The sequence below is a fragment of the Vidua chalybeata genome, chromosome 2 (genome assembly GCF_026979565.1).
Source record: "Vidua chalybeata isolate OUT-0048 chromosome 2, bVidCha1 merged haplotype, whole genome shotgun sequence".
Taxonomy (NCBI): domain Eukaryota; kingdom Metazoa; phylum Chordata; class Aves; order Passeriformes; family Viduidae; genus Vidua; species Vidua chalybeata.
This window is the reverse complement of record NC_071531.1, coordinates 74,114,176-74,237,752: the sequence shown is the minus strand read 5'-3', so window position 1 is coordinate 74,237,752 and position 123,577 is coordinate 74,114,176. Positions and strand designations below refer to the sequence as shown.

General features: G+C 42.0%; 5 protein-coding genes across 14 annotated transcripts in view; 4 read left to right on the top strand and 1 right to left on the bottom strand.

Moving 5' to 3' along the window:
- Positions 1-5,228: 5,228 nt before the first annotated feature.
- On the bottom strand, positions 5,229-15,773 carry FOXM1 (forkhead box M1). 8 transcript variants are annotated; one of them, XM_053935472.1, is made up of 10 exons: positions 15,683-15,772; positions 15,216-15,297; positions 13,677-14,273; positions 11,844-11,992; positions 11,413-11,628; positions 10,872-11,000; positions 10,240-10,284; positions 9,217-9,286; positions 8,607-8,788; positions 5,229-7,409 (listed from the first exon to the last, which is right to left on the bottom strand). In XM_053935472.1, the coding sequence occupies exons 3-10, from the start codon at positions 14,224-14,226 to the stop codon at positions 6,378-6,380; spliced, it is 2,373 nt and encodes a 790-aa protein (XP_053791447.1). In that variant the 5' UTR covers positions 14,227-14,273; positions 15,216-15,297; positions 15,683-15,772; the 3' UTR covers positions 5,229-6,377. The 8 variants fall into 8 exon arrangements, with proteins under 8 accessions (XP_053791447.1, XP_053791451.1, XP_053791448.1 ...); XM_053935476.1 differs by having other exon boundaries at positions 9,217-9,283; XM_053935473.1 differs by lacking the exon at positions 15,683-15,772 and adding an exon at positions 15,538-15,668.
- A 61-nt stretch (positions 15,774-15,834) lies between these two features.
- Positions 15,835-21,162, top strand: RHNO1 (RAD9-HUS1-RAD1 interacting nuclear orphan 1). Its single transcript, XM_053935483.1, has 3 exons — positions 15,835-16,142; positions 17,313-17,581; positions 19,714-21,162. The coding sequence occupies exons 2-3, from the start codon at positions 17,414-17,416 to the stop codon at positions 20,362-20,364; spliced, it is 819 nt and encodes a 272-aa protein (XP_053791458.1). The 5' UTR covers positions 15,835-16,142; positions 17,313-17,413; the 3' UTR covers positions 20,365-21,162.
- Positions 20,807-71,138, top strand: TULP3 (TUB like protein 3). 2 transcript variants are annotated; one of them, XR_008429379.1, is made up of 14 exons: positions 20,807-20,866; positions 34,033-34,084; positions 38,860-39,022; positions 40,872-41,048; positions 43,108-43,238; positions 45,037-45,234; positions 45,740-45,852; positions 46,242-46,356; positions 48,287-48,385; positions 50,270-50,441; positions 50,997-52,809; positions 53,589-53,727; positions 54,630-54,736; positions 71,074-71,138. XR_008429379.1 is itself a non-coding variant. In XM_053935481.1 (11 exons), exons 1-11 carry the CDS (start codon positions 20,826-20,828, stop codon positions 51,128-51,130), a joined length of 1,395 nt encoding a protein of 464 aa, XP_053791456.1. In that variant the 5' UTR covers positions 20,807-20,825; the 3' UTR covers positions 51,131-53,142. The 2 variants fall into 2 exon arrangements, 1 of the variants encoding a protein (XP_053791456.1); XM_053935481.1 differs by lacking the exons at positions 53,589-53,727; positions 54,630-54,736; positions 71,074-71,138 and having other exon boundaries at positions 50,997-53,142.
- On the top strand, positions 54,689-107,996 carry TEAD4 (TEA domain transcription factor 4). Its single transcript, XM_053934759.1, has 14 exons — positions 54,689-54,736; positions 56,129-56,863; positions 57,212-57,290; positions 71,074-71,328; positions 87,560-87,624; positions 88,233-88,295; positions 92,082-92,216; positions 93,029-93,072; positions 93,626-93,681; positions 94,400-94,530; positions 95,482-95,655; positions 103,331-103,471; positions 104,897-105,049; positions 107,700-107,996. Exons 1-14 carry the CDS (start codon positions 54,689-54,691, stop codon positions 107,811-107,813), a joined length of 2,193 nt encoding a protein of 730 aa, XP_053790734.1. The 3' UTR covers positions 107,814-107,996.
- Positions 107,997-115,034: 7,038 nt separating this feature from the next.
- The window catches only part of TSPAN9 (tetraspanin 9), a 168,470-nt gene continuing 159,927 nt past the window's right edge, over positions 115,035-123,577 (top strand). The window contains exon 1 of one of the 2 annotated variants that reach the window (XM_053935120.1): positions 115,035-115,104. The gene's annotated coding sequence lies outside the window, so the exon portion shown is untranslated. The remainder of the gene's footprint in view (positions 115,105-123,577) is intronic. The other variant, XM_053935119.1, reaches the window with a different exon arrangement.

The following is a 123,577-nucleotide window of genomic DNA, read 5'->3' as shown; positions in this document are numbered from 1 at the left end:
AACTGTAGAATCAGGGCAGATCTCATCTTGCTTAAAATGTAGCCCAGATCTAGTCCTTGGAAGGTAAGAATCTCTCTGATGGCTGTTTTTGCCTGCAGTGTCATTTCCTTTGGGGACAGGTTTTACTTTCAGAGTCCCCCATCAGATACTGTGGAAAACTTCCCTGTCAGCAGTTGCCAGGTGTACTGTGATGTTTCCTGTTTTATTTGTTAGTAAACAGCTTCTTTTGCACCTTAAAGCAGTTGAGATCAGCCAAGTTCTTCATCAGCTAGCAGCGTAACTTGCTGAAAGCAACTTAACCAGTGGGGGAGTCAGCCACTCCAAATATTGTTGCAGCCCACCTCTTGTTCTCTTGTTCAGGCAGACTTTTATTTAGAAATGCAGTAATTCAAGCATCAGTATTCACAGAATAAATCTTTAAAGTCATGCTCCTGTTGTGGATGGCTTTTCAGGGACAATACCTCAGTTCTGGTCAGTGAATGGGCACCTTTTCCACAGTGTATTCTCTCCTTGCTGCTACATGCAAGGCACTGGGCCCACCTTTTTGACTTGTAAAAGTGTCAAACCCAAGACCAAAAATAAGTATTTCACATCTCTAATGCTTTTCTGTGGTACCTGATAATTTTGCCCCAGTCATAAACCTGAGGACTGTTGAATCTGGGGTCCTTATCCAACCTTTGACTCTTTCTTTATGCTCTCAAACAAACTCAAGTTGTGCCAGTGGAGGTTGGAAGTGAATATTAGGAAAAATTTGTTCATTGAAAGGCATATCAAGCATTGGAAAAAGGCTTCCTGGGGAAGTGGTTGAGTCACCATCCCTGGAGGTATTTGAAATGTGTAGATTGTGACACTTAGGGACATGGTTTAGTTGTGGGCTTGGCTGTGTCAGGTTAATGGTTGCGCTTGATGATCTTAAAGGTATTTTCCAATCTAGATGATTCTGTGATTCTTTTTTCTTCTGAACTCTGTCTCCATTTGACTCTTTGAGACATCTTCATCTTACCAAGATCTTTATTTGTGTCACCCACTCCCTACGACCAGCAGAAATCCCTTGGACACAAGAGAGCTCATGTTGCCATGCTCAGCAACTGGAAGTCGCAAAGAACAAGTTCAGGAAGAAATCTCCATACACTCCAGCAAGTCTGTGCTGGAGCACACTCTGTACTGAATAAATCTCAGATTTTAGTTGCCAGCTGACTCTGCTAAGGATGTGAAATAGATTATTTTAAAGAATGTTTGTAACAGCCAAAAGCAGGAAAATTTTCACTCAGCTTATAAAAAGAGAAACATCAAAGCCAAGAAGGACAACCTGACAAAAATCCTTACAAAGCAAGGAGGTGCTAGGTCTTTTCAGGAAAAGGTTTGCTACAAAAGGTTTTTTTAATCTAAGCAAAATATTCTTGTGCTCTCATTTATAGAAGCAATTGGGCTGCTTGAACTGCATTCCCTGTGTTCCCTGCTCCTTCTCTCTCCAGTAGAATAACTCTACTGAAGCTGATATTCAGAATGGCTATTTTCTGCTCATCATAAAATCCTGAAAATTCAAGATTTGATGACGGAATCACCAGCACAGTAGCATTTGTAGTGCAGAAGCACCTTTGTGTACACAATGCACATACAGTGGCAGAGGGATGTATCACCCCAGGGATTTGATGGGGTGTAACATGGGGATGCTGCTGTAACAATGTAATTTTATTTTTGATTTTAAGTACTGGACTCCTTTGGTCTCCTAGCCTTTGGGCTGCATTTGTTATGTGCACCAGCTGTTTGTTACATTCTTGATGGCTAGGCCTTGGCATGATTTAAATGGCAACTGAGATTATTTCATGGTCTCCTCACTTCAAGATTTTAATAAAAACAGCAAATAAATAAAACCTGAGAGTCAGCCATGGGAAAAAGCAAAACAGCTCTTATCACTGTAGCATGCCAGTCCCTTGGGTATGCATAGCAGAGTGCAGACTGTCAGGAACTAATTAGCTACAGCGTAGTGCTCCTCAGATCAGACCATTCTGTGTCATTGACAACATTACTTGCAGATACTTGGAGAACCATATTGATTCTGAAGGCATCTTCAGGGATCCCACAAGTTCCAAGGGATGTGCTTTATGGTGTCAGTTCTGCTGCATTCCTGACCTTTCTTCCCCTCATGGAGAGGCCGGATTGGATACTAAATATATCAAATTGTCCAAACCTTTACAGCTTCCATGAGAGCAGGCAAAACGGCTTCAACAGAAGCTTTCCTAAAGTGAAGCTTAAAGTGGAAAATACATGCTGATAATACAGGACAGATTAGACCAGCAGACTCATATAAATACTCCTAAATCAAGTGTTTCAGGGCTTTGCAATATACATACACTATCCACAATAGAATTTCAGCTGAAACACAGTTCCAGAATGCAAAATAGCTTTGTGCATAGACAAACATGCAATCTCAGGATTCAGAGTAAAAAAACCCCAAAACATGTAAGTAATCTAAACATGTTACTTTATAAGAAAAGTATAAAGTTGAGATAGAATGGACTGGCCTGTTGCATAATGATACTGTCCAAAACTTTGTCTTTATTAAAATTTACAGAAAAATACATCAAATGTGAAAGAATACAATGCACCAAGAAAAGATACCATACTGGTAGTGAAAAACAGTGTTCTATAAAAAATATCAACAATATTAAAAGATTCTCCCCAAGTCAAGTGAAGATGAGGTTTTTTTGTCCTGTTGGAACATTTTTCCATCCATTAAACAGTCAGGGTTCTAACAAGCCAATCTCTTGTTTGTAACCACAGATGAGTACAGACAACCTACCTTCTACAAATAACACAGCTAAATAAAGAGAGGCCCTGTTGGCAGCAACCTCCTTTACATCCATGAGAAGGTAATAGAGACCAACAGCAGGTACTGGAGCATAAATCCACATCTTACTGTAGTTCAATAATAATTTGTGCTGGCTGTTTTCCTTGACTTTATTAAATAACATCATTAGAGGTTTCTGGTTTTAAATTTGGAGCATCAAAAAAAAAAAAAAAAAAAAAAAAGCAGATGTGGAGGATAAATAATTCTGATTATATAATTGTATGCAAACAGTTCATCAGTGTGCTCTATATAATGACTTCCCACAGATTTTGAGATGTGGAAGAGAATCTGCTTTGCATAATCTTTTGCCTGTAAACTGTAACTGGGTATTTATTATACTTATTTTTCCAAGAAATGTTGTAACTGAAATGCAAGGACAAATGTGTCATTTGACCTACATCAGCAGTTCAGGTTCAGGGTCTTGACGTTCTAAAACTGCTTGTTTCAAAGTAAGAAGCCAGTCTGAGATGAGTAGTGAAGCAGGACATTTTCCTTAATCTCAGGCAGCTAATACTTTGTTATGCCCCGAAGATATTTTTCTCCAGTTGTAGCTTACCTCTTCTGGAAAAAGGGGAGTGGGGAGAGAAACTATTTCTGTTCAGGAACCAGCTCATCAAACCGTTTTTCAAGCCTGTCATTTTTTTCTCTAAGCCTATTGTGCATTTTAAAGAGGAAGTTGGGTACTTTACTGAAAAAGAAATTTTCACCTTTGTTAAGAGCTAGACTGCCTTCTGGGAGAAATGAGGGCCTGACATCTTCCTAAAAAGATTTCTGCCATGTAAAACAGGGTCTCTTCTCTTCCATATGGGGAAGTGATCAAGTTTTTCCTCTACCAGCCAAGTTGCAAAAGTAAAAGGGTGGCAATCATCCTTGCTTACCTCATCTCAGTGGGCATCCAGTCCTTTTCAGCTGACAAAACATAGTGAGAGGAACCCTACTCAACCAATGAAAGGGAATTACCTTCTCCTTTGTGTCTGTCACACTCCAAGTATTGAGTGGAGTTGTCAGAGGAGCAGAGCATCCACAACACTTGCTGGCTCCCTGTAGATTTGCGTGTCCCAGACCCTTAAAATTTTTAGTTTAAATTAATGTTTGCTTTTACAGGCTAGAAGGTGTTAAACAGCTTTGTCTATTATCAGAATGCAAGGACAGTCCTGGGATGCTCCTACACATTACTCAGAGAAGCCCTGGGAGTGCTGTGCAAAGGGTGTGAAGAGCTTTGCCTTCCTGCTCTTGGGCTGATGAGAAGACATGAAGCATGGCCCTGCTCTTACTGCAGGAGGGTGGACAGAGGCATCCACTGTCTGACAAGATCACACCTCCACACTATAACCCTAATACTGAGCCTGCAGAGGAACAGGTGATACCTGCCTTTCCTTAAGGAAAGCATCCAGGCAGAATATCAGGCAAACATAAATGGAGAGAAATAGTCATATTTTGTGATTAAGTTCTCACCAACTGGTGCTTTGAACTAGTTTGGCCAAAACACTGGGACATCTCTTCTGGGAGCAAGAGGTAGAATTGCTTATTGGAATTTTTTCTGTTGTTCCCTCCACCTTTTTTGATATAATTGCTCTCAAGCAGTGCTCTCACTGGAATACATAACAAGAAGGGAAATGAAACTTTGGCACTATTATGTTCAAAATAAAATGTGAGGTGGCCATCAAAGCACCTCAGCTGACATGGACAGCAGGGGAGCACCTGCCTGGAATTGACACCAAAGACAAGAAAATTTCAGTATTTGCTGGAGACATGATCTTAGTTAGCTGGCTCTCAGGTGTCAGTTGTGTGCATACATCCTCTCAGGAGCAAGAAGTGAGAAGAAAGGGAGAGAGGATGCCTTGAGAGAGCCAATCAGAGTGTTAACAGCTGTGTAAGAGGTACTAGTAGAACGTGTGTGAAACCAGGGCCCTCTGCAGCCTTGTAACCCCAGAAAAACCAAAATAATAACCATTAAACCAAAGTTTGGAAACATTTTATGAGGGCAAATAACCTCTAACAAGTACACAGGAGCACTGCGGTTCTGAAAACCACACACATCTAAAACTAGTTTTATGTTTATAGGGGAAGGTAGACATAGTTTCAAGCAATATTTGTTTTGCATTTAGAAGATACAGAAATTAGTCTGCTAGTAGTGTTGTGATGTTTGTATGCTTCTGACTCATATAGTCAGGATTTACCCATAAGCAGCAAGAAAAAGTGTGTTTTATGAAGCAGTGAGTTAACTAAATCTAGTGTGGTTTGGCCAACAAGGCCTGAAAATGTCCAAATGGTCACTCAGTGATCACAAAGCACACAGACATGAGATAAGAAGCAGTTGCTCGTGCTATGGGCCAGTCCCAGCAGGCTGCTAGGGGAGATACAGATAACACTCAGCTGTGTTCCCACAGAAGCTTTATTGAGTATTTGGATACAGGAGTCACCACTCATCAGCAAGCAGAAGGATCAGATCTTTGCCATGGCAATTTCTTCCATGACTTAAGTTTTAGAGAACTAGGAGGAGTTGTTCTATTGCACCAAGCAATACATACTTTGTGTTTCCAGAAGTCAATTTTCAGCGGAAATGTCAGCATTTCCTTTATATTTAAAGGGAATATTTTATATTCCCTTTTACATTTTGAACTGCTGACTGTAAAGGCAGCTTTAACCATTCAATAGAGGTCCATCTACTGCAACAGCATCTCTACCTAATCCTCTAGGTACATAATAGGCCTCTGGAATCAGAAGAGCTATATGGCTTGATCCAAGCTCTTCTCCATTCCAGCCTAGGAAAAGGAAGCTAAACCAAGATTTTATGCTGCAATCCAGGTAACCTATTCCAGTTTGACTTGGGTCACATATAAATGTTTTTTCAGATCTTTGCCCCAGCAACCTTTAGAACAACCTAGACCAATGTGGTTTTGAAGTAAAAAAAAAAAAAAAAAAAAAAAAAAATTGGGCTTTCAGCTTGGGTAGAAGAATACAAGGGATGTGAACATATGCAAATACACTCTAGGTCAAACCCTTACCAGGCCAAATATTCCCATAACCCTACAATAATAAAATTATTATTATAATTAAGGGCTAATTTAAGGAATGTACAGTATTTACAGCCATTAAAACTAGACAGAAGATACTAAGTAATAGGGGAACAAAGTAAAGGGATATTATGACTAGGAGGAGGTTCCCGGGCTCTTCCTATGGTACTATTGTTACCTCTGATATCTTGAGTAGCAAATGCCATTCAGGGCAGAACATCTACCTAGGTGTTCTCATGAAAAGAATCCCTGGAGAGAGGCTATCTCTAGCACAAGGCTAGAGAAGTTCTATCATCTTGTTCCACTCAAAGTCTACAGCATCTTACAAAGGAAGCCCATAGTAGCTGATGGGCCTGTCTCCCAGCTTAGCACGAGTCAATAATGCTCTCTGCTCCCATGGATGTGGGAACTAGTCAAAAGCACTTGTCTTAGATTACATTAATGAATCTCAGAAGAGTGGAGTTCTTTCTGTAACATCAGAACAAGTCAAATTCAGTCCTCAGGCCAGTTCACTTCAGTTCAGGTATGAGCTGAGACCAGCTAATGTCTGTTCCTAAATTTTCATCCTCAAGACCAGGAAAGCTGATATCTAGAAGGATTTTGCTAAGACTGTCATTCATGGTGTCCAGGATAAGGCCCTCCATGAGTGACCGATTTTCAGTAAAGCCAGAGGCTGTCAGTTCAACAGAGGATTGCTTGGAAGTGTCACGAATAAATGCTGGAGAGCTCGTGAGGGGCACAAGGACCATGTCACTGGATTCTATATTGAGCAGTTCCCGAGGAGAATCAAAGAGAGGATTTTTAAGAGGTGTGCTGTTAAAACCCAGCAAGTCCTGGTTGTCCTGGAGGGGTGTGAATGGCAACTGAAGGGTTTTCACTGGACTGAAGTCCAGCTCATGACTTCCCTTGGCTAAGGAAGCAGACTTCCAAGGGTCAAGGACCTCAAGTGAAGGGGTAGTAGTGGCTGAAACTTTGCTGGGAGTGGAAGAAACAGGCAATTTGCTGAAGATGTCTTTGACTGGTGTTTTAAAGGCCCCCTCTTCTCCCTGTGAGCAGCTGAGCTGTGATATGTTCTCAAGTGGCTGGTTTTCCTGGGGGAAGGGATGGTCTGAGCTGCTGCTTTCTGGCAAAACAAGGACAGGCTCTTCTGAACAAGGCAGTGCTAGGCGTTGTTTCCTTCTGGATCTGCCCACTTCCCTCCTTTCTCTCCTCTTTATAACTAAAGAGTCAGAAACTGCCTTAGATGGTGACTTCAGTGTGGTGAACTGTTTCCTCTCCTTTGTGGATGAGTCTGGGAGGAACAAGCCTGGCTCTTCCTTGACCGTTACGGTTGAGGCAAATGGGGACAGCCAGGGATCCAGCTGAGAGCCTTCTTCCTCCTTTACACAGGCACCCTCAGGGAAAGAAGACAATTCCTCACCAGGCTGGGAGATGTTCTCCTGTATGGAATGGCTTGGGGAAAATAAACCTTCATCACATTGACCCTCCTCCTTGACAGCAGCCGTGGGTAAAGAGGGTGACTCTTCTGCAGACAGTGACATCTACAGTGAAACACAGGTGACATGCAGTCAGTAAGCAAGGATCTAAGGTACCCAAAAATCCGAGTAACAGTGGAAAGAAAAGAAAGACTGGCATTTAAGGTCAGCAGAAAGGGTAAGAAGAAGAAATTCAGAAAGCAGTAATTATAACAGACTGAGATTGATCTCTGTGAAACTGATAGAAAGAAGCCTAAGGATCACATGGGAAGGATTCTAGCTAAGTGACAATGTCATACCCTTCAGAGCACTCCTGCTCTGAAGAACTTCTGGGAGTACAGGCAGGAGAGCTGAATATTTCTGGAAAAAATATAACCCCTTTGATTTTTTTCTTACATTATCTAAATGGGAATAACAAAATGAATGAGGACAGCTTTCCCAGAAACCAAGGAAAAGGAAGAGAAAAAAAATGAGGTTATCAAAAGAAAACGAGCACAGGAGAAAGATAAATCATAGCTGGAGAGAACATAAAGCAGCAGGCATACAAAGGAAAATAGGATTATGGTTAGACAGGATGGAAGAAGCTAGAGCTTTACAATGTCTAAGCATACAAGAGCAGTCAGTGAGATGCCAAGAAAAAGATCTGTTTAATAGCTGTTTTTCTTGAGCCCAGAATAACTGTGAACTTCACAAAACTGGCAAACAGCAGATACGGAAATCCTCTGGGAAGAGACGACGTGAAATATATACCTTTACAGAAGTTCCTTCTTGTTACTTGTCTATAGAGCTACCAAAAATCTGAATGTTTTAGGATCAGAACAAAGCCATTCCTCCCATTCTTCTTTCTTCACATCCCAGCAGTAAAGAAAAATTGTCTTGACCAAGCCATAGGGCCCGTTCCTCTAGAAACATCCTTAGAGCAAATAAACTAGCAGGTAGTAGTCAGCTTAGAGACAGTAAAGGATAGCAAGGATTATCACTAGCTAGTTCCTTGATAGGAGCTTGGAGTTTTAGAGCACCTAAGTAAAGATGCACAAAGGAACCATAGGAAGAAAAGGTTCGTTGAGGGCAAGAGATATTAAAAAAAATAAACAAAAAATCCAAACGAACACTCCCCTCCTTAAAAAAAATCCCCACACCCTCCCTAGCCCCCTCCTCAGCCCCCTTATAAAGAAAGAAAAAAAAAGAAAATAAAGAAAAAAAAACAGGAAAAAAAACCACACTAACCCCCTTGGAAAACTCCTTGGAAAACAAGAAACCAACCTTTGGAGCAATGCACACACGCTTATTGCTCTGCAAAGTCTCCGTGCTGTTAAGGGATGCTCCCTGTGCCATGGACAGGGGAACCTTCATAGAAGGCTGCAAGACAAGAGGCTGACTCAAAGGAAACTGAATTGGAACCAGGTAGGAGTTGACACGAGGAAGCAAAGGCTTCATCTTTCGGCCTGGAAGGGAAAAGAAGGGACTCACTTTTGCCTGTTCTCCACTGCTGCCTCTTGAAACCCAGGCACCTTAGACAAAGTCCTTCTAGACACCCCAAAAGAAATATTTAATCAGATCACTTGCCTTCTCTGCTAATTTTAAGGATACAAGTACCAAGCCAGAAGCCTCATGAATGAGAAAATAACCTTTCATGAAGATACTACCCCTCAGGTTTGGGCTCTCATTCCATTTGAGTGCCCAATGCCCAACATCTCACCATCACATCCTCTCAGACACAATAATACTGCTTTCAATTTCAAACCTGACAATAAGGAGCATAAAAGCTGGCAAACAGGGATAACATACTCTACTTGTATTCCTAAAGAAATCTGTGAGAATGCCCCAGATTTATTGGATTGATTCTCTTTGGCCTAGTGATGTGGACACTTACGTGAATTCTGGGGCTCAGTTTTGCTTCCCACGTTCTTCAGAGGATCTGGAAGACGACTCTTTTGTTGCTGCTGTCATTGTGAGATAAGTAAGAGGAGAAGAAGAAAAGAGAGGTTAAAAGAAAAGAATCCACATTTATTCTGCTGCCTCACTGAGAACTGTGAAACCAGAGGTCTGCGCTGGACTAATGCAAAGAGAGCAGCTGTTAGCACCCAGCATTCAGGCTGGCTCTAGGTCTGTGCCACTTGCTGGTTTGCAACCATGCCATCCCAAAGCCAGCTGCCCACCAAAAGCTGTGTAGGAAAATAGACAACATGACAGAGCTGCTCCAGCTGCAGACTCTACTGCAGAAGTGAGCTGGTTTTGGCACCCTCAGCGCCCGAGGAACAGTGACTAGGACAGCTTTATTGTGTATTGGATGTATATACAAACCATAGACCAGATAGGTGTTCAAATAGAATAGCAGAGGCAACAATGGGATCAGAATTCTGAGCAGATGGAAAGAAGGCCAAGGTTGTAGCTGTGACAGAAAAGTGTTTGACTGGATGTTTGCAAATCCATCACTGCTAAAACTGCTGAATGCGACAGCAATAGCAAACAGGTTCATCCTTCCAAGAGTCACTCACAATGCAGTGGGTTGCAAAATGGAAAAGGAGCACAGAGAGATCCTATTCTCTCTGGATCTGAGCCCCAGAGCATATTGGAACTGTTGCCATGGAGATGATTTTACCAGAAATCTGTTTGGGCTTGTTGTCTGAAGCCTATTGGTGTCCACTGCAGCCTACTTCAGCAGTAGACTTCCAGGTTGCCCAAAGCTGTCCAGCTTTACCAGCTCGAGAGACTGTACCATCTGGAGGCAGTCAAACATTGGCTAGACCCCTCTCCCCACAAAGGGTAAGCATGGAGCTGTATGAGTAGATGCAGCAGTGACCCAGTCCCCCTCCCCAAGCCTGTTGTCCTTTCGTTCAGTGACTGGCAAGAAGAGAATGGAAGATCAAGCCCCGAGCCAGATGGTAATTCTTACTGATTCAGAGAACTCAGGCGATGTTGGTGACCCCAAGTCCAGTGGCTGGTGGCAGAAGGCATTGAGCAAGAAAAAAATTTAAGATGAAGTTATCAGCCAAAGAGGAAGACAAATGGGACATTTTAAACTTGTACAATCTGAGCAAACAAAAGTTAAGTCCACCCACCCACTGCAGAAAACACAACAGTTTTCTAAACACACCTATACCAGACTCCCAAGCTCTATTTCCCTAACAAAATCTTCCTAAAATACCTGTTTGGGCTAGGGCAATTCCATCTTATGACTGACTTATCAAACAGCATAGGAACACCTGGTTGGCCTCAGTGTCAATCTTCTCATTAGGAATTTAAATCAGGCCCATGGAAAGAAGTTGAACAACCTATTATATTTGGCATAGCACATGAAGAATAAACACATCCTACAGAAACTCCAGATCAAAAGCACAGCTGTAGCACCTTTTCTTTCAAATGCAGAGCTTGTCTATTTGTCAAGTGAAGTGACTGAATCCAGCTTCTACAAAGAGACTGATGTCAACACAGCTTGACCTTACAGTTAAAATAAGGTGCATCAGGCTAGTGTGGCATTTAGAAACTGGATAGCCTGTCCTATTTTCTTTGCATGAGGCAACTCACCTTAAATACCTGGTCCAATGTTAGGCAACGGTTTGCATCAGGGTGAATAGTCCAGAAGGAAATTTTACCATTGGCAGATGTCTCACGGACAAACATATCATGAAGGGACAGGTTGTGCCGGATGGAGTTCTGAGGAGAAAGGAGTGAGGGGGAGGTTGAAAAGCAGTAGTTTTGTTATCAGCACAGCAAGGCCCACCTCAAACATCACTGCCCTAGCAGAGGGATTACATTCCAAAGTGCAAACAACACTGAACTTTCATGTTCACAGCATACCCAGCCAACACTGTTATCAGTCTCTTATTCTATATACTCCTGAGATCCCAATTCTCACTCCAATGATCAGACATCCCATCATCTTGTTTAAGTAGGATGAGGCAAGGGATACAAGAAGTGGTACAGTGAACATCTGGAGTGAGAGTGTATTTGGGGTGGAATGTTTAAATGAGCTTCCAGCTTGCTTTGCAGACTGGGGAACAACTTTTCATTCTGATCCAGAAGGCATGTAACATCACCCACAGCAACTTGAGGGCCTGCTTGTTACCTTCCAGCCTGGCTTAGCTACATGTTTAAAATAAGGGAAATGATCCTCAATCCAGGTATAGATGTCCTTCAGGGTCATGCGCTTCTTCTCCGTGCTGTTGATGGCAAACTGGATCATGGCCATGTAGGAGTAAGGAGGTCGCTCTGACACCGAATCCTGCCATGAGGAGGACTCAGCAGCAGTAGGAATAGCAGCAGCAGCAGCTTCCTCTTCAGTCTGAAAGACAGAAGGGGTGATACATGAATGTTTACAAAGCTGATAAGAAGGCCCAGAACATCCCTGGATCCTCTGGGTTCTGCTATTCATATCACTAAAGGTCAAACTCAGGTTACTTAGAGATAGCAACACCTAATTCTTGCAAGTATTCTGATCTACCTAGATTGCTTCCTTACCAAAAGTTTTAGCACATACTTTTGTATTCTTCTACTAACCTTGACTCTTTCCTGCAGAGGCATCTGATTCTCTTTCTCTGTGTCTTCCTTCACAGAAGAAGGATTTAACCCATAGGATCTCATCTTCCCCAGCCACTGGATGTTGGTGAGGCTGTTGTCCAACACAGAACTCATTGTCTCGCCACTGCCTGTTGGAATAACAAGCCCACATAATAATCACAGAATAATTTAGGTTAAAAGAGTCCTCCAAGACCATTGAGTCCAACCTGTGACCAAACACCCTCTTATCAACGAGACCATGGCACTGACTGAGGCATCCAGTTGTTTCTTGAACACCTCTAGGGATGGTGACTCCAAACCTCCCTGGGCAGTCTGTTCCAATGCTTGACAGCCTTTTTAGGGAAGAGATTCTTAATGACGTCCAGTCTGAACTTTCCTTGGCACAGCTTGAGGCTATGCCCTTTTGTCCTGTCATTTGTTGCCTAGGAGAAGAAGGCAACCCCCACTGCTCTACAGCCTCCTTTCAGGCAGTTGTAGAGAGTGATAAGGTCCCTCGGAGCCTCCTTTTCTCCAGGCTGAACAGCCCCAGCTCCCTCAGCTCTTCCTCATCAGACCTATGCTCCAGACCCTTCACCAGCTCTGTTGTCCTTCTCTGGACATGCTCCAGCACCTCAATGTCTTTCCTGTCATGAGTGGCCCAAAACTGAAAACAGAACTCAAGATGTGGCCTCACCAGTGCTGAGTACTGAAAAATCTCTGCCCTGGTCCTGCTGGACACATTATTGATGGTACAGGCCAGGATGTCATTGGCCTTCTTGGCCACCTGGGCACACACTGGCTCATGTTCAGCTGCTGTTGACCAATACTCCCAGGTCTTTTCTTGCTGGGCAGTTTTCCAGACACTCTTTCCCCCGCTTGTAGCACTGCCTGGGGTTGTTGCAATGCAATTGCAGGACCTGGTACCTGGTCTTATTGAACATCACGCAATTGGCCTTGACCCATGCATCCAGCCAGTTCAGAGCCCTCCTGCCCTCCAGCAGATCCACACTCCCACCCAGCTTGGTGTCATTTGTGAATTTACTGAGGATGCCCTTGATCCCCTCATCCAGATCATTGATATACAGAGTAAAACAGGACTGGCCCCAACCTTGAGCCCTGGGGAACCCCACCAGTGCCTGGTCACCAGCTGGATGCAGCACCATTCAGCACCACTCTCTGGGCCCAGCCATCCAGACAGTTTTAACCCAGTCAAGAGTGAACTTGACCAAGCCATGGGCTGCCAGCTTTTCCAGAATAATGATGTAGGAGACAGTGTCAAAGTCTTTATTGAAGCCCAGGTAGTCTACAGACACAGTCTTCCCCTTGCCATAACTCTGCTTTCTCACAAGTAACCCTGCTATCCCTTCATCTCAGCTGTCAAAAGGAAGGCACCAGTCACACTTCTCAAAGATGGTATTGCAACACTAATATTGTGGAAGTAATTCACCTTGAATTCCTGATTTCATGTGTATTTGCCCAATTTCTGAAAAGAGCTGCAGCCTTAAAAACAAACACTCAAACCAGACTATTGTCAACCAAAACAGGACAATGCTGATCTAGTACTTCAAGAAATAGAAAGACAGCACTAAACTTAAGTCAGAATCTCAGATGTCTTCCACCAAAAAAATATGTCCACTATAATCCTTCAGATTTCACTACATATGCAAAGCTATGTAGATTATTAGAATCCAATCCAAAGGTATTTTGTAATTAACAAAATATTAATAATTACTGCAAACCAAGATGCAAGTGCTACACTCCTTGGCCCATTTCACATCTCCTCATCTGTCAGGACAAAAAAAACCAATAAAAAACCAGGTAAAGGCTACATACTGTTGGTCTCCTGTTCCTGTCCAACCACAGGATCAATTCCTGAATGCCAGAGTGCTGTACTGCCTGCAAGACCAGGTGTCTGTGCAACACTCTTCTCTCTTTCTTGACTAACTGCAGCCTTGATGGCTGCATTGGCTTTCTTCTCTGATGGGAGATTCTGCAATGGTGCTGGACCTGCTGAGCGGGATGTGCCCCCACTGCTAATGAGAATGAACTTGTTGGGTCCATTGTTGCCACACTCTTTTCCTTTTGCTGTCAATGCCTCTATGATGCTCTGGATATCAGCATTTGTAGGGATGGCCACCACCTGTGTGTTGGGCATTGTAGGATGGTCAATTATCTTTATTCCTGCTGGGAATTTCTGCAGGCCACTGTCCCTTTTGTCTCTGGGTTGTCTGTTGTGTTGGTCTTCCTGCCTGTGCTCCTGCTTAGGAGCCTTTTCATCCTGACCTCTGTTCTCATCTCTTGCTGAAGTACTGGATTCATCGTTCTGTGGGAGGGTCAGTTTTCGTCTTTTGAGAATTAAGGGCCTGCGAGGGCTGGTCCTCATTATTGATCTATACTGTCACTCTCCATTGAAAGGGAGAGGAACAAATCCTGCAAAACAAAAGGTACAACATAAAGGGTGCAGCAAATCATCTCAAGACCTCCCACAGAGAACACATTCTCAGCAGTTGCTACAAAGCTTGAAACACAAAGGGAAAATTAAAATTGAAAGCATTTAATAAGGCTGACAAGGCTACTGAAAAATCATACTGTACCTCCCTAATCCACAGCTTGTGTAAGCAGGATGGGAGAGAGATTTGCAGAGTAGATAACTTGTGTCATAAAGTACATAATAATGAGCAAAGTGTGCATGTGCTTTACAGAAAGACTTAGCTGTAGTGCAACTTGACCAGCGTCAGCCAACAAGCTGGAGGGGAGGTAGAATATAGAAATAGCAGTGCTGATTCTTATAGCTGATTGCTCTAAGCAGCAGATTACATAACCTGCATGAAAAGAGAATTTACAGATGGTTTAAGATCTGGGAAGCAGAGATTACCCTGAACACTACAAAAGCACACAATAAATGCAGCAGAAGTAAGGTGCTTTAAGCTAGACACCAAGTAAATGTGCTTTTAATTCCTTTTGTAGATTTGTTAAGAATCACGTAAATTCGTCATTGGGCAGCATACAATTTAGATGTCAGACTTTTGGACAATAGGTAGTTTAGACTATAAAGCTGGAAGCAGAGGAAATAAAATTCAGAGATACTGCTTCCAGGGTAAGATGCTGTAAGAGTACTGCTAATAATGCCATCAGGAATTCGTTGGAGCCTGTGCCTTTCTGCAAACTAAAGTGGAACAACATACAGATTGTACTTATTATCATTAGAGATGGCAAGCAGAATGGAAACAGATACCCAAAAAAAGAGGCCTTTTGCATTGCACTAGATTTGATGGGGTCAGCTAGTAAACGAGAAAATTCTCAGTAAGAATCCCCTACATTGATACAAAGCAGAGTTCAGCAGATAACAAACTGAGCTAATGCCCTACGTACAGAATGCAGACAGCCCAGCGATCATTCCACGCGGGTTCTGGCACCCGGCACAACCATGGCCCTTTTCGATCTGCTCCACCCCCTAAAGGAAAGAGCACCAAAAGAACCCTGAGCCAGCCTCCCATAGGCAGCGTTCCTGTGAGCAGGAACAGGAGCGCGTCACTTCCCAAGGAGGCCTGGATCTGCTACCCCCCGTCCAGGCCCAGGAGCACCGCTGTGTACGCGCGGCCCCGAGGGGGCAGGGAGGGCACCGCCAAAGCCCTGCCAGCTCCTTCTTCACCCGCTCCAGCCCCTGCGCTGCCGCCCTGGCCAGCAAGCTCACCTGCTCCCGCGGGGCCTTCCACCCCGGGCCGGGCCCAGGCGCTGCCCTCTCCCGGCCGCGCGGTGGCCTTACCGCGGCCCTCCGAGGGGTGCTGACCCTTGCCAGGGGCCCTGGAGGACCGTGGCGGGCACCGGTTGTGACTCACCAGCTGCCGGGCCGGGGCACGGCCGATGCAGGGCGGCGGCGGCCCCGGCGCTCTCGGAGCGGCCCCGGTTTGAATTTGGCGCCCGGCTCAGCGCTGGCCCAGTCACGTGCCGGCCTGCGCCAGTGAGCGGCGGCGGGGGCGGGGCCGGCCGGCCCGGGCCAATCGGCGGCGGCGGCGGGGGGTACGGATGTGCGGGCGGGACGGGGCCCGGGCCGCTGCCGGGATCGCATTGTCCCGCCCGCCCTCGTACCGGGACGGCCGCTCCCGCCCCGGCTGCGGCAGTGTCGGCAGCTTCCTTCAACCATGCTGCCCGCGGCTGGGAGCCCTGCCGTGCGCCCGGGCCGCCGGCAGTGCGCTGACTCCTGGTGAAGAGCTACGGGTTTTACCGTTTAACGTGTGTGCCACGGCTGCGCCGGGCTAGGGGGGTGCCGCAGGACCCCCTGAGCACGCTGCCACTTAGGTAAGCAGTCAGGCTGTTGGAGTCTCATATATTCCTCATGAAATGTTATCACATTTTCTTGTCTGTGCTGATCTATGGTGAGTCAGGTAGGGTGAACATGAGCCAGTTGTGCCCAGGTGGCCAAGGCGGCCAATGGCACCTGGCCTGTATCAGCAATAGCGTGGCCAGCGGGACCGGGGCAGCGACGTTCCTCTCTACTCGGCACTGCTGGGGCAGAGTGCAGTGTCCAGTTCCAGGCCCCCCAGTTCAGGAAGGACATTGATGTGCTGGAGTGGGTCCTGAGAAGGACAGCAGAGCTGGTCTGGAGCACAAGGTCCATGAGGAGGGGCTGAGAAAGCTGGGGGTGTTCAGCCTGGAGAAAAGGAGGCTCAGCAGGGACCTTAGCGCTCTCTACAAGTGCTTGAAAGGAGGCTGTGGCCAGGTGGGGGTTGGCCGTTCCTCTCAGGCACCATCTCAGGTGATGGAACAAGGGGACATAATCCTAAGCTGCACCAGGGGAGGCTTAAGTTGGGCATTAGGAAGTTCTTCACAGGAAGGGTGATTAGACATTGGAATGGGCTGCCCAGGGAGGTGGAGTCCCTGTCCCTGAAGGCACTTAGTGCCATGGTGGTGTTTGGCTATAGGTTGAATTTGATGATCTCAGAGGTCTTCCAACCTAATTGATTCTGTGATGTGTTTTTCAACAGAAAATTAAATACAATGTTACTTCAGTTCAAACTTACTCATTAGGCAAAGCAAATAAACAAACCATGCAAGATCTGTAGAATACAGGAGGGAGATGTCAAATCTGTTTTGTAAAAAAGAAAAAAATAAACTTAAAATCTCTCGAAATTAAAACATGCAGTAGTTAGCAACCAGAAAGGGGAAGAGTTTTGATTATCTTAGCCCTACAATATCTTCTTGGTATTACAAACAAGATTGAATTGAAAAAAAGAAAATAAGTTTTTTGACTTTTTTTTTCTTTTCATAGCTGAATCAGTAGGTCAGCTGCTCCCCTTCCTGCAGTGCATTTCTAAATCTACCTGAAAATTGACAAAAGGTCCAAAGGGAAAATGTCTGCCTCAAGATGTGTACACTGTGCTGTTGCATAAATGTTTTTCTTTTGTTAAAAACTGCATCTGAGGTTTCCAAACAAATCTGTCTTCAAATCCATTTATTTGCCTTCTACAGATTCGAGAGCACTTTAGCATCTCCTTGGGGTGCTTCCCTCTTTCTTCAGTTGGCTCCAACAAGCATCATGAGGTTTCTAAGTAGTTTTACCATACCTTTTGATGCCTCCAAAGAAGAAGTGTACCCACAAGGCCAGGAAGGCAGAGCTGATTTTCCTTGAGAAGCCATGGGCAGGACCCATCCATTGTTATGAAACTCCACTGCATTTAGCTGAGAATCCCAGACGTCTGCCTACAAAACCTGTGGACCCGAACACCTCTGCTGCCTGGGTTGGTGCAAATTATATTTCCTCCTGCGTCCCACAGCAACAGTTCTCAAGTTTCTCCTGTATGCCTTGACAGAAAGTTATCTGTTCTGGATCTGGAAAATCAGTAGCCCAGACCTGAATTCCCTCTATCAGTCTAAAGCATAAATAAGTGCTTGACTTGCTTTACATCCTAAGAATAAGCACTAAGGTCTTGGTTACTTGAAGACATAAACTGTGTGCAGTGTGTACTGATTAATGAATATTTGTCTTCTAGAAAAATCATTCCCATCAGGAAAACACTGTTTTCCTTAGCAACCAAAAACCCTGCACAAAATAAACATTAGGAGAGTCTTTTCTTATTGGCTTGCTGTTTGAAATTACTGTTGAACTCTAAATGTTACATGTTAAAATATTGGGTGTATTGTTTAAATCTGACACTGCTAACTTTAGAGAACATAGGTTTTCACTTCAGAATCATTTGCTCTAACCTGCTCTCTTTTCCATTTCTGTGTTCCTAAAATACTCCTTATATCATGTAATGTAAAGCTTTATTTTTTTAAGCAAACAGCTGCAGCAAAGATAGACTGTTCCTATACAACAGTAGTCATCACCTAGAGGAGCTCTGTTTAAACATTGCTGCTTGACTCTGCTCTTCACAAAGCAAACTCAGGAAGTGTGATTTCAAACCTGCATGAAACATTCCTTTGTTCCTGTTGACCTGCAGGTATTTTTGTAACACCTTAACCTTGAAGTAGAACATCTTCAATTTTTTCCTCTTTAAAATTTTTTTTGTATCTGCTTGAGGCAGTTAGCTCTACTAGGTTTGGGAATCACTAAGTGAAATAACTGCTGTGAATAAGCATTCATTTTGTTTGGAAAAGATGGAAGCATCCACTCTGGTAGCTCTTTGATTCCTAAAATACAAGTATTCTAAAATTTGTTTGAAGCTATCAGTACTGAAACTGTTAAATATTTCTCAGTTGTGGTAGGTTTGTGGAAACTGTGGTAGGTTTGTAACTTCTGGAGGCATCCTCTGCAGAGTGTCTGTCAACTTGTTTCAATGGAAACTGATTTTCTCCTCCTCTCTTTTTGGCATTATCTAAGTTTTTCATACCTTTTTCACTACTAGGTTCCTGCATAGGTAAAACCTACCCTACATATTCTCTGAAGCCAGGAAGCCATATCCTTAAAATCAGGGACTATGTTAAGTATGTGCTAGTATACAATGATTACAGAATCATTTCTCTTTTCCTGCACAATGCCTTTGGATTCAAACAGTTCAGATGTACATCAGACAATCGCCATCCTTAGTTAAATTGTACTCAGTGTTTTGAGGAACTATACTGTAACCTAGGAATGCTGAAGGAGATCTGTAGTTACCATAGCAAGAACTCAGTTTGGAGTGCTCTTGGGAAAAGCAAACTGGAATCTGAAACAGAGTCTGACTCTTTTGTTGGTAACCAGGAAGGCAAAGAACACTCTAATAAAAGGATTTTCAGGGTTTGAGTATGAGTTCATAATAATTCAAAGAAATACAGACTGTTGAGCTTGGACCATCTCTTCTATAAGAAGCTGATTGTAGAAGTGGATTTTGGGTGATCTGTTACTCCACAATACAGAAATTAACTATGTTTTGAAACAAAGATGCTTGGGGGGAAGATTTTGAATGCCCTATTAATATAATCTAAGGGGATTGAGCTAAGTGGGCTTTCTTCAATCATTTTGTGTTGCTCTCCCAGTTCAGCCTCTACTTCTTTGGAGAAGCTGAGGACTTAGTTCTTTGAATCTATTTGAGTTATGCTAAGACACAGAAAGAAAAAGGATCCATTCTGAACTCTCTTAAATCTGCAGGGGTTACAGGAGTAGATGCCACTTAGATTTCCTTTAAAACCCAAATCTTGAGCTCTTTGTGAGTTGCCAGAGAACAGTTCACTTGCACCCCAATGACTTTCCAGAGAAAAGTGGCAAAACATGATGTTGAGGTTGAGAGGTTTCTCATGCATAGCAGCTTTGTTAGTGACTCATTTGCTTTGCTGCAGAACATATTATTCAATGAACACACTGAAAAAAGGTGGGGAAGTAGAATCAGGTAGGCATTATTTGTCTGGAGAAAAGGGTTGGGTTTTTATCTTATTATTATGTCTTTCCCTTCAGGTATGCCCACAATTTGACACAACTAAGGCAGTGGTGTTGAAAGCACGCCAGAAGAAGCATCATGGTCCTCAGAAGCCCTATAATCAGGATGGTAACCACAGTTCATTTCATGCAGGAGGAGCTTGTCGAGGAGCTGTAGCCTGCAGATTTCCTCCTTTAACTTTTGAGCATCCAGAAGGGCATGCAGTCCCTCTGTTGGATGATCCAAACTGCTTGAGAAAGAATGCACAATACTCTCCCATCCAGCCTAAGAAAGGGACAGTAGCAAATGCCAACATCCAGGTGAAGAGTCCAGAGAACTGTGGAGAGCTTGCTCCCCAGCCTGTGGAGCAAGATGTCCTTAGTCCATCAGATGCAGAGGCTGCACAGGTTCCTTCCCCAAGGAATGAGAGGTGCAGCAACACTCTGTCACAAAGTAGTCATGCCTGGCATCCAGAAGAAGAGTTGCCATTCGGTATTGATCCGTGTGGGAGAGGGGAAGCGGCAGCAGTACTGGTTACAGATACTCCCGAGCACGAGTACGGAGTAAAGGTCACCTGGAGACGGCGGCCGCACATAATGAAGTACTTGCGGGAGCAAGGGAAGCTGAGCGCTGCGGACATCCTGGTGAAGGCAAACATCGAGCTCTCGAGAAGACAGGCCCACACCTGACCTGGCGGGAGCAGCCACTCTGCTGCGTGCCAGCACACGCCCGAACAGATGATGTCCCTTTGGGGGCTGAAGAGGGGACGTGGTTTCAGCCGAGCCCTCTACTGCGCCTTGCAGAGCCTCCGACGAACGCCGGGGCGGGCGCGGGGGAGGGTCTTGGCGACGGAGGGGCGGGGTGGGGGGGGCGTATTTGGGTCGGTCTTCCCTGGGGAAGTGTGTCTGGAAAGGGCTTTGTGCCCCACGCGGTTCCCGGCGGGACTGTTCCCCGCTCCTGGCGGAGGCGGCGGGCGGCTCCGGCGGGGAGGGACGGGGGAGGCCGTTGCGTTCAGCTGCGCTTGCGCGGCGCCTCGGCCAATCGGCGGGCGGCGTGCTCGCGGCCCCGGCCAATGGCGGCGCGCTTCAGTGCCGCGCGCCGTTGCTAAGGGCAGCGGCGGGCGGGGGCCCATAGCAACGGCGGGGCCGCGATGGACGGAGCGGGGGGACCCGGCGGTCCCGCCGCCCACAGGTGAGCGGGGCTTGGGGCGGCGGCGGCGGCGTGCCCGGGGCCGAACAGGCCTGGGCGGGGGCTGCCTCGCGTGGCAGCAGCGCCCGGTGCCGGGATGAGCGGCCGCTGCGGGGCCCGGGCGGGCGGAGCCGCACGGCAACGGCCACGCGGATCGGCGCTGCCCCGGTAACACCCGCGTGCCGCTGGCGGGCGACAGCCGCGCCGCTGTTTTATGTGCGAGTGTGTTTTATGTGCTTCACTCTTCAGCGTTGGTGTGCATCATCTGAATACTTGAAGATTAAACCGGTTTTGTGGTGTCTCGGTCTCCTCCTAGTTTCTGGGTGCTGCTGTGAAGCGTTTTCGCGGTGTTATTCAGCCCCTCCGCTCCTCCTAATGAAGCTCTCTGGATATTTAGTATCACTCTCGGTGGGCCTTTGCAAGAAAAACAGGAGGAATAACTGAAATGAACTCAAGTGATGTAATAGGAAAAACAGCTGTGAACGATGGAGAAGCAGTTTTGGAAAGACTTTATGCTTGTGGCACTTAAGTAGCTCAAAATCGAAATTATTTGAAATTAAATGTGAGTGTACTGGCAAGCAGAAAAAAACCCCAGGTTTTGGCAGAATTAGTGTGATTATAAAAAAAAAAAAAACAGGAAAATCTATCTTTGTGCCTCTATTTGGATAGGAAGAAGTAAAGCAAGTAAAGAGAGAGACCTAAACTTAGGGTAGTGAAGTGATAATGAACGTAGTGTAGAAGAGAAACACTATTTTTTTTTATTACATACATTGTTACATTTGGTAATTTAAGGAGGATGAAAAGCAACAATAAGAGTTAGAAAGGGTCCTGTAATTGCTTGGATCCACCAAATATGCTATGCAACATTAGATTGCTTCTTTATGCAGACTTGAAAGGCATTGGGTTGTCTAGCAGTTCTGGAAACAATTTTTAAGGAAATGATGTCCAGATATGTGTAAATTTCCCTGCACAGTAGACCTTTAAGTTTGACAGAGTTGACGCTACAGGAAATAATGCTGCTCTTCTGATAACAGTTCTACTGGCATCATTTCTTTCTGCTGAGAAACTTGTCTCATGTGCTTTTATGGGTGCTCCCCAGGAACAGGCTAACAATAATGGCAGTTCATGGGATAGCGGCTTCCCTCCCATCCCAATTTATTAAAGAAACATCCATTTCTTTAGCTTTCTTAGTCCCCATGGTTAAGGTAAGAAAACTAGACTACATGAACCTAAAGAAAAGTACATAGTTTTAAAATAGATCTGTAAGGCTTGTTATTTTTAGAGGTGTTTATTTTTCTGGAGTGTTCATCAGCGTTGTAATAAATTTGAGGAAGACAAATGTCTGTATTCTTAGGAAGGTTCTTCTTTTTCTGAGACAAAATAGTAAAATTATCCAAAAGTCACAAATCTGGTTACTAGAACTCTTGTTTGGTAAAATAATTGTCAGTTGTCCAAACAGTGGATTTTATAGAGAAGGTTAATGTGATGCATAATAACTGGCACTTCATGGCAATGAAGATCCTACAGGTAAAGCTTAACAAAGATGTACCTGAGAACTGGTTGGCTACATTTTTTTTTTTGGCCATTTTTCCCCCCAGGGGTGGAATGCCTTTACTATTCAGAAATGTGAAAAATACACATAAAGATATTGGAAGTATTTTATTTCTGATGGACAGAGTCGAATATTACCAGTCAAAAATTAATGCATATTCTTTTGTAAGTGTGCTGTGGGATACATGATGATGGATAGACAGCAGAGATCTTGGATTTAGGCCATCTACAGGCTCTCACTTGCAAATACTGTGTTGTGTTAGACTTTCTTCCACTGGAACTGGCTGCAATTCAAATTGCTCAACTTCATTTTAAAATTTGGCTTCAGGTAGACATGACACAACTGTCTTAGTGCTTTAGAAAATGATGAGCTTGATATTACTGTTTCATGTTTTTGGTAAGTGCTAGACCTTCTCTCTTATTTGGGAAGGTCCATTTGGAGACCTACCATGAATTATTAGTGTAGAAACATTCAGTTAGAAATAATTCTAATTAATTGTAAGCTTTTAAAATATTGTGAAGGAAATTTGTTTCTTATGATAGTATGTATTTTAGAATCTCTGAGCCCAATGGACTTTGCCCTTTTGCACACTAGTCACACAGTAGACAAAGCTTAAAGCTTCCCACATGCTGCATTCCAAATATGCTTCAGCTTCTGACTTGCAGATGTCATGTAAGAGGAACAGAATTTTCAAGGGGCAAAAATCTTGACTGAGTCTACAGAGACTACAAAACTGGATGTCAGCTACAGCAGTCCTGCCCTCATTTGGATGCTTCCTTGGGGTCCAGACATGCATCAGTTAGTGGCTTTCTGTTTGTGAACTCTGAAACTCTGGGATATTTCCTCAGTGTCTCCCAAAGTTAATGAAGAAAAACAGCCTGTTGCAAATAAGCTCAATTTTCAAAATATTAAGAGCCCACGGATTAACAGAAGTTGAAAACTTCAAAAGTCATACTGTTTTCTGGCCAAAAGCCCTTTCCACATTTTACAAACTTGAGTGTAGTTGAGGTTGTCAGGAATCTCCGTGCCTGCTGGGCTTGAGTATTTTGTGTAAATGCACCATAATTATGATTTTGAGGAGAAAAAGGACAAAATATTTTGCTAATTCTTTTAGCTATACTTGTAAACCAGAGAAGACAGATAAGTTTAAAATTCTTTTAAAAAGCCTCTCAGTATCTCTGTTAGTCCTTGGGTATTTTTATTTAGCCACCAGTGACCTTCTTAAAATGAACAAGCAGCATTTGTTAAATTCCAGGACTTAACAATTCTGCAAATTTTATCCTTAGATGAATGAGAATTGGCTTAATATTCTGTTTGCTTCACCCTTTTAAGCTCTAAACATTATAATGAAGAAATCTGTTCAAAGTGAGATAAACCTGTAAATATTTTATAAGTGTGGTTGATACGTACTCCTTGGAGTACAGATTCAACTGAAAAGAAAACCTTTTGCAATTTGATGCTGCTGCCGTTAACGTGAACGAACGAGTCACCTCACTTGTTGTGATGTAGACGGCAGTGTCAAGGGAGAAAAGGCAACAATGTGTGACTAAAATTTCCAAATACAATTTGAGATTCACTTAGTAACAGCAATTGCAAAGAGGTATCCTAAAGTTGAACCTTGTTTGAATTATCTCTAGTTTCTAGTTAGCTGTTTTCCTATCTCTTACCACCTAGAATTTATGTTACTGGTGACCCTTTTTTTTTTTTTAATAGAGAGCCATTACTTTTCTGCTTTTTTTTTTTTTTTTTTTTTTTTAATCACAGTGTAACATTTGTAGGAGGGAAAAATGCGCTGACTTAACAAAATTATGGCTTTGTATGTGTGAAAACTTTCTGCAACAAGGCTTGCACTGGGATAGCTCCAGACTCTTGTTTTGTTGCTGAGGCACAGCTGAGTGATCTCCAAAATAAAACTGTGTTGTAATTGGGTCATGGGATGAATTCTCTTCTACGTGGATTTGCTGATATGCCTGGAGATGTTGCCTTAGACTACTGCAAGAACATTTATGCCAACTCTTAGTGCTCTTTAAAACATATTCTGTGGGATGTTTGAACTCTTAACTGCTTGTGTTCTTGCTATTGGGTGCATCTACATTCCTTTCTGACTTTGCATTCTTATGTGATATCTGAAGGAAAAAAGAACAAGAACTAAAATCTAGCAGTGATATCTTGCCAAGTCACCTAGTTTGAGATTGAAATGACATTTTGCTGTTTCTGTCTCTTTAATGGCTTTCCCTTTCAATTTTTCTAAAATTAAAAAAAAAAAATGGACTGGGAACAATCAGTTCAAGAGTGTCTGTTCAGAAAATTTCATGTTCCTTTCCCTATTTTTAGTTTGAAATACTATTACACAAATGCAATTCATCTTCTCAAGCACAAGCATGATGCACTTCTTTTCAGGGAACTTTGAGTTTTGTTACCTGGTCTGGGTTAAGCATAGCACGTGCTATTTAACTACTGCCTTTGTTGCTAGGAGAGAATAATGGCTGCTCTACATTTCACTGGCTTCCTGTTGTAATGAGGTACAACATCAACCAAAGTGACAGGCAAGGTTTAATAATTCACAAATAGAAGATCACAGGAGACAGAATTCCACCCCCCTGGGGATCTTGCTTTCCTCTTTCCTTGGGCAGAGGTGTTTCTGTAAGTGAAATGACCATGGGTATTTGAAGCATGTAGTTGAGAGGAAATTAAATAGAAGGGTGAAGTTCTGCTTGTGAAATAAATTTCTCTTTCTTTTTCTTAGCAGAAACCTAAGTTTCATTAGGTTCAACTGAATAAACCTGAAGCATAGTGCAGTTGTAGTGGTGGTTAGGAGCTGAAAAGTCCTGAGTCATGGAGTCACTAGCTGTGAACTCCTGAAGGAATATGACTGACAGGAGGTCCCTTGAAAGAATTATAATAAAAACCCAGTTGAAACCCCCTATTTCGCTACACACTTAAAATATAAGTTTATGTGCATATTCTTATGATTGTGTTCCTCTGTGCCACCCTCCCAGCATTGATGATGGCTTTGATGGTTAATGGCTTGTGTGGATTTCTGGCTTCTCTTCGCCTTCCTTCTAGGAGAAGAATACTTCTTTTGCTTTAGGTTTGCAGAAATGAATTTATTTGAGACTTGAGGCTAAGAAAAACAAGGATCTCCTTTCTGTTCTCCCAGTGTAGTATAGCAGAGAATGACACAGGCTTTTGTTTGCACTCTTCTTTATAGTCCAGATAGAAGTCATACTAGCTTCTGTCCAGAGAATGCTGATTTGTTTTCCTTGCTCTATTCCCTTGTTCCAAGTAAGAAGAGCTAATCTTTGGTACTTGATAAGTCACTTTTTGAATGGTGTGTAAAACACTAAGCAATACAGTAGTCAAAATAGTTCTGAGCTCAATATGTAACCTTTTCATCATGCTTTTATTCCTGTTGCATTTTTTTGCAACAGCCTGTATTTTTTATTGTCCTCTAGTTTGTGCTCTCACACTTGGGATATAAACTTGTGACCTCTGGAACCCAACCAGACAGAATCACAGAGGCTGGAAGGGGCTTCTTGAGATGATCTGGAGCAACCCTGCTGTTTAAGCAGGGTTGGCTGGAGCAGATTGCACAGAATGGTGTCCAGTAGGGTTTTGAGTATCTCCAAAGACAGATACTCTACAATCTTCCTGAGCAACCTGTTCCAATATTTGCCCACTTTCTCTGGAAAACTGTTTCTTGGTGTTGGGTAGAATTTCATGTGTTTAGTTTGTGTCCATTGCTTCTTGCGCTGTCAGTAGGTACTGCTGGCTTTATTTGCTTTACACCCTTCCATCAGGTATTTATAGACATGGATAAGTTACTTCCTGAGCCTTCACTTCTCCAGGCCCAGTTCTCTCTGTCTCACCTCACGTAAAACATACTCTGGTCCCTTAAGCACCTTTGTGGTCCTTTGCTGGTTTTGCTCCAGTATGTCCATCTCTTTCTTGCTCCCAGAAGCCCAGAACTGGATGCAGCACCCCAGGTGTGGCTTCACCAGCAGAGGGGTGGTGTCACTCCCTCAGCCTGCTGGCAGTGCTTTCCCTAATGCAGCCCAGGATGCTCTTGGCCATCTTTGCCTTGAGAGAGTGAATTGCTGGCTCGTGACAAACCTGTTATCTACCAAAACAATATGAATCAACTTCTGAAAAATGAAACTTGATAAACAGCATAAGCTTCATTCTTTGTTTAACGATAATTCAGCTTTTCTCCTATGGACTTTTCATTTCTCAATATTCTGTTACTTTACCTTATTGGGGGTATGTTTGTGTGGGTGTGTAATAATGCAAAGACTATCCCACTGATGATAATTTTATACTCTTTGTGGGTTTTTGTGCTTCCACAGATACCATTTTGAAACTGAAGGCAGATGTGATCTTTGAGTGGTCATTTTACTTTGCCTGCACAGTTTTATTTTACCTTACAAAATCACTGGAACAAGTATCGTAAAGAAAACAGAAACTTGTGTCTCCTGTACTGATAAATCCTTTTTTCTCCATTGACTTGGCTGGTCAAGTGGCTGGACTGACTTGGTCAGTCAGTACTAAACTACATCATTATTTACCTAGTTATGTTTGACATGTGAACAGTCACCCCAAAATGGATGCAAGTATGGAAAGTGTAGTGCTGCAAGGATAGGCTTGCATTAAATTCACTCTATTTGGTTTAGCCAACAAAAATAATTATTAACCTGTTAATGTTTTATAGCAAATAATGTTTTTAGCATGTATTCCTCAGATTAGTTTTTGCTTGCATTCCTTTCTTCAGCACAGTATTAGTGTTGCTATGAGTTGTCTGGGCTCTCTTCAGAGCACCAGCCTTTTCAGGTTTGGTTTGTTTATGGTTTTGTGTTTGGTTTTTTTTTTCTGTTTTTTTTTGGGTTTTTTTTTTTTTTTTTTTTTGAAGGCAGTGTTTAGCAGGGAAGGGCAGATGGTGGGTGTTTTGATTTGGGTGTTTTTTTGACATGCTTCTGATCTGTGTGGCTTTAAAGAAAAACACCTGATAGTTTCACATTAAAATTTTTAAGCCTGCAGGTAGGTAGAAGCAGAAGTTTTAAAGGATTAGTTTGCAGTTTTGTTTCTTTAGGATCTTTCTAAAGTTGTAAAGTGGTCTTTAAGTTATAAATTGTGCAGATAGTTGGTACAAGTTATTGGCAGGAATATGTAGTGGATTCAGGTATGTTTTGAAATGAAGTACGGCATGCAGATCTCAGTGCTTGTCTCTACTTGCTCCCTTAATCCACACTGATCTGGCAGTTGAGTTTATTGTTCTTATTGGTTCATTTTATACTTATTTTCAAATATTCTGAGATAAATCTTATTCAATCTGTATTATGCGGGACATAGTTTCTATACTAAAGCAAATCCAAGACAGGTGTTTATTCACTCATTCAGAATTGCTTCCAAAACTAGGTGTTCACTCTTTCCATGTCATTGTTCTCATAATATATTCAGTAGGTAAAAAATTTTTCAAACAAATTTTGTGAACTCTTTCTCAAAACAGTATTCTATTGGCATTAGTGGTTTTGGGGTGCAGAGGGATCAAAGGTGAAACTGATTTTACTGATTTCTGTAAAAAAGGCAGATGGACTAAAACTTGTCTTTATTGAAGTATCACCTGCTTAAAAATAATTTAATGAAATGTTGATGCAACTTCAGCAATGTCACTTAGAAATAGGTGTGGCATTTTATGGGTGACTTGCAGCAGATCAGTTTACTTTTGAAGACTTACTGCTTATTTATTATGAAGGAAAGAATATCCTGTGTTTGCCAGAAAACCCCACTCTTTTGCCTTGGGGAAGGCAGAAAAATTTGGTAGCCTTCACTCTTATGGATGTATGCTACGTATTTTCCCAAAAATGCAATTACAGCTGTGTCAGAACTCCACCATTTTGTGCATTGGAAAGTGCATTACAGATAGTTTCCAGAGACAGTATTGCAATTTTTGTTTGGAAGCTATCTTTTGAAAGATAAGAATCTTTCTTCAACTAAAGTTTTTTCTACACCTTCTCCTTTCTTTCATAGAGAATAATCCCCATCAAAGTTTATTGAAGGGTTAAGAGTCAAAACACACCAGCTTTCACACCCGCTGACTCAACATTTCTTACTGAAGTTGCTTTTACTTGCACTTCTACAGCTAAAAATAAAATCCAGTGGATGAAGATGTGGGCCACAAGCTACATTCTTCTCATCCGCTGATTTTTAAGTTCTGGGAGTATTGCTCAGAGATATTATAACTGCTGCTACCACGTTAATAAACTGTCCTGTAAAGGAAAAAGAAATTACATAAGCTTTGTAAGACTCTTGATGGAAGCAGTCCTGTGTAGAGTGAGAAATGGAACATAAGATATTGGGAAAGTGGGAAGATTTGTGGACCAAAATGGTGTTATTGTGCCTTGGAGCTCCTTTAAAAGAAGTAGAGCAATGGAAACAACTGAAAATTTAAGGATGTCAATTATTAATATATAGGTTCATATTCCCACTGGTATCTAAAGATTGTGTTTATTGAAAGGATTTCTACGTCAGACTGATACAAAAATATCAGGCTTTTTTGTAACAAGGCACAGTAAACTCAAGATGCAGCTCACTTTAAAATGATCTGGAAGTTTCTGTTGGGCACTTTCCCTGAATCTCTCTGCCAAACTATGGACTATCTGAAACTTTAATAACTTCCCTAGAACTGTGCACAAATAGGTAATAATGCCTCAGTTTTTCTCACCAAGAATTGAGTGCATGTACAGTGCTGATATGTGCTGTAAAAATACTTAGAACAGTTCTAAGGCAAAACTAGCTGTGTTTCCTTCTCTTGGGTCAGATTTTCATTTAAGGTTGGAGTGGGGTCTGCTTCTATCAGCTATTCTGACCTTCCTCCTAAAAGAGGCAGCCAACCTTACTTTTTCTTTACCAAACCTTTAACTACTTGAATTGCAGGATAGATTTAGCTCTCTGGGAAGCTAAATTAAATCTGCAAGTTTTTGCTGCATTATTTGTTTAGGAGGAGAAACTGAGTATAGTGTTTCTTTAGTGGAATATGAGGAATGTACATTTTGTTGAATGCAGGGAAAACTATCATGGTGTTTTCCTTTGTTTAACATATTTCAAATATGTCCTTCCAGTAAGTTCTCAGTCATGTAGAACATTTTGTCTCTACAGGGTGCTCTTTCCTGTTGCTTTTCTTACTTTCTCTGCTTATTGCCTCTCATTCATAACTGCAGCCAGTCAATTCCTTTCAAAACTATTCCATGATCCGTGATAAAGACAACCTTTTTTTTTTTCTTTCTGCCTCCTTTTAACTTCAACAGTCAGTATATAAAGGGGATTTAATTGAAGTAACTTGAAAGAAGAATGCTTAGCTCTCATATCTGGAATAACCACACCTGAAAAAGGAGGTAAACCATAGCCGTAGTATAGAACAGCAACTTCTAGCATAATAACATTCAAGCTTGGTTAAAACCTGTTGTTTTCTGTTGAAAATCCACAGCTCCATGAGTTATCCTAATGGTTAATTAGTCACAGTGTTAAATAAAAAACTTATTTGCAACCTGAATTAGTTTAGCTTCAGTTATTTATGTCTGGATTTTGTCTTCTCTCTCATCAATGTCATGTGTACCCTTAAATCCATGGAATACAGTGGAGTATATTGATTTTCTCTTGAATAAACTGTAGGATGCATTGAAATCTTGATAAGAGGTGCACTTTTCAGTCCTTGTTCAATTTGTTCAGCTTTCTGCTGAACTCCCTTCAATTCTTCAGTCCTTTCTCTTGTGTGGACCTTGGACAGAATGGAAGAACATTTTCGAGCTGGTGGTGGATTGCTTTTATTTTCTACATTCTGCTTTAATATCAGGGTTTTTCATTGTTCTCAGAGTTGGATTATACTGAGTTTGTGTTTGGCTGATTCAATGGTAATTATTGCCAAGTGCTTAGAACATAAGTGTTTTGGTTGGGTTTTTTTTTTTTTCAAGTACAGCATACTCCGGAACACAGACAAGCTGCAATGAAAACAAAAGTGTTACCTCTGCTTATCCACGGTTTGTAATGCCAGAATTTCAGTGTTATTGAAAAATATGTGCATTCTGAAAGAACTGTCAATAGATGTAGTGTGCCTTTTTTTGCAGAAAGGAAAATAAACCATACAAAAAGGAAGCTTCAGTTGCATATATGAATATCTGTTAAATAATTTGTGAGTTACATGTTCATTGTGGTTGTTTGCTACTCTGAAAATGGTTAGGAAAGACCAAATTCATTTATAATAAATTTGTTGCATATTCCTGTTACAACACTTTAATTTCTGATTATGAAATGAAAACCAGGCTGATTCTGACTTCAGTAAGAATTTGAGATGCTACCAGTTAAAAATAAAACTTTTTGCTCCCTATTAATCTGTGTCAAATCTGTGAACCCCTTTGCATCTTGTCATCTTCTTCCATGTTTTATCAAATATTATTTAAGTTGCTTTCCCACTCTCATTTTTATTCTGTATCCTGCACTATCATTACTTTTTTCCTGTATGTTCTGTTCTGAGTAATCTTTCCTTTCTCCATGGCATGTGTCTGTTACCTGTCATGCAGATTCAGTAGGATTGCAGGTGGATTCTGGTAAATGTAACAGTGGTGTCTGTGGCAGGATCTTGTGTAGACTGCTGTGCTGCAGTGGCTGGGGAGAGGACATTGATAGACTGCTTGAAAATTTTCAGTTCTTATTTATCACGGGTAAATGGGCAACTGGTTAGGTGGTCGGGATTTTTTTTCCCTGTTTCTAACTGTGGTGTTGTAGCTATGGAAATTCTGCTTGTTTTTCCTGTTCCTGATGGATATTTAATTGTTCTTATTGCACATAAACCCTTCAAACAGAAAAGCAAAGCAAAGAGCGCAGTGGTTTGGTGTGGGCATGTCCAACGAGCACCGATCTGTGTTGTCAGTCCAGCTGAAGGAGGATTCCTGTTTGAAGCCTGCAGCTGGATTAGCACACCACTTGCATTCCTTAGTGGTGAGCTGTGGGAGTGACTCTGGCACATCATTTTCCTGGTAAAGTTTGTAATAACACCAAGCCTGCTGTGAGGGGTAAAAAAAGGTTTGAAGTGTGGGAATCTATTTTTTGAGTGGTTATTATGTTTTCATAATGATAAGTTCAAGAAGAAAAGTTGCAAGAGCAGTTAAAAAAAAAAATTGTGTGAAAGGGGTGTTTTTAAGCTAGTATTTATAGTGCTACATTGCTCCTGACTTTATTTTACGGCTTGCAAGTGAATTCTTGCACTTTAAAATGGTAAGCATTGGTGGTTGCTTTCATTTTGTTTTGCCTGCTACTCAGCAATTTTGGTCTGTGTTTAAAAGTAAATTGTAAGAGACATTTGTTATCTTTTTTCCTTTATCAAGCTCTGTGACCTGTTGGAATCTTTATGTTCAAGAGTCATTTAAGTGGCCAGAGTTGAGGCACTGTGTAGTCTGTGTTATGCTCCTGTTACATAATGTAACTTTATTTCAGTCTAGGTAGAAAATAATTTAACATATGAAGTAAATAATTTTCACTGAAGATTTCCACAAGGCATGTATGTGAGTCCTGTTATTTCAGCACTTTGGCATTTTCCAGGTAGAAAGGAAACCTTGTAAACTTATTTCCTGGAGTGGTAGTGTTTATTTCTTCTGATTTTTTTAAAGAAGAGGCTCAAATTGTTTAGGGATATATTTTCTGCTAGGAAAAGCAACAAAACCACAGATTGCAGCTTGTACCTGCACAGGACACCTTTGTGTCCGTCAGAACGGGTCTGTAAGTCTGCTGTTGATCACAGGTACCTAGATTGCTTTATAACAAACTGCAGTTAACAAATGTCATCAAGTTCTTAAGTCAGTAGGTGTATGAGAAGAAAAAGACTCTTCCCTCTCTCTTTTGTTTTTTGGTTTTTTTTTTTTGACATGAATATTTTAAGTGGAACTTTCAGTTGTTTCTCAGACTTTGCTAAGGATGGCCTGTTCCATCATGTATGCTATAAATAGTAAGCATGCACCTTTTATACTGAAGTTTTGTGTGACAACTGTTGTATATTGTGCTGCACTCAGTAGATGTGCTTCTGCTTGTTCCTTGCTTAAGTTGTGGCTGTTTTCAAGTGAAGATGACTGTATTACTGTAGCTGTTGCTTTGGGGATACACAGCTCTCCACCCCTATGCAAGAAAGACACTAATTTTTCCAGGCCCTCCATTCCCTTAGAATCCAAGACACTGTGTGTTACAGGTCCATGTGAGGAATAACATCAGTTTTTAGAAACAAGATGTTTTCAAGATTTTAGACCTGTTGTTTGACAGGTCAAATACATAGGAAAAAAAAAGTATAGAAATAAGGAAAACTGAGGAGTAAAAAACACAATAGCAGTCTTAACTTGTTTTAAAATACTATTGGTTGGAAAATTAGTATCAACTTTAGAGTATATAAGTTGTTATATATTATGTGTACTCTTTTTCTGCATATTTCAACCTTCCAAAGCAGGGTCTCTGTTTACTGGGGTAATTTGTCTTTAAGGACCTTTGATTTATCATCTGCTTGCTTGTTAGGGGTTAAGGGGACTCAGGCTTTTCTTCTCTCATTAGCTCTGTGTGCTGTAATCCAATTTCCATGGCATGTGTTTTGCAGAAACCCCAGCTCTGCTCTCTCTATGTCTGGTTTTCCTTGTGAGGGTTATATTCAGCACTGGCTGTTAGCTTGTGACTTCACATCATTGGACATTTATGGATACCTAGACCAGACAGAGAATTTCCCGTTTAAATTGAAATTGTGGCTTGCCCTGCTTTTCTGCATGCTATTAATAAAATATATAATGTTTGCCTGTTTCCCACATTAAGTACCTTCTTCCTGATGTTTTCTTACTTCCAGAGAGGTCTTTGTCACAACTGTGTTGAAGGAAAGAGCACAACTGTGGTCAGCAGAATATGTGCTTAATAGTCAATTAACATTTCCCCTTTGTGGGGTTAACTGCTCTAAATTGCATTTTATGAAATAATTCACTATCATACAGAAGGAAATGGGAAGTCTATTTGAAACACAACTTGGCACAAAAAAATCAGAGTTCTTACGAAAGTTATCTATAAAATACTGAAATAGGAAAATCATTGCTTTTTTTACCTTTAGGAATTAATGTCAGATGTTGCAAACACAGATTCTCTCACTTATTAACTGTAGTTCTGGAACGTCTGGCAGGAAGAGAAAATGATGTAGGTTTGACTCCAAGACAAAACTGAATTTATTTGGATTTGGGTATCCTATGAAGGAGCAGGGAGTTTACTGAATTGATCTGAACTGTGTTAAGCCTTCAGGTGTAAACTGTCTCCTAGCCCCACCTCAATAGAGGTTTGTAATCTATCTACCAGTAATGAAGCCTTTGGTGCTTTTGAAGTCTTTTCAGAAAGGTTTAGTAAGGGGACTAAACAAGAGTTCAGTCTTATTTATGACAGAATATGATGTTTTATTTTTAATACCTTTTGTCTTGGTCTTCATGTGAGATGGAAGTAATGTCTAACTGCCATTTTTAAGTCATGATGGAGTTGTTATCTGAGAATATCCTATGTTCTTGTAATGCAAACTGTTTAAGGGAAATAATTAATTGATTTGTTTATTTTGCTTTTGCAGCATCTTTGAGGATGAAAGCATGAAACTACGACAGCTGAAACTACAGAATCAGGTAAATGGTAGTGCTGAAGCTGGTAAAAATAAGTACAGGAAATCAAACAGCCCTCTAAAGACTTGAGAAATGGGGGTGAAGTGCTAAAAATGGCTGGTCTAATGAACTTCAAAGATTTTCATAGTTTTCATTAGTTCAAGTCAACCTTGCTATGGCTTGTAGATTTGGTGTGTTTGATAAATTTTTCATATATTCTCTTATTTCATTGAGTCTAGAGAGCAGGAATAAATCAAAAGATGGAAAGACTGCAGGGAATTGTCCATTTTAGGCATCAAAGAAACTGTTTCACTGACCTATAGAACCATCTCTTTAACACTGCTGTTGAGAAGGATTTCCAGCCCCTTCTGACCTTTTTTTGTTTCCTACAATGAAAATATTTACAGCCAAACATGGGTCAATTATTAGGCTATAGGTCTCAGGTTCCAAAGTACTATTTGCTGGATGCTTACATTACCGTATTCTTCAAAGGAATGAAGTATCCATCCTTAATATTCATTCTCTGTGAAATTTCAAATGCTTATAAATAGATTAGGTGATGTGAGACTCATGATTCTCCAGCTGGCCATTTCACATGGACCACAGATCACTGTCTTGCATTAAACTCACCTTGTTCATTAAAGTATGGTTTTTAGGAAGATATTTTCTCAGGTAGGATCCTTAAGGCCAGACACAACAGTCTTCAGGGAACTACTGCAGTGTGTAATAATCCTCTTTACCAGAACCTGGTCATTATTTGTAGTCTGAGCTTGCTAGGCTTTGACTTCAGGCTCTGAATTTATTACCAACATTATCTGGGTCTATATAGGCGTTTATCTAAAACACTTCAAAGTCAAGAGGTAAAATTTATCTTTGGTTGTATTTGTGGAAGTTAAAATAGTCCTTTATCTGTAGACTATCAAGTGATGCTTGTCTAAAAACAAGCAAACAATTTATTTAAAAATAGAACAAATTCAAATAAAAGAGCATATAGTGTCAAGTGCCATTTGGTAAGAAGTTCCAAAACTAAGGGTGGTCTGACTGCTTGGAGAAGAACTTCAGGGTCTGTTTTAGAACTGGTCTTGGGTCTTAAGCTGGTAATAATCATGGTCTCCTAGTGCTGGGTACTGTGATCAGTGTTTGCTTAGTGTCAGGCCTTGCCATGGGGATGCATGGCTATTCCTCCAAAATGAAACTGTTAGGTTGGGTGGAATTCCCTCAGAGCAGCTGTCATTTGCATCATGAAGAGGTCAGTTTAAATAATTTGTTCCCTTTCACAGATTTGTTTCCATCTTTCTTGGATTTGGTCTAGATTGCAATCATCTGCAAACGAAACAGCTAGAAAATGTCACTAAATATATTTTAACTGCCTGCCCTTTGCAAATGAGATTTGTTGAGAAGTGCTAACAGTGTGTAATTTAGGATTGTAGAATTAGGTTTCAATATTAATTTTAAAGTCTACTTTTACATGAATAGTCCTATGCCTTCTGTAGAAACAAGGGTCAATAGCAGATCACTACCAAATATGATGGACTCACTGCTGGTTGTAGCTGGTGCCTTGCTTGATTAATTTGTCATAAACAATTATAGGAATTTGAGTTTAAAAAATGCAAAATGTTTTAATCCAGCAGGGTCATATACAGAATCTCTGGTCATACAGAGCATCTGGAATAAGCCATAGCAGAGACATGCCTGTCCATCCATCTTTATGATGGGTTTGGAAACCCTGTAATTGCAGTAAAATATTATTTATAATAGTGCATGACATCAAGTTCCATCTGTGGGCCAGCTCTGCCTGCCAGGATGCTTTTTTCTCCTGGACTGCTGCCTTTTCCTTGAGGCAAGAGTGTGTGGTTGCTCAGGCAGTGCTTATTTCCTCATTAGTAGAAGATTTTTGAGTCTTCTTAGGCGTCTGCAGCTCCAAGTGCAATGCTGCCCTCTCCCTGTGCAGTGGGAGCACGAAGCCTGGCGTGTTTCTGAATGCACCTGGTGTGGTGCATTACTCTTGATGTGGGGTTTCACTGATGCCACCATCACTGCCGTTGTCACTGCTGCCCCAGCATGAGCTAAGGGGCAGCTGGAAGAGGATAGGATGTTCCCTAGCTAGGATCCATCTTGCATGGCCTGCTAGGGTTAGGACTGTACTGACTAAGAAGTAGCACAGGATTGCACCTTCAAGGCTGGAGTGGTTGGAACTTTCCTGTATATCAGCTTCCTGCCATCACAGCTGGAGAAAGAGAATACTAAACTAGTTGTCTTAATAGTACACTAGATATTCTCATGTGACTTCTTGGAAACTCATTTGAACAGGAGTTGGTGGTTGTTGGTGGTTTATGATCCTCTAGTCATCCTATACTCTGTTATGGTTTTCTGAGGTGTTTCTGGAGGTATTTAATGCATGGAGTGCATAAAATCTCAAGCAAATAATGATAATTAGTATTTTTTATTTATTTAATGGGTTGCGTGTTCTGGTGTCCTGTTTATGAGCTATCTACATTTTATGTAGTAATACTGTATGGATTTTTACTGTAACACAGAGCTGGAGGAAAAGGCTAATTAGTAGACAAAATGAAACAAAATACCCATTTCCTTTTTCTACTTCCTTAGTGGAATACAGTCGGGAATACATGGTACTGAAGGGCAGGCTGCTCTGCCACCTTATGGAGAGAAAATGAACTACTGTTGGCTGTCTTGGCAGTGGACTTGCACATATTTTTTCCATCTCAGTATGCAAAGTGGTAAAGAGAAGCCTTTAAGAAAAAATTAAGTTACTATCAAGTTTTGTCACTTTGCTTATCTTGTGGTTCTTGCAAGAAAGGAAAATCAGTCACATCCACCAGCAGTAAACTGTTTTAATATAAGATGATCCTATTGGATTGGTGAGGCCAAGAAACCCTCTGATGTAACACTGTATAAGAATAATAATTAAAATTTAGACTGCTGAGCAGTGAAATGTTTAAAAAAAGCTTATCTAATAGAATAATCCACTAAATAACTCTTGAAATTATATCCTGTGTTGATCCCAAATTCAAATTTGCATTCTAACAGTAGCTGTATATTTTCTTTTTTTCTTACCGCCTTTAGGTTGTGTCTGTTTTGCTGGGTTTTTTGGGTTTTGGGGTTTTTTTCTTGTCTGTCTATTTGTCAGGTAGAGAAGCCTTGACAACAATTTTTCTCAAATCCTTATTCTGAGTATAATGTTTTGATTGTTGTTTTTCCTCTCTCCTTTGGAGAATTATAAACTATCATGACATTTTTTTACTTTTCCTCAGCTTTAATTTAAAAAATGAACAACCAAAAAATGAACGATGTAAATTCTTCTCAAAGGTCTGACTACCTTCCTAGAAAACACATCTGAAATTAGCGTTTTCTAGAATTTGACTTTACTGCTTATTTTTCTCTTATTCTAGACGAATGTGATCTCTTTGGAATTCTGTGTAATTTTTGCTCTGCAGGATAACATAATTTTGCAGTAGCTAACACTGCCTATATTGCAGTCCAGTCTTCAGAGGATAATTCTGAGTTTAAATTAAAAAAGTCATTTTGTTTCAAGGTATTTGTTTTTGTTTGATTGTTTGTTGTATTTGAGGTTTTGTATGTTTGGGTTTGTTTGGGTTGTGGTAGTTGGGTTTTTTGGTTTTGGGTTTTTTTTTCTTTTAGATAAGTGGAAAAAAACAGACAGAATAAAGAATCAAGGGCTGAGTTATGTTGGAATTCCTCAGGGAGAAGTTGCCTGAGAAACTAATCTCACTTGAGATAAAAAGACTAATAGCAGAGGAAAAAACCAACAAGAGAAAGAGAATAACGAGAGAAAAGGGCTCCAAAAATGTCTTTGTCTCAAGTGGACTGAATTGTTGGAACTGATGAATTGTTTATCGGGTGTTGCATCGAGACTGAAAATAATTTGATGGAGAAATTGTTTCTGTCATCAAAAACAATTTTCAGGGGTGTTCAGGTACCTAAGAGACAGCCATGGATAAACTGCATCTACTGTAAGGAGCTTGCACGTTGTGTGCATAATGGTGCTGAATATTAGAATATGATTTTTCCTTCTTCATGCATCACCTTTGTTTTTAAGGACTGAGCATGTCTATCTTTAAAATAGCACCATGTCCCTTTTTGCCTTGATTTAAGTCTAGAAGTTGTTTCTCTTCTCATTAAGAAATCTTAAGTATCAAATGTATATGTATCTTGGAGAAATAATGTTTTAATTTTTAGCACTTGGACTTAACAGTCTTTCCTTTAAGTCCTGAATTATATGGAAAAAAATTGCAAGGTCGATAAAATTTCTTTTTAGTGAGTCATTCAAATTTTAATTACTTTTATTTATTTATTTGTTTATTTTATTTATCTCCCCACTTTAAGTCTCTCTCTGTATCTTTCAGCATTGGTTTCTGGGAAGTATTTGCTTTAAGTTTTCCCTATAAGGTGATAGCTTTTGAGATAAAAACCTTCTCCTTTGCAAGTCCTGACTGTTTCATACTGGATTATGGATGACTGCTGAAATTGTCTATTTGTGTTAAGGATTGCTGCAATTGAGACTGGGTGAAAGGATTTGACTGGTAGTCTCAAGAAAATAAGGAGGTGTCTATGTCAACCTCTTGTGGAGAATCAAAGTCAGTATCTAACTCCAAAAGCACAGTGATATCTGTGTGTAGGATTTTTGTAAGAGCTTGCAAGAATATTTCAGGTTTATTTGCCATTCTGATCAGGGACATGTCACTGCCAGTGGCTGAGGCATGGATTCTGCCTGTCTAGATGTGGTTACTCATCTCTTTCTGCTTTTCTTTATTTCACAGAGAGCCCTTCTAGAGAAGAAGCAGAGGAAGAAACGTCTTGATCCGTTGATGGTACAGCCAAATCCTGAGGCCAAGCCGCGCAGGTCAAAGCCCAAAGGGTGTGAGGAGCAGACTCCTTTAGTGGAAACTCCTACCCCTGTCCACAGTGATGTTGTTTTACACGGTAAATAATCGACCTGATTGCAACAGGGTTCTCCAAAATCCCAGTGCATACATTATATCACAGATGGGTGCTTACATTGCTGTGGTAGACGTCAAGCGATAAGATTGATTACATACTTTTCTATATACAAAATTGAATTGTAGTACAGTATGGTTGAGCAATACTGTGAAAGCAAGCAAAATCCTCACCTTCATTTTTGTGACAGCTATAAATTTTCATGTGCCCTTGAGTAATCTCTCCCTTGAGTTAGGCTAGAAGAACTGTAGAAATGGGCTGCCAACTTCGATAATAGTGAGGACATACAAATCCAAAGTAAAAAAAACCTTCTAAAGATGTAAGATAAAGAAAATAATTAAGTCGTGACTGGTGTTTCCTTATGGTGTCATGACATATTCCACCTCAAGATTGCATATGACTGAATGATAAAGTAGAGAAAGCAAACAAAAAGTGCTGTGAACACTGTGTTAGGCTCTTGATGTTTTTTACCTCATCTGTTGGGCTTTATTGAGACAAATGAAACATGATAGGCTATAGTGATCCACAAAGTCACAAGCCACAAAGTGCTTTCAGAGCCAAAGGCAATAACTTGGTGGCCTCAAAACATTGCAGTAAAATAGTGACCATTATTCTAGGAGTGAAAAGAAATGCAGTAGTGAGAGCCTTAGGACTCCCATGTCACAAGGAGATAAAAAGAGCAGCAATTAAATCCTTACATTCTAGTGGAAGTGGCAGAAAGTTGTTTATGAGAGCCAGGATCCCATCAGCTTATCAAGAAAATAATGGGAAACATTCTAAGGCTTTGAGATGTGTGCTATTGCAGGAGTTTATAATACAAATATTAATGTATTGATAGCAAATTAATATGCACAGAAGAATTTTAAACCTCCAAACAAGGGGTGTTACCTGGTTTGAAGATCACAGTTGTAAGTATGTTATCCCTTCTCTCTTGAATATTTTTCTTGTTCACTAGATGCCTTTCAGGATCACAGGATAGGAAGGAAAGTGGTGATGTTTATGGTAGCATTTATATGTTTAAAATCAGGTGTAAGAAAGCTTCTGTTAAAAGACACTTCGAAGTCAAGATGAGAATAAGAGATCAGCTAGATATAACTTTTAAGGTAGGAGTCTTCAGTAAGTAAACGTGTCAGAAACACAATGCCTAGATAAAGCAGTAGTGTTTTAAGAAGGAAAAGAGTGGGAAAACAAGAAATCCAAGGCTGGAGCTACACTTAGGTATTATGTGCTACATATTAGGTGTTATGCCAGACCCTGACATCAAGATGCTGCCATCAAGTGTGGTGCACAGCTGTGTTGTATGATTTAAATTTAAACATGGAAATTTCATTCTAACCAAAAGATAGAGGAGGGGTTTTTTTGTGGTTTTTTTTTTTTTTTTTTTTTTTTTTTTTTTTTTTTTTTTTACTATGGTTATAGATATTTTTATCAAATTGATTTGTGGTGTTCTCTGTAGAGTGCTTACTGGCATAGGAGCAAACAAACAATGTGAAGGGAAAGAAAATAAGGTAGATGTCTGTAAATAAATTGAAAATTATCAATGTACATGACAAATACAACTTGTTTTAATTGCTTAAGCCCTTGTAAAAAGTTAGATAAAATCACTATATTTAAATAGGGAGAAACTGATAACTGATATGTTTAAAGTAATAGGCAGTCTGTACCAGATGCAGGCCTGACTTTTCCTAAGCCTTCCAAAAAAAATTTGAACAAGTATATTTCAGTACTTTAAAGAGATGCAAGAGGAAGGGAAGGTGAAAAGAGCCACCATCCTGGGATGCATCTTTGGCCATAAAAAATAGACTTTGGAATTTTGTTTCATTTTGGCCTGCAGGCATTGATGGACCAGCTGCTTTCCTGAGATCAGAAGTGCAGGATCTGGGGACCAAGCTCCAAACTCTGTCTGTTGGAGCTACCAAACCAGAAGACAATGCAGATAAGGAAAATGATGGAGAGGCTGTAACAGACACAGCAAGCAAGCCAGATCTGCAAGAAATATTACAGAAGCGAGGTAAGAGTTAATAATGAGTAAATGTCTTTTTTGGGGCTTTTGTACTTTTATAACTTTATTTCATTAAATAAAATGGCATTAAAAATGAGGAATCATGAAACAAATGTCTGTAGGATATCACTTTTAAAAGAGCTACTAGATTCTACAGCATGTGGAAGTACAGGGCTGCAGTTCCTTTTCCTGATATTTGAACCATACCAGTTATATTTTAAGGGTTTCTCAATGTGCTGTATAATTTCTGGTCTTTCCAAGGAAATTGCTGACAGAATGCTATACCACATTTTGCTAAAGTTTGGGGTGTTTTTATTCCAGATATGTTATAACTTGATAAGGTGCTTGAATATTTTCACAACAGCAGGACCCTTCAGTAAATGCCATAATTTGACTCTTTAGGAGACTAACAGGAAAGGTGTTTTTTTCTGAGTCAGAGTCTATCACAGTCAGTGGTTTTCAAGTTATATATTCAATAGTTATATCCCATTGAGTAATTTCCTAGTGGAGTGTCAAGCTCTGTCTGCCAAGTATCTTAAGTTGCTGCCAGTACTACAGGAAACTTTTTTTTTGTGGTATGCAGCCTAAGCACTTTGCAGTAAAATAATGGCTAGTGTTTAATTTAGTATACAGCTTGTTTTTATTTCACAGAGCTTGTCTCCCAGAACGTTTCCAGTACACTGCATGTACTGAGGTACTGTCACATTCAGAGGTATTGTCATCCAGTTTTCAGATGGCACAGCTGCTTACCTAGAGATAGCAACATTACACAAGAATTAGAAAAGGAAAGAGGAGAGAATATCCAGTAACTTCAGGGGAAATTAGTGGCGGTAGAATATAAACAGTGAATTTTGAAATTGGCTGGAGTACCAGGGTCAACGCCTTTCCTCTTCCCAAATGTCCCTTGGGAAGTTTACTGACAGGTTGTTAAGACTGGATTTTTCTATTTTATCTGAGACTTCCAACAGTGCCCCTTCTCTGCAGTGGCATGTCAGACCATTGTTATAATATATGTTCTCAGAAAATAATTCAGTTAAGCAGGCTGTGTTCACTGTCTGTAATGCTTTAGATACATTTCTTTCTACAGCCAAATTAAAGAAAATAATCACAGAGCAAAATCTCGGATGAAGAGAATCAATTTGGTTGGAAAAGACCTTTGAAGTCATTGAGTCCAACCTATGACCTAACGCTACCTTGTCACCTAGACAATGGCACTAAGTGCCACATCCATTCTTTCCTTAAACGCCTCCAGGGACAGTGACTCCAGCACCTCCCTGGGCAGCTCTTTCCAACTCACCCTTTCTGTGAAGAACTTCATCCTAATGACCAATTGATGATGCAGTTCCAAGTGGAAGGACACACCAAATAATGATATGTACAGAACCTCTTCATAAATGTCTTTATGCAGAGTTATTTTAGTTATCTATCCACAGTCTTCTCTACATGACTGTGCTTAGGTTAAGATTAAATAAGTCCTGAAATTTCTCAGTCTGTGCTTCAGTTTTAGAAATCAAGTCATTATTAGTATTTATGGACCTGATCAATGTAAGAACAAACAGGAGGGGCTCTTACTGAAAAATTGACATACCCTGTTTCACGGACAAGACTGAGGGAAAATGGTAAAGAATGTAAACTGTACAGAGTCCAATTTATAGGATAGGTTTCAGCATATTGATCTGGATTTCCTTTTATGGTTGTTGTTCTTAAGACATAGAGGACTTTTCTGCATGAAAATATGCAAAATTAATTCAATGACAACATAAACTAAGCAATATGTTATGTCATGGAATATCAAGGAAAATCCATATTAATAAAGGCCTGACAGCTGCTTAATCATCTGCACAGTGACTGCTGCAATATATCAGTAGGAATTTGAATTACAAGGCTCAGGAAGAGATACAGCACATGAAGAAAATCAGCAGTTGAAACAGAAATTAAGAATCATCAGTTGAAAAAGCAGAAATTAAGAATGTGAATAGGTATTCAAGAGTCATATATGAATTAATGATGCCATGAACTCGTGACACCTTCTTTCAGAGATTACATGTTTAATCCTGTATTCTGACAGGAATTTCAGGCAGTCTGAATTTTGATGAGGAGGACACAGAAGAGGAAGAAGCTAGTAAGAGACCAGTATCTCATTCACCATACCCTGAATCTGAGAGGCCTAGTTCTGCATCCAGTGAGAAGTCTTTTGCAGTAAGTGTCTTGAAATCAATTTCTGATAAGCACTGGGCACGTGCCTGATTTTAGTGATAACCCCTGGAACGCTGGGTTAAAGTACAGTAGCTTCAAGTACAATAGGCAGCAATATTATTCCCTGAAAGCAGAGTAAGGTCAAGATGGTCAGGCTATCTGACTGAAGGGACATTGAGTTAAACATAAAGATTTAGCAATGATCAGAGGAACAATTGTGGGTGGAGGATCCCAGGGAGCCTAATCAGTGAATATGGGAGCACAGTGAGTCAGCACTATCACTCCTAAAGGAGACAGACTGAGCCATTGTCTCTGCAAAATTCACCAAATGACAGAGAAGCTCTGAAATGCCATGCAAACATAGGAGGGATTTCTTCCTGAAGGTTTGTGGCATTTATTGTGGGATGCAAAGAGAAACAGAATTTTGGAATGGAACAGAAAATGCCGGGATTGGACAAACATCATATGGGATGTTTGCGGGAAGAAACTTACAAGGGAAAAGAAGGCTATCAAGGTGGATCAGGGAATAATAAGCATGGGAAGACAGGCATTAAAGGAGGTAAAAGGCATCAGATATAGGTAAACAACTGCAAAACAGTATGATTGTCTGCCCAAGCCTTGTGCCTTGATTACTTCAGCATGTCCCATTCTCTTCTGAAACTCCACTTCTAACTATTTCTCATGTGAATGTGTTTGTGTGTGTGTGTGATACACATACTTGCATACATACGTATGTTGCCAAATTATGTGCTGGAGTAGCCAGTGTGTTGGAAGAGATCAGCATCAGGAAGACACAGGGTCTGAGATAGCTCAGACCACGTAAAGACCATGGGGTTTGAGCATGGATGCTGGACACCCTTCAAAGTCCATGCTGTGGGAGACCCACCTGAGTGTATTTGTGAGGTGACTGTGTGTATGATGCCCTGCACTAGTAGGGGAGTAGTGCAAGAGGTCTGGGTGTCAGCTTCTTGGGAGACTGGGCTGTGGGTGCAAAGTGCTGGAGATACAGGGTGGTGGGTGCTGGATGAGGGGAAGGGGTGAGACCCTCCAGTGAATTTCAGATCTATGTATGTGTATCTGTGCTGTTCACTCAGGTTTCTTACTGGCTGTAACTGGGAATAGGGATAAACCTGCAACTTCATATTGAAGGCCCAGTCAGAGAGGAATCTCTTGGGTGCTACAATTCACAGGATTCAGCTACCTCTAAGAAAAAATTATTTTAATGATCTGTACCAGATTTCCTTTAGAATTTTAATTCCTTTGATTACTCTATGCATCCTGACTATACACATTGTTCTAAGGCTGTTCCAACATTTAGTTGATATGGTTCCACCAGTAGCTTACTCCTCTAATTTCTGCTATTATTCTGAACCAACATAATCTCAGCACTCATTTCAGTCACAAAACCCCAGCCTGTCTTACTGCAGCATCCATCAGTTCTGCTTTATCCTACTGTTTTATTTTCCACAGTGTTTGAAGTTCTAAAAGCAAAGAGGTTCTTTGCTTAAAATATTTACAGCATCTCATCCTATTTCTCCCTTTCTAGCAAATCACTTATGTCTGCTTAATGGGTACTTTTTCTCTTTTCCTCTTGGAGACCTAGTCTTTCCTCAGAAAGAGTAGGTATACCCTTCAGCTGCTTTCTTCTGAGGAAACACAGGTGGTATCTTGTTTAACCTTCCTTTCCTCAGTATCTTCTGGAGACATGATATCTTATGTTTCAACAAACCACTATTTTCTTGTGGAATACCAGAGTCGCTGATCTGATATTAATTTGCTAATATGATGCTTCTTCCCATAGGAAACAGGTGCTTCCTGCAGTCCCTCCCCTCAGGCAGATGCACAGCTGGGAGAAGTAGAGAACTTGGAGGATTTTGCATTGCGCCCCGCACCCCGTGGAATTAGTGTCAAGTGTCGAATCACTAGAGATAAAAAGGGAATGGACCGGGGGCTCTTCCCTACATACTACATGCATCTGGAAAGGGATGACAACAAAAAGGTATTGGAACACATTATCTTGACCATTGTACTCCTGCCGAAAAATATTTTTGGTGCAACGGAGAGCTTTTGGTAGGAAACCAGTAGCTGAGGACAGCCATCATGGAGATGAGGACAGTTTATATTTGACCAAGGTACTAAGGAGGGAATTAGCATGTAATTAGGAGTTTATTGTGGTTTAAAAGCCATAATACAGTGAAAGATAAAATTGAAAAATAATAAAAATGTTCAATATTAAAAAAGAGGAGGAAGACTGAGTTGCTCCAGAAGAAAAGGAAGGAAGACTAGAAAGGACAGGTGCATTAAATCTAGACTGCCAAGTGAGCTGATGGAGGGATAGGATTTCAGGCTGGGCACTTTGGAAGAGAACAAAATTGTGGAGACATTAATACTAGCACAGAACAAAAAAGGGAGTGCATACAGGAAATGGAGGGATAACAGTTTGGATAGCAATGCCTCTGCATTCTTACAAAGCATCAGTCTTGATCAAAGTTTTGTTTTTCCAGATATTCCTTCTTGCGGGGAGAAAAAGAAAGAAGAGCAAAACATCCAATTACCTCATATCAGTTGATCCAACTGATTTATCTCGGAAAGGGGAAAGTTTCATTGGAAAACTCAGGTGAGAACCACAGATGAAAACCGTAGACAGTTGAGATAAGATTTTAATTTTAAATGAGTTGTGGTTATGACTGGCAATCTGGTTTCAATTCAAAGAGAATGAACTTGAATTGTTCTGCTCCATGTAATCTGTATTCACTTGGGTTGGCAGCCTTCTTCAGCATTACCATTCACTGTGGCAACTCAGAGAACAACTTGTCTAGATGCTTCTCCAGGATAGGTTACAGGCTCACATGGGCACGTCACAGAAGCTCCGTACTGAGCTGGCAGCAGGAAGATTCAGATGGCAGGAGATGTGTGTTTTTGCTGTGTTGTACATATACTTCCAAAAGATGACAAAACTTTCTACTGATGCCTCTCTTTCTGTGTTTTTCCATAACCTGACATTAGGTCAAACCTCATGGGAACAAAATTTACAGTCTATGACCATGGTGTTAACCCAGTCAAGGCACAAAGTCTAGTGGAAAAGGCTCATACAAGACAGGAGCTCGCAGCTATTTGTTATGTAAGTACTGCCTCTCCCTTTTTGCCCCTTTCTTTGTGCCTGGTTACCGAGGAAACACAGCTTACAAAATCATGCTGCTGCCAGCCTCTTCCACTTAACTTTGGAACCAAGTGACCAATTTCAACTGGATACAACAAGAGGCAGAGGCCTCACAGAGAAATTCTTACAAATTTAATGAAAAAAAAAAACAAACCCAACCAATGTCAGGAGTGGGAGAAATACCTAAACTAACATCCTTATGACCTTCTTATCTGGCCTATTCAGTGTGTGGCGGGTCACACATGCTTTACATGGAGCCAGCCACAGCACAAGCTGTCTCAGGCCCAGATGGTATCTGGTAAACCCTGAGAAGGAACTGGGAATACTCTGTGAAACAGAATTTGGTTCTGCAAAAACTAAGGCATTTTGAGAGATAGGAGGGAGCTGGTATTATTTCAGTAGCAGCTTGTTGATGGTAAGGATGTGGTTCCAGGGTAAATTGTGGTTTACTCTAGCTCTGTTTTAGAGATGTTCTTCTGCTCTTCTGAATCACCTCTTGTGAATCAGTATAGGATTCAGAGTAAGGAGGCACTTGTGGAGACTACAGAATTACATGAAAGTTCTCATGTCACATTGTGTATTCCAGTCCTACAGTTTGAGTAAAATTTGAGGTTCTCTATGAAACAATTGCTGTGAAGTGTAAGGATTTTTATTTTTCTCACAGGTATTTTTACTTTTCTTACAGAAGCTTAAAGATGCATTAACCTACGGGAGCAGCGTCTTGATTTTTTTGCTTTTGCTCTTCATCTTAATGGCACTTGGGAAGAAATTGATGTGATAATTCCAGTACTAGCCTGTTTACAGAAGTATTACTAGATATTTTCTTTGTATATAGTATTCTTCAGTTTCCTACCTAGCTGTACACAGCAAGGTGTTAGAATGAGCACAGACAGTTAATATAAAGTTAGCTTTTCAGAATTCTGAACTTTTATGTATAAGGAGTTTGTAAAGTTTAAATATTAATAAAATCAGTGCTCTCATTCTTACACGTGCCCCTAGATTTTTTGAAGTGACATAATAGAGGTTGCAGCTCCAAAGACCTTTGTCTGTGTCTGCAAAATGCATTAATGTGTTAGGAGAAGCTGTATCACTTCAGTCAGTCAATTCAGTACTTCTAAAAGAGTCTGGCTTTTAATTGGTCTTTGAGAATTTTAAAGGTTATCACGGATATTGTTACAAAATACTTTAAATGGACCCTTGGATTGTGGCTGATACTATTAAATGAATGGTTTGAGAATACCAGAGCTTTTTTCCTTTGCTTTTTGTACTCAATCCACTTGGAGCAGTCTCCTTCAGTACTCTGGAAAAATCTGCTTAAGATTGAAGCTTGGGTAGTTGCTGAATACTTCCCTTCCTGGGTTTGTTCTTAAACGTTTATAAAACAGTATGATTTGAGAGAAAATTGTAGGTGTGTTATTAAACACAAATAACAGCACCTGAAGAAAAATGTCATTCATTGTTCAGAAACATTTAGACTAACTGGTGATATACAGACAACATAGAATCAGGTCAAAGATATTTTGCCTTTTGTCATAGTTAAAGCTTGTTCACTAGCAATATTTCAACACATTACTGCCTCAGGTGCAAACAACTTATGCCTGGAAATTGCACTTGTATAATTTTGTTGTAAATGTTTTAGTAGGTAAGAAATGCCCTCCAAATTAGTTAACACCATACATATCTCCTAACACTGTTCTCTAAATGAGAAAAGGTGAGAAAGCAGTTCTCAGTAATTAAACAAAATTGCAAACAGATAACTGCTGTTACAGTTGTAGTCAGCAAAATTGTAATAACTAGTACAAATAGTGATACAAGCTCAGTTTTACTGTCTTTCCTTCTCTGAGGTGAAGCGTTTCATTTACTGAAAATAATGGCTTTCCTTGTCTTTCAGGAAACTAATATCTTAGGATTTAAGGGTCCCAGAAAAATGTCTGTGATCATTCCGGGAATGAATATGAATCATAAGCGAATTCCAATCCGTCCACGAAATGTGAGTTATGAAGTTTGGTCATGTTTCATATTGAAGGAAGAGGTTAAAATTTCCTTGTAGGGGCCTGGGTGTTGCTGACAGTCAGGGCTTTTAGGGGCCAGGGCTTTAGCAAGTCTCCTGGAGAATAAATATAATGTTGCCTAAATGTGTTGATTAACTTGTTTTTGCCTTCTACTTAATCTGTAGCTTTCTGAATAGTATTTGTATCCTTATGGGTCCTTTGGTCAGCCTGAATATGATTTACATATCTCTCCGTTGTTGCTGTTGCACCTACAAGCTGCCCTCATGGTGGGACCCTGTTGTGCTGAGGGCTGGAGGGACACTGGACATGCTTGCTTCTCCCAGGAGCTTGCATTTTTAGCCAGGATGTGGATTGCAACAGATAGACAATAGATAGATAAGGTACTGCTGGTGCAATAGCAAGGGAATAAATAAATTTTTGATCAGAATGCTGTCAGCCTTTTTGTAGGAGTAGCAGAAAAGGAGGATTCTTGAAGGAGAAGGAGGGATGAGGAGAAGATGGAGTTTTGTTGTGACTGTTTAGTGAGGATTTCTCATAGATATGAGAGGCATTAGAGCTACAAGCTTACAGAACAGTATCTGAAGGTATATTAAGGTGTGTGATGAAAATTGTTAGGTTCCCTTAATGTGGGTTTTATGTTTGGTGAGAGAAGACCAAAAGGCAGAAAGAAGAGGTACCAACTGAAAGGTGTGGTCAGTGTTTTAAGCTAGAAAATGGTATTTACAGCCATGTTGAGAGTAGGAAAAGAAAGAGGTCAGAGAAAAAAAAAATCTTCAAGAATGGAAATAGAGAGTCGTGAGATCCCAGAAAAGAGATTTAATTCTTGTGAATGGTCAGAAAAGTTGTATCTGGAAGTGCTCATTTATTCATTATTTTTCAATTGGCGTTGCTGTCCTATTAGTACAGTAATGGTTCCATGGCCCTGCCTTAAATTTTCTCCCCTAAATCTAAATGCACTTCATTGGTGACAGTTCTCAGGGGTTTGTTTTGCATTTTTTTAAAGTAAATAAAGATAAAATTAAAAAGTAACTAAACTGAACAGGAAGTTTTATTTAGGTTATCCTCAAAAATCTGCTATGGTATCTTTGTACAATACTGAAGCATGTTCTATAGCCATATGAGTCAGACCTCCACAACAGGTTTTCTGAGCATTTTTTCCTATTAGTACCTTAAGCTTAGACTCTTTTTCTTCAGAGCTTTAACATATATAGTTTTGATTTTATTTGTTGCAGAACTTTTAAAATTAAATAATATGTCATGTTTCAGTACAACCTGAATCTCCTCGTAATTCATTGTTTACCAAATTTAATATGCTGGTTTACTTCCTCTTTGTATCTTTTTGGTTTTATTTCTCTCTGGTTTTCATACTGAGCATCACTCATTAGACCCAATAGGATGACATTTAACCTTACATTCTACTGCAGCCTTTGGACTTTCTACTGAAGCACCTCAGGGCCTGGCACTGTGCAGTTAATTGTAGATTATTTTATTTTATTTCAAAGTTTACAATGTTAGAAATGGAAACTGGATGCAACAGGATCAGAGAAAGATTATGAGACTCAGAAGGAATTCATGCCAGCAGGATGGCAATTATCTGTGGACTCTGAATTGCTCCCCTTCCTGTATACACACTTCCTTCCCTATCACTCTTTTTACTATATTGAAAAAGAATGTTTGGACTGAGAATCTATAAAAGTATCTTCCTGGTACTTGCAGAAAGTATTCAGTAGGACTGAGTTTAAGTGATGTCATTGTGTTTCATTAAACAGGGAATGAAGTGACAGAGTGCACACACAAAAGAGTTGGTACTCAGAGGCAGAGCCATTCCAAATCTGATAAATTTATTTCTTTCTTCTGAACAGGAGCATGAGGGTCTGCTGTCAAAATGGCAAAACAAAAATTTAGAGAACCTCATTGAGTTGCACAACAAGGCTCCAGTCTGGAATGATGATACTCAATCTTATGTTTTGAACTTCCATGGGAGGGTCACTCAGGCCTCAGTGAAGAACTTCCAGATTGTCCATGACAATGACCGTAAGAGTCTGGTGGAGAGTGTGTAGGACTTACTTAAATAGGGAGAACCTAATTTATTTCATGAGGGATGGGAAGAATAGGACACCCTTCCCAGAGGAGGGAAACTGGGTAAAGAAAGCTAGCTCAAGATTACTGGGGACTTCTGAGCTGTCAGGAAAATCATATAAGGCCTCCTTTTTATCTGGGGTGGATGCAGACTCTGCTGTCTGGATGCAGCAAAAGAGGGGGCAAGTGAAAGCTTCCTGAAGTGAAAGAAAAGGTTTAATACGTCACCTTCAGGCTAGCAAAAGAACGGTTTGAGCTTTGGTTCTGAGAAGAAAGATAATCTCTAGAATAGCACAGTCACTCTAGAGGACAGATTTCAAGGCCACTCTGGTGAGAAAGGATGAATACATCAACCACATATATTTGGGACTGGCATATGTCGGGGGGGTTTGTGGTTGGGTTTTGCTTTTTTTTTTTTTTTTTTTTTTTTTTTTTTTTTTTTTTTTGTGGTTTATTTTTTCTTTTGCTTCACTGTGAAACTGTTCATCTCTGAATGTCTTTTCTCCCCAGCTGACTACATCGTGATGCAGTTTGGTCGTGTAGCAGAAGATGTTTTCACTCTGGACTATAATTACCCTCTCTGTGCTCTTCAGGCCTTTGCTATTGGACTCTCCAGCTTTGATAGTAAATTGGTCTGTGAATGAGGGACAACAAACATGAAACATGGAACTCACTCCCACCCCTACATCTTGTAAGAGTTCCAGGTTCCAATGAAGAACATATTGGAAGGGAAATGGAGGACAGACTTGTGCAGGCTTAATAGAAAACCAGTTCCAGCCTTCAGAGCATTGTGGGAGTTGACAGCAGACCACCTTTGGAGCAGCCTCTGTATGGATTGTGGATGAACAAGAAATCTAGGTGCTGTTTCTGTCATTGGTGCTGATTCTGCTTTTAGAATCCTTGTTTACAGATGCTGCATGAGAGTGGTCTAAGCCCACCTATTGGAACTCTTTGGACCTGGGATTGGAAAAATAATGGCTAAATGTTCATTTACCTTGAAACTTCCACAAAGCCTGGGAGATGATGCTACTCAAGAGTTCCTAATCAGATGAACTCAGAAAAAAAGAGAACAGCTGGAATAAGATGTTGGCTCTAATACAACACTTTTACTCTGTGGAATGATTGTCTGCCAAGACTGATACTCCATTTCCCTTTCAGTATTCTAATTTCTCTCCATCCCTTGACAGTCTTTTTACCAAAAGAAGAACAATCAAGTCTCAAACACTCCATTTTCAGTGGCTGATATTATATTCATCGCTACTTCTGTTACTTCTAACCATGTGCAAAATGAGACTGAATAGATGATAGAATCTGGCTGAATTTGGCAGAAGATAGTATTGTAACAATATACGGTACCACTTCTGAAAAGCAGTATTCTGATTGGTTGAATCTAGACTGTAAACTGATGAGAAATATTTTTAATTATGCCATTGTTCATGAAATTTGCTACATTTTTAGGTATAAGCTTGTGACCAATTTTATTTTTTTTTAATGTGAGATTATCTCAAGGCATGACATATTAAAGTAGATTTTGTATAAACAATTTTAACCTGCCTATAAGAAGCAGTTACCTCAAAAAGAGATTACAGGTATTTTCAAATGCATCAGTAAGTCTAATGTAATTTTACCACAAGGCTTTGCAATGTGTCCTTCCAATGTTCCATTTTTAATACTGGATGTACAGTATGGAAACTGTGTCACAGCATGGAACACTTGATTCATGTGGCCTTAACTCACCAGAGTGGATTGCAGCACAGTGTGGCCTGTGTACTGAAGCACAGAACGGTTACTGTCTTGCCTGCTTCTTGCCTATTACCCGTATTCACAATGGTTTGGAGAAGTGTTGTCCCTCTACTGAGACAAGAATTAGGTGTTCTCCAGCTTTGGATATTGTCCTTGTCAGCAGACTAACTCTGTTTCAAGCTGCAAAGAGCTTTTGGTCTCTGGAGTCTTTGCAGCAGTAGATATCACTTGTGCTTTCAAATTAACAAAACTTTGTGAAGACGTTTTCTGATATTGCCAGAAAGAATAATGATTGTAATCACAAAGTAAACACTGTATTTAACTGTAAAATATGAATTGAGGCTGAGAAGTCCAGCTCTTGTATCTTTCAGAGGAGCATTTTTCAGTAGCTGCTGAGATATTTCCTTGAGATGATTTTACCAGAAAAGCAGTCTGTGAAGAGAACTTGAATGCTGATGGATCTGGTATGTGCCTTCCTGCTCATCAGGCTGAGGATGAGACCTGGCCATGTTTTCCAGCTATGCTCTTCTGAAGTCTTGGCTGATGGTCCTGCATTCCCTCTGCCCATCCAGGAAAGGAAGTCAGTTTGTGTACCTTTCTGATTATTTTTCTGACTAGGAATGTGTGAAAGAAATTGCCTTATGTTATTTTGGGGTGACCTGAAGGTAGGATGCTAATTTCTGTTTCAAGATGATTTCCTGTGTGCCCAGAAAGCATCCTTTTACTTAACTAGCCTTGTCAGCAGTGACTCTTCAAGCTATTTCTTGACATCAAGAAATAGCACAGCCTCTCAGTCAAATTATGTAGACAGATGAACTGATGCAGTCATCTTTCTCAGATGCTGTTTTACATTAATTGTATTTATAACTTTTATATCTAAATGAAAATAAACTAATTTATATATTGAAAAGTCTTTAATTCTAAATGATTGTTTTTATTTTGCTGTCACTTGTGAGTGTACTTTGTTCCTTCTCTGTGACATATTACCTCAGTTTCTTTCTATCTTCTCGAATATCATCTGTCTTCTTACTTTTTTCCTTTGTAATTCTCTGTTCACTTTCTTTGTGGTGTTGGGTATTTTCCCCATACACTTGGAAATCTGGGAATAAATGTAAGGGTAATCTCTCTAATACTTTTACTCCCTCCCTCCCCCAATGTTATCAGGTATTACACTATAGTTATTGATTTCTATTTGATTGTTTAAGCTAGTTCAATTTCTCTGCCCCATGTTTTTAATGTTTTTCCCAGCATCCAGCTAGGGCATTTGAGATAGTCCTTACTGCATTTTCCTACCTTCCATCTGAACCCATTCAACTGTTGAAGCACATGAACATGTTTTTTTTTTTTTTTCTGAATCAGATACTGAAGTCATACAAGGCTAGGAAGAACATCAAGTTGAAGTGGTTATGTTTTCCTGTTTCCACTGAGAGGTGTATGAACCTCAATAAGAGGAGATATGATGGATCTGATAATCAGAAACTGGCACAGCTCTCAACATGTAAGCCCTATTCTTCAAGCAGCTCTGTTTTTTCCTCTATTTCCATCTGAGCCAAATTAGTCTTAGAGGGGAGAGAAAAGTGGGAAACATGACTGGGCATTTTTTTTTTTAACACAGCAGTATTAGTTGCATACGTGCAAATGTAACATGCTAGAAATCCCACAGAGATCTTAGAGAATATTAAATGGTTAAATTGGAGTCCTAAAGGCAAGCCTAGCAGATGGAAATGGCTCCTAGGCTGCTATAGGCTCTTGGGCTTACAAACATATAAAACAGTGAATGATTTCTTGTGCTTTTAGGGCTGAGTCTCACTCTCACTGAAGTTTTGCTGCTGAATTTGGTGGCAGTAGGACAGGAGGTTTTGCTTCTGTTAGCATAATTATTATACCCATACTAATAATTAATTAGTGTGCTCCTCTACTTGGTGGGATTAACAGCTCTGTAAATCTCTTGGGTGACATTGAATTAGGTTTCCTGTTCCTGGTACAGAAGACAAGCAAACCTTTCCCTGTGATTTACAAGTTAAGAGTTCGTGTGTAGTCCTGTGAAACAGAGCTATGGACAGATTACTTCTTTCACAGAGTCAGAAATCTCATCTTTGCCACAGGATCAAACTGTTGTACCTAACTGCAGTTTGAAACTAGTTCAGAACTAAGGAAGTCCCTTAAGTAATCCTAGGACCAAGAAATTTTGCTCAGCATACTGTTATGAAAAAGAGTAGAAAAGCAACACTGATGTGTAAGGGCTCCGTTACTAATAGGGAAAACAGCTGGCTCCCACTGTGAGGTGGCAACGATTGAAAGGTTTGCCAGGAAAGAAGGCAGAGATCCTGCACCAGTGTTAACTCTTGCATCTTTTGAACTGTACACTGTATAGTTTGTTTTCTCATTGCGTCCCTTAAGGTGTTCTATATTGAATTATTTCCTCACTGGAAGCTGGAGGTCACCACTTCTGTTCCAAAATGGGAGAAAAATCCAGAAGCACACTAACTTCTCCAACATGCTTTAAGGTAAAGGCTATGGTAACCATAAGCTGCTCTGGAAATCTAACATTCAATTTAGAGAATACATAAATGAGTGAATATATTCCAGAAGCTGAAATTTTTGATCATTTAATTTGATTCAATTAACATCTTCATACAAGGTGACTCATTGCACTGTCTGCAACAAAACAGCTGAAAATTTTGGTGAAAACAAAGGATTTTTTCTTAATTTTCTTAATTGAGCCCTTTATTTATTATAGGGAAAGTAATACTAATTTACTGGGGGGGGAAGGGCTTTATTTTAAAAACTGCATAAGAAAATCATTCTGATAGAGTACATATAGGGTTGGGGAATTAATCTGATAATTTTGTCCAACTCTCTCAGCTTTCTGTTATAAGCAGAATTGTTTAGTTCTGCATTACCTCCAGTAAAAAAAACCAAACAACCCACCACTAAAAAACCTGTATTCTCCTGAGTGAATTTCAATCTGCAACTGACTGAAGTCCTGCAAACAATTTATGTGATGATTCACAGGAAGGAATAGGTTTCAATTCCTTCTCTTTGAGCTGTGTTGGTTTGGCAAGGAAATGGGAGCAAAACAATGTTAGTCACATAATTATGAGACCTGGGCTAGAATTCCCACTGAATATATGTGATAAGAAGTGGATTACCTTTCATATATATAGGTTTTTTTAAAAAAAAATACATATAGCTTAATAGAAACAGTGATTTAATTAATTAATTACAGGGCTTTATATGAAAAAACAACAGAACATGCCCCCCCACAAGAGTTTCACTGAATTTTGTGACATCATCTTATTTATATTGTATATACTCTTCATTTCTACAGTTGTATCAGAAAATCTAATTTTTATGCAATTGATGGGTTTTGCCATCTGGTTTCTGAGGCCTTAGGACACATTTAGAACCTGTTTCCAGGTCTCTGTGATTTTCACTGCAATTTGAAAGAGTTAGGAACTTTTTTAGCTTTGGGTTCTTAAAAAAAATCCTCCGTTTCTTCTATATAATCAAGTTTTAAAGAAAAGCAACATTATAACTCTTCACAGGTAGTGAACACCAGCCACCTGTGACAAAATCACCTGCTGGAGCCATGGAAAAGTTTGGTTAGCTGATGCAGCTGCATTCCCCGAGCTGCTGCTAGGATGTAGTTACATTTACTAAACTTGCTGGTTTCCTACTCTTTTGTTTTGGGGATGTGGCTTTTCAACCCTCGTGCGATTCTCAGTCTCCTATCAGAATTTTATAGCGCAGCACACCGGCATTACTGTATGAACAGGTAGGAAAGGAGCAGCTCTGACGTGAGACTGAGAAAAGCCACGGGGAGACACCGCTTTGCGGGTTGGTGGGCGAGTACTGTGTTGGGCTGCCGCGTCGGGCTGGGGCTGTTTGTTTCGCAGTGGCTCCGCGGTGCTGGGGGGGAATCACGGCCGGTCTCTGAGGGGCTCCGCAGCCGCCGGGGCGCGCAGGGGGGAGCCCGGGAGTCGCGTCCCTGCCCGGGCGGCGCGGGGGTGTCCCCGGGGCCGGAGCGCCCTCACGGGCGCTTGGCCGATCGCCCCAGGGAAAGCACTCCAGGCAAGCGGCGGCGTTCCCGGGGATCCGAGGCCGGCCCGTCCGGGCCGCGCACTCCAAGTTCTCCCGCGCCGGGCGCCGTGCCTGCTCTCGATTCCTGGAGGCGGCGGCGTCCCGCCCGCTCCCAGCGTTGTCGAGCCGTCCCCTTCCCCCGCTCCCGGCCGCCCGCCCGGAGTTTCCTTCCCCCGCCCCCGCGGGCCCCTCTTCCGGCCATTGCCCGCGTTCCCTCCGCCCCGGTCACACACACGGCCCCCGACCGCGGAGCGCCCGGCCCCGCTGGGTTTTGTTCCCAACTCCGCCTCGGCCCTTCTCCCGCTGCCCCCCGCCCCCCGCCAGTCCCCTCCCAGCCCCGTCCCAGCCCCTGCCTTAGCCGGCAGTCCCTCCCTCCCTCGGCCGCCTTCATTTCATACCAACTCTCATTCCTCGCATTCCTCACTTCCTCCTTTCAAACTCCAGGGGAAATAAAAACCCTCCCTTTTCCTCCCAAACTCCTGCCCGGCCGCCCCCCCCCGTCCCGCCGCCGCCCGGGCTCGCCGTCCCGCCGGCCGCGCCGCGCTCCTCAGGTGAGTGTGCGCTTTGTGCCTCCGCTCCCGCCGGCCCGGCTGCCCCCCCGCTCCCATCCCATCCCATCCCATCCCATCCCCTCCCGGCCACCCGCCCGGCCCGGCATTGTTCGCCTCTCCCCGCCGCCGCGGGACCGGCAAGGGGGAGCCCCGCGGGCCCACCCCGGAGCCGCTCCTCGCCAACTTTTATTCTCCGCGACTTGGCGGCGGCGACGATGCTGAGCGGGAGGCTGACCCGTCCGCTCCCCCGTCCCAGCCCCCGCTCCCACCCCTGCGGGCTCGGAGGTGGGGATCGGGCGGGAGCGAGGGGTAGGCGCGCAGTAACAGCGCTCGGTGCTCTCTCGGCAGAAAGTCCTGGAGCTGAAGGAGGATTTGAAGCCGGTCCCCGCTGCCCCTGCGGAACAGCAGCCGCTCTTGCCTCGCTCAGGTCGGGACACGCTGTTCCACGATGGCTTTGGCGCGGGTGCCTGCGGGAGATGGGCTGGAAGGGAGGGTGCGGAGCCGCTCGTGTGCGACAGGCGAGGCACAGGCGTACAAAGGAAGCGATGGGAACATCCTCAATGGAGCCTCCGGCGGCTTCCCCCGCCGGGAAGGGGCTGCCGGCGCTGCCACTTCGGGAACTCGGTCGCTGAAAACTGCAGCGCTAATGGGGCGAGGGGAAAAAAAAGCGGTTTCTGTGCGGTTCGTAGAGATGCGCTTGGAGAGGGTGGAAAGGAGGAGCGGTACTTAATGTAGTAAATTTTAATGTAAATTATGGAGGATTATTTTTGGGGGAAGAATAGAACAAAAAATCATAAGGAAGCCTATCTGTGAGAAGGTACGTAGATTGTTGTAGGGCATTTACCAAAAGATATGGGAATGCTTTCCCAGTTCAGTTACTCAAAAGTTGGAGTTGAGTTTTAGTGGCATGCCACAGGAAGGGATTAAAGAAACCCCAAACAAACCGAGCACACACAAAAAACCAAACAAAAAGCTTTCCGGAGTAATCTTTTATCTTATGCAGATAACTCCGTTTAAACAATTTCTTGCATGGGATGCTAAAGATCAGGCTTTTTTTTCAGAAGAGGAAAGAAGTGTAACTCTACATGTTTTAAGGACTTCTTTAAAGTATTTTATAGTGAACATCACATATGTTAAATAAAAACTCTAACACAAACAAAAACTCAGAACTAACGACTACTAATTACCAACTTTGTTTTTGTTTAACCTGGAGTTACACTCATGTTACTTTCTAACCTTAAGAGTTGGGTTCTGCGACTCTTCTACAAATAAGCAAAGCGAAATACTTTTCAAGTGCAGGGGGCTGAACGGGAGGAATTGGATTTATTTTTCTCTTTTCCTGTTACTGGGGACAGGTCGGCTTTGCCAGGACCTGATGGCGGTGTCTGTGTGCAGAGTGAGCAGAGCATTGGTTCACCTGTCTGTCCATCTGTTTGGGTAGATGTAAGAGGTTTTATTGTTCTCCCGCAGAAGGAAGTGGGCAGCAGGACAGGGCAGAGAGTAACGGGGAGGAGCGAGAGGAAGAGAACAAGGGGGAAAGTAGAGTGTATATGTAGCAAGTGCTGGGGTGATGCTGCTGTACGCTCACCTGTGCAATTAAAGCCTTTTGGTTTCGACAGCTTGTTCTCATGACAGAGACGAGCTTGGGATCATCCTAGTGAGTACAGAGGGACTTCTTTATTAGGGCTGCTGGATGCTGAGGGACTCTGTGGTTTTCTCTGGAATTCGGGTTGGCAGAGTGAAGGACAGCTAGTCACCTTTTCAGGGTTTTTTTTTGCAGTGGATGCAGTCACCTTTTCACGTTTTCCTAAATCCCAGTGGGAATGGCTCCTTCAAACTTGAGCATTCAACAGTCTTACCAATCTCTAAACTGAGCTTATTGTTTGTGTCCTCTTGGAGGTGATCCTCGAAGCAAATAAATGTGTGTGAGAATGGTTACCAGGAATTTCTCCACTGTCTTGGATCCTGACACTATTTTGATTTTTAAATTAATGCTACCAATGGTTTTGAAGTATTTTAGGCTGTTATTGTGATAAGTATTTCAATGTTGCTGTATTGAACATCTGTGGGAAAATGGTATGAAAATAATTTTGCAAGCTTTAACGAGAAAAAGGGCCCCATGGCACCTTATTTTGTCTGTAGAGTTTTGAGAGGGTTGCTGAAAAGTACTGTTTCCAAGAGATACAGCTTTCATCTCCGTTTGCATGCTCATTCACAGCTTTCCTTCCTTGGTATTACGTGTCCTTTTCTGTATCTTTCAGCTCTTGGTTCCATCCCAGTGTAAGCCAAGGGGTGGGTCCACAAAGGGTTGAGCTGGCACTGCTGTGGACCTGTCCCCAGAGCCCCAAAGTGCCCATTTCCTTATTTGTCACATCTCTGTGCTTTGTCACTGGCAGGGACACTGGCACTGCTGTTCACTGCCCCGGGACTGATCCAGAGGAAAAGTAACACTCTTTGCAAGTTTTATCACTTTTAGCAAGTTGTTTTTCAGCCACATCTGTTCGTTCTCCAGTCAAGTTAATCATATGGTCATGTGCTGGTGTGTCTGGAGAAGGAGGTGCAATGAAGGGTGGGAGAAGAATGGGGACATTTTCTTAACAACATTGCCATTTTCCCCCACTTTAAGTAGTTCCTTGGACCATGTTTACAGTAGCTCCTGTGAGAGCAAAACAATTTTATCTGACCACGACTGTATCTTAAAAATGTAAAATTTAGTATTACCTTTTTTAAAAAATCTATTATACTTTTCCCATAGCTCATGTTTGTCTTTTGTTCATTTGTTAGGTTTGGGTTTTGGTTTGGTTCTTCCCTCCCACTCCCCCACGGCATGTAAAAGTTTTCTGCGCCAAGTTTTTCATTACCCAATGGGCATCAGAAAAGTTTTCTTACTCTACTGCAGCAGTTTTTGCCTTGGTGTGTATTTCTCTGAAATGATTGGTTATTATTTCTCTCTGCACTTGCATCTTCTAAGTTCTTACTAGCTACTAATGAGGGTATAATAATAATATTTTTCAATTTTCTAGGTCTAATTATTGGAGGTTTTTTATACTCTTCACTTTCTTCAGTTTATCTGTGTTTCTTTGTCAGAATGAGATCCAATATTCCGCGAGTTGGAGTGATTCATCTCTCTTCCTTGCCTGAAGTGATATCTGAGCCCAGGCAGATTAAAGTCACATTGGTCATTTTGCAGAAGCATTTGCTTTGCAGACAACTCTCTCATTTGTTCAGCATTCTCACTCTTGCCTGTCTTTAGCTCCTACTTCTGGCAGGGCTTTTTCCTTGATTTTATCTCTGGGTTTTGTTTGCATTACTTTTTCCACATAGTCCTATTTGTCTCCCTTGCTTATTTTGTTTTCTTTTTTACACTAACACCCTTTGAATTGTTTCTACCTACTGGTGCTTGTAAATTTCATTCTATATCACCCGCAAGTTTCATTAACATTACTTTGAGTCCGTCTTAGATCTTTAATTGAGATGTCAAAGACAACTGGGCTAGCAAAGATCCCTGCAGCAACCCAGTGGATGCCCTCTGTATTGGTTGGTTCTGTTTGTGTCTCATATATCATATATATCATTATGCATAGTTTTGAAGCCATTAGTTAATTTTCTAATAATATGATCAGTGTTCTCCAAAGCCAATCTGAAGTAATTTTTAGCTGTGATTTCCGTAGAGAGTAACAAATGCTATTTTAAATCTAAATGTATTTCGTGGTGCACTGTGTTCTTTTCATTCTTTACCTTCACAGCATTTCTATCTTCCTTTGAGGAGCAATCAGGTTTATTAGGATTTACAGTAATGGATGTTCATCTCTTTGCAACTTCTGCCAACGACCATGCTAAATAAATGCCCCGCATGTTCCTTTGTAGAGCCTTGTAAAAAAGCCATGAGCTGGCATTCTTGGAGCTCATTACAAAATCTGAGACTAGATTATTAGAAAGAGTTTTTTAGGGGTAGGCGGTGGTGTTTTGAGTTATTGGGGTTTTGGGGGATGGGGGGAGGGTTTGGTAGGTTTTTGGTTTTATTGTTCCTGCCCCTTGGGTCCTCCTTTTTCTGGAGATGATGCAGTCACTCCCCTTTGTTTTTAACACCATATGAATTAGATGTTTTCCTGCTAGGGAGGGGCAGGTTTTCCAGTTCCTGGTGCTACTGGCTGAGTCACTGGCTCTGTTTTTCTGTTCTCTTGAAGGTTTATAATTACCTTGTTCTTACCTTGGTTAGAATGTGATTGCCAAAGGGTAGGTGTTTTGCCCTCCTGTATTTCTGAGTCGTGAGTGCCAGTGGCTTTCAGAGCCTGGATGCAAGCCTTTGGAACATCTGCTTTGCTATTGCCAAAGAGAAAATGAATCAATGTAGCCCTGAAAGTGCCTCCCTTCCAATAGTATGGTAACCATTAATGACAGATGTCCAGGCAAAGTGTAGTCTCTTGTAACCTGGACTGCTTGAACTAAGGAGGAAATGTCAAGAGGACATGGAGCAGGTGTATACTGAAATGGAAAGGGAGGATTTATTAATGTGTCCTAAGTTCATTTCACCTGATCATACATCTCCTAAGCTCATTGAAATAAAGCTCATTTGTACCAGACCAGCAGGACTTAGGCAGGTCTTTTGGTTTGAAAATCTTGTCAGTTTAGGGGGGAAAAAAAAGGTGTAAAAGAGAGGTTTGTGTAAGAAGATTATATCTAAGCACACTCACTGCTCTTTGAATTATTTTTATAAAAATAAATTAATAAAATTCTATTTATTTCTCTGCCCCCACTTGTTTGTGAAGGATCTATGTGATCAGAAGAAAATAACTGTGCAGGTAGAACATGTAAATCTCTGCTTCTATCCATCCAGTATGGGAACTGAAAAATAGAGTAGCAGCATCTTTTTCCACTGCTTTTGGTCACAGGTTTTATTTGTAAAAACACGCTTTAAAAGCTGGAGCAGAGTCTGTGGTTGGCTGTGTCCCTTTAAGAATCTAGTTTTGCTTGGCTAGCTGCCCTTGTTCTCCTGTAGATTAATCCAGCAGAAGGTATATAACCTGTTGACCTTCCTGGCAAGAAGGGTCTGGAAGGGCAAAGAGATAAATCAGAAGGTTCATGCTTTCCTGTAATATCTGGGGACAAGCTTGTTTTTCAGTTTTTGACATTTCTTTTTTGGTTTTTTTTTTTTTTTTTAACTGATTCCTGCTTGAGGGTTGGGGATGTAATTACAGATTCTCATGATTTTCATTTGCTTTCTGTGAAATTTTTCTGTGTTCAGCAGGTTGGAGATGATGGCATGTTTATGCCACATTTAGAGAGAGGAAAGAGTTCTGAACTCAAAATTACCCTGGTCTGAGTTGAGGATGGCTTTACTGTCTCATGTATCAAACTGGTAGGAGCACTGGAATCTGGCAGAAATGTCTGGTGTGTGTTTGGTAGGAAATTTCACACTGTTTTACAGAAAGGTTGACTTTCCGCAGTGTCAGCCTTAAGAACTGAATGTGTAAGCAGTGAATGTTGACCTGCTGCATGATCCAGATGGAGTGTGTACTCCAAAACTGAGCTGGGGTGGTGTCTGGATACCCCAGGAGAGTGCAGCTGAGTTGGTAGCCATGGGTAGGCTTCATTCATTTGATGCAGGTATTTCATCGTGGTTGTTCTTTGCTTAGGCATTGCCTTATGACAAGCATCAAACCCCTTTAAGCTCACGCCTGACCACTACTAAAATCAAAGCACACATGTAATTGGTTGACTGAAGGAGGAAAAGTCAAAAGAGCACTGAGGATTGGTCCCACTTTATATACCTGTTCTGCCTGTTAATGACTTGCATTTGTCTTGAGCCTTTAGTAGAGAGCTTAGTCCTGACCAGACAGGTCATGCCCACAACACAGACCACCTGCAAGCACCACAGAAAGGGAAATCTGACTGCATTCATGGGTTGTGTGATCACTGTCTGTCTATTCTCTCGGAAGTCTCATAGCCCAGGTTCAGCTATTTCTTTTCTTGGAGACTGACTATGGTTTTGGAGCTAAACAGTTTCACTGCATTGGATGAGATTTGCAAGCATCTGTCTCTTGTCTGAGCTCATGTTCAGTTCTGCCATTAGTGTCATGGGAAGCTAAGTATGTCACAGTTGTGAGGCTTTGCTGGAACATCTATCTTTGAGTCCTAGACAAGAGACTGAAAGATGTAATGAGCAGGAGGCAGGATTAGGAAATAAGAATTTGATTTTGATATCATAAAGTGGGCATTGTGAGTCTCAGCTTAGTGTTACTTGTCAGCAAACCCTTAAAAGATGCTCTATTTCCAGACAGTGTTAAACATGAGCCTCTTTGAAGTTACCACTTGCAATTGCAAATCACTTTTAAAGTTAACCTTTTCTTGCCTTGAAGTTCTTGTCTAGATTTTAACCTTATTCAGGTTTTTCCATTGGGTGGTTCACTTACATCTTCATCCTCTATTTTTTCCCATAGATAAAATGAGGGCTTTTGAGCTCATTGGTGAGATTTGCAGGACAACTGAGTTTTGGTGGGTTTAGTAGCAAGGGTTTTTCAGGTTGCTATTGAAGGTTCCCTATCCTTTAATAATTAAGTGAATAATACTCTTTGGGATAATGCTCAGCTTGATTTATTTCTGTCTCTAGTTTGGTTTGGTAATTCTCAAGTCATTTTAGCCACTCAATATCTACACTTGTGTGTACGTAAAGGGACAGTTACAATTTTCCTGTGTTAGCTGACACTCTGAATGCTTCTGTGATAAAAAAGGGACATGATTATTTGACTCCCTCCTGGTTCCTTGCTTTCTAACCAGCTCCAGGGAGAATGACTCCTGGTGACTGCTGCTGCTAGCACGAGGGTGACTAACCATTTTCACCCTGCCACAACCTTCATCTGTTTGGGAAGCTGTGAAACACATGCCACATGTCTTGGAAAGTCAGGGAGAATGGGAGCTCTGGGAACAGTTCCCACATGGGAGATAACAGTGACTCCCCAGGAATTCCACTGTTCCTTTGAGAGCTAGGGCCAGCCCAGTGCGTGGCTCAATCCCAGCACAACCTGGCAGTGTCAATCTCTGCTGCCCTTGCTGGCTCTTTTTTCTCTCCCAGCTGAGACATAAATCACCCAGTAGTCATTTTGTCAGTCCCAGGCTGGTGGCCTTGTGATGTGGCCTGTACGTGGGAGCTGGGCACGAGCTGCCCATTGCTCAGGATGGATCCCCAAGCTGGCCACGCCTAGACTAGTGGGATCAGAGCTGGCCTTTGGGTTTTGCTGTTGGGTTGTGGGGGTTTTTCCTCCCCTCCTTAGGGCAGCAAGGCTCTGTGCTCTGTTTCCTTTATCTCAAATGTAACTGATTGGATGGTGTGCAAGGCCACACACAGCCTTATCTCATCACATCCTGTTTGACTGCATTATCCAGGGCTGCACTGATGGAAGTTCTCCTCTCTCCTTGCTTTGATATATATCACTCTGCTGGACACTACATCCTCTCTCCGTTTCAGCCAGAGCTAGCTACTGCAATAATTTAAGAGTTGTTTTGCTTTGCTTGGGAAGTCAGGTGCCTTTTGAACAGCAGCTGCTGCAGGCAGTTTCGGTGTAGCAAACAAACCGAGCTTGATTTTGTGTTAGGCAGTGTGACAAGCATTCAGCTGGAGCCCAGCCTCCTGCTAGATATGGTTTGAGGCGAGTAGTGCTTGTTCCTTGGTAAACCAGTCTTATTCAGTGTTGAGACAGAGACAAAAATCTCACCGTGCAGCCTGTGGATGTAATGAGTGCATTACCTTGCCCAATACAGAGAGGCAAATCTCAGTTCTTTCCTCCTTGCCTGGCACTGCTGCTTGCTAAGAGCTTTTAGTCCTCTACAGCCAGTAACACTTCCCTTACCTGGTTTTATTCAAGGGATTATGCAGCATTACTCTGCTGTCCTGGGTGGATAGGGCTATTCACAGAGAGAATAGCCAGCATTTCTCAGGATTGCCGGAGGCCCGGGGCAAAAAGTGAGATGACAGCCAGGCTCAGCTGCTGGCTAAGCTGTTATGGAGTGTTTTAGAAGAGCTCTCAAGAGGCCCAGTGAACTGCACCTACCCATGTCCACCGTCTCCAGGTTGCTTTAATGATGGGAGTGCAGCTTCTAAGGAGCCTGAGGAACTGGTTGCTGTCTGGTGCTGCAAAAGTGCTGTTACCTTCCTAGGAACAGTTCAGTGGTCTTGCTTCAGTTGCATCTTAATTTTTTTCTGTAGAGACCCTATAAACACATCCAGGATTTTTGTCCTCTTTTGTCTGCAAGCCTTAACCAATCTTATTCATCGTCGAATACTTGCTTTCCCACCTTTTCCCTTTCCAGTATGTTTTTCCTGCAGTCCTTGAGTTGCACCGTCTGGGAGCTACTCATCTACTGATTGCACTAATTTTTCTCTTTCAGAGGAACTAAGCTATTCTTGTAGTCTCCTATAGAATTTCCCAGTCTTCTTCCTCTGGCAAGTTTGACTGCTATCTTCCATCTTGTACCTTGACAAATAGGTTTCTTAGTATTGTTTCTGTTGTTTCCCTAAACCCAAATCTCCTTGTATCACTGCATTGTGTAAGTTCATTTGCTAGGTGTTCTAGATGGGAGTAAGTGGCTGGTTGCTCCTGTTTCCAGCCATTCTTAATGTTTTATATATATTTATAATAAACTTTATCGCTTGAACAGCAGGATATCATCTGTTATGGCTGAACTGATTTTTTTTTTTGTGCAAAATTTCTGACTGCTGATCAGATATGAAAATGTTGTGGTTCGAATCCTCTATAGGAGGAGTATTTGGCTCATGTTACACCAAGGTGGCGAATACGGGAATTGTTTGGGCTCGTTTGCATTTCAATAACACCAAAGAGTACCTGTAAGGTGAAGCAATCCCTGCCACCACAGTCCGAAGTTCCAGTGGATGAGGCCGAGGGTGAAGGGATGTTGTGGCTAAAACACAGCGACTTCCTCAGGGCACAGCCAGCTCCGGAGCAGGAGTGGAACCGCCTGTCAGACTGCACACGGCTGTGCTGGCAAGTGCCCCTGCCTGGGAGGGGTGAGTGAATGGGGACCTCTCTGCCTGGTATGTTGTGCTCGATTCCAGCAGGGAAAGGGGGTGGCCATGGAGTGGGGGGAGTCTCTTGGACAGGACAGCTCTAAGAAAACTGAACAACTGGAGGCAGCTGGCTGCAATTTTTCAGATCCTCAGGAAAGTATGATTTTGTGTTGAGCAGCTGCCACAAACACTTATGAGGGAGCTGTTACCAACAGTAATGACTGAGGGATTAATATTAGAAAGCAGATGTGTCAGACTATGGAGTCTGTTTAAAGATGTGTTCCCTGTCAATAAGACTTTGCTGAAGGGCCCTTGGCAGCTGTCTAGCCCTGGAGGATCTCTGAATCTCAATGAGATACCATGTGTGAAAGGAAAGAGAGTTAGTGTTGAAATTATCAGAATTGGAACGCTTCAACCAAAGCTGCTGGAGCTGAAAGATTTTTGTTTTCTCCATGGTTTTGCTTTGTGAGTGACTTATTAAGAAATGACCATGGCAGAAAAAAAAAAACAAAACAAAAAAAAACAGGGAGCAAGAGTGAGTAAGAAACAGTATTTAGACAGAGGAAAACCTATAGAAAGGAAAATAGAGATATTGTGGTGAGGAAGTGGATGTGCTCTGAAAGGCCTTGTGTCTTTGAAACTGGGGGAGAACCCATGACTGGACCCTACAAAGAAAGATAGTTAATCATCTCTCAGTAAAATAAGAATGAGTTCAGGATAAGGAAAACCATAAGGGACAATCGCAAAAGTACAAAAGGCAAGGAGTGGGGCATAAGTTCAGGCTGAGGGAATCTCAAGAGAGCAAACACCAAGCCCTGTGACCTCTGGCAAAACTTGCTATTATGAATATGGGACAACATCCTCTGACTACTCTGTTCCTAAGAACTGTGCCTGGTGAGGGAATTCAAATGGGAAAGGAATTGTCTGAGCATGTCTGGGATGTCTGCTTAGTGCTTTCAGAATCAAATTCTCTCCACATCAGAAGTAAGCTTAGTGATTACAAACTCTTGCACAGGTAGAACTTAAAAAAAATTAACAAGTACTAGAATATTTTGTAATATTAGAACATTTAATAATACAAATCACCATTAAAGTTACCAGGCTGTATGCATGTAGTTACTATTGAGTGGAAGACAGGGGCAAATGGAAAGTAGATGCTAACTGAGACGTTTATATTTTGTTAAAGAGGTTACTAATGAATATTATTGAAACTTTTCTTATAAATAAGACATTCAACATTCTTGTGCTTCTGAAAAATTCTCTTTCACCTGATTGCTCATTGAATGGGAAGCGATTCCACTGCCAGTTTTCCAATTTGCCATCCTAATAAAGTGATTTATCACAAGGCTTAACCCCCAGCTTCTTTTTAGTTTGCTTTGCTTAGTTCAATGAGTGGTCATCTTGGCCACCGAGTTCAGATCAGCAGTGCAGGAAACAGAAGGCTTGAAAGTGTTCAGCCAAAGCAGAGACCAACAGATCAGATAGCACTCAACCAGGACTCCCTGAATTACTGTCTATTGCTTCTGGCACAGAGTATTGCCTGGGACTGCACATGGAGCTTACCAGTTAAGCAACATTATGTAAGACAACTTTGCAGACCTTTCAAACCTTTGGCATCTTAGTGACCTAGAGGCATAGAGTTATAAGGATTTTCATGGCAATTGCAGTCCATGGAATTTCTTCAGAAGTTATCAAATAGAAGTAAATTTTTTGTTAGTGTGCTGTGTAATCTGAGTAATTACAGAAATTTTAGCTGGAGGTGGCCAAGCATCCTTGATTTTATAGTCTGTATGATTCCCCATTTTTGTCATTCATCAGGAATAGCTTTAGTACCAAGAAGGGAAAGCAGAATCAGGACCTAAGGTGGAGAAAAAATGGGATTGACCACAATAGCACATATCTTTCTGACCTAGCTGTAACTTGAGATTAAACTAGCATTGCTGGGCAAGGCATGAAAAGGAAGAAGCATAAAAAAAAATGAGTGGTCACTTCAAGATTTTTATAATTTCTTCTGTCACTGCTATTATGTTCCACGTCTCCCTTGATTTACACCAGCGTGAGAGAAAGTTCACATGTTCTCTTGCTTGCTTTGGGGACTTTTCTTAAGGTACAAATGACATCTGCTCAAGTCGGTGCAACTTTTCTTTACGGTTTGGAGAACAATCTGAAGAGTTGACATTGCACTGAATGGGACATGTTTTCTCCTCCAGTTGTTCTACAGCTTGGATTAGAGTGGACCCAGATTTTTCTGTGTCACCAAAAGCACTTAGTGCAGATGCTGGGCCTTGTAAAATATGAAATGATCAGGCAACAGCTCCCAGGGTGTGAGTGTGATAGGGGGAGGAGAGTTATGCTTCAGATATATTTATTTAGTTTCAGCTTAAGAGTGTGCCATGATGAAATCATCTGCTAGGTATTCCCCTGTGTCAGCATGGACACTAAGGAGATGAAAATAACTGGATTCAAAGTAGATGCTTTTTATGGTCATGATGGTCCTTCATTCCCTAGGAGATGACTTTGCCTGTGTGCATTGCTAGGGGATTTGGCTTGACAGCAGACCTGTAGCTTCCAGTGACTGTGGCTTTGGGAGTCTTGGAGTTGAACAGTTGGAGTTGTTTTCACTTGGTGTGAAACCTGCTGGCTGGAGCGAGATTTGCAGCTCCCAGTGCAGGTGGTATGATAAATACACTTGCTGTCTCACCTTGGGTTTCATTCTGAACCCTCTGTTTTTCAGCCTGTCATCACAAGTTAAAACCAGCCTGGGCCTTGTGTTTGTGGATATTTTAATGTGTGTTAACTATGGAGGGTCTGCAGAGCCTCCAGGGACTAGGGGTGTTTGAGGAAATAGGAGAGGGAGATTTGGAACATGTAACTTCTCTTTCCCTGTCAGTGTCTCTCTGTGGAAAGCTTACTCCTCTACACTGATTCCCCAGCAGGACAATCTCTTAAATACCCATGTAATTTTTTATTAGCATCTGTCAGCGAAAGGGGGAATGTTTGGCAAGGGGAGCAACTGTTACCCTTCATTTTGGGGTCTCTTAAAGTCACACTGTCGGATGTGGTGCCATTCACAGTGTGCTGGGATGTCTGCCCCAGTGGTAAAAAAGCCAAGTGTGAGTTCCCCTCTCTGCCCCTCTCACCTCCCATTTTATTATTTCTTTCCATGTTCATTAAAGCTCTGAAACTGTATACCATGGATCAAGAGGGTTAAAATAATCTCATGTAGGTGCTGAAATGGATGGATGGGCTGTGGTCAGCCATTCCAGTGATTTGTGTGTTTCAAATACTCTCACAGGAAATAAGTCATATACTGGGTTTTCTAAATGTCTTTGTGAACAATTTGTTAAAATGCTGCATGGTACACTGTGTCCAATTATTTGTCTAATTTATATTGTCTATATTGAAATTAGTCAAAGGCACAGTATTGTCTTATTTCCTTAGCTTTTGGTGGTTTTTGGAGATGTAAAATATGTATCTGCCGTCGTCTAAAATCATTAATGAGCAGCAAAACCTTCTGAGAGCCAGTATTGCCAAATCTTTACAATTTCAGGTTTTGAAATGTTGATGTTCTTAAAGAATTTCAGCTTTTATTAAAAAAAAAAATCTGGTCATTATGGTCTTGGAGAAGATTTTAAAAGCAGAAAATCCAAAGAGATAGGAAACTAAAGAAAGACTTGGAAAAAGTTTTTTAGAAAAGTTTCTGGCGCTATGAGCCCTGAATTTTTGAAGTTCTGAGGTTGAATGAATGGACTGCTTTCCCCCTATATCAACTATGGGTGGCATGGCATAACTGCACGTGGTTGGTTTTTTTTTTTTTTTTTTTTTTTTTTTTTTTTTTTTTTTTTTTTTTTTTTTTTTTTGTTTTTGTTTTTGTTTTTGTTTTGTTTTGTTTTTTTTTAATAACTAATTTTTGACAAATACCACACCCAAATTTCTCCTCTGTTCCTATTTAGATTTTCACTGTGATATTTCTGAGCTAGAGAGTTGTCATGTCAAACTCCTCTCGTTGCTCATGTTCAGCTCAGGTTTGATGATTCTGTTGCTCTTGGAAAAAAATCCTTATTCTGATTTTCTTGCTACCCAGCTCAATGTGAGGGAGGGAAGAGGGAGGGAAGTTTTGAACTCTGGCTGGATTCTCAAATGCTGGTTTGTGAACATTCTTTGTAGCTCAGATAACAAAGCTATTAAAATGATAAACACACAGCTTTGGGATTAAGGCAGAAGAATTATCTGTGTCTTTAGAAGACATTTGTCTCCTGCCTGGTTGACTGGAAGTGTCTGTGTGGTCTGAAGTCAATTTCTCAATGAGTGTTTCAGCAGCTCCACTCAAAGGCTTCAGCCTCTCCTGTAGGCATTTATAAGTAGACTATAATTTATTGTAGTTTTCAAGAGCTAGCAGCTGCCTGCTTAGGTTCAATGAGAAACCAATTTCTGCTCCTGCCCAGTGGCAAATCTAATAGCTTGAGACTAGTAAATGATGAGAGAGCAGAGAGGCAGAGGAAACTTTGAAGGAATTTGCCCAAAGTCGTTCTGAAGATGAGCAGTAACAACAGGCTAAGCACCTTGGTTCTTGACCTGTAACGTGGTGCTGTCATCCCTGTACTCATGGTGCCTTCTTATCCTGCCAGGATATGGTGCTGGGATTTGGAAGACACTGCATGAAACTGTCTGGCTCCAGGAATGGCTTTTTAAAAGCACAGCTGATCCTTGAGAAGAAATGTCAGTGTTAGAAGTGACACCAAATACTAACTCGGATCCAGTGAAACAGTATCTAAGAAAATTTCAGCCCCAGTGCTCAGTGATGACTGGATAATTCATCACTGCTTTAGTCTTTCACACGGACTGAATCCTTCTATGCGTGCTTCAGAAAGTTAAATAACATTTGCATGGATAATGACAGTGCAGGGAGAAAGAAATAAAGGAGATAAAGACACGAGAAGACTCCTCAGAGGAGAACTGGGAAGTGACAGAGTTAATGAACTGAAGAGAGATTGGAGCAGGCTATTTTTCAGAAGGATTTATAGAAAATGTTTTCACCTCAACATAAATAAAAACCAACATGTGGTTGAATTATTAAGAAAAACTTGAAGTAAAACCCTTCCTAACTAAGATTTTTTTAAACTTTTTTTGCTTTAGTATCTCCTTGGAGGGTTTCTAACTACCCGGTGGGATGTGCTTGCCGTTGCAGGTTCTGAGTCTGCTCCTCCGCGTGGCACCTTGGAGTTTCTAGCTGGCACCATTACCTCCAACGAGTGGAGTTCTCCCACCTCCCCTGAGGGGAGCAACGACTCGGGGGGCAGCGAGGCCTTGGACAAACCCATCGACAATGATGCCGAGGGCGTGTGGAGTCCGGACATCGAGCAGAGCTTCCAGGAAGCGCTAGCCATCTACCCGCCATGCGGCCGGCGCAAGATTATCTTGTCAGACGAAGGCAAGATGTATGGTAAGGGGAGAGAGAGGCCACAACACAACACTCCAGACAGCCTGCCCTGTGCCCCAGATGATGCTCTGAGTGAATTCCCTTCTCTCAGGTGTTCCCAGGCTGGTGCTGTTGGTTGCCTGGAGTTGTTTTTAGGAAAAAGGGTGTGAAGATTTTGACATTCATGAAGCAGAAAGAGTTATAGGTGTCTTTTTCAGGGGACTATCCATAAGGTAGATCTCAGAGTTGAGCATGCTACTGACCTAATCTTTATATATAAATACATGGCATCATGGTGTGACAAAACCTGTCTTTTATAGTATCTCTTGCTGCTGTCTTCAGTGCTCTTGTTGGAGGTAAGAACAGGTAATGGTCTGTATGTCTGGTGCTACAGGACAGAAGTTCAGCTTCTGAACCCCCAAATGGCTCTGCTGCTGTGCAAACACCTACCTTTTAACTACCTACGCTTTTCAGATCTTAAGGGCAAAAAGTTCTGTGTACTCCTTTTCATTCTAGTTTGCCTTCTCACAGCCTTGGCACAGTATCTTTCACCTGTGGATTCTTCTCATCTAGCTAACTAGATACCCAGCCCTGAATACAGAGAGGCTCTGGTTTGCAGCTGCAGCAGAAGTCAACCTTATACGTGGCAGACATGCTTTTGAATTGGGTTTTTTGACCTTTTCCACAGTTAAAATTTCTTTTGATTTTGGTAACAAAAAGCTGGTCTGGCCTGGATTCTCTGAGTATTGCAAGAAGCCACCTGGTACTTCTGTGACTAAAATGCAAAGCAAAGGTTGAATACCCAGTATTTGGTTTTAAGTCCCAAGGTGGACAGTTTCTCAAAACACTAGCAAGGATCTTATGGAAGACAGCCCTCTTTCTACCCAGCCGGTGCTTGCTTTTTTTTTTTTTTTCCCCATACATTGGAATCTGCCTGTCTTCACAGGCCCCATCATGGGATGCTCCGGGCATGCCCCGGAGCTTACTACGGGGCACTTCACAAGTAATTCTGCAGGTTTCTGTCCACCCATCAGGCCATTGTTCCCTGAGCAAGGGAATGGATTGCTCCGACTGTGGGAGCGTGGGTGGGGTCTTGTTTACATGGCCTTATCTGCAGTGGATGGTTTTACTGGGTACACACATCATTGTACCTGGGAAGAGCAATAAGGGTTGGGTAAGGCTGATCACCCTGAGGCCAGTCTAGGGCCAGTATTCTCAGGCAGACATCAATTCCTGCTCCGTGCTGGCGCAGACGTTTTTGTGGTTGTGCTATGGAACCGGGGAACTCATTCAACTTAAAACTAACAGGGCCAGAAAGGGGAAAAGATGTGAACTTTAATTTGGATACTGCCCAGTGCCTTGTGCTGGTATTCAGAGAAAGGATGCTGAGATTTGGGAATGAGCAAAGTTAACTGAGGTTAAAGTAAGACTGCTCCTTTAGGGACCAATGCTTGCTTAAAATGTTACTCAGACTAAAATATTACCTGAAATCCACCCCATGGTTATTAAGCATGAACTAGTGACATGCCACTTGTTGCTCTGTGTCTGCACTGCTTTTCATGATGGGTGACTTTTAAAATTACTAGTGAAAAAATACAGTTGTGTTTTAAGACTGTGTTAATTTACTGAACATTTTGCACAGCCCCTGAAGCATTTCAGGGGTGAGTTGGAGTTGGAGCTCCATTTGGAGTGAATGTGTCAGGGCAGAGAGTGAAAGACAAGAAAAGAAATGAGAGCAAAAGTGAAGCACAAAGGGATACAGAAACCAGTGACACTTAGCTGGGCCTGACTTAGCATGGATTGGTGTTAAGTGGAATACACCTAGTTGACTGGACTGGTGAACTGCAGAAGGTAAATAACCCTCTTGCAGGGTGAAAAGTTTAGGGTAGGCTCAGGGAGAAGAAATGAAGAGCTCTTCTGCAAGCCCTCCCCCACTACTCCAAATGGGACAGTGTCCCTGCTTGCCTTCAGTGCACCTGTTCCTGGTGTGGATGGTTGGTTCAGTGTGCTCCTGACAGAACCCAGGCACTGATTTATGTCCTCCTTTGCTTACTCGTCCCCAGGATCCAGGCCAAGGAAGTGGGGCCCTGTCTGGGATCTATAGAAAGATATGACCGGGCAGGGAGAATAAATATAGTCCCTGATTTCATCTTCAGTGCTCACAAGCCAGCTTGTGGAACAGGGCAGGCTCACTGTGGAGCTGGCCCTGCCTCTGAAGGGACGGTTATTTATCCACCCTGTGACTGACTTGCACAGAGCTCTCTGAACCAAGGGGTGAGGTGTTACAGAGAGCTGTATATGCCCCTTTCCCCTGACAAAACTGGGACCATTTCACTGTTTCTCACTGAGGAGTGGCTCAAATAGCTTATGGGCAAGATGTTCCAGGTCTCAGAATTTCTTCTATGTGCAATTCATATGCTTCTCATCTTTTGTGAGGCAACCTGTTGTCAGTTCAAAGTTGGCAGCTTTTAGCTGAAGTGTACTGAAGCAATATGAAGAATTTGTGCTGTTCTGCTTAAATGTATTTAAAATTGTACCAAAAGTAGTATTTCAGCCTCTACACAGGCCTCACGCTCATGTTTCCATGCCTCTTCAAAGCTGGCTTATTTACAGCTCTTTAGACAACGCTCTGCTGATTGCAGAGTGAACACAATTCCGACTTCACTCCAAAGTCAACCAAACTCTTCTCTGTACACTGATAATCTGTGTCCCGATTCCTTTGCTGCCTTTCCTTTCATTATCTTTTTCCATACTAGACATGTTCCATTTCTGCATGGAGGCAGCATCCAGACTGAGTAAGCTTATGGCACAGCCTGCTCTGGGTGCAAGCCCTCACTGGCCTTTCCAGCAGGCTTTGCTGACCACCTGCTTAAGCCACAAGCAGCTGTCTTGTGTGATATGGAATGCTGTCCTTTCTCCTAATCGTTGTGTTGGCATTAGAAGCATTGAATCTGGGGCACTTTCTGCTCTGGTGACTTCTGGTACCACTAAAGTCTTGCAGAATAATGTTATGAGTCCTGCCTGCTAGAGCACAGTGGGGGTACAGTATTATAAATCTGTTATTTATGTTTTCCAATGATGTTTTTCCACGGGATAAATCATACCTGTAGCATTTGTACTAAACAGACTCTCACAGAATTAGGTGTTGTGTGTCTGCTGGTATCTTCAGTACTGATGTAGAGAAAGGAGAGGGAAAGAGCTTAGTACTTTTGTGAAATTTGCATAGAGATGCTAAATCGACCAGGTGTCCCAATTACTGAGCACAGAGAAATAAGAAATAGTAACTTGCAAAATGATACCTTTTTTGACATTACAAGAGAAACAATAAAATCTTGGAGAAAACTAACGATTACCTTAGCTGTCCAGTGTCCCCGTCCACTGCAGGCACACCTGGTTTGGAGCACCTTTTTGCAAGAGGGGCTAGAATTGGTGGCAGTTTGTTAGATGGCTGTTCTGAAGGAGTCAGTAGTTCAGCAGCTGCTTTTCAAACAGCTCAGCCATTTCTGTGCTGAGCAGGGAGGGGCAGACAGCTGGGGGCAGTCATCCATCTCCCAGGCTGGTGCCATTTGTTTGTGAACTGCTGATAGGAAATACTTAAAGATGTCCAAAGCTTAGAGGCTGAGTGATAGAAGCAGGACAGTCAACCATGTTACTAGTTAAAACTTGGAGCAGGCAGTGGACCACAAAATCTTGCTTTTACAACATGACTTAAGACGGGATGAAAGGTCAGTCTAATGCTAAAAGCTATCAGGTCACAGGTGGTCCCTCCCACCTGTTCTGAAATGATTAGGTAAATTTGCAGGATAATGCCTTTATCTCAAAGGGATAAGTTATCATTTCATGTTTTCCCCAACCTCAAATAGTCACTAAAAGTAGAACTGAAAAGCAAATGCATAAATCCAAAGAAGCATAAAACATACACTACCTATCCCAGTTCATAAACACTTCTTCTTGAGGGGAGGGAGGAGCATGGTTGTTATTTAAAGTATGGAAACCTACAAGGTGAGAGTCTTCAAATGCTTTCCTCTGTATTGTAGTTTAGCATCTTACCTGATGATGTTTCAATCAAAGCTATTGAAACATGCTAAGAATGTACTCAGTTGACACTGAACTGAATGTTCCAGGTAATTGCAAAATTTATATTTCAGCTGTGATATCCCTCAGAGAAATACTTCTGAAGCTCCTATCCCTTGCATTATTATGACCTAGTGAACTCCAGAACAGCCCTTTATCCCACGATTTTGGAAGAAAAAAGAAATCTCATATTTTAAACACTAGAAGACAGACAAAACTTGGATAGTGGACAATTGGTCAGGATGCAGACTTTGCCCTCCCCTCTCGTGGTAGGTGTAATGTTTTTGGAGTTGCTTAATAATGAGTTTTTGTTTCACTCGTCATCTTTCAACTTTGCTTTTGTGTGGCTCTGGTTCTTTGTTGTCGACTAGACTAAGCCAGAATTCTGGAGACATTAGCAGTGGGCTAAACTTCTGCTGGAGTTTGTCATGCTTTTCCTTTCATCTCCTTTGTAAGCCAAGTTTATGGTTCTTTGTGTTAAGCTGTATGTTGATTTAACTGGTGTTTTCTCCATGCAAGCATAAAAAGAAATATTTTTGCATTAATTCCAAGCATTTCTTGAATATTGAGAAATTTGCCACTTTTGAAATACCAACCCACCATGAATCTTCTTGCAGTTAATAGTACTGGCTGTGGCATCTTTCCTTAATATGCTTAGTACTGAACATATAGTAGCAATTTACTGTGTACTACATGTTATCAAAATTATTGTGACTCTTTTTGTGGGGGCTTCATTCTGTTGGTTCAATAAAGGGCACACATTTTTCCTGTCCCTTTTGATTTTTTTTAGCAGCTTTGTAGTCCCATATTTATCTGTCAGGCTTAAAACCAAGTAAGCTGTGTAGTAATATGTTTTTCCCATTGTATATATCTGCAGCCAGAGAGTTTTCATCATGTTTAAGTGACTTCCTCCATTGGCAACATTGCATTACCCTTATGGCTTTTCCTTCCTCTGAATTTTAAATTTTTAAATTTCAAATTTTTGTAATTCTCTAAGATAGAGATAATTTGTAGTGGTATATTGTCAGAAAGGTGCTTGGGTTTTTTTAACTGATTTCTAATTTAGTGGGCCAGCTTTATGTTTTGTAGGTGTATCCACTCACCCGCCGTTTAACTGAGACACTGTTTATATTTCATTTTTTTTCAGCCTTTTCCCTCATTGCATGTTATTGTTTTGCTCCTGTTCTTCTTCTGGACAACTTTACACATTTCCGGTGGTTTTCTGAAAAGTTTAGTTTTAGAAAGCCTTAGTGTTCTTTTATATTTTAAAACCTACTTCCTTCTTTCACAATTGGGTTCAATACTATCAGTTGCTAATTTGCTCTTACAAATACAAAATGTTCATTAATACTTAAAAAATACTTAAATTGAATTCAAAATCCGGGAACAAAAACCAGACATGGAAAATGAAAGTTAATAGTGCCCAGTGACTTGGGTTTCTTCTCTCTTTAAAACCAGTGCATGTAAAGCTATCTTCTGGACAGGTTTCTGCAAACACATTACCAGAAAGATCTCAAAAACATGGAGTGAGTTCTGAGAAGAGCAAGCATACCAGACTTAACATTGAGCTCTGGGGGTTGAAGGGACTGATTTAGGAGGAAAGATTAAAGTAGCTAAATATACATAGCTTGGCTAAGTGATGACTGAAAGGTGGAGGGTGGGGGGACACATAATAACAGTCTAAAAATATTTGAAGGGTGTTAACATTTAGGAGGGAGAGGGATTTTATGTGGAACATGTGAGCATGACTAGGATTAATGGGGGAGAAAGAGAGAATATAGGATGGATATCAGTAAAGGCTTCAGGACAACATGGTGTTCAGTGCTGAGGGATCTCTCCCCTCTGAAGAGCTATAATGGAAGTGCTGTTTTGGGGGGCTATTAAAATTGTATCAGACAAAACGATAAGGATTGTATTTGTAAAACTAGTCCCAGAGAATGGTGTATGTGCATGTGCGTATGTGTATCTGTATTTTACCTGAATGAGAGGATGATTCCAGATGGGAAGTACTATGGTTTTACACAGGAGACAAGAGAACAGTGGGCATTAGGTGGCTTTACACTGTAAATGTCTGCATTTTTTCGTAAATTGTTAATATTGTGATTCATACTACCTGTGGTTTTGTGACATGAGCATGTTTATTTAACTGAGCCCTTCCTTAGGTCTGAAACAAAAAGAGCAGACTTCTAGGTAAATTCCAGGAGTGCTTTCTCAGAGTTTGTCTTCTATCAATTAGCCAAACATTGAGTAGAGAAGGATGACAACATTTCTCAAGAAACGGTGTGCATATACATACAGGGAGCTGATAATGTCAATATGCAGATTGTGTGGACACCTGACCTAGGAAAAAAACAACTCCTGTTACTTCTTCAGTGCAAATAAGAAAAACCTATCAGGTGAACTTTCTTTTAAAGTCTCTTTCAAAGGCATTCCTTATTCCTTAAGGAAAACCACGATGAGACAACTTTACCTTTCCATTTTCTAGTACCAGAAGTGAAGGGAAACTGCTTGTTCAGAAAAAGCCAGTTTTACAGCCAAAAGAACAAGCAGTATTCTCGTTCATGTAGGATCCAGATAATGAGCACGGGCGTACTAGGGCTGTCTATTGGTCTAAACAGTTGCTCATTAGCTAATCCATAACAAACCCTGTATTGTCTGTGTGTGGTGAAGATCTGGGCAGCAAAACTGGGAAGGCTGTGTGCAGTTTGTGCCCAGACAGATGGTCTTGTAAATCTGTTGGTCACTGGCAGAGCTGACTGAAACCTCTGGGGCCTGGGTACACCTGCTGCTGAAGGGTGCACAGCCAGCAGCTGTTGCTCGTTGCTGTCACCTTGAACTTGTGACCCATCTTCTGGGTATTCCTTTAAGTTCTCAGTCTCACTCCATGCACAGAAACAGCCAGAGTCTTGCTTGTCTCTGGCTTCTTGAACAGGAAATGACACTTTTCATGTAAAATGCCTTTAGAATCACTCCTCTTTCCTCTTGGGCTTGATTTGTACAATAGTTGCAAATGCCTTTCCAGGAGCTTTGGTTGGAATCTGTGGGCAGGAGTGCAAGGAGTGTAACCAATGCTTGCTGAGGTAACCCAATAGCAGTGCCCAAGCTGTTGACTGCAAGTGCTGCAGACTCAGGCCAGTTTCTAAGTATGACAGTGTTGCAGGGAAACACACAGCACGTGTGGCACTCAGTTCAGTGCTACTTTCAACCCTGACTAGGGATTAGGAGCATTCCTGCATATAAACACGGCATCATCACAGCTTTGGTTGTAGAATCATAGAAAATGGTGGTGGGAAAGACCTTCAAAAATAATTTAATCTCCTCCTGGGCTCAGAGACAAAGCCAGCTGTACTTGAGATGTTCATTTTTAGTCTGATCCTTTATGGCTAAAGTTGTGGGAAAGTGATTTGACAAATCTAGTTATAGAAGCTTTCATATAGAAGGTACCTGAAGCACCTACATATGTGCAAATTCCCTTCTGGATCCATGTGCATTTTTAGGTATCTCTGCAGCTTAAATAGTTTCGTCATCCTCATGTTCCCGCTCTCCTGCCTGAATCATGGTTGCCCAGTTATCTAGCAGACTTAGTATACTCAGTCAAGGGAACAGGTACTTAAATAATCTGGAACAGAATTGTGCCAGTATTAGAAGAGAGAGAGCAAGATGGGAAGGAATAGGGAATATCACAAGCCACTGTAAGGAATTTTCATTATCTTGGCCGAATTCACCTATTACCCAGACCAGTCCCCCAATACAATTATTTAATCTGTGTTTCTACTAGGTTTTTCTGTTCACATTCACTTTTCACCTGTTACAGAGTATGACATCTTTAACAACTATTCTTGATAATGTTGGGATGGTGTGGAACTGTTGTGTTGAGACCAAGAGTATATTTCCTTCAGAAATGGTGAGATGACCTTACAGTTCACAGCAGAGGAAAAGAGGGAGTTGCCACTCTTGTTTCCTTGCTCCCCAGCTCCGCTTCCAGTTTTGTGCTCCTGTTCTTTAGGCAAGCTTCAGTTTCTAGCAGACTCCTTGTGGATACATGTTAGATTGCTGAACAGATAGCAAACTAGGTTGACAAAATGAACGGGACAGGTTTCTGCCAGATTAGAGTTGAACTGACCCATGGAACAATCTGGTGAGAGGCAGGGAAGGGGAAAGGCAACCACATTTTTCAGGAGTGTCCAGGCATTTGTTTATGCTGATTCTACAGCTTAATGGCTTAAAGTGATCACAAGCAATGGCTGCACTGTAAATCATGATGCCATGAACTGAAGTTCAGCAGTGGCAGCCATTTCACCTAAAAAATCTATTCATTTATTCATATAATGCAAGAACAGTTTCTGGGTTCTTTTGCTCTCATTGAGGCTGCTGTGAAATTCTCGGTCATTTGGCTGGGACTGGGTTGTGGTGTAAGTTTTAGGTGCTAAGTGAAGCAGTCATGGCTCCTCACAGGACTGAGCCAGACCAGAGCAGCTGCCCTGAGAACTGCATGGTCTGTGCTGGTCGTGCAACAAGTGGCTGCACAGATCTCACAGACCCCTTTTAGCTCTAATTTCTGTTGTAGCTGAAGCTTTGAGTGCTTGGTCAGCCTGTCATCCGGGCACATGCACAAGATTAGCACTTAGGGGCAGAAATCTGCCAGGAACTCTGTACTCTTGGTGCTGGCAGGGGCAGCTGACCACAAAATCAGTAGAAAGGCTTAAGTTTTTGCTATCCCTTAAGACAGCATCACTGAGAATTGCTTTCAGATGCCCCACAGTTATTAGAAGATACCGAAATGAGCAGACGTTTATTGATCTAAGGAAGAATTTAGAAGTTGTCCAGGTCTGTAATGGAGAACTTGGACTGATGGTAACTGGAAAATGCAGTTACAGTTAAACATTGTTTTCTGTGCTACCCTCAAAAGTCAAGTTTCTCTGAACCCGGGCCTTGGTGAGTAAAGTGTCCTAGTGCTTCAATAAAGTCTTTCTCAGGTGTCCCAAGAGACTGTTGAAATCTGTTGGTTTGACATGCCTTTCCATGTAGGATTGTTATTGGCTCTTTCAGGTGTTACCTGTTAGCTGATACCCTGGCATATGAAAGACTCGTGTTACTATATGCAGCTGCTTTGGTGTAATTGTGGGATTTCCCAGCCAAACTGAATCTAAAAAATTTCTGTAGGATTCTTATCAGTCTTAACCCTGGGAAGTACCAGAACAAGTCCCAGCTCTGCTCCTTTTGCAGCCCTTAACGTGTATATGGAAGAGTACTTATTGGATGGATTAACTTACATTTCTGTGGCCTGAGGCGATAATGTGGGAAAACACAGCTGATGAGGACATCAATTTATGCACTGAAAAGCACTATTAAAGACTGAGGTGTGGTGAAGAGCTGCATAGCCTGGAGCTTCCCATTAATCTGATGGGGAGGGACTTCTGCCTGCGTACCTTAGAAAATGCTCACCTTTACAAGGAATGATTCCACATGCCCTTGGGGCAGTAATTAGAAGGCAGTTTAACGCTGTTTAGCCTTTAGACAAATGATGCAAGCACAGGAAGTGCCATGCCCATTTTCTCTCCAGCCTGTTTGTGTATGAGGGTTAGGTGGAGTACAGTTCTAGGCTACAGTTTCTCTGGTGGCAAAACTGGTTTAAGAAGTTCTGCACCGATTCTTCCTCTGTTCTCTTTGCTGTGCCACTGCCGTGGTTAATGTGACCACAAAATGAGCTAGTTCACCAATCCAATTAAAAAATAGGCTGAAGGGCGAAAAACAAATCAAAACCAACAAAATCCATATGAGGATGGGGAGTTTTATTTTTTTAATTGTTGGTAATTAGAGTGGTGCATGTCAGTCTTTCCTCCCCTGTCCCAGCTCCCCTTTTCCCATCAATTTAGTTGGTACAGCTGCACACAGGAGTTGATAGAATGTTGCAGGAGGAGGAATGACCAGCTAAGGAGAGGGAAACCTCTTCACTTTGTTTTAACTACACCCATGGTGACTGACTTTTTTCATTTATCTCCAGTACTTGTTTGGAACCAGTAAGAGGCTTCCCCAATACTGCAGAGTCTGTAATTATAAACCCCCAGCCATATACCTTGTGTGAAGCATCTTAAACTGACCATTGAGAAACAGCAGTTTCTAAATGGTGGTAGCACTGTTTGTGTTTCTGGCTGTGAATTTAGGCTGTGCAGTGGCAAAGGAGAGGAGTAAACACCTTTCCAGCAAAAGACCTTTTACACAAGAGAGGATTTCAGTGTTTAGACCAGTTAGTAAATGAGACAACTGAATTTTATGACCTCGGACAGATGAATCACCCAACTGCCATGTGAGGGGCTTGACTGGTACATTCTGCCCAGCAAATAAAGCTTTGAATTTGTCATTTCAGAAGAGGAAGGTGTTCAGAACTTGCACAGTCAAAGATGAAAACTGGTATTTTGGGGAAGAGCTAACTGGTGTTAATCACTTCAACGTTGTGTTTTCAGGGTTTGGCTGTTTTGATGTTTTTCAGAAATACTGGCCTATCCTTCTTTGATTCTTTATCTCAAAATCCCCTTACTGTCGGGAGTGCATGAGCTCAGAGAATCTTTGTGTGGAAGGTTCATCCTGAGAAAATTCAAGCAGTGAATAAATGATCAGAGGAAATTTTCTTCTCCCAGCTGAATATAAAACTCATTGGTGCGTGTAACTCTGCTATGAGAACTCTAACCTGACCATTGAGCACTGAAATTCTGCTCTGGTGGGGTCAAAGATGTCTTCATAGGATGGGTCAGTGCCATAAAATGCAGTATGGTTTTCCATGGTCATGGGAAATGATCACTGTGTGATGGTCATAATGGTGTATTAAGTTCCATTATTGCCTCCTGAGTAGAGGAACCAAACAAAATCTTCTCACCAAGGCTCTGGTGAAAAAACACGGTTTGTGATGAAAAGGAAGTCTTAATAAAGGTAGCACTAAAACTAGATTGTATTAGTAAAAGTTGGATGTCTGTGCATCTTGATAACCATGAAAAAGACAAAAATGTGGTTTCTGACAAATGTATCCTATTTCTGGAACAGCTGATGTCCAGGAAGACATTTAGTATAATTGGGAGGAGGAAGCAGTGGAACGAGAGATGGGAAGTAAGGTTGTGCAGGGAGCTATGGATGGGGCAGACCCCAGTGGCAGTTAGTCCTGTATGGGCATGCAACCACACTGCTTTTGTCTTAAAAGTGTCTGGTAAGACTTGGTTGGCAGTCAGTTTTACTTTGTATGCACAGAGAAACACTGACATATGAGGTGTCCTTACCTTCCCTCTTTAGTCTAGATTTATTTGTCTGATGCACACAGTTCATTATGTTTATGCTGATTGTAGCCAATAGTTAATTAAATAAGTTCAAGGAGATAGTCATGTCCCAGGAGATACCAGTAAGTGACACAACGAGATTGAAATGAGAGTTGAGATAGCTTTCTTGACCTCACTTTTATAAACCTTTCACTGGATAAAGCTGGATATTTGCTTCTCTTCTAGAACTACTTACAGGTAGTTGTAAATGTTTGCTTTGGGTACAGAAAGATACTGAATCTGCCAAGAAACATGACATTTCCATGCCATTTCCCGCTGAAAGGATTTTGATCATTGAATTCTTTGATCTCACTTGCTTTGGCAACAGGTGTGTGAGGAAGTATAAGTCTTAAAGAGATACTGCTTACGAGAGGCAGAAAAATTAATATACCTCTACTAACAGAAAGTCAGCATGAAGCTTTGAGGTAGGACTGGAAAATGCTTTCTATGGTGATGGGAATTCCCTTTGATTATCCCTCTTCCTTACAGGAAGACACTTTTCTGCAGTTATATTCAAAGGTGCACAGGTGTAGAATGGAGAATCCAAAAGTCTCCTTATTCACTTCTCTTAGCAATTCCTTCCTGCATAACTACTGAATGCAAAATTTTGCAGTTTAGGGTAAGACAGAATGGGAGCCAAATTGCTGCCCTTGGAAATTTATCTGTTAAGAATGAGAGGTAAAGAACATAAGGCGCTATCTCTTGACTGCTTTTTTTTCATGCCCTGCTTCCCAGGGGAAGGCTCCATGGAGGATAGAGGTGCTGTGCCACAGTTGGAATGTTGGCTGGAGCTCCGTGAAACCCAATGCGTGGTTTCGACAGAGGAGTCACAACTGTTGGCAGGTTCTGGTGACCATGGCAGACCTCAGCGGGAGTTATTCTAAGAACACAACATATGATCAGATTACTGAGGGACAGTTTACATGGCTCTAAAAAATGAACCATCTGATGGTTTATGACAGCTCTGCCTGTTTCAGCCAAGTGAGAAGTGCTGGTCTTTGCTGACCTTGCAGCCAGGGCTGTCAAACAAAGAAGGTGCCTTCCAGAGCCTGTGAGCTTTCAAACTTCCAGCCACATAACACCTGCTTACATCTAACTACTGATAAGAAACACAAAAGACATTTAGGACTTGCTTCTCTTGTAGTTTTGATTAATGGTAATTTAATACTGCCATGCTGCAGTTTACTGGGCTTGGCAATTTACATAGTTCTATATTTAGTAATCCCTGTGATGACTGTCTTTGTGGAGTGATCTGTTTTGTTTGTTGGTGTTTTTTTTTTTTTTTTTGGGGGGGGGGGGCTTTTTTTTCTTTTTTCTTTTTTTTTTTTCTTTTTTGTGCTACCAGTATCTTTATTAGCTTAATATAACTGTCCCTTTTCTGTTTTAACCTGACTGTGAGGACACACTTCTGGAATATGAAGACTGTATGAGAGATATTAGCAAGTGGGAAATGAATTCTAAACCTGGAAATTTTGATGATCCACAATTAGATGCTCAATGTGTAGAGTTTCTTTCTGGGGAATTTCTGTACTGGCATCTAATATTTGCAATTTGTACAACAATCTCCTCTCCCACTAGTCTTTTTTGGTGAAATACATGGCCTGAGAGAACTTTGCAATTTTCACTGCTACTGTTGTCAAAGGCAAACAGTTAAATGCACACGTATGGAAATACCTCCCAGTTTCCCAGGCTTGACTACAATTTATTGTCTCTCCTCCCTGCTTCCTACTCTGTTTCCCTTCTTTTGTTCTAACACTCAGTCCCTCTTAATTCTTTTGATGAGGTGCTGGGTGACGCAGGAGATTGGCATCACTGTGTAAAGGTCTCTTTCTGCCAGTTCCTGCTTTTTTTTTTTTTTTTTGTTTTGTTTTGTTTTATTTTGTTTCCCCTCTGGTGCTCCTTGTTTCTAGCTGCTTCTAATCTCTGCATAGGTTTTCAATAGGCTGCAGTCCTTTCAGAGTTGTCTCTTCTCTGGCGTGGGTGCTGCAGTTGCCTCAAAGTGTTTTTCTGTCATGGAGCAACTTTTTCCAAGATGACTTTTCCAGCCACATCCCCAGGAATGTCCCCTACCACATGTCACCTTTTCTCAATATTCATCTTTTTACATATCTTACATTTCTCCTGTGCATTCTCATGTCTCCTTTTGTGGTTCCTCTTGTGTCTCCTCATGTATCTCCTGTTCTGATGGCTCTTGCCCTTTCCAGAATGCATTCAAGCAAAGGTAGCTTGTGCTCCTCTGGTTGAGGATTTGATGGATTGATTGTTATTTTCATCCAGTTTGGTAGTGGCTGGAATTGACTGTGACTGGCACAGAGCTGTTCATGGCATCCTCTCATACTGATTACCCCTTGCAGCCCCTTACTGCTACAGCAGAATAATGTTCTGTCAGACTGTTCAGCCTCTGTAATTTCTTTACTTAATTTGACACACTTTACATATGAATTTGCTCCATAAAATTTATTGTATCTGGTTGAGAAACCATTGTAATTAGTTTTGCAAGGATGACCCATAATTGAGCCAGTGTCTGGAGAGTTCCCATGTGTTCAAATTTTCAGTATAGCCTGATATGTGCCCTCTAGAAATTTGCCTGAAATTCTCCACATCCACTTCTTCTCAGGGCTAGTTTTTCCTCTCTTTTCCATTAACTCATTCACCTTGCCTCTCAAAGTGTCCTCTTGTTGAAACAAAAATTTCCCTTCTTCTTTCTTTATAAATAATAGGGTTTGAGTGCCTTGTTTTGTTCAGCACATTTCCAATTTCTGATGTGTGTCAAACAGTCCTTCTGAAATTTCTTATGTCGGCATCTGTCTGAGAAGAATCACTTCAGTTGTTTCTTACCTTTCAGCTTGGATCCATGTCTAAACAGATGGAAGCTTTGAGAAGCCATAAATGTTATTGTTGGCACTAGAGGAAGGTGGTGTGGATATGTGTTGCTATAATTGGTCTCGGCTTTGTGGAAATGGTTTACATGGGTTGGAAGAGCGGCCAGGTGGAAGGTGGCAGGGCAGCATCTGCTCCCACCAAAGTCTCCTGGGCATGTCATTGTGCTCAAGCTGAAACTGTGGGAACTGAAGAGGTCAGTGCTTACATGGCAGGGCATTGTGTTTCTAGCACAGATACAGTTCCTAATTTGTGTTTACAGGAGCTGGAGCTGACTTCTCAGCTACAGACCTGTTTCTTCTCCCATGGGAATAAGAGGAGCTGCTACAATGACACCATTAGGGAAAGATTAAGATCTGTGTATGTAAAACACTTTCCCATTCCTGTGTGTGCATTGGTTGTGTTTCATGAACCTGGCCTCACTGCAGTCATGGACATTTGCATTGTTCTGTTTCAGAAACAGATGGAATTAAGGGCTTTGCCAGTCCTTCCCTAAAGGGTTGAGTGGTCAATTTCAGCACTCTTTCCTTGCATACACTTTATTTCAGGGTTGAGTGAAATAAGAGTTTAAAATAAAAACAAGTTACTGCTTTTTCATGGAATATTTAACTACTGGAATAGTTAATACTGATAGTTTAATACTGATTTCACTGCTTGCCTTTTGATGTCAGTGATGTCCTAATACACAAGTTTTTTGCCCACAAACTTTCCACAGACAATACTGGGGTTTTATAATTTTCTTATAAATAAACTTCACAAGAACTGTGGCTTTATTTCCCAGTTCATTCCTGCTTCATTCTGCAAACACTTGCAGCCATATCAAGATGTCTCACAGCCTTGCAGCTCCTACTCCCAACTTTTTATTGCAGTACTATCTTGATACTACTGTATCAAGCTCTTTCTCTGTCATGTTTTCTCCTTTGAACCAGCCTAGAGTTCAGATGTGTAACTGCTGACTTTCTGTTTCTGCTCCTAATTCGTCCATCTCAAGAAAGACAATAAAATTTGTGTGGCTGCTTAGATGTGATACATTGGGAGCCAGTGTAATAAGGCTGGATAGTCTGCCTGAAGGAGCCTGAGAGGACTTGTAATTCACTGTATCATATCACACTGATAAATTCTGTGTAGCTGTTTCCATGTGCTTCCCCATTGTTTATTTTCTTGGACTTAGTTACACAGAATGACAGGCTCGTCTTCAGATTGTGTAGTCTGGCCCTGCTGGTCAAGCAGTGTCCAGTAGGTTGTTACTGTCCTCCAAGGATGGAGACTACAGCCTCTCTGGGTAGCCTGTGCCAATGTTTAACCACCCTTACAGTAAAAAAGGTTGGGTTTTTATTGTCTCTTTTCTTAAATTGTTTTTAGACACAATTTCATGTGTTAATCTGTGTCAGTTGTTTCTCGTTCTGTCACTGGGCACTACTGAGAGGAGGGTAGCTCCCTTTTTTCCTTCATTGCTTCCCATCAGGTATTTATTTTATTATTATTGATTAAAAACTGCCCCTGTGTCCTCTCCAGACTGAACAGGCCCAGTTCTCTCAGCCTCTCTTCATAGGACAGATGCTCCAGTGTGTTCACACCTTTCTCATGCTGAGGAGGCCAGACCTGGGCTCAGTACTCCACATGTTGCCTCAGCTGTGCTGAGTGGAGATGAAGGATCACTCCTCTTGACCTATTGGCAACTGGGATTTGCCATAAGGGTGCATTGCTGCCTCACTGTCAGCTCATTGTCAACTGGGACTCCATCCATCCCTTCAGCCAGTTTTCAGCCATCCCCTTGCCCAATTATCTAGCCCAAAATTTGTCAGTTTGTCTATGAGGATGTTATAAGAGACTGCGCCTAAAACTCAGACTTCTACCATGCACTAATAAGTTCTTTTCTAAGAAAGGAGTGTGACAGAATCATCTGCTGCTGATCTCTATAGATACACAATGGAATTATCTTTTTTGCTGGGGTCATTGCTTTCTAAACTTGGATTTGCATTATTTCTCTGTTCCAGGCCGAAATGAGTTGATTGCCCGCTATATTAAGCTGAGAACAGGGAAAACACGCACAAGGAAACAGGTAAGTGTACAGTTTTCCCTGGAAGGGTTAGCTTCTTTGGACCTCTAGAGATTATGAGGGCTAATGAGAACAAATTTCTTGCTGTTCGCTTGTTGGTAGTTTCTGACTTTGCTGGAAGGAGGTTGTTGTGCTGAGCTGGTTAATAAGAATGGCAGGAAGAGTCAGCTCAGGCATTTTACAGGGGGTTTATAATGCTCATGTCTGCCAATCATATAGTGAAAAATTTTTGTACTGTTAAGTAGCGTGATTTTATTTGCTTGGCCTACTAATGAGTGTTCCAGTGGTTCTCTGCATGAAGATTTCTTGTTCAGCCCAAGCAGCAATGATGATTTTGAAAATACCTGGTGCATGAGATGAAAAAGGAATCTTTGTAATTTGGGAATGAATATCCAGGCTATGCTGGACAAAGCACTGAGCAACCTGGACCTTAGATGGCCTATCTTTACAGGCCCTCCACTCTATTTCATGGCACCAGAGTTATGTTCAGAAAAGTAGCTCCTTGTTAACCCCAAGTCCTCCTACCCCCAACCCTAAATAACTGCCTAATTCTACAAGAGGCTACCAAGTATTCCTCTGGAATGAGCATGGAATTTTGTCTTTCAATGCAGGTATCTAGTCACATCCAGGTCCTGGCAAGGCGGAAAGCTAGAGAGATCCAAGCCAAGCTCAAGGTATGATGGATATCCCTTAGCATATCACACAAGCTCCCCCAAGTCAGCTATTCCCTCTTTGAATAGCCTTAAAAAAGCCTGAGATTAGTCACTGAACTGTAGTAAGCTGGAGAGGAAAAGGTTCTTCCCAGGAAATGTTGTGCAAACATTCATTATTGTTGAAGCTCTGTGACGTCTGGAGCAATTCTATTTAAAGAATAAAGAAACAATAACTTCTTAAATTTCATGTGTCTTATTTCTACTTCTGGTTTATGCTGCTGTCATTCAAATCTGAAAGGCCCTTAGGCTTAGGAGTGTGCAGGGAGTGTTTACCTGAGCAGGAATTGTTTATGGTTACAAATGCTGACCAGTAAGCAGTTGCTGGTGTTGTGGTGGCCTTGGGAAAAGGTGGCCTTACAGTTATTAGAGCACCAGCTCCACCTCTCCTAGAGGTGGTGATGTGGAGTTGTCCACTGAGAGGAAGCAATAAAGCCAGCTGGCGTCTTCTCAGGCAAAATGGTGCCAACTGAATAGACTTTGCTCTTTGATTAATTCAGACCTGATTTGAAGAGGCTAGAGCTAACGAGAAAGAGAAAATGGTTGAATACTTGCTTGAGAAGAGCTGTGTTTTCCTTTCCATAGGTAAAGCTCCAAGATCATCCTAATGAACCTCTTGACATTCATTTCCACTCAGATTTGATGTGAGGAAATGGTTTATATGCTCAGACTGAATTGCCAGAAATGTTGAGAAGGTCACGTTTGTATGTGACAATTGCAGAAGAGGGTGTCTGTCCCTGTTAAAATGTGAGCTATCCAGAAAGGGCTTGCTGAGCAGGATGTGAGGTCTGAGCCTTGTTATGTTTCACTGAGACAGCCAGAGAAGGAAGGTGAATGCTGACCTTTCTGTTTGGTATGGCCATAAGTAATCTGGAAGGAAGAGAGTTTGCTGTCCTGGTTTTCCATGCTCCAGGTGACAATAACCGTGACAGCCCAGCCCTGACTGCTGAGGCATGGCTGTTAGCAGCATGTGCTTCCTCTTGGCTGCCTGGGCAGCTCCTCACTGGGCACCAGGGCAAATGGACTGTCCTGTGTGTGAGCTGTTGGCACTCAGCTGCCCAGCGCTGACGTGCGTGCAGCTCTATTGCAAGCGGTGATTGCCTCTAAGCCATGACAGCACCCCCCACATCCCAGCCCCATTTTAGTAAGCTGTGCTGTGCCTTTTATTAGCCTGTTGTGTTTCCAGCTGCTCTGATAAAGAGAAGGAGGCACAAATTACAACTATCTAATTCAGTGCACCCAGGTAGGGCTGCCTAAGCTTGAAACCTGTGGTGCTGTTAAGTGGTCAATTCAGGTGGAGGCCTGCTGGAGAGGCAAGTTAGAACGAGCAGGAAACAACAACTGCCCAGGGTGTTAAAAGCCTCACTGCTGCTTACATCTGTAACCTTGATTCTGTTCCTCGTGTGTCACAGCTCTGGGGTTGGGCATGATTGAAAAGCCAGTCAGCCGAGCCTGCTTCCACTTAGCTCACAGGAGCTGGCTGGTTTTGTTCTCAGGGAACGAAGGTGTCTCGGGGAGCTCCATGGAGCCATTGGCTGCTGTCCTTTTACACCACCCAGGCCATGCTGTGAGCTCTGCCCAGCTGCCTGCAGAGAACCCTTCCCCAGGACCAGGCTGTTTCTTTCTGCCTGCAGTGGCAGATCAGGAACACTGATTCAACTCATTTACTTCTTTGCTTTCGCTGGCCATTTCCATAGAGCAAGGAAATGAAATCACAGAAACTGCTGCCCTTCCTCCAAGGTCCTGCTGACAGCTGTGTGCTCTCCTATCACTGCTCATTTTCCATAGCAAGTGCACGTCTTTGTGTTTATATCCCAGCGATCAGAGCAGCTACATGATGACTTTTCAGAGTAGTGACTGCAATAATTCCACCTCCACACAAACCGGAGTGTCTTTTTTAAATGTCCACTGTGTCTGTAAAAGATACAGGGGAAATAGGGTAAAACTTGAAGAAAACACTGTTCCCAAAAGTCAGTAGTTTTTCCATGCCCTGAGTGGCTAATAGATATCATCTGCACTAAGGAAAAAAGTGGGAAATCATGGTGATATGATGGTATTATTATTATCATCATTATTATGTGTTTTAAGAATAATAAAGGAAAATACAAATGCAAATGTTTGGTCAAAGTTTTTATCGCTCCTTTTTCCCATTTTTTTCTTCTTTTTTTCTTTTTATACTGGAAAACACTTGAAATTAGTATAGAACTGAAACAGAATGATGTCTTTTCTAAAAACGTGCTCTTTCCAGCAGTCTGTCAAACATTTAAACAAAACGAAAACACAGCAGAGGTTAATAGGTAAAATACTTTTTTTCCCTAATTATTTTACATTTTCTTTTGACTTTTAATACCTCCACAAGTAAATGCATCTTCCCCATAAACTGAGGTAGACAAATACAATTTTTCCAGTGAGAAAATAAGGGAAGGAAAAAAATCCTTTTCTCCAATGGCACATGGGAAATAGTCCTTATATATATATAAAAAAAAACCCAGAAAATAATAATTTCCCTTAAAGATGTAGGTAATCCTTCAATTATTCACTAAGGCATAATTTAAACTGGATTTTGAAAACGTTTCCCATAGCTTTGGAGAATATTAGGAACTTTCTCAGCATTTAAAATGTTTCCCTTCCATTCACTTGAATGGTACTAATGGGAGTCATAGATGGTCTGAAAAAGGTGTAAGTTCTGCCCATTTCTACTGATCATTCCACTTGAACAGTAACATTTATTATTGAGATTTTTGAAGATGCCTCCTCCACTTTTTTTTTTTTTTTAGACAAATTAGGATTTTTGGGTTTTGAACTTTAGAGAACCTTAGATAAGTTGGAGGGGTTAGAAAGAATGGAGGCCCAAGGGTGAGAACTTAATACAGTTCAGTGAATGCAAGTGGGAAGTGAGAATTCCTGAAGAAGACAGCGAGGGCTGTTGTATCTCTTTCAGCAGTTTCTTCAAGCTATGAATTAATCTGTGAGTTTTCCGTGGTAATTATAATGACACAGATAAATGTGGAATGTTTGAAAGATTAATTGTAGGGGATGTAGGAGGAAAGGCAGAATATAAGTGCTTCTGTTTGCCTATTTATTCCTTGAAAGAAGAAATGGAGAATGCTGTTTGTTTTCTAGATACTTCAGACTGTACTGTCATTGCCTGTAAGAATGTGTGTAAAATCTACAGTCCTGTTAAAATACAAAAAGGAACGTTCCTGCATATGTGCCCTGGAGTTTATGAAGGTTTCAAGTTTCCCTGAAGATGGGGATAAAATGATAAACTCTACCTAAGACTAATGCAGTCCCAAATTTGAGGTAGTCATTTCTGCAGTGATTATGACAATCTCTTTTTGTGACCTTTTCCTCAGAGGTTATTTTTTTTTGTAATCCAGAATCTTTCCCATTGAAAATTCTTACCAATTATTAAAATACAACAGTCAGCTAGGGGTGTACTTTCCACAACAAAGCTTTTCAGCTGTGTGGTTGAAAGCCCTCGGACAGAAGGGATAAAAGTTTAGCAGTCTTTAAACCAGCATTTCAGAAAGCATGACTATTCTCATCTGAAGCTATAGTAATGAGTCATAGCCTTACAGCTTTAAAGAGTTCTTAGGACAGTTATTGGTGAGTTTGCTGCCCAGAAATTCAGAGATGCTTATTCCTGACAGAGAAGCTGATGAGAATTCTGGTTATAGACCATTAGAGCTGGCAACTAGTTAATCATTATAATAATCCTGTTTTTTCTGTTTCTATTCTTGCTCATAGGATCAGGCAGCAAAAGATAAAGCCATGCAGAGTATGGCTACAATGTCATCTGCCCAGATTATCTCTGCAACTGCCTTCCATAGTAAAATGGGCTTGCCTGGTCTCCCACGACCAGCCTACCCTGCTGTTTCTGGGGTGAGTGGATCAGTGTTTTGGTGGAGTTTTGAGAAGACATTTGACTATTTGAAAGGATGTTGGGACCTGCTCAGGAAAATCCTGAGAACTGAGACAGAATGGGCCAAAAGGCATTGTCTCTGTAGAATAAATCTGTCATGTGGCTTCAACAGTTTTGTCCAATTCTTTGCTCACACTGATGTAAAACAGTAGAGTTTACTATGTATATTTTTTTAATAATACAAGGGAGAGAATACTCAGTTCCTTTGGATTTTCGTATCACATCCTTAGTCCAGCCTCTTTTTGGAATAAATCTGTTTGAGCCATCCTGACCCTTTTTCAAGTTTGTATTTCCCAGTCTTATTCTCAGCACTTTGATCAGATGGCCATTACATAAAATCCTTAATAGAGAAGGGTCTGTCAGCATCCCTGTACCTATGAGTTGGGCCTAGTGAGCATTTGCTGAGTATTGATTTCTGCCAAAATAACTCCCGTGGAACTTTCCTGGGGAAAATGGTCCTTCCAAGAGAGTGAGCATCACAAAAGCTTTGGAGACAGAGGCACAAGGTGCATGCATAATTTTTAACATTAAAGATCACATTCGGGTTGGTTTTTTGTATATCATTACAAGTAGCTTGTAGAATGAAAAAAAAAAAGACCAGCAGTCAGCATCTCCACAAGAATGAAACCAGGAATGTAAAAAGAAGAGAGAACTCAATCACATCTTTAAAAGTCTGTGAGCTTGCAGTTTGTTTCCTCAGAAAAGAGCAAGCCTTCCTTTTCATCTCTGTCCTAAGAGTGGTGACTTCTGCCTATGTGTTGTTCTCTTGCAGTTTTGGCAAGGACCATTGCCAGGCCAAGCTGGATCTTCCCAGGAGTAAGTATTCCTTCATGTGAGCATCCAAAGCAGGTGCTTCTGCTGCTTTTTCTGCTGCCTGAGGAACACCATTAGCTATTACAAGATCTGTGAAATGCTAAGGCCTTAATTTTTCTTACAGTAGTGTTAAAATGGAGCTGAGCTCTCCTGAAAGGTGTGTTTACTTGTGGATGTTGAATGTGTCTGAATTTGGGCCTGAAAGTCTGAGAGGAATCCAACCCAGACCTATATCCACTTGCATAGATATAAAACTACTTGTAGTTGAAAGGAAAGAACAAATAAATGGGCACCTGTGTATTAAGAGGCTGATAGGGATCTCAGAAAAACAAATCTGGAGGGAGGGCCTGCAAACACCTGCAGGGAAATCTTAATCTCTCCAGTCCTGGCCCCTTACTGCTTTCTGAGTCTTCGCCCATGGCCCTTCTCTTGCCCACAAAGATAATTTTCGAAAGACACTTATGCCACTTTTTCCTTGAGGAGCAAACAGTCAGTGAAGAATATTTTTTATTTAGTTGGGTTTTTATTAACCATCTCTCTTTGTGTACTTCTGTAGCGTGAAACCTTTTTCTCAACAACCTTATGCTGTACAGCCTCCGCTTCCAATACCAGGTAGGTAAGGAAATGTACTTCCTTCCTTTGAAATTGTATTCCAGCTTCAAAAACAGCCAGCACTCTAAAAATCTTGAAAGTTAATTTAAAAAAACAAAACCTATTGAAACATTTCAAAGAGCCAAAACCAATTTTTATATGATTTCCTCTTATTACCTGTTCTCATCCTTTTATTGAGAGAGCTGAAGCTTGTAAATTTTGTCTTCTTCCTGTTTTATATTGGTTGTGTTGGGTTTTTTTTTCTTCTTTGCTCAGCAGAGAATAAAAGTTTACGTATCTCTTCCACCCTGCTTCATGCTCTAGAACACTGTTCTTTGTCATAACATGATTGTGTTCCTAATTTCTAATTAAGTGGAATAACAAATGTCTTTTCCTTCTCAGCTTCCCCATTTTGAGAGATTAATGGTGACACCTCATTCTGATACTAAACAGTTTATTTCACTGCTCATTTAGGGCTCTGTCTAAGTCCTCTTACAATTGCTGATCATGTTTTCTCTGGTATTAAACCCAGGTAGTTTGTCTTTTATATCTGATCCCGGGCAGTGCTATCTTAGCAGAGGGTGACTGGCAAGCCATTTAGAGGACCTTGTGAATGATATTTTTGCATGATGAATGAAGCCATAAGAAAATTATGAGTCAGCTTTGACAGTAGGTGTTCCACTGGAAAGCCATTGCCATTTTTTTCTGAATTATTGTTATATAAATCCTGTGTGCTTAGGGTTTGAATCTCCTACTGGCCTCTCACCTTCCCCGTCAGCACCAGCTTGGCAAGGACGAAGGGTTGCTAGCTCCAAACTTTGGATGTTAGAGTTCTCTGCATTCTTGGAACAACAACAAGACCAAGACACAGTAAGAAACACACCTTGCCTCCACCCCTCATTAATTTTGCATCTTTGGACAGCTCCTGTTCATCATGGATGTATTATACCACTCTATGTGTATGGAAATACTTGCTTCATTGCTCTTCAGAGAATAGAAAGGCATCTTTGGGAAACACCAGATATCCTCCTCTTAGAGGATAAGTAGTGATAGAACCAGGTCTGTGCAATGTACTTCTGGCTTCTTTGTCCAGGGTCATGGGCATTCATACACTAGAGCCGAAGGCACTGAGGTCATACGCTCCTGCCAGGCTATTCTGGCTGTCCTGTCCAGCCTTGTAAGACAGACTCCAATATAGAACCCAAAATCAGAAGTTGTTAGGATCACATAAAGCCATGTGTTTCTCTGGCGTGCTTAAAATTGGAGAACTTAAAATTGGTGGTAACTGTGATGAGTTTGCATCAATGTGTTTCCATGGTGCCACCTATGAAATGGAAGTAGTAAGATATGCTTCTCTCACTAAACCTTTTGATTCTCCATCCTGAGATGTGCTCTGGTGATGGGCTGAGATAGGAAAGTCCAGAAAAGATTTGCCTGGGATGTATCTGCTGTGGGATTTCAGGCTCTTCATAGGACAGGAGCATCAATGTTTGACTGAGTGACCTGTCTCAGGTTATGTCAGACTATATGGCAGCAGCACGAGGCAATGATTTAGGAGTGAATATAGGAAGAAAAAGCCCAAAACCAGTGTTTCAGAGAAGGAAGAAGCATGAATGTACTGATAGGAAAGAAAGAACAGCATGAGCTCGTATTAGCAGATATTAGCAGATAATATTTCTATTGATTTCTTCTGCTCTTTTAGAAAATGCTATCAAATCTTCATTGACTGCCAGTTGTCTTCTGTGAAGGAAAATGGATGTTCAGTATGTACTGAATGGTACTGAACTATTTTCTAATTCCATATTTTTCCTCTTTTTGCAGTATAACAAACACCTGTTTGTGCACATTGGGCAGTCAAGCCCCAGCTACAATGACCCCTACCTCGAGGCAGTGGATATCCGGCAGATCTATGACAAGTTCCCTGAGAAGAAAGGGGGCCTGAAGGAGCTCTTTGAAAGGGGGCCAGCTAATGCCTTCTTCCTTGTCAAATTCTGGGTAAGAGAAAGGCCTTCTGTAGGGTACCTGTTTGCTATGAAGTTTCATGCTTTAAAAGCTGCAGCCTCCATGGCTGTTAGAAAACTGCTGCCTCCCAATAATTTTTTCCCCATGTAGGCAACTTAATACAGCCACAACTGTCAATTTTCTTGACGCCACAAGATCTTTCCTTGACCCCACAAGGCACACTTTCTAGCCCGCAGCAAGATGTGTCTTTCACATTGTCCATCTGTAGAGTTGCTCTTGACTACCATCTGCAGATTTACTAATGGTGACTTGGACCCTCTAGAATTTTTATTCATGTATAAGTAAAGAATTCAGAGGAAATTATTCTCTGCATACTCTTATGCATTCACTGTTCTCAGTGTTGTGTAACTCCTCAGCCAGAAGCAATACTTTTCCATCTCTTCTCCTGTCTCTGTAGCTGCATTTTGTGTTATCCAAGTACTAATAATTTACAGATGCATACTGACTGCTGGCAGAGCAAAAGATAAGAGAAAAATATAATGAAATTGGATTATGCTGATAATATATTACTGAAATGACTTCTGGTAAATTGGTAGAAATCAGCCTGGCAAAAGCTTACTCACTCAATTTGGATTTTTGTGATTTAACTGAAATTTGTAAAAACTGTGCCATTGTGCTTCAAGGTACAAACAAAATAGCTTTGGTGATTGATATTATCATAAGAATTATGAAATTAAAAATAATAGTAGCTCAGGGCAGTTGTACAGTAGATGGCTGAGGGAATGTGTAATGGGATTTGGAGCCTTTCACCTTGAGTTTACCACATCATTCAACCTGAAGTCAGAGTGAGATGATGAAAAATGAACTTTTATATTTCATTCCCTTCGTACAAAGTGGCACTAGAAAGCCTCCTGAATGGTGCTTTCAGAAGGAAGAGTTAAGTACCTTGAGATGCAGCTTCCCAGCTGTCCCAAGCCTAGCCTTTCCAGAAACGAGTTGGAGAATGTTGGCTGGGAGTCTTCTTCTCAAGTGCTTGTGCCTAGAGTATTGGTTGCTGATGATTTTTGGGAACACATAATTTTATTACCTGCAGTCTCTGTGCTACTGAGCTGGGCCCTTCATCGGATTAGCTTCTGGCAAAGTACAACAAAGCCTGCCTGGGGTGCTCAAAACAAAAGGTGGAAGATCAGCTCTGTTCTGGCTGGGAGAGAAAACAGCACCTTGCTGAGAAGCTTATCCTTTGACAGGGCACCCTTTGAAAGGTATTGATTGCCTTTTGTGCTTTGGAAGTTTCAAGAACCAAAAGGAACAGCTTAGAGGGAGATGTTACATAGAGAGAATGAAACACTTTGAACTCCTTGACTTGAAGAGAGAGATAAATTATGAAATTGTGATCTGATGCGACTGTGATTTTATTTATCAAAATTGACAGTGTGCTTTTCTGCTTTTGTGGTTCAGTTTGGGGATTGTGATAACTTGGTTTTTAATATCAGAAGTATAAATGTGGCCTATGCACCATGTCAGACCAACCTCTATCAACATTTTGAAAGATTTAGATGGTGGCACGTCTTCAAGTTGGGTTTTTTCTGTTCCCACATGAGGTGTGTGGTATTCAGAGGGTATCAGCTCACTGGAATTTGGCTTAATTAAGGGGATGTGGCATAGGATTCGAAACAGCTTTACTCCAATGTGTGCACAATGTTGTGGGGCTCTGCAGCTCTATACTTATGAGGACAGAAATATTTCTGGGCTTGGCTTAATATTTTGACTGTCTGATACTTTTTTTGGTACCCCTGCATTGTTGAATCCCATCTGGAGTTAACATCAGGTTTTATTGGTGGGAACATTACAGCTTGTCACTTAGGAATAGGCAAAGTTTACAAGTCAAGTCATTAGTTAAATGGAAGCTTCTAAGACTTTTAAGAAGCTAATAAATAAACACTTTTCACAAATAAGGCAATATGATTAAAAATAAAAGAGGAAGAAAACTAGATTTCAGCAGAATTTTTTATATCCCTCTGCATTTTCATACTTTTGTAGCAGTATGTGCCAGGGTGGTTTTACATTTTGCTACCTGATAGCTCTGGACAAGTATACAAATATACTGTTGATGTCCAGAGATGTATTGCATAAAGCAATTACTACACCATTGAATTTATAGCATCATTTTAGGATAAAATGGTGAGTAGAATTAAATACTTGAAGGGATGCTTTGAGACATGAAGATATGATTGATTTTTCAGTGGTTCTGAGTTGAAGTTGTGGTTGCAGGTGACAAAGACTTTAAAAAACCAAGGAATGAATAAGTTGGGGTTGTGTATCTGCAGTTTTAGGCTTGAAGAACCCGAGGCATGAACCTACCATTGCTACAGTAACCATTGAATATACCAGGTGAACTGTTGTGTACCAGAGGCCTAATTCTAAACACCAGGGTTGAGGTTTCCTGACCTCAGTGGTAGCACTGAGGATCTAGTGTGACTGAGAAAGAGATGTTCATGTTTGTTCAAAGGTGCTTTAAATGATCTATACAATAGCTCAAAGTTAATGAGTTTGAAACATAAGGAGTGTTGCAGTGTTTGCAATTCTTCCTTGATTTTGGCATTGGGAATTTGGTACAATGAACCGATTTTTGGACTTGGGTTGGCAAGTTGTGTATGACATCTGTGTGACATTTCTCTGTGCTCCAAGTGCATTCTAGCACACGACAATGAATGTGAGACATCAGCCTCCCAACACATGGGCAGTGGCAGCCCTGCTCTTTTCCAGGCTAATATTATCTCTGCCACCTGTTCCTTGCTTCTCCCTGTGAACTCCTCCTATATGGATCGTTATTAATAGTTTGGGGAAGAGGCGTTCTCAGGGCTTTGCACATTAGTAGAAATGGTGCACTTGCATCTTGGAGCTTTCAGAAGTTGTGAGATTCTCCATGGAAGACAGAAGAAAAATGACAAACCAGGAATTCAGGACAGGTAGTACTTTGCACAAAGGAACCATCTGCAGAGACATGAATCAGGGGAATTTCTTGGGAGCCCTGTCCTGCCTGTGAAGAATGTATGTAGTAATTTCTTCTTGGTGATAGGCAGTCAAATCACTGGGCATCTTCTTTCAGCTAAATGGAATATACTTTTGTGGGAAAGTGCTGAAGGGGTGGGCTGGAAACTGCTGTCATGCACTTGCCTTCTCTCCTGTCATAAGCAAATCCAGTCAAAACAGCAGCAGTGCAAATTGCCCTCAGCACCCTGCCTTGCCCACTGGATGCTTTCAATCATGAAACTGCCTGGAGAGCAAGGAATGGCAATTTGGTCTCCATGTCCATTCTATTCTTGTTATTCCTCAGGCAGCAAACAAGACAGCAGCTAGAAACAGAGAATTTAATGATTTTTACACACATTAATTTCACCTGCCATCACCAGCACCACCTCCAGTTGCTGCCTTATGTAAGGGGACTCTGGCAATGGCACTTCTTCCACCAAAGTTGTTCCCCACAGTGTTCAACAGTGTAGAGATTATTAGCAGCAAAAGGCAGATTGAAAGATTGAATTGCTGAGGAATTTTCAAAGAATCTTTTCCAGAGATGGAGGGGAGAGAGGAGCATATTAACTTGTAGAGGTCTACTATGCTCTTCCCAGAACAAATCCCTTCTCTTCCATCTAGAAATCTTGTAGGTAATTAAACATTTTGCTTGCTTCTCTGGAAAGGAGGAAATGGCAGATGTTTTCCCCCAGGCAGGCAGATTCACTCTTGCATGCAGTATATGAATATCTGGGATGTGCTGTATCACAGATATCTCAGTGACTGTAGTGTCAGCATGTTTGGAAGTCATCGGGCAAGCTATGGATAAGTGTGTCATCTGTGCAGAGCTTGCACAGCAAGTTGAACACATCAGATTTCTGCTATGTCAGAGTGTGCTCAAGTTTTTGCATCTGGAACTTCTGGGACAGAAAGCAAGAACCCTGACTTTGTCAGATAAAGTAGTATGGTCCATTTGGTGGCTCATAACTCAGATTTAGCTTGTAGTATGCCTTGTTTATTTGATCTTCTACCTTTGCCTGTAAAAGAAACTGAGAACAGCTGTTTGAATGCTGGACACCACCCAACAGCCTGAATGCTGCTGCTGCTGCCCCCGCAGTCCCATCCTGTTCTAGCACTGGCAAATAGGAGCCTGGAGGGCCAGGCAGCTCAGCCCCCTCAGTGAGACTTTCCTAAATCCTGCCTATGTCTCTTTTCACTGCCTAGGCTGGGGTAAGGAATGTATTTAAGACTCATCTCACTTGTTGTTGGACATACTAGGGCATTTGCCAGAGAGGAGTTGAGGCACCTGGGTTCTAGTCACATCCAGTTCCATATTAAAAAATTCTATGCATTCCCAGACTACAAAGTGAAGATTAGCTCTTCTGCTTGATGGAGTTCTGGGTAGATGAATTTCCTTTAAATCATAGTCACTATTATTCCCTTGCATCTTTTCAGGGTGGAATGTATGGGACACAGTAAGTCAGACCTGTCTATGCTCACCTCGGGTGCTCACTCCAGGACTTGATGTGCTTTGACACAAGGTTTTCTTTAGAGAAGCAATGTAGTCCTGATGGTCTAGGTGTTGTGAGGAGCTCATAGGAATCTAGGCATGAAGGCCATAGTGTTTTTAGGTATTAAGCTAAATGCAGTAGCTCTTTTGTCATTATGCTCTTGTCCTCATGCAATCCTGAGAAGTTTAAGTGCATCCTTTCATGAATTACCCCAGTGTCCAGCTGACATTTAGAAGTTAATTTGGCTGTGTCAGATTACAGTGTTCTTCCTCAATTTTCTGTCTTGTTTCCCTTCAGGAGGTAATCATCTACACAGCAGGGAAAGCTAAGAGATTGGAGTTTCAATCCTCAGTTGTTACTTGGTCTTGTATTCATGTACAGCATTGCTATTTTCAGTTTACATGTATAGACCAGGTTGCAAATAGTTCAAGAGCAGATACGTGTGTGCTAAATAATCTCTGGTCCGGGGGCAGTGCCTTCCTTAAGAAGGTGGGAACCAGCAGCTGTAAATAAGTGAAAAAGCTGTAACTCTAAGGCCAGCAGTGTCTGGGGTGTTGCAGTCTGGGGTGTTGCAGTTCTCCGGCAAACATGAACTGAAGCTCTCAGCAAACTGCTACTGTCATTCCCTGGAGTTGCTGAAATTCCCTGTATGTATGTTTATGAGATCTGCAAAGGTGACAGGAGGTGGGCACACAGCTCCTGGTGACTGATCACTCCATGTCTGACTGTTCTAGCCCATAATATGGGACAAGCTTTAGAATAAAATGTGCAGTGTAAATGTGAGGGAGTTCCAACATGATCCTGCTCCTCCACTGCAATAGGGCTTCCAGGAACCTGATTGTACATAATGTCAGTGAATGGGACAACTCCTTAATTCAAACAGTATTACCATAGTTTTGCCATTCATATTTATTAATTTGCTGTTAATTGGCTGTGAAATTCTAGTCTGGCCTTCTGATGGGAGGCTTGTCAAACTGCAGATGCACCTAGAGTGGCTTCTTAGGGCTAGTGAAGCTTTTCTCATGAAATGGAACTAGCACCTTTCTGTTTTGCCTCATAGTGAGTGTATTTTTTTTTTAATTTTACCAGTGAGTCTTTTGGAGAATGTAACCTTAACTTTACTAGTGAGACCCTGAAAATGTTTGTCTGATTCTGCAATGAGAGCCTCTGCTGTGTTTATGTAGCGGTGGCCTGACTAAGCTTCTGTAGCCTTGACCCTTTTTTCTTTTTGACTCAGTGGGAGAGTATCTTTGGAAGAGCGGAATCAAGTCCATACATTGTGTTTATCACTCCCAAGGGAAATAGCAGAAAAATATTATGAAGGACTCCTAGTCTAGTTCCTCTCTGGACAAGGGAAGAAGTTAATCTTTATTTAGAAAGTTGGAGTGTGGGTGAAATAAACAATACAGTTGATTGCATTGACATGGAAGTGAGTATTACAGTATTAAAGTACAGTATTACAGTAACTTAGTAAAAACCTAAACCAGAATGGAGTAATACTGCTGTTCTCTAATACAGGTACATTTGTGGTACAAAGAAAGTAGCTGCATAATTCCAGTTATTTAATACCGAGGTCTTCAGCGTGGTCATAAGAATAAGCTGTCCTGCCTTCTGCTATCCCTGTTGCCACTCATCCTCCCAACACATTCTTTGTTTGAACACACACAGGTGTTTCTGAATCAGGCCAGGGAACTGATCCCACTGAGAACTAAATGAGCAATTCCTCAATGACCCTTGTAATACACCTACAGAGATGTGTGTCAGTACAGCAGGAATGGGGAAGCACAAACTACTCTGGAAGACTGAGACTGCTCTCTCTCAGGGTCAGGACCAGCCTGGCATCATCAAACTACAACTCTGAGGTGCAGTTCCTCAAGACACTCAAGCCAACCCAGTATGTGTTGCTGTGAAAATAGGCAATCTTTGTGTCCTCATCTTTTGTGGTGCCACAAAGGCAGCAACAAGCTCACGTGTCTACAGAAGGGGAGAAAACTTGACTGTCACTTTCTAGACTGACCTAAACCTTTTGTGAAGTTGCTCCTTAAGACAACTAAGCTAACAGTATTTATTATCTCATGGCACTTAAGAGACAGTTATTTTGCAAGAAAGAGGGGCATTCATTATTGTGGTGGTCCAGTTCTACCACATTGCTTGTCCTTAGTGCTGCTCTAGATCTCAAATAAAAAGCTCTTCACTGACATTGGTTAGAAAAACCCTGCTAGAATGGCATCTAATGCTGTCTTAGTCACACTGTGTCCACTGTAGGAAGAACACATTTTCTTCAGTTTCCTCTTCCCTTAGCTCAGCTGGAAGAATAAAAAGCTCTGGAGCAGCCGATGGGAACTGATCCTTGCTTTTATGCTGATGTGAATTAGCACATGGGCTTGTGGAGCACAGAGAAGCTCTGCCCTTTCAGTTTTGAAGGGGAGGGAGCTGAGCTGGGCATTCCCACAGACCCGTAGTGTTTCTAGAGCTTAAGGGAACAGCCACTTGTTTCATAACTGCGGTTGGAATGACCCCTGGTGGAAGCTTCAGACAGCCAGGATTTTTAGGAGTTCTGTCCCAACAGGAGACTTCGGTTGGCCAGCCTTAGGCACCCACATTTGAAAACTGTGGCTGCTACTGGAGATGGGTTTGAATTCAGGTGTAACTGGGCTAGATCCATCAGTAGCCTACATTCCTCACGTTGCATCCTGTCTGTTTACATTTGTAGTACCTGAACCTGATATGTGTGTGTACTCACACATTACTTTTCCCTGCTGTCTCTTTTCCCTTACCTATGTTCTTAGGGTGGAAAAACTTTATTACTGTTGCTTTACCATTATTTTCCTTCCTTGGTGAGTCAGCCCAGTCTAACCTGTCTGTTGCACTGCTCTGTCTCTGCAGTCTGCTTGCCACATGCTTTGTGAGTACCTCCAAACTGTGTCATGTTTTTCATGTTAGGAGGATATTCCACCAGATTTCCTCAATGTATATGCAAATCCACACCATTTTCTGAAGTGGAAATAGGATTTCATTCAATACTCTTCAGATTTCTCCTGCTTGTTCAATGCACATTGGACTGCTTAAGGAGCTGGGGACACTCCCAATACTTTACTATCCTGGCCATGCAAGGTAATGGTGAGAAAATGCCACAACCAACTATTGATAACCATCTAAATATTTTTTGTTCTTTTTCTTGGCAGGCTGATTTGAATACCAATATTGAAGATGAATCCAGATCTTTTTATGGTGTTTCCAGCCAGTATGAGAGCCCAGAAAACATGGTCATTACCTGTTCTACCAAAGTGTGTTCCTTTGGAAAGCAGGTGGTAGAGAAAGTAGAGGTAAGGAGCAGACACATGGGTGCAAGGTTCCCTCTGGCTGCCATTTTGTCACTTCAAATATTTGCAACCTGCCTTTGTATCTCAAGGCAAAATATATCTCATGCTTCTTGTCAGGGAGATGGATGCCATAGATATAAGATCACTCAGCCTGCAAAGTGCTTGTCTTAGGATTTCACTGAAGATCTGCTAGTGTTTGCTACTTTTCCCTTAAATCTCAGTTTCTGAGGAGATGTAAATGTGTACGACTCTTAACTCTGCCAATTCTCTGGGGTTTTCTGGGGAAGCAAAGGAAAGCTAGGGAACATAGATATGTTTTGTAGTCCAGAAATGTAAAAACATATAAGCAACACCTCACTCTCACCAGTGTTTTTAAACAGATCATTTATAGACTATAGCTATTAATTTGACTGTAATAATTTACAGTCTTACAGTTTTATTAGACTTAGAGCGTATACACTTACAGCTTGAGCAACTGCAAATAACTGGGTTAGGCATAGACCTGGCATTGCAAAAATTCTTTTTGATTCCACTTTCAGCTGCTAAGAGAGCTGCTTTGGCATGCCTCCTGCTGCCCTGTTTCTCAAGGAATTTAGGATGCAGAAGCATCTATGTGCAGAACACCAGTTGTTCTCATATCAGCAGCCAGTTCAAGGTGCATCCTTCCCCAAAACCCATCTCCAGGCACATGATAGGCATGCCTGAAGTTGGGTTAAGTATTTGCAAAGGGATAGAGGGGCTAAAGGAAGGTGTTATGGTGCACATGAAAGAAGACCAAGCTTCTGGGGTGAAAGAAGGTTACAGGCATTTAAGGGTCTGATGTGAAATCATAGAATATGGCCTCAGTTTCTCCTCAAAGGCAGATAAAATATACAGGAGCTAAGGTGTGAATGTGAGCAAAAAAAATCCCTCTGTCTGTCATTGGCCAGACTCTTCCCTAATTGGGGGGCGTAAATTTTATGTTCTCTCACACAGAAGGCTTTAGTCTTTTCTAGAAGGTACCAGAAGGCTTTAGTCTTTTTTAACTATAAAGCATCCTGAGCATAGTATTACTATCATTACTTCCTGGTCTTGCTAAAACAGTAGTTATTAACTTTTTCAGTTTATTCACACCTAGTATTTTTCCAGTAGAGATGCAAACTGTAGTGTAGGTATCAATTGGTCTGTTCCTCTTAGTTACCTTACACAGTGCTTTGAGGGTTTGCTGCTCAGCAGCTGGAACCCACCATTCTGAAAAAAAACAAGAAATCAAGCCAAAGAAATTGGAGGCCTCAAGGGGACTGACCTTGGTGCAAAGTACTATGATCACTGTTCATAAAATTATTTAAAAGTACCACTGTAATTTTTCTGTTCTGAGTCCCTTTTTGTGATAGTGTCACTGGTGTGCCAGCATAGCCCCACATGCCCCTTTTGTGTTTTGCCTTGCAGACAGAGTATGCACGCTATGAAAATGGACACTATTCCTACCGCATCCACCGCTCCCCTCTCTGCGAATACATGATCAACTTCATCCATAAACTCAAGCACCTTCCTGAGAAGTACATGATGAACAGTGTGCTGGAGAACTTCACTATCTTACAGGTAGGAATTTCAGCTGTTTTCATTGCAACTTGGCAACATGTAAGCACCATGCAGGAGTTCACTGTTGAGAGCCAAAGCAGATTTCCTTTTATAGCTCAGCATCTAATTGAACTTTCTGTCTTTCATGTGTATTGCACTTCAAGACCATTTATGGAGTTCTAGAGATAGTAACTCATGCAGAGGAGCAGCAAAAGGATTTGAGAGACCTGGGTAAGAGAGAAACAAAAAGAAAAAGGAAGAGCTCATGAGGCAGAGAGACAAAGGAAGGGGAATGATGAAAAAGTCAGTAGAAGGAAATGCTCATTCCACTATTTCAAAAATATTGAGGTCCTTTCTGTGCCCTGGCCCTTTTTACAAGGTAAAAAACACACAAGAGCACTGCTGAGTGGCTATAAAATTTTTCTGTGGGAAGAGTTCTTCACTGACCATATTAGGGGAGAAAGAGTTTCCTCAGGACCATCTGGGACCTGTACAGAGACATGCAAAGGAAGGGGGGTGTTGTGGGGAAGCTCTGTGACACCTTCTGAATCACTGCAACCTCTAGATAGGTCAGAATTACAAGGCTACAACAATTAGATTTCCATTAGAAGGCTACAGCATAGTCTTTCCATACAAGGCTACAGCAATTAGATTTCCATTTCCAGTTTTGTTATACTCCCAACATCTTTCCAGGCTCAGATGCAGCCTAAATTTGGGAAGAGGGCAGACAGCTTAAAAAGTGGATTTTTCTAATGGACTGAATTCTGTGTTCACCTCTGTAAGAGGCATCACAGATCTTTGCCCAGAGAATGTGAGGCTGGGTAAGTAGAAGAGATGCTGGTGGCTGTATGAAAGACTGGAAATCAAAGTGGTTTTCATTGCATTCTCTGAAAATCTTGGATAACTGCAGGTAACTCATTTCACTACTCTGTGGCTCAGACACATCAGCTATAAAACACAAGGTTAATAATATACATCACAGGGCATTAAGTTTACTCTTTCATACTTGTATTAAGATCTCAAACATCTGGAAGAAATGAGGAGTGTAAATGCTGAGAGTTCTTTTAGATGAGCAAAAGCATGAGAGGGGCAGAGACAGATGGAAGACCTGTGTGCTGTAATCCATACTGGGGAACATTGTAGCTGCCTTCTGCATGTTTCATTCCTCAGTCAGGAATTTCCTCATTTCCTATAAATTCTAAGAAAGGCTGTCACATGGTTATACTTCCTCAGGGGCTTTATGTTTTGATTAATCTCATGTCCTTCCCTTATCTTCTGGCACTGATGGCATGTCCCATGTGGGTGCTGGTACACACTACCTTTACAGTGCTGTGCAAGATGAAAGTGCTGCTCCCTGAGCAGCAGCCTAAGCATCTCCCACTCCCCACCATGGAGCTGAAAAATGCATAATGTAAGGCATGTTGGTAGTCCTCTGTCCCCACTACCACCTTTGAGGCAAGTCTGATTATATTTTTTCTAAACCCTTTTATGAGCTTAGATACCCCATATCCTACAAGCATCATTTATCTTGCTTTGCACATTTCTCTGGATCTAGAACTCCCAAGATTTCAGAAAACCCATTTTTCAGAAAAGAGCCCAGTGCCTTAGCACACCTGGATATGTATTAACTCACCACATCTTGCAGAGGAAAGGACTTCGACTGCAAATCCAATCATTAAGTAAGAAAAGAAAACAGAATAGACCAAAATCAGACTGCTAAACTTAATAAGAACGTTTGGAAACAGCTGTTTTTTCCCTGTTTTCACAAGAACAATTGGGCTTTGGTACAGTTTCAAGCCTGCAGCTGGAATGGTTTTCTTCTGCAGTTGAGTTTGTGCTGCTGCTGATAAAAATCTGTCTCCTCCAGCAGGAGAGAACTTTAGCTATGGCACAAACTCAGGTGACAAGAATGTGCAAAGTTGTGCAGTGACAGAGAGAGGGAAGCTGAGCTAGGAGTTCTGAGAGCAGTATTTCTCTTGTCTCTGCCACCTAGTGCATGCTGCAGAAACTAGGACAACACTGCTCCTTCACCATGCTGCTGTCATGTTGTAGAGAAGATAAGGGGTCCTGAGGGGCCATAGAAAAAAAATGGGAAAAAAGGAGCTTCTGTACGAATGCATGAGTGTAGCAGCCATCCTTCTCCCAACATCTACAGTGTATGGAATGGGAGGTGTAATGGAGTCAAATCTGTAAGTCTCCTGTAAAAGCAGTTATACTCTTTAATCCTCATGTTCTGTGTCTACCATTGACAAGCAAGAGCAGAAGAAGGGAAACAACTGTCTGTGGTTGTGATATATCAATATATGTGTGAACAGGAGTGTGTGTGCCACAGGAGGGGGCCCCTCTATACCAAACAAACAGAGCAAAAAGAGCTTTTTTGTGTGAAACACTTTCCCTCTGCAACACCAGGGGTGGGAAGTAGAGAACCTGCTTCCTCTGATGTGATCGCTGCTTGGTCACAGTGGACTTTTCCTCATCTTCCTGTCTCTTCACCGCTTTGTAGTTTTGAGGATGCAAAAGTGCTTTGGTTGGTGGGCCAAGCTGTGTATCGATCCTGCACTTTCTCTGTTCTTTGTCTATTACTGACTTTCTGCTTTATGTTAAATGTGTTGGAATACGTAAGCAGAGAAATAGCAGTTGCCATTTCAGCTTCTTCTCCTTTTCTGTCTAGGTTGTGACAAACAGGGACACACAGGAGACCTTGCTGTGCATAGCATATGTTTTTGAAGTATCAACTAGTGACCACGGTGCCCAACATCACATCTACCGGCTGGTGAAGGACTAGAGACTCTCTGCCCTGAGTTGTCCATGGAATGCATGTCTAAGAAAAAAGTCTGTGCTTGAACAACCCCTGCCCCTCCCCAAACCAAACTGAAAAATAAACTGCAGATATTGTGTATTTTCAGAAAAGTACCTCTGAGCTGGTTTGTGATTGATAGAGTGAAGTTTCCATGTTCTCCAGGTTTGTGCAAATGGGAAAAAGAGTTGGAGTCACGGAAACAGGCAATGACTGCTTTAGGGACTCACCACAATCAGCGTCCTGTAAAAAGCATTTCCCACAGTGCACACCCAGGGTGTGAGCACACATATAAAAGGAACGTATGCACCTGAGCATACAGCTGGGGCAGTGACAATGGCAGCAGCTTTCACAACTCTGATCACATATGAACAGGTTAAAAATGTTCATACTATACCTGGTCTGAGTGTGTGCACTCATATACATTCATTTGAAAGCCAACACATGCACAGACCTGGTTACCATACATTTATTTATATAGGTATCAGTTATATATAGTCATGTGCCTGTGTTTAGAGGTTGCACATATGTCCTGCACAGCTGCCTGTCCACATCAGCAGTTGTGCAGTCACAGGCTCATTCAGCCTTGCTCTGTTAGAGGCTTATTTCTTCTTCCCTCTCTTCCATGCAAGATAGTGAGAGACCAATCTTTCTTTTGTGTTTTAAATAAAATTATACTTAGAAAATTGGGTATGTTAAATCATGTTGTCTTGCCCAGTAGATTTCCTCCATGTATCAAGTCTGATGACTTTACTGAAAGGCTGAAATAATTCTTGCTGCTTTTGCTTCTGTTCTCCCTGCACAGCTACCAGTGCTCAGTGAGCCAGTCTGTGCTCTTGTGCACCCGCTAAATAATTGTTTACAGAGGTCAAATTATTCCACCTGTTAGTTGCAGACAGTGAGATGCACAAGTATTGCACAGGATGTCATTTGGTGAGCAAACTGGAGGAAAAGAATGATAGAGTGAAAACAGCTTAGCTTTCTGTGTTTCCAAGGCAATCAAACACAGCCTCTCTGCTTTACTTGTAAACTGAGGTTGTCTATTCAGAGAGGAGTCACTGAGAGGCAATAATCTTGGTCCCCACAATGCTGCTGATGTGGGGGAAAGATGCAGCCATTCATGTTGCTCTGGGGGAAGAGGTAGTTTGCATGATGTTCTGGCAGCTGTTGAACAGGAAATTTATTGAGTGGCCAGGCAGAGTCGTGTGGCCTGTACAATCAATTTAATGTGGAAGGGGGACTAATTGACTTACCTCCTCATTAAGCAACTGCATGCCAGTTGATCTGTTGTAACTGTAAAAGTGTGGGTTTCCATTTGCACATGGGAGGTCCCTGACAGGGATGAGTCTTCACCAGGCAGACCCTGTGCTTTGAAGCATGGGAAGGAAAGGGTAAGGGTATGGAGGATAGCAAAGATGATGCCATGAAGTCAGAGTTGGAGAAGGATGGTTTGTTTCCTGTTATGGGAAAAGTGCTCCATATATTTTTTCCCCTCAATCTTGCAGATCCTGCATGCTCAGAGGCTACTTTTAAGGACCTTGCAGGGCTAGTGCTGTTAACCTTCTCTGTGCAGGAGCCAAAAGTGGATGGTCAAGAACAGAAAATTTGCTTGCACCTATTAAGCAAAATCTGCACCAAGTTCCTGCTCTGCCTGCTCTCTCCAAGACAAGGAAATACCTTCAAGAACAGACTTCCAAACAGTAATACAGACACACAGATGCCAACAGCTTTCTTTAAGATCTGCGTGGCTGGTAACCAGAATCAGTCAAACTTGGAAAAAGATGAGCCAAGTACTTTAAACACCTAGAAAACAAAGCATCTTGAAGTACCTGCTGTTCTGTGCTACACGTGAAAAATCCATGCAAGCACAGGCTGCCCTTGCCCATCCATTGGGTGTTACTGCTAGTCCCAGCCCGGTGACCAAGCCACCGAGGACTGAATTAACTACATCTCTGCAAATCAGGCAGTCCCTCCAGCTGGCCACATAGGTATGAATGGCACCAACTGTCCACAGTCCATTGCTGATGCATGCACCTGCCTGTTTCAGCTCTGTGTAATTTCCTTCCTGACCTCTGAACCATGTGTGGAGCAGGCAACAAATCAAACAAAACCTCGCTAGTAAGAAAAAATACTGACCCTTGGGAAAAGTATTTTTGGCCAATGCAGACAACAATGTTTTTAAATGAAGCCCATGCAGAGAAAGGGCAGAGAAAGTCCCCAGCAATGGAAAATTCCTTATGATGTGTATTAGTACTCTCCTGCAAACATGAGCTTGGTGCCTTGCATGTGTTCACTGCTGGGTTACACCACAACAGCAGACCTTATGGAAGTCAGTCCCAGAAGAAGATGAGCCCTAGAAGTCCACTTAGTCCATTAGCTGATTATGAATAAAACCACATTAAGCAAAGTTTTAAGATGATATCAAGGCAGTAAACATGAACCAACAGGCTGAGCAACAGAGGAAATCTTTGCACAGTTGATTTTGGGACACTTATGTAGGGTTTATTTTCAACTTAATACCAGTGGAAGATTCTTCTCTGGCAGTATTCTTTTCTGTGCTTGCTCTTAGAGTTTACAGCTCCCTGGTGTCAATAACCAGGAGACATCTACCTGCCTTTGAAACTCAGTGGAGAAAGGAAAAGAAAATTTGTGTGTCTGGGAGAGCTCATTTTTATGTAGGCCAAGAGATGAAGAAGATTTAGCAAAGCTAAGAGGCAAAAGAAATACTGGAAATTTTGATCTGGACTGAAAGGCTTCTGTCCACTTGCAGAATGGGTGAGATCCATGCAAAAATACTTCAAAGACTGGAAGGACTGTAGCTCTTAGTTCCCAAGGCTTCCTTTCTTGGAATTCCACCAGAAGAAACCAGACAGTGCATCGAACTAAGAGCCAGCTGCAATTTTGCTAAAAATAAAGCAAAGCAAACAGAAAATAACAGCATGTGTAAAAAAAGAGGTAGCTTAGTTTCAAGTGGGAAGGCTAAATTGAACTCTAAAGAACCGACAACAAATGAGGATATCAGAGTGTCGTACAAGTTTAATTTCTGTTGGGGTAGAAATACCAGAATTATTAACTTAACCTGTAAGAACTTGCTGTAAAATCAAAGGATGAAACATTAAAAGCTGATTCCCCATGTCACTTTACAGCCACAACACTGAGACCTTAGAAGGTAAAGTGACAAAACAGAGATCTAAATATCCATGTTTTCTTTATAACAAAGCACTTAAAAGTTTCCATTTAACTGATTCCCTTTTTTTCTAATGTACATGCTTCAGTTTATCAGCCCTAATTTGTGCAGCTCCAGCTGCTTGTGGAATCACGTCAAACTGAATTACTAAAATTATTCTGCTCATTGATAGTCTCCTGAGATAAGACAGGCCATGTGTCTGAGCAACACAGAACTAGGCAAGTCAGGAGCCCTCCCTTCATCTGCACTTCAAAGCAAAAAGGAACACTTCAGGTAAGACAAGTTCATTTGAATTCATTCATGTATCTGTGGTGAGGGGGTGAGAACTTCTTAAGCTGACATAGCTAACAAAGAAAACATGTAGGTAGGCCTAGAGACAAAGGTAGGGATTTAATTTAAATATCTTTCTACTTCAATATCTAGACCCAAGGATCATTATTTCCTTAATTGTTACACACATGCTGTAGCCGTTGGTGCAATGGTTTCCCAGTTTTGTTTTTTTTTCCCCATTACCCAGCTCATTTTTGTCTTGCTTCCTTGACATCTTGGACCAGATGAAGGAGTTGAAGATCTTGTGTGGTTTCAGCAAAGAATAAGAACTAATTCAGACAGGTGAGAACACCCTCAAACTTGCTCTAGAGCTGTAGAAGGGACAGAAGAACACATGCTGAGCCTTCAAGAAGCTGCCAGGGGGTCATGCTGTTTCACCAATCCTGCAAGCAGAGTCTACATCAAAACCAAGCAGGAAGGCAGCAGACAACTTGCATGCTTGTAATGAAATGGCAAGATCAGGGCTACTCTCTGAGGGAAGGCTAGCCAGAAGCTTAGGTTGACCACAGCTCTATCTGTAACCTCACAGACCGTGGTGCATGGTGCAGTCCCAATCCTCTTGGACACCATATCCAGATCTACTACACTGGAAGCCATGTTTGCCTGCATTTAACATGCTGGTTCAGCAATTAGTCAAGACTCCAAATCTTGACTCCTCATTAAGAGGCCATACAATTTTGGCCTCTTAAATGAGCCATGAAAGTACTGGTGCTCATTCTGAGGAAAACTAATACAGCATCTTTCGAGAAAAGCACCCCCCTCCCTCCTTCAGGTGCAAAATACAGCAATAATGATGGAAAGAACATGAATATAAGCAAAGTTATAAAGTCTAGATGGATGATCTCTTTCTGTCAAAAAAAGAAGCAAAGACTTGGATTTTCAAACTCCTTGATTTCCCCACAGCACTGAGCTCTTTGCCATGTTATGATTTCATCTGAAATTGGTGACTGGGACCAAAGCCACAGACTTGCTATTACAGCAGAGGAGGTACATCCTGTGAATTACACTGGAAAGTATCCCTTTCTAGATGCTTCAAATGCAGCTACTCAAAGCTGTTCTCAAAAGCTTCATGTAGCCTTCAGGTTTGCTGGTCAGATGCCGTGGATTCAGATACACAGAATTGCAGAATTAGCGAGGTTGGAAAAGACCTTTGAGATTGTCAAGTTCAACCTATGACCTAATACCACCTTATCAACTAAACCATGGCACTGTGCCACATCCATTTTTTTTAAACACCTCCAGGAACAGTGACTCCACCACCTCCCTGAGCAGCCCATTCCAATGCTGAACCACTCTTTTTGTGAAAATAATTTTTCTAATGCCTAGCCTAAACTTCCCCTGGTGCAGCTTAAGACTGTGGCCTCTCGTTCTGTCGCTGGTTGCCTGGGAGAAGATGCTGATGAGGTGCAACTCCTTCTGTTTCTCACTGTATGGACAACATCAGAGTGCCCCCACATTAGATTCTGCTGCATGTGGAAGACAGCCTATTGAAGCTGAAACATAGGTCCAACAGACTACTTTCCTAAACTTAATGGCATAATTGAGAAGAGACCTGCAGATAAATGCAGTTTCCGTGGTACAAAGTGTATCTACAGCATCAGCCACACCAGTCCTCAGTTTCACAGCGATCTTCAAGCTTTTCCCTAAATTATCAGGTTCATACAAAGCTCCCATATATGTTTTTTTTTCCTGTGTACATTCTACCTTTTTTCCAAGGTAGATACCAAATGGTGACTTGATTTCAAATGTTGATTTTTCACTTTGACTTGAACTATAGAACTCCCATATACCTGGGTATAAAGCTGCTTTGCTTATGCAACAGGTAAAGAACACAACATCATGCTGTTTCTTTTAGAGTGAACAACCAACGAACAATAGCACCACCACCAAAAGTGTCAAATGTGTTCTCATTGTCTGCTGACTTCCTGTGCCAGTTGTCTTTCAGGAAGTTGTTGTTTATTTCCAAAGTTTAAGTTACTAAAGATTGGCATCAGTTCTGGAATGAAGATCCTTCAGTCCTCAGGTCTAATGGGATTTGCTGCATTAGAGCTACAGCATCCAGGAGAAGGACTTTCCTTGGAGTCTGGAACCAAAGAAGTTCTCTCCACAGATCTCTTTATCTCTTGGTGCATTGCATGATGTATTTCTTTCATTGCTTGCTTTAAGGTAAACACACAGCGATGTTTGTGTACTTCTGCATGTAAATAAATGACGAACAGAGACCTACATGCTTCTCTTTTGGGAGGGAGAGAAACAAACATGCAGCAAATGACAGTTGTGTTGCTGGCAGCACTTCCACCAGGATGCTTAGAGTTTGTTGAACCAAGCAGTTTATAAAAATCCACTTAGGACATGAGGGAAGATACAAGAGAATATATTTGATGTGGACATCCCCTTGAACTGAGAAGTGTGACAGCAGCAACAGTACCAGAAAAGGAAATGAGAATATGAAGGGGACCTTGGAATGTGAAACAGATCTTCCTTTTGCAAAAACATTTATGGTAAAGCCTTGAGTTGCTCTTCATACACTGTAAAATACAGTTCCTCTCAGGAGACCCATGTCTATAACTGCACTGCTTTACTTCTGTAGGCATCTCTGCCCTAGTTCTAAGTTGTTTCCCCAGCACATAACACTTCACTTAGTGGTCCATGCCAAAACCTTCCCCAGCTCTGCTAAGATAACTTGAGAGAGTCTTCTGCCGGAGAGAGTGTTTGAAATTTACTTCATTCAGTTTTTGTTGCACTTCCACTGACACCCAGAGGAAGGCAGGTGGGGACTTTCTATGTGATGTCAGAAGATCTCCCTTATGGCCCTGTCTCACAGATAAGAATAATTAAGATTGGAAAAGATGTCCAAGAGTCCAGCCATAAACCCAGGACTGCTGTGTCCACCACTAAAACAAGTCTATAAGCACCATATATGCTCATTATTTGAATACTTCCATGAATGGTGACTCCATCACTTCCCTGAGCAACCTGTTCCAATGTTTGAACACCCTTTCAGTAAAGAAATATTTTCTAATATCCAATCTAAACCTCACCTGGCACAGTTTGCTGCTGTGTCCTCTTGGGAGAGGAGACCGACCCCCAACTGTCTACAACTCCTGCTGCGACCGCAGAAAACTCAGAGGAGCACTCAGCCTCGCTCTCCCCCTGTGCTAGAAGCCATAGCAACACATTGGCAGTCGTGGTGCGCTTCGGAGCAGCGAGCATCTGAGCCCGGGTTTGCCGCTCGCAGCAGCGGTCAGGGCTGCACTCCGGGCCGCCGGCGGGCACGGGCACCACCCCTGCCTACCTGAGCCCGGAGGGGACGTCCAGCCGCGGGTCCCTCGGGGCAGGGGCAGCTGAGGCGGGGCGGTCGGTGCCCCCCGCCCGGCGCATCCCGCCAGCTCCGGGAGGGTGTGCTGGGGGATGCTCCTGGCGCCCACCCCAGGGGTTTCTCGGAGGGTACCGCGGGCGGCAGAGAGAGCGGGGCGGGCTTCAGGCAGAGCTCTGCCAAAGAGGCTCCGGCGGGCGTAGGACGGAGCGGGTGGGGTACGCTGGAGGAGGGGGCCGGCAGCACTCCCTCCCTCCATCCCTCCCTTCCCTCCTCCGCGGGGCTGGAGCCTCCCCTGGGCAGCGCCCCCAGCTCCTCCCCGCTCGGTAACGCCGGTCCGAGCCCCTCCTCCCGTTTCCGCTGGCAGGAGCTGGGGCCGTGTCCTGCCCTACCTCCGCCGCTCCCCCAGCGCTCGGCCCCATCCGGCCCGGCCCAGGGACGCGCGGGTGAGAGCCAGCGCCGCGGGGGCGAGGGGCGGCGGGGACCTGCGGGCGATTCCCGGCCCTGGGAGAGGGGAGGTGGCAGGAGCGGGGCGGCCCGGGGCGGGGGTGCCGGGGGCTGCCCGTCGCGGAGGTCGCGGGATGCCGGCCCGGCCGCTGGAGATGCTGGGGAACGAGCGGCGGGGTCCCAGCAGGATGGGGGTGCGGGTGGCTCGTAGGGGTGAGGAGTGTTTGCTGGAAACAATAACCCCCCCACCCCCTCCGGTGCCTGTGTGATTTTTGCGGAAACAGGAAAGTTAGTTCAGAGGGATGAGACGAGCCCAGCGGTGTCTGCGTGCGCGGTCCTGCTCTCGGCCGGGGAGCCCGCGGTGCCCATCCCGCACGGGAGCGGATGGCTTCGGCTGGGGATGGATTTGTCCCCGCCGCCGGGGAGAGCACCCCTGGGACAGCGCTGCTGGCAGGCGGGGGCTGCCGGTGCTGTGGCCTTGCGCACCCCCCGAGGTGCGGCGGGCGTGAGGGGCTGGGAGAGCGCAGGGCGCGCGTGAAGGGAGGGAGGCTGCGCCCCGGCCGCGGTGGGAGCGCACCGGGGGCTGACAGCTCCGCTCGGCAGCCGCCCGCGGACGCGGTGCCAGCGGTTCCTGCCTTCCCCCTTCTTATGTAAAACTTGACTCCAGCACGGCCTTTTCCTGTTCGAGCTGTTGGAAACTTTTCTTGCTGAATCTTGGGATATGCGCCTGTCACCGTGCTCCTGGTGGGAGGTGGGAGCTCTCTGAGGTTTGCCTCTCGGGAAGGCCTTCGGCTCCAGGGAATTCTGATGGGCGCAGGGGAGGACCTGTGGTGTGGGGATGCTGTGTTAAGGAAAAATTAGACTGCAGGGGTGACCTGCATTTCTCTACTTAATCCTTCTATGAACTCTTTCGTTCTGTGCTTTTACACTATATAGTTCTGTGGTTTGAACCACAGGAATGGGTGCACTGATTTTCCTACCTGACTGCACTGAACTTGGGCATAAGTCACCTGGGATATGTCTGGTAGAAGTTAAATATTCTCTAGAATAGCCATGGGAGTCAAATCACACAGTTTGTTTGGGCTCTTGGCCCATTCCTAGATGGGCCTAAACGTTGCCTGTGGAAGGCAAAACTTAACATGTTCCTGTAGCAAAGTTGTTAGTAACAGGTGCCACAAATTGTTTTAATGGTTTGTTTGTTAAGCTTTGTAGCCAGGGTGTGTAATTGCAAAGAATAGCAGCCACTGAAGTGTGCATTCATATGAGTTGTGTTGGCATTGAATGTGGGGCCAAAGTTAGCACTCAATAACTTTTAGAATGTCAAAAGATAAATTATCAATGTGATGTTGGGAACACCAGGGAAAAACAAATCTGTCCTTGCAGTTTTATGTCCTTTGCTTCCATTTTGCATTTTTCCTGAGCTCCAAGTATGAAAACTGATGGAGCTAATATAGCTTCTGCCTCCAGATCTTTCCCTTCCATATTTTTAGACCTGTGATGATCAAATTGCAAATCCTACAGAAAAAGCCTTTTCTATAATGGGGCTGTAAGACTTGTGGCACTTGGTTTTGGGTACCTGCACTTTCTTTAAACCTAATTCTCATTAATAAAGCTGCATAAGAAGACCTTGGAGTCAGAACATAACAAATGCAATGTCATTTGCATTATTCAGGCAAAGCTCTGAGGTTAGAATGGCCCTGTTCATCTCTGTTGAGGAGGATAGGAGGGTTCACTGTGAATGTCAGTGTTATCTTAGCTATTTTGGTTATTTTAGCAGAAAGTAGCTATCAGAGATCCATATACCACAGTCTTTGCTTTCTGTGCTATTTTAAGTTATTTTCTTCCAAAGCATGCCAGACCTCAGCCTGTCCATGAGGGTATTTCCATCACAACTGTGTATTTTTAGTGTTTAACCCCTGTCTCCCCAAAGACACAAACTAAAAAACTGAATAGAAAAGTGAAACACAGGAAGAGCACAGATTAAAATAGCAAACCAACACTGAGGCAGCAGCACTGACTGGAAGAGTTACTTTCACATTTGTGTCACAAGTGAAACTAGCAAGTTTTCACTAGAGAATCCAAGACTTTGTCTTGGTATTACTCTGAGAGAGGTGGAGCAGAAGTGGCTGCTTATCTTAGAAGTAGTCTGTTAATATTCCTCAGATACTTGGGTTTTATGATTGAAAACCCACCTCAGTGTTTCCCTTTAATCATATTTCAGGATAGTGCTGTTTGCAAATGACTGATGCCTCACTAGTTTTCTGTGTTGAATATCACTAGATTTCTTGATGCATGACAAAAAGATGAGAATGCTTTAAAGAGGCTGAGCATGAGCCAGCGTTGTGCCCTGGAAGTGAAGGCAGCTGGCAACACTCAGGGCTATTTTAATAAGACTGCAGCCAGTACCCAAGCAAGTGATTATCTCAGGTCAGGGTCTGCATCAGCGGGGTCCAGGACCAGAATTCACACAGCTGTGCACAGCTACAGCACAGGTTGGGCAGGCACTGAAGGCCACAGGCAGAGCTAAAATGGGGTCCCTGGTGCCATGAGCAGAGAGCAGGGTTGCATGTGAGGCAAAGAGAGCATTGAAAGGCCTTTGAGTACTCTCAGAGCCCTGGTACAACATGAGGATCATATGCTGAGGGAACTAGGCTTGTTCAGCCTGGAGAAGAGAGAACTTTGATGGGACCTATAGAGACCTCCTGGTACTTCAGAAGAGGTTCTCAGGAACACAGAGCTTCTTCAATTTGTTGTATGGTGACTGCATGAGGGACAACAAAGGGAAGTTGAAATGGGGCTCAAGATAGATGTCATTTCCAGCAAGGAGGACAGTCAGATGCTGGAGCAAGTTGCTCAGAGGGGTTGTGCAATGTCTGTCCTCGCAGGTTTTCAAGGCCAAAGCAGATGAAGTCCTGCTGGGACCTCATGGCTGGCCCTGTGTAAGGAAGAACATGATGGAGCCTGCTCCAACGTGAATTCTCTGATCCTGAGATCAAGCAGCCATTTGGTCTGAGAAGGAAGGAGGTGTGTACAACAATGGCAATACTTGTAAATATTCCAGATAGAAAAATGAAGGAAGGTTTTGGGATGCTGATATGTTGCTAAGATGCTACAAGAAATTAAATTAAAAACTTTCCCCAATATGCTTGCAGCTTTTGCTGGGGAGGTGTGTGTGTGGGCAGGTGAAGGTTTTTTGTAAACTCACTTTCCTTTAGTGATTCTCAAGGTACAAAGTGCCTTTTTGGTGTAACATCACTTGAGGATGCATTTGGGAATGGATCAAACCATGCTCTTTCAAATTTCATGGAGGGAGTGTGATAACAATAAAGCATGGTGCTGAGCTTGGGGAAAGACAGTGTATGACCAGGGAATAGCTCTTATCTGAGGGTTTTCTTCTTTGACTCTCTAGAAGATAGAATAAACATGCCAGGACCAGCAGATCATTTCTCCATTTGTGCTGTGGTCGTTAACAGACCTTAGCATTGAGTCAGTCCTGGTGAGGCCATCTTAGCAATACCCAGAGAATGTGAGTGGATCAGAAATAGATATTTGTCTTTTCCTCTCTACATGGCAGTGAAATTGTGGAAAAGTAGGCATGTGCTCAGGAAGTGCCATCTCTTCACTTAGTGCAATGCATGTTAGAATTTAATTTTGAGGAAGAGTACTTGTTGGTAAGATAAAAACTTTTGTGTATTTTACTCAGATGTTAACAAGATACTTTATTGGAGACTACAGGTATCACTAGTGCCCTTCCTCTTCATCGCTCCTGATCTCCTAAAGCTGACTTCCAGAGGCTGTTTCTGCTGCTTCTTGTAGCCTCCCTCAATGAAACGTGCATTGCTGAATGTCAGTGCTGTGTTTCCTGGGAAAAAAGCCCCATCAAATCTGTCCTGTGGGTTACTTTCTGTGGTTCAGTGACATGTTTTCTGTGGTGTGTTTGTCATGAGGCTGGACTCTCTTCTCCAGTGAAAGATGGTGGATGCTTTCCTCTTTGCACAGGTGTTTCTGGGAAGGTGATGTCCCTGTGAGTTAAGTGTTAACACAGCTGGACAGCACTGTTGCTTAAATGTCTTTCAAGCCCTACCTCACCTTTCCCTCTGTTTTCTGATGATATTCCAAACACTTACATTTATTGCTGTCAAAAAATAAACCTTGAGGGCTAGAGTGTGTAGAATGAGACATGATCCTTGGGCAAAGCCCATCTGCTGCAAAGTGTTACTGTCTGCGAGCCCAGTAAAAAAGGAGGCGTCTGACTGTGCTTCACATGGAAGAAAGAACAGATAGGAAATGTGGGATCCCGAGTAAGTAATGAGCTGTGTTTTGATGCCAGTGGGATGTATTAGTCTGTTAGACTGCCTGTTGAGGAGGGGTGAAAAAATTCTGTTGTTGAAAAGTTTTTAAAATCAAGAGTATAAAACAGACAGGCATGTTATAGGGATAGCTCCCGGCAGATGGGGCAGATTAAATCATAAACATATGCTCCAATAAGCCTTTAAGTGGACAAAGGTATTAATTAAGCTTAGCATTTCTTTACAGTGATGTGAATATGATGTAATATTATGATAACCATGAAGTAGTAACATACATTTAAAAGACTTGAAGTTTGCATTAATATTTGTTTCAAAAGGTATAATAGGAAAACCTATTAAAGTTTTTTTGAAAGCACTTTTCCCTTTTGCTGTCAGAGTTCTCCTTTCTAATGCAAACACTGTCATGCTGGTCTAATGCCTGATATTTCTGAAGGTGGAAGTGACTAGTAGCTGGGTGTTTATTTCCATGATCCCTGCTACAAGTGCAAAAGGGGAAACAAACTGGATTAACTAGTAAAAAGCTGATGATATTTTTGAGGCAGAGTGACTGTGTGTCTCTAGAATCAGCTGAACTGTGTTAACTGGGCTTTATTTTCTACTCTGATATTGCTCAAGCAGAACTGCCTTTGCCCTGGGCTGTCCTCACTGATTTACAAGTGCTTGGATTGGTCTGTGTAAGCTCACAGTGAGGGTATGATGGAATATATCAACCTCATGCAGGCACAGGACCACAAGAGCTGCATTACCCATGTGTGGTGTGTCTGGGCAGGAGGTAGGGCTAGACTGGAGAAGGAGCTCAGAGGGGAGTGCGTGGGAAGGCAGGAGCCTTGAGGAGGCACTAGGCTAAGGGAGAGGAAGTCTGCAGCCCTCCCCTGGGAGGAAGGGCTGGAAAGGAAGGATGAGGTGGTACACTGAACAGAGAGCTGAAATGTCACACCCTGTCAGCAGGTTTGAAGGAGAGACTTAGCTCAAAATTTTGAGATTCTGTACTAGGGAACAGGAATCAGTACAGATCTTAGAGAGCAGAGGGCTCTGTGAACTCTCCTGTATTTGTTGTTCTTTAATTTCACTCTTACTTAAATTCATTTGACCTGAAGGATTGAGAGAGGCAAAGCTTGAAGTTGGAGGAGTCCTGGTTTTAGGCCACTGGTGGGAAGAGCCCAAGTGACTTGTCTTGTGCAATTGGGTAGTCAGTACTGTCTCCTCAAGTGCCTTACGGCAGTATGCTGACAATCACATTTATGGTGATTGCAGCTGTACTCCAAACTCATGTTGAACACAGGCGAGGAGACTTTCTGTTTTCATCTGCACATTTCTAAAGGTTAAATAATTCAAGAATGTTTTTGAAAGCATACTTTGCTTTCTGTTTCTCTACTGGTCTTTTTTTTTTTACTTACAGCTCTGCATACAGTTCAGTGTAAGGTGGTTCTGCCCAGGATGTTCATCCAGCTTTGTTTTAAACAGTTCCTTGATTTTGTAAAGATATACTTATCTCAAAATCAGCTTTTCATTCAGTTTTATTTTGAGACTGTAACCATATGTGAATGAAGGTTGTTACCTGACTTTGTTTGAAGAAAGTGCAGCTAAAGTTGTGAAGGATTGAAAGCAATGTTCTGAGAATGTCTAGTACGTTGTTTCCACTGGAGGACAGTCTGCACAGTGTTGTTTATATGTATTTATATACATGTGGACAAAATACCATTAGGGGAATGGGATAATGGTTCTGGCAGTAGAAGAGACCTGTATTAACATACAGCTGGGAGCATGTCTCCTTGTAAAATAAAAACCAAAATGGCTGACCTAAAAGCCTGTAAAGGAAACCTTCCATGTATAAATTAAGTGATTTTCTTTCATATATCAGAGCTTTTGTATCTCTCCAGTGCTGCTGTGCTGTCTCACAAAGTTTTGCCAAGTAACGGTGGCTCTGAGTGTTAGAAAAGCTCTTGCTGATCTGTTTCACAGCAGTGGAGAAAGCAGCAGGACTGGCAAGACTTTACATTCACAGAACCTGGGACACTGTGGACAGCAGCAGAGGCATCTATAGGGAGGATATAAATAGCACAGACAACTAATACTGAGCTATTGGGTGCCATCAAAGATGAAGAGCAAGGGGGAAGAACTGCAACTCTGGGAATATATTCCCCTCACACCTACTCAGGATGGAAGATCAGCTAAATCCCACACGCTGAAACTGCTCCTGTTTCATGTGGGAAGACTGAGGATGGGATATCAGGTGAATATGGTCAGAGATTAGGATATGAAGGCCATGGTAAAAGTAATTGCCTGGGACCAGTGATCCATAGAGCGATATGACTACCTGTAGAGGAAGAGACTTCATTGAGGAGCTTCTTGGATGTGTGCTCTATTCTAGTTATATAGAAGGCAAAGTAAAAAGGACCATGAAGTAGAAAAGGGATTTTCTAGGGAGAACCAAGAGGAGGAAATGAGAACTGAGTCTTAATTTCCCACACCAATGCAAATTCATCTGGATGGCTTTCAGTTTTCCAAGTTCCATGTTGACGCACCATTTTCCTGGTGAATGGTCACCACAAAGTGCCTCTCAAGACTTATAAAAGAAACTATCTCCTTTTCATTCTGTTTTTCTCAAAATAATTTCTTAAGATATCTTTCTTAAAGCAGTCAGTTTGCCCTGAAAAATCCATTTTCAGCTGCCTACTCTCCAGGGACACCCAAACAATCTCTATTGCATCTTGCTTTCTTTTATGAAAACAAAAAAATCCTGGTTGTGTTTCATCATAGCTTGGTTTTCACAGCTATTTAGTCTCTAGCTTCAGTTCTGTTCTCCATCAGTTCCTCTTTGAAGAGCTGAGGAAGTTCTTTCTATGGTAAGAACAGAACAGTTTTGCTATCTTTAGTCCATTTCTTCCTTGCTGTTTCTACATTAAACCACACAAAGGAAACAAAGCTGATCCAAGTAATTTGGATATGTTGTTGTTTTTTTCTGAACTGCTTTTTAAAGAGCTCTTTAAAGAGAAATGTTTCTTCATTCAGGAATCTCTTTTCTCTCTGCTTTAGCTAGTACTATTTAGTTCCTCTGTTTTTAAAATTTGAAAGTAATTTATCAAAATCTTCTTAAGATCTTTGTTTGTTTTGAAGGTGCAAAGTCATCCCCCTCCTTTACTTTTAAGAGATACTGAGAAGTGATGTTCATTGCTCCACGTTCTTCTTAAGTCTTTTTTAGAAGATCACTACCAGACTGTTTCTGCTTGTATCATTGGACAGCCCAGTTTCTGCTTCAAAGATCTGTAAGTGGTTAGAGCTGAAGGTTTTAATTTTATTGATAAAATACGCTCATCTCGTACTTCAGGTACAAAATATCCCCATGGCAAGCTTGAAACTGTCAAGGACAACCAAAGTAGGTACTTGCCTCTGATGATGACATTGGTCCAAAGCACCTATTTACAAAAGCAAACAGACTTTGCTTGCCCTTGGGCCATGGTTTGAGGAACTGGGAGACAAGAATGCTTTAGGTTAGAGGAGAGGTGTGGTGATGTGCCTAATGGTTAGCAGGAGATAAGTGCCTACCAGTCACTGAGCTTTCTAGAAGAGAAAAGATCGGCATTTTCTTCTTCTAGGTTTTGTTAGGCCTCATGTTATAGGACTCCTGCTTTATAAGGCAGACTTGTCTCCTTACTTTCTTCTGCTGTGAACTGTGGATTGAGCAGGTTGGCTGGCTGCTGAGTACAGTTCTCTACTCTTGTAGAAAACATAGTGAAAGGTTCAAGTTTTTGAAGGATTTGTGGAGTGGCTGTTCCTCGCGTCATAGTTTTTGCAACAATCTTGTACCTACCCAAGCATCGTAGCGAATCTTTGCGGGTATGAACTGAGCTCTTCAGTGGCATCTCTTCATGAGTTTTCATCTGACCAGTTCTGGTCTCTCAGATGAGTCTTGTTTCTTTCAGTTTATTATTGTTTACCTTGGCCAACAACAAGACCTCTTTAACAGTTTTCTTGCAGGCATTTCATTTTCCTAATTTTACTGTGGAGAGCTGGCTTTTGTCAAGCCAGACGGTGTACCTCTGACATGGCTAGGACTTACCTGTTTTACAGAATTATATGACTTGAAGTGCTCCTCTCAGACCATTTCTGCCTTTGCTACAGATTGTGCTCTGTTCATAACTGGCTTACAACAGTGGTAAAG

Excerpts from the sequence above, each read along its gene's own strand:
- FOXM1 (XM_053935475.1), bottom strand. The coding sequence starts at position 14,226 with ATGAGGACCAGCCCTCGCAGGCCCTTAATTCTCAAAAGACGAAAACTG. Across the intron at positions 11,629-11,843 it reads CTCTGCAGGAAAGAGTCAAG|ACTGAAGAGGAAGCTGCTGC; the intron begins GTTAGTAGAAGA and ends TCTGTCTTTCAG. Across the intron at positions 11,001-11,412 it reads TAGCTAAGCCAGGCTGGAAG|AACTCCATCCGGCACAACCT; the intron begins GTAACAAGCAGG and ends CTTTCTCCTCAG.
- RHNO1 (XM_053935483.1), top strand. The coding sequence starts at position 17,414 with ATGCCTCCAAAGAAGAAGTGTACCCACAAGGCCAGGAAGGCAGAGCTG. Across the intron at positions 17,582-19,713 it reads CGAACACCTCTGCTGCCTGG|GTATGCCCACAATTTGACAC; the intron begins GTTGGTGCAAAT and ends CTTTCCCTTCAG.
- TULP3 (XM_053935481.1), top strand. The coding sequence starts at position 20,826 with ATGGACGGAGCGGGGGGACCCGGCGGTCCCGCCGCCCACAG. Across the intron at positions 39,023-40,871 it reads CAGTGATGTTGTTTTACACG|GCATTGATGGACCAGCTGCT; the intron begins GTAAATAATCGA and ends TTTGGCCTGCAG. Across the intron at positions 46,357-48,286 it reads AGCTCGCAGCTATTTGTTAT|GAAACTAATATCTTAGGATT; the intron begins GTAAGTACTGCC and ends CTTGTCTTTCAG.
- TEAD4 (XM_053934759.1), top strand. The coding sequence starts at position 54,689 with ATGGGAGAAAAATCCAGAAGCACACTAACTTCTCCAACATGCTTTAAG. Across the intron at positions 88,296-92,081 it reads AGATCCAAGCCAAGCTCAAG|GATCAGGCAGCAAAAGATAA; the intron begins GTATGATGGATA and ends TCTTGCTCATAG. Across the intron at positions 93,682-94,399 it reads GCCTCCGCTTCCAATACCAG|GGTTTGAATCTCCTACTGGC; the intron begins GTAGGTAAGGAA and ends CTGTGTGCTTAG.